The sequence below is a fragment of the Tachyglossus aculeatus genome, chromosome X1, assembly GCF_015852505.1.
Source record: "Tachyglossus aculeatus isolate mTacAcu1 chromosome X1, mTacAcu1.pri, whole genome shotgun sequence".
In the NCBI taxonomy this organism is placed as follows: Eukaryota; Metazoa; Chordata; class Mammalia; order Monotremata; family Tachyglossidae; genus Tachyglossus; species Tachyglossus aculeatus.
Window position 1 is genome coordinate 84,482,631 of NC_052101.1, and position 134,862 is coordinate 84,617,492.

Here is a 134,862-nt window from a genome sequence, read left to right on the forward strand (position 1 = left end):
TATGTTTGTACATATTTGTTACTCTATTTTACTTGTACATATCTATTCTATTTATTTAATTCTGTTAGTATGTTTGGTTTTGTTCTCTGTCTCCCCCTTTTAGACTGTGAGCCCACTGTTGGGTAGGGACTGTCTCTATATGTTGTCAACTTGTACTTCCCAAGTGCTTAGTACAGTGCTCTGCACACAGTAAGCGCTCAATAAATACGATTGATGATGATGATGCTGATGACTCTATCTGAATGGATAATCTTGCATCTACACTAGGGTTTAGTACAGTGCACTTAAAGGCTATTATTATTATTGATAACAACGATGATATTATGACGACTACTTGTGAATTTTGGACAAATGAGCAGCCCTGTCAGAGCAATACGAAATTCTTAGGTCTTTGTGTTGTATTTACGGATTCACTCTTTTCATGCATTCATTCAATTATTTCACTCATATTCACTGAGCGCTTACTGTGTGCCGAGCACTGTATTAAGTGCTTGGGAGAGTACAAAACAACAACAAACAGTCACATTCCGTGCCCACAAAGCATTTACGGTCTAGAGGGGGAGATGGACATTAGTACGAATAAAATTACAGATGTAATAAAAATTACTTTTCCTCAAATGCCCAGTGCCAACCTCACCACTCTCCCTTTAAGCTGAGTCCCCTCTGGGCCAGAGACCATTTCTAATTTCTCCCTTATCGTACATGTTCCCAGCCTCTAGTACAGTATATAGTACAGCACGCCCGCCACTGAAAGAGTTTGCCTGCTCTGTACACATGAGGTAGCCTAGGCCTCAAGGAAGTGAGAGTAGAGGCCTCAAGGAAGTGAGTAGAGCCCTCACTTCACCCGCCCCCCAGTAGGGGGCAGGCTCGAGTACTCGATGATGCTGGGGCGGTGGACCAGAAGGACAACCTTCTCCTTCCAGAAATTACCAGGTGGATTTGGGAAGAACAGCTTCATCAAGCGATTCAAGATGAACGGGCAGTTAAAATCCAAGGTCAGTTGGATATCCTTTTTCGGCCAGCAAGAAGCCTACAGGGGCCAACATGACTTCAGAGTGTGCTCTTGGTTTGCTCTGAGGTGCAATCATCCCATAATTTCTCTGGAGGTTTCTCCTCGGCTTTAAAAGGCATGCACCCGGCCACTCCCGTCTAAACCCGGTTGTAATGGAGGATCGCAAAAGGATATTGATCACTCAGTCCCAGATCTCCATGAGTGAGGCGAAGGTGCACAGGGCTAGTTCCTCAGGCTCAATTTCATGAAAAGACATCCAGGAAAATCTCGGGGCAACAAACCACTTGGTTTTGGAAAAAGGCACCAAATCAAAATGTTGAAAGCCAGAACCAATTTATTTCTCTCTCTCTCTCTCTCTCTCTCTCTCTCTCTCTCTCTCTCTCTCTCTCTCTCTCTCTCTCTCTCTCTCTCTCTCTCTCTCTCTCTCTCTCTCTCTCTCCCTCTCTTTCTCTTCTTTCTTTTTCTTTCTATTTCTTTCTCTCCTTCCTTCCTTTCTTTCATTTCCAAACTCCCCAGAATTGTGTACCTGGGCAATTGTAGCTGAATCACATAATTTTATTCAGATATTTATATTCAGTCAGAAAACTTCCACAATAGGGTGGCTGGCTTACTTCAGTAGAAGTAAAATGGGCATGTTGTCTGTCTCTGAGGACACTGCCCAGTGATGAGGGAACGAGGGACCTCCCCTCTGCCCTCACAATCCCCCACCTCCGTGGCCTTTCTTACTCTACCCCTGCTCTCCTTAAAGTTTGCTCCCCTCCCCAGCCACCACTTGGCTTTCAGAAATGTTTCTCTGTGTAGCCCCAGCAGATACCCCCGCTCTGCCTCCAAAGCTACTTTGAGAAAGGAGGGCAGGGTGGTAGAGGGTGGTTAACTCCAAACATCTATAAGTCAAGGTCTGTGTGTACAAGATACATCCCAAGGTTTGAATTTGGGGAGAGGGTTGAGCTGTTTCCACTGATAGACTCACCCCACCCTCAGGCACACATACGTTGTTCCCACCCACCACTCCTCTGTGCCCACTTCATCTTTCCCTACCCCTCCTGTCCCTCGTAAACCCCTTTCACCCAATGTACACCCTCCCCCAGCTCTTTACCTTTGTCTTGTTAATCATATTAATCATAATAATTATTTAGTATCATTGCAATAATTATTTGTTACGATAATGATGATGATTAAAATGCAAGAAGACTGGGAAAGGCATAGATGATGCATTTTCTAAACCAAAATAAGTAAAGCCAGGATTTAAAGTCAGTCATGGTGTACAAGTCATGGAGATCATAGCATTAGGGCATTGTTCATTTTTGGATTTTCATATGATTCAATTTTTAGGTGATTTAATTTTCATGATTTTATTTTCAGCAGTTGATCTGCAAATCCTGGGAGCATTTCCCATGGCTTTACAGAACTGCCCTGTTGCAGGCACAAATGATGGTTCCCACTTAAAATATTGACTAGGACACATTTGGGCGATTTTTAAAATAAGAGAAAATCAGGGGTATCACGCCAAGTGTACTGGAAATGTACTGAATTTCAGGGCATTTTTTTTTTCAAATGGTGTTCTCCCATTTTGATTTGCACAGGACTGAGAATAAGGCACCCTGGGTTTTAATCCTGACTGCCACTTACCTGCTTCGTGATCATTGGCAAGTCATTTAATTTTCTGTGCCTTACTTTCTTCACCTGTAAAATGGGGAGTCCATGCATCTTCTCTCTCCCCCTTAGTCTGTGAGGCAGGGACTGTATCCGATCTGATTGTCCTGGGTGCTTTGCATTTAGTAAGCATTTTGAGTTCTTTTTTTTAATGGTATCTGTTGAGAGCTTACTATGTGCCAGGCACTGTACTAAGCTCTGGGTAAATAGAAGCTAGTCAAGTTGTACAGAGTCCATGACCCACATGAGACTCACAGTCTTAATCCCCATTTTACAGACGAAGTAACTGAGGCACAGAGAAGTGAAGTGACTTACCCAAGGTCACGCAGCAGACAAATACCAAATGCATTTAACAAATACCACTGTCATTTTTATAATTACAATTACTTTTACCATAAAGGTAGTATTTATTGAGTGCTTACTACATACCAAGCACTGAGATAGTACAGGATAATCAGCTTGGCCACGGTCCCTGTCTCATATGGGGCTCACAGTCTAAGAGGGATGAAGAACAAGCATTTAATCTCCATTTTACTGATGAGGAAACTAAGGCACTGAGAATAATGCTAATAATAATAATAATAATAATAATGTAGGTAGAGTAATTGTCTGGTATGAATGAGGAGGGTGTTCCAGGCCAGAGGCAGATCGTGGGCAAGGGGTTGGGGGTGAGATAGATGAGATCGAAGTACAGTGAGAGGTTAGCGAGAGGAGGGAAGTGTGCGGGCTGGGAGGTAAGGTAAGGTAAGGAGGGCAAGGTGATTGAGTGCTTTAAAGCTGATGGTAAGGAGTTTCTCTTTGATGTGGAGGTGGATGGGCAACCACTGGAGGTTCTTGAGGAGTGGGGAAACATGACCTGAATGTTTTTGTAAAAAAATGATCCGGTAGCAGAGTGAAATATGGACTGGATTAAGGAAGAGACAGGAGGCAGGGAGGTCAGCAAGGAAGCTGATACAGTAATCAGGGCAGGATAAAATAAGTGCTGGGACTAATGTGGCAGCAGTTTGGAAGGAGGGCAGATTTTAATGATGTTGTAATGGATCGAATATGTGGGGAGTCAAGGATAATGCCAAGGTTATGGGCTTGTGAGACAAGAAGGATGGTGGTGCCACCTACACTGATGGGAAAGTCAGGGGAAGGGTAGGGTTTGGGTGGGAAGATAAGGAGTTCTGTTTTAGACTGTACTAAGAGCTAGGGTGTAAGCAAGCAAATTGGATTGGACACAGTCCCTGTCCTATGTGGGCCCACAGTCTTAATCCCCATTTTACAGATGAGGTAACTGAGGCAGAGAAAAGTGAAGTGAGTTGCCCAAAGTCACACAGCAGACAAGTGGTGGAGCTGGGATTAGAACCCATGTCCTTTAGAATCCCAGGCCCGGACTGTATCCACAGGGCCATGCTGCTTCAGAGAAGTTAACTGACCTTCCCAAGGTCACACCACAGGCATGTGGTGAAGTCGGAAGTCGTACCCAGGTCTCCGGACCCCCGCCTGCCCTGAGCAGGTCCCTTGCCAAGCCCTCCGGCTTTTTCTCTCCTCCATCCCTGCCATCTGTCCTAACCCCGACTCTGCCACTTGCCTGCTTTGTTACCTTTGGAAAGTCACTTAACTTTTCTGTGCCTCAGTTTCCTCATCTGTCAAATGGGGATGATAACTGTTCTCCCTCCCTCTTAGATTATGAGTTCTATATGCAAAAGAGACTGAGTCCTATCTGCTTATCACCACAGTGTTGGGCATCCAGTATGTGCTCAAACAACACCCCGATTTAATGGTTTTTTTTTTTTGCGAGATCAAAGCATCCCTCTGGTCCCAACCTTCCCTTGGGGCTCCCCCTGTCCAGATGCGCTGAGCTTGGGCTCGCCAACTGGTAGTATGTTGCGGGGGCCCTGGGAAATGGGGGCGGGGCAGGGGATCAGAACAGATCTCTGGAGGCTGGAGGTAGAGGCTCTAGGATGTGGGGTGGATGGTTGGCAGAGAGCCAGAGTCCCTGGCCTGGGCCTGCACAGGGGGCACATGGCTATCCGCCTGACGTGGTGGGTGTTGACTCCGGGACTGTGAGATTGGCTGCGGTGCACTTTCATTCTGTGCATTGTCCCTGTCCGGGCCCAGTCCACATAGTGCTGAGGTCGGAAGAGCACGAGGCTGCTGATGTGGGAGCTATAGGGGAGCCCCCACTGCTGCCTCCTGCTCCCTCTGGGACTGCTCCCTCTATAATATATGTACGTCCCATACACACTCACCCCTCCAACACACACACACACACACACACACACACACACACGCACACCCCCTCAGGCCTTCCCAGATGTGTGGACTCTAGAACTGCTCTCCCCCCAACCCCTTTTCACCATGCAGGGGGCTGTGGAACCCCAAGGAAGCAGCTCCAGCCCTTTGCCTGCCTTCCTAATGAAGCTGTGGACCATGGTGGAAGATGAGGACAGCAACCACATCATTTTCTGGGGTGCGGTGAGTAATCCTTGGACAGCCTGGAGGGAAGGCAGAGAGACCTCTAGAGGGGCTGTGATTTTGTGAAGGAGATGGGCAGGGGTGGTATTTGTTAAGCAGTGTGTGCCAAGCACTGAACTAAGGGCTGGGTTCGAGTCAGGATAGTCAGGTTGGGCACAGTCCCTGTCCCACATGAGGGTCACCGCTTAAGGGGAAGGGAAAAGAGGTATTTCATCCCCGTTTGACTGATCGATAAACTGACGCACAGAGAAGTGAAGTGACTCACCCCAGATCACACAGCAGGTAAGTGGTGGAGCTCGGATTGAAACCTAGGTCCCCTGACTCCCAAATCTAGGCTGTTTCCATTAGGACATGCTACTTCTCATACTGTGTGATGCCAGTAAGAGGGCCAAGAACATAGACTGTTGAGTGGGAGGAGCTAAGGAGGAATTGCTTTGTGTCGCCAGGAAGAAGAAGACATGAGTTGGGCGGGGGGGGGGGGGGTGGCGGTGACGAGGGGAGAAATTCACCCCCATCCCCGATGAGCGGGACCTGGAAAGGTATTGAGGCCCTGCGGGGAAGAGTCCGTCCCCTTGCCCAAAGCCGGCAGAGAGGAGACATGGAAAGAAGATAGCAGGAAGGAGCTTCTATCTTGGGAAACCACCCATTGTCCGGTTCCCAGGATGTCTTAATGTGGAGGTGGGATGCCAGAGGAACAAAGGCCAATCAAATTGGCCTCTCCAAATGCAGTGCCTGGGACAGAGAAGGACCCCCTCACCCCCTACCCCATTCTCCTCTCCCACTCCCTACTAATGAGCCAGACCAGACTGAAACTCAGGCTCAGCCTCAGGTTGGTCCCATTTTCAGCTTCATTCCTTCCCCTAGGGTGTCCAGGACTCTCCTTGGACTGTGAAGAACCTCATGTGGGACAGGGACTGTGTCCAACCTGATAAACTTGTATCTACCCCAGAGCTTAGAACAGGGCCTGGCATATAATAAGCGCTCAACAAATACCATTTTTAAAAGGCCGGAGTCGGGGGGTGGCTAGAAGAGAGCATTGTCTGCATGCTCTCGCTGGGTTGGTATGGTGCCCATGGCTCTGACCACTGACGTGTGTCTTTCTCATCCAATGTATGTGTGTGTCTGCATGTGTTTCAGGGTGGCTCCAGTTTCATTGTGTCAGATCAGGCACTGTTTGCCAAGGAGGTGCTGCCCAAGTACTTCAAACATAACAACATGGCCAGCTTTGTGCGTCAACTGAACATGTGTGAGTACCATCTGGACACTGGGGGTGGAAAGAAGAGTTCCAGGCCTGAGTGTGGACACCGAAGAGGGGCGAGTGGCCAGGGAGGAGGGTGGGCACTGCACATCAGGAGGGCACTTCCAGGAGTGGATGGAGTGAGGTGGTGAGTTGGAGAGAGAATGCAGACCAAACATTAGACTGAGGGAAAAGTCAGGGGTTTTTTTTGCCCTTTGGTGTTCCCTCTAGGGCAGCAAGGTTTCATGGTGGGATTTATTAAGCGCTTACTATGGGCCAAGCACTGTATTAAGCGCTGCAGTAGATATAAGATCTTCAGGGCAGACCCAGGCCCTGACCCAAAGAGGGCCTATCATCTAAGAGAGAACAGATATTTTATCCTCATTTTTCCAGATGAGGAACTGAGGCCCAGAAATGTGAAGTGACTTACCCTAAATCACCCAGCAGGCAAGAGGCTGAACTGGGATTAGAGCCCAGGTCTCCTGACTCCTGGGCCCCTGATGTGCTGTGTGGCCTTAGGCAGATTCCTCCCTTTTCTGCGCCTCAGAGTTCTGTCTGTTCAGTGGGGAATCAATCAATCAAATGATCAATGGTATTTATTAAGCATTTACTCTGTGACAAGCACTCTACTAAGTGCTTGGGGGAGTAGAACACAACAGAGTTTATAAACACATCCCTGACCACAGTGAGCTTACAGTCTAGAGGAAGATAACAACCACACCTCCTGGCCTCCCAGAGTCCTCCCCCCTCCCTGACTTCTCCCCCTCTCCTCACTTTCCCTTCCTCTCCTCACCACTCCTACTTCCCTTGCCTCCTTCCTCCCTCCCTAGGCCTAATGATGCTACTTGTCTGCTACATGACCTTCGATCTTATCTTAACTTCTCTGGTTCATTATGGGCAGGGAACATGTCTGCTAATTCTGTTGTATTGTACTCTCCCGAATGCTTAGTATGGGGCTGTGCACATGGTAAGCACTCAAGAAATATGATCGATTGATTGGACCTCAGTTTCCTCATCTGTAAAATGGAGATGAAATATCTGTTCTCCCTCCTGCTTAGATCATGAACCTCATGTGGGACAGGGACTGTGTCTGACCTGATGATCTTGGATATAACCCAGTGTTTAGTACAGTGCAAGTGCCAAGCACTGGGGTAGATCCAAGGTGATAAAGATAATAATAATAATAATAATAATAATAAATCCCAATTGTAGTCCTGCTCTCTCTCCAGGTCTTCCCCACACTCCCTGGAGTTCCCCTCTGTCCCAAGAGTTCCCCCTCTTTTGTATTCCCTCCCCTTGTGATGCCCCTAAAGGTCAGCAACAGCTATTAGCTTCTTTGTCCCAATTTGGAGTCCGGTGGAGGCTGGGGAGGGTCAGGGTGCCAGGATGGAAGATCCCTGCTCCCTGATCCTCTCTCCCATCTCTCCCTCTCTCCCCCCATGCCCCACCTGGTGGACTCAGATGGCTTTCGGAAGGTGGTGAACCTCGAGCACGGCGGGTTGATGAGTCTGAATCATGACTTCATCGAGTTTCAGCACTCTTATTTCCTGCGGGGACAAGAGCACCTCCTAGATTTCATCAAGCGCAAGGTGGGGTTTGGACCAGAAGAGGCTAGAAGTGCAAGCCCCCTTGCTCTTGGGACCCAACTCCCCGTGTCCTCCGGCCCCCCTCTCCGCCCCCAGTGGGCCCTCGGCCCTCTTCATCCAGGACTGGGCTTCTGTCTGCTTCCCAAGAAGAACCGCTGTGGCTCTCGAATTGAGCAACCCCAATCCCAGTCTATTCTCACTCACCAGGGTTCAGGGGGTAGGGCGGGGACATTGCGAGGAGGAGGGAAGTGGAGTGGGACCAGAGTGGGACCAGGGCCGGGGGGGGGAGGTTTGGCATCGAGCCTCATCCCCCACTGCATCCCTTCCAAGACTCAGGCCCCGGCGTCAAAGAACGAGGAGCCACGGCTGCAGCAGATGGGTATTAACCAGCTGCTGAATGAGATGCGGATGCTGCATGGGTATTTTAGCTTGTCCAAGAGCCAGCTTAAAGCCCTAAAAGAGTGAGTTCATGGGAGGTGTTGGTGGGGGGCAGGGGGAGTGTTGCTGAAGGCCCACGGGTGCTCTAGGGTGGGGAGGAGAGGAGAGGGCTTCTGGTTTAGAGGTGGGGAGAGGAGGGGAAGAAGTGGGGGGAAGATCCGGAGGGAGGAAGAAGGAGCAGGGAGAGATGAAGGGGGATGGGAAGGAAAAAGGGGCAAAGAAACAGTAGAGGGAGGGAGGGGGAAGGGAGGAATAAGGAAGGAAGGTGACCAGGCTGAATGACTCCTTGGCTTGGGAACCTGGGGAATGGCAATGTTTTCCCTAGCCATGTGGCAGAAACAAGGGGGTCGAGACAATCAGGGTGGCCAGCAAATCTCCTCTTGGGAGCCTCCAGGAGGGGACAGCATAGAGGAAAGATAATCTGCCCCGACCCCACCCCACTCCCAATATGTCCTCCACAATCCAGTCTCCACCATGTGGTGGGGTGAGGAGGACATTTCTCTGGGATCTCTGAGGAGACTGAATATGGGTCTTTTGGTGACTGAATCTCTACAGGCAGGTAGAATGCCTGTGGCGGGAGATCCTACTTCTCAGGCAGAACTGCACTCAGCAGAAGGAGTTCATCAGAAAGGTACCTCCTCCAACTCCCCCTTCTGGCCCCACCCCCCAAACCCCTGGCCCTGTGTAACTCCCACCCTTAGTACGTCACTCCCAGATTCTCCAAACCCAGGAGACCCCCCAAGCGTGGCTATTTCTGCTCACCTGGAAACCACAATTTCCCCTGCCTCCCCTCCTTTTCCTCCCTCCCATCCCTCCTTCTCTACCTCCCTCCCTTCCCTCCTTCCCCCCTCCCTCCCTTACCTCCTTTCCATTTCCTTTCCTCCCTCCCTCTCTTGCCTCCCTTTCGTGTCCTTCCCTCCCTCTCCTTTCCCAACCCCCCTGCCCTCTGCCCACCCAGAGATGTCCCAAGTCTGGGGAGCTCTGACTGGTTTGGGGGAAGCAGGTCATTGGTCTTCCCAAGAATCCTGGGTCTGTCCTGGGTGTCTGTCCTGGGTCAGCATCCCTGCTGAGTGAGTTAGGCCAGGGAACCCTGGGATAGAAGATACACCCATTCCCAATTGGTTTGGCCAAAGGTGATCACCATTTGGCTCATTCTTGTCAGCTGATCCTGTTTGTATTTGAACTGATCCAACCCAAGAAGACCCAGAACGAGCCCAGTGGGGTCAAAAGAAAGCTGTGAGTAAGGAAGAAAGGGACTGGTAGGCCGAAGGGGATTTGTGGGCTTGGCAGGTGCTGGAGATGTATGTGGGATGCTGGGAAGGGGTGCTGTGAGTTTGGGGGGGCGGGGGGAGCAGCGAGGAGTAGAGGAGGGGCAGCCTCTGCTCATAGATGGGGGATGTTGGTCTGGGGGAGGTCCAGGAGTCAGGGGTAGGATCACCTGACTTGGGTGCCATGGTGATAGCGGAGCTGATTTGGCTGGAGTGCTGAGTCAACACTGTCGTGCCCCTGCCAGGCAAGTCTGTTGATGTGCGTTGGGGGCGGAGGAGCCCCGGGGAGGGGGGAGAGGGTCCTAAGCCAAACAGGCTGGGTCTTCCTCCAGACCATTTCTTGCCCCTTGAATCTAAGAAGCAAATATAGGGTCAGAATTTGCCTGCTCTACTCGTTTCCTCGGCTTTGTCCAATCACTCACTCATCAGTAAATCCATCCATCCTTCCATCTTTCCACTTGCTCAGCTGGTCCATGACTCCCAGTCTTGTAGGCGGAAGGGAGGGGCCAGAGAACGAGGGATGGCCAGACTGAACCGCTGTTCTTCCCTCTCCCCACTTTGCCACCAGGTCCTTGGAGGTGGGCACGAGCAACTCATACTATGATGAAGCTGGGGCTAGCCAGCCCCCAGCTGAGGAGCATCACCCTGGCCCTTCTTACTTCACCCAGTCGGTAGGTTGTGTGAGAGGTTGTGCTCCCTCCCTCTCTCCCTCCCTCCCCAGTCTCAGACGCTCAGGGAGCCTGGCCCTGGCCCCGTCTGCAGAGGGTGTGGTCATCGGGCTCGATGAGGCCTGGCACCAAGGACCGGCTCTTCATTGTCTCCTTCTAGGCCCTTTGCTCTATCCACCTCTGGGACCCAAATTCCCTGCTGATTCCTCCCCGAGAGAATATTCCCGACCTTGTCTCCCCCACCCCATCTCCTCCCAACTCCCCTGGCAGAGGCATCTGTGGATCTGCTGAGGCAACCAACCCTCCTCCCCCTTCTCCTCCTCCACCACCACCACCTCTTCCTCCACCCCATCCTCCTCCTTGTCCTTCTCCTACCCCCTCCTCCACTCCTCCTTCTCCTCATCATCAATCGTGGTCTTTGAGAAAGTGTTTCTCTACTTGGGTCTCAGTCCCGGAAGCCTGGAAGCCCCCTGAGGACAGATTTGTCCCCAGCTTTTCCACCCCCAATTCAGGGCCCTGTCCCCTGGCTTGGTGAGTGCCGGACCACGGTTGCTCCTGTGTGTTTGTAGCCATCCGCAGAGCCCATCCCTGGCCCCAGCAGCCAAGAGCAGAAGTTGGAACCGTTCATCACAGATGTGACTGAGGCTTCATTTCTGCCTTCCCTGTTCACGCTGCCTCCGGCCCAGAATGAGAAGTAAGCTGGGGGAACACCAGTGAGTCAGTAGAGGACAGGTTGGGGCAGCAGTGCTGGGTGGGGTGGGGGCGGGGGAAGAAAGTACACGGATCTTGTCTAAGGTGTCTCCGGTACACGGAGTTGGGCCTTCCGCTAGCCCTGGGGAGAAACTGCCTCTGGCACCACAGATTCCCCAGAATGACTGCAACTTCTGAGCAGCACCCCGTGCCCCCCACCAGCCCCACACTGCCCATCATTCATTCATTCATTCATTCAATCGTATTTATTGAGTGCTTACTGTGTGCAGAGCACTGTATTAAGCGCTTGGGAAGTACAAGCCCATCACAGTGGTCCCATCCACTCTGGAAGGGACAGGAGGCTGAAGCAGAACTCTCTGGCCTCTGGCCACAGGGGCTCTGTAGACAGATGGATGGAAGTGGGGGTGGGGGTGGGAGCAGGAATCTCCACTACAGCCCAGCTCCTGTGAGCCCCCATCTACGATCTCGCAAATGAGGCTGGAAGAGTCACCTTCCAGGACACTAGCTACCTAGCCCTCTCTTTCCCCACTTCATCCCCACTCTCCCCGTAGACTGCTGTGTGGGGAGGGGAGGGAAGAAGCCCATGAATAACTGCAGGAATGGGTCAGCATAGTTATTGGAATAATAATAAAAATAATAATGATGAGCATTTGTTAAGCGCTTACTATGTGCAAAGCACTGTTCTAAGCGCTGGGGGAGATACAAGGTGATCAGGTTGTCCCACGTGGGGCTCACAGTCTTCATCCTCATTTTACAGATGAGGTAACTGAGGCTCAGAGAAGTTAAGTGACTTGCCCAAAAGTCACACAGCAGACATGTGGCAGAGCCGGGATTAGAACCCACGACCTCTGACTCCCAAGCCCGGGCTCTTTCCACTGAGCCATGCTACTTCTCAATAACAATAATAATAATAATAATAATAATTGTGGTATTTGTTAAACACTTACTATGCTCCAGGCACTGTACTAAGCTCTGGAGTAGATACACGTTAATTGGGTTGGACACAGTCCCTGTCCCACATGGTACTCACAGTCTTCATCCCCATTTTACAGATGAGGTAACTGAAGCACAGAGAAGTTAAGTGACTTCCCCATTGTTAAACAGCAGACAAGTGGTAGAGCAGGGATTAGAACCCAAGTCCTTCTGTCTCCCAAGCCCGGGCTCTATCTACTAAGCCATGCTGCTGCTTCCCATTAGCCAAATCCACTTTATAGGAACTTACTTAGATCCATCCTCAGCACTTCTGTATACACATTTAACTGTATATTCAGTAATTTATTTGGATTACTTCGTTGGTCAATCCTTTTAAGTCTGCCCATTGTGGAGTGTGAGCTCCTTGTGGGCAGAGAATCAGTCAATCAGTAATGTTTATCAAACACTTTCTAGGTGCAGGGACTGTGTCACTTGGCCGGTTTTGCCATTCCCCAGCGCTTACTGCAGTGCAGTGCACCTGGGAGCATGTACTAAACGCTCTTGCTACCATTCCAATAGTTCCTGAACCAGTTCTCTCTTGGCCCTCAGAGGAGAGTACCAGGAGGTCCTGGAAGGTTTGGACCTGAACCTGGATGGCTTGCAGCAGTTGATGAGAAGCCAGGTGAGCAATTCAGAGACTCTGAGTTGGGTGGAAGTGAGTGAGTGGGCAACGGGAGGTGAGGGTGGGAGCCATGCATCCCCGATGCCTAGAAGCTTCCAGCGACCTTGGGCATTCCCTTTCCTTTCCTCCACAACCTGTTCCTTGTCCCTCAGTGACCCTAGCCAAGAAACTAGGTCTCCCAGAATGAGAGGTCATACAGGAGCCTCCCTAGGGTGATAACAGGCTGCGGGGGAGGAGACAGGAGAACCACTCTGGGAAGAGAGGGTTGGGGGGCGGGGGGGGGGGGGGGTCCCACTCTGGAAAGAAAAGCAGGGACCTGTCAGGGATGGGGAAATGAAAGGGGATGGGAGCCACTCCAGCGCTTAGGATACCGCCCTCCCATCTGTAGATTTTGTCCCTGGCAGCTCAGTTCCGAGATGCCAGCTTAGCAGATCACTTTAGTCCTGTAACCCTCTTCAGGAGGAGTAGCAGTGCTGCCAAGTGTGAGAGATTATAAGTACTGGCCCTCTTTGTGGGGTCCTGGGCGATGGTTTCTTTGGATGACCATCTGGAGCCAGCCCAGCAGGCTGGCTGGACTTCCCTGTCTATCAGAGACCTCCTCATTCTCTCCCTCCCGCTGGCATGCCCCCTGCACTGCTGGGATCTGTTCTGTTGCACACCGTTTGGGGGAGGGTTGCCCTGTTCCTCCATATTCCCTAAGGCTCCCTGGAACTGATGGGAGTCCCAGCCCAGCAGGGATTTGATAAAACTATCTGCTTGTAGTGGCTGGGCCTTTTAGGAGTAATCTCATCAATCAGTCAATCATTCAGTCACTCAATCGGTGGTATTGATTGAGCGCATACTATGTGCAGAGTACTGTTCTCAGCACTTGGGAGAGTACAATAGTGTCGGTAGACACGATCCCTGCCCGTAAGGAGCCTACAGTCCAGTGGGCAGGCTGGCCAGTGAGGGCCAGCACTTTCCAATATGTTGAGGTGACCCTCCTTCTCCAGATATTTCTTGGGTTTATGATCGAGAATCAAATCGTGTCCCCCATTTCCTTCCCCGACAAAGGATGCTGGGAGAGATCTGGGTCCTGTGGCCACCCTTGAGGGCCAGCTTTCATTCACTTGCGCTTCTTTGCTTTTCCCCAGCTCTTCAGCAGCCTCTTCACAGAAAGTGAGCTGAACTTAATGATGGACATCAGCATGCCCTCGGTACGGTCTGGCCGGTGGGGATGAACGTGGGGAGGGGAGCTCTGAAGGAGAAGGGAAAAGGGGAGAGAGCCTCCCTAGGGTGGTAACAGGCTGTGGGGGACGAGACAGGAGAACCACTCTGGGGGGAAGGGTTGGGGGCCCCCACCCTGGAGAGAAAAGCAGGAGCCTCTCAGGGATTGGGGCAGGGCCGGGGGTGGGGGCGGCGGTGAGAGGGGATGGAGTCACTCCAGCTTCCCCATCCCCTCTCTACCCTCCCGCTCTGAGTAACAGATTCTGTGGTGGGTACTGTTATTACAGGACCAGGTGCACACTGAGAATACGGAAGGAGATGTAGCTGGCACGGAGCCCCCCTCGTTCAGTTCAGGTATGCCTTCGGCTCAGCTGTACTCCAAAGGCAAGTTCAGGGACGGGGAGCCACTGGTGATGGAGTCAGGGGGAGGCAGGGCAACAGTGCCATTCTCCCTGGGGCTCTGGATCGCCTTTGCTCTTGCCAAGGATGTGGCTGTGCTGCCTCAGGTTGGGGGGAGGGGGGTGAGATCGTCAGAGAGGGAGTAGGAGGGCACAGCAAGAAGGGAGACCACCACCAGTCACACTTCTCCCCCCCAACTCCCTCTTTCCACCGCATGAGAATAACCTGAAGCCTGGGAGAATGGGGTGAAAGGAGTTTGCAGTGGCTTTTCCCAAGGGCGCCCACCACCTTGCAGACAGCTTATCACCTATTCACCCCTTTGCCTGTCCCCGTGTCCCAGGCCAAAGAGCTTGGAGACTGAGGTCTTTGACGGGGTCATTTTCCACCTCCCTTAAGGCTGGAGACTGCTGGACCACTCTCCTGAGGTTAGCCCACCCTAGGGTGTGGGGGCTGGATGGGGCTCCCCATCTCAAATGATGAGCGCTCCCCCATGGGTCCCGGGCTTCTTTGGGTCTTTGCCATTCCAGGGAAGGAAGTGGTCCTTAGGAATCCCCAGCGGTTCTCCCTCCGACTCCCCAAACTCTCCCTCGGTCTCTGGGAGTGAGCTCCTTGGCCTGCTTTCAAGCCCCATATGCTCTCCTCCTCCTTGGTCTCCAAAGACCTCTCCAGTGGCTCCCCCTCCCCTCTAACCCTTTCATGCCTGAGCAAAGGCCTGGACCCAAGGCCAGCTCAACAAACACTTCTATCTTAAACCACCCCAGAACCCAAATGGAACCGAAGCCCCTGGCCCAGTTTCATTGCCCACTAGACTAGCTCAGATGGGAGGGTGCCCACCTGCCCAGCTGTCCACCCTCTTGCCTGGAATGAGTATTCATTTGTACCAGGTGGGTGGGAAGTTGGGAAGCCAGAACCCCAGCTTGGGGGACAGGGTCCCAAAGTGCTAAGGGTTTGGGTGTGGGAGGGTCTGCCTCCCCTTGCCCCTTTCCCCACCCCGGTTTACCCAACCCCTCTATTCATCAGCCCAAGCCTCCCCTCCATTGTTACCCCAGAAAGACCTGGTTATTTGGAACGCTGAACAAGGCAGGCCTGTAGAAAGCTTGATCGGCGTGGGGTTGAAAAAAAAAGACTATGCGTGTATGTCACTGTAGGTGTGGGTCTTTGCCTCTCAGTGGGTAGCACTGCATGTGCGCTCCATGTTTCTGTGAACGCCTTAGTTTCCGTGAGCATAAGTCTGTGCCTATGTGTAGGTGACTGCGTCCAAGACCTCTGGTGACACAAAGGTTGAAACACTGTGTGAATAATACTGTCCCAAGCTGGTATTCTGGGATCCTGCCAAGATGTATGTGACTGAGAAGACAATCCATCAGTCAATGGTATTTATTGAGCCCTTACTGTGGGCAGAGCCCCAGACTAAGCACTTGGTAAAGTACAGTACAACAGAGTTGGTAGACACGTTCTCTACCCACAAGGAACTTAACCAATCCATCCATCAATCAATCAATTGGATCGATTGAGCATCTACTGTGTGCATAGCACTGTACCAAGCTCTTGGGAGAATACAACAGAGCTAGAAGACATAATCCCTGCCCTTGCAGTTCAGCAGGGGAGAGAGACTCAGAATAAATTACAGTTAGGAAGAAGAGGAGAATGAAAAGATGGGTATGTGGATGAATAAGTGCTTAAATTCAATCGTATTTGTTGAGCGCTTACTGTGTGCTTTACTAAACACTTGGGAAAGTACAATACAACAGTAAACAGTGACATCCCCTGCCCACAACGAGTTTATGTAGTAGAATATGAAAAGTCAAAATGTACAGAAGTGTTGTGGGTGGTTGTAAGTGCCTAAGTGCAGAGGTGGCCCAGAAGTGCTGAGGAATAGGAATGGTACTTATTGCACGCTCCCTAGGTACAGAGCACTGTACTGAGCAAGCACCTGGGAAAGAGCGACAGAAGCATGAGATACTACAGTGAGCTTACACTATAACTGGGGAGACACCAGCCGTGGCGTCATGCAAGCTGAGGTTTAGTTGGAGAAGGCAGTAGAGACTGTACAGTACTGTAGTTTAAAGTCCTCCAGACTGTAAACTCGTTGTGGGCAGGGAACATGTCTACCAATTCTGTTAAATTGTAGTATCCTGAGTGCTTAGTACAGTGCTCTGCACGCAGTAAGCACTCAATAAATGCAATTAATTCACTGACTGATAGATAGGGAAGGGGGGGATCCAGAGAGGGAGCATGTTTGAAGGTGGAGGGGAGTGAGCAGTCGAAGAGAGAAGAGTGGGAGCAAGTGTTGTCAGTGGGTGGTAGTAGTCCTAATAAATGGGATTCACTGAGCCTCTACTGAATGCAACACACCTGGGAAGATGATGCCATCGATGGCACACTTCACCAAGGGTTGCCTGCGTGACTACAAAGGCTAATGTGAGACCCACAGTCCTGGCTCCATCGAGTACTCCAAAAGCTTGCCTCTCACTGTGCCCATATTGTTTGATGTTTGCAGCATGCGGTTCTGTTTCTCCTTCAGCCTTCTTACCTCTTGCTCCTGATGAAACATCTGCTCAAAAAGAGCCACTTCTTTCTTGATAAACAGTGTTCCAGGCCGGTCTAGCCGCAGCAATTAACTCCACTTTTCAGAAGGCCTGAGGTTTCGTTTTACCGTCTCCTTGAAACATTGCTTCCCTCCTCCTTGCTTTTGGTTTCTCAGTTTCAGCTCACTGTATGGCAGCTATCGTTCCACTCTCCTCTTGTGTCCCTCCCAGGGCAGCTGTGTTAAGGGGGAACATGGCTTCAATGCTAAGAGGCTGACTTTGTTCCAGAACTTCATTGTTTGTGATCCTGTCTCTCCATTTGATGCTAAGCATAGTCCAGAAATGACATGATGGAACCGCTCAAAGAGTCGGACTTGCACCTTTGTAACTGGGGAGAAGCTGGAGAGAAGGCTGGACAGCCCTGCAACTCTGTGAACCTTCAGTTTGGTCTGGAGCCCAGTTCCATGCGGCTTCCACCCCCTGCGTGAAGGTCTATAAAGGTCATGTTAGTCTTCTTGATTCGGTTTTCTATTTCCTTGTCGGGCACGGTGTCGTTGCTGGGTGTGCTGCCTAGGTAACAGAATTAGGTCACTGCATCGAGCCCCGCGTTGTCAGTAGAAATTGTTGGCTGTCTGAATGGTTTCCCTGGTGCAGACTGATACATCACCTCCGTTTTCTTTAGTCGTATCGACAGCCCATCATAACCAGCTGATTCAGGGAAGCGGTTTACAATCACTCGCATGTCTTTTCGGATATATGGCTCTGGGGTGCTGTCATCTGCATTTATCACTTCTTGAATGACTGCATGTAGAACTCTCTGGATGATGCTCAAAGTCTATCAAGTCGAAAGACTTCCCCAAAAGTGCAGAAACCAATTCTCAAACCTGCATCCAGGTCTCTGGTTTCAGCTTCCAACGAGACTGCGTAAAATAAATTGAACTGGTCCAGGCCTGCTGTGCAACCCTACTTTACTCCACTGGTGATGGGGAATGGATCAGGCAAGGCAGCCAATCAATCAATCAGTTGACAGTATTTTTAGAGGGCCTACTGTGTACAAAGTGCTTAAGAGAGTATAATAGAAATGATCCCTGTCCTCAAGAAGCTTCCAATTTAGAGGGGGATCCAGGCACTGAAATAAGTTACAGAAGGGAGGATGTGAAAGAATATATAGGATAAGTACAGAAGTGTGATGTGAGGGAGGAGAGGGAGAGAGGTTCTGAATACCAAAGTGCTTAGGTGGCGCAGAAGGGCTGAATTTAGAGTGAGCCCCATATAAGACAGCAACTGTGGCTGACATGATTATATTGTATCTACTCCAGCGCTTAGTACAGTGCTTAGCAAATACCATTATTATTACTATTATTATTAGAATTATTACTGTTTATTTTTTATTGTTATTATTGACAGTTGGGGGATGTTAGGTAGATAGAAGGCCCTGAGCCTGTCAGCCATGCTTGCATAAATCAGTGGTGTTTATTGAATGCTTACTGTGTGCTGAGCACTCTACTAAGCACTTGGAAGAGTACAGTGCAACAAAGTCGGTAGACATGTTCCCTGCCCACCAGGAGCTCACAGTCTAGAGGGGGGAGACAGACATTAAAACAAGTCATAGATATGTGCATAAGTGCTGTGGGGCTGAGGGTGGGGTGAATATCCAGTGCTAAAAGGGTAGAGAACCAAACGCATAAGCAAGAAAGGGAGAGGGAGTTGGGGAGAGGAAGGCTTAGTCAGGGAAGGCTTCTTGGAATTGTGATTTTAGGAGAGTTCTGAATCAATCAATCAGTTGTATTTATTGAATGCTTACAATGTGACGAACACGGTACTAAACACTCGGGAGAGTACGATGTAACAGAGTTGGTATGTACGTTCCCTGCTCACAAGGAGTTTATGGTCTAGAGGGGGAGAAGGTGGGGAGAGTAGTAGTTTGGTAGATATGAAGGGGTAGGGTGTTCCGGGCAGAGGGAGGATGTGGGCGAGAGGTCGGTGGCAAGATAGATGAGATCGAGGTACAGTGGGTAGGTTGGCATTAGAGGAGCAAAGTGTGTAGACTGGGTTGTAGTAGGAGATCACAGAGGTGAGGTAGGAGGGGGCAAGGCGATTGAGTGTTTTAAAGCCAAAGCAGTCACGAAGCAGTCTCTGAGTCAAGATGAACTTTTCAGGACAGCCAAACTCGTTAACTAATTTCCCAAGTCCAGATGGGACCAAGTGCATTTGTTAGGTCTGTGACAACTGGGTAGAGGTCTTGATGCTGTTCCCTGAACTTTTCCTGTTTCTGCCATACTGCAGAGATCAAATCCACTGTGCCCCACAGTGATCCGAAGACTCACTGTGATGGTGGGAGTGTTCAGTCAATGATATTCTTTAGCAGCAGATCCCGGAGGATTCTGACTAGGATCATGCCGGCAGTGGGGAATAATGAGATGTTGCAGTAATAAGTCACACTCTGATCTTTCGCCTTCCTTCTTGAAGATAGTGATGATGGTGGCTTCTTTGAGATACTGTAGCATTTTCTCAGGCATCCATATGTTAAGGAAGAGCTTTTGTACGTGCTTAAGCAGGGTGTCCCCTTCACACTTGTAGATCTCAGCAGAGAGCTCATTGTGGACAGGCAATGTGTCTGTTATACTGTTGTGTCGTACTTTCCCAAGCGCTTACTGCAGTGCTTTGCACACAGTAAGCGCTCAATAAATGCAGTCGATCGATCGATCGATTGATTGGTATGTCACCAGGTCCAGGTCCCAGCATCTGGGAGGTACAACAGAAGCACTAGACACAGTCCCTGCCCACAAGGAGCTTACACTATTAGAGGAGGCAGACATTGAAACAGTCACGTGCAGTGGACTCCGAATCAATAAAATATAACTGAATGTTCAATCAAATATAGACACAAACAGACACATACATGATGGGGATGAGTAGAAATAATACATAAGTGCAAGAGGCAGCTGAGGAGTTGATAAGTTTCAGGGTACTGACAGTTCACATATAGATGTGGAACCCCATGAAGGACAGGGACTCGGTTCAATCTGATGATCCTGTATCTACCCCGGCACTTAGTACCATGCTTGGCACAGGGTAACTGCTTAATAAATGCCATTATTATTATTCTTACTGTTATTAATAATGAGTTGGGGAGCCCGGCCGTTGTTCCAGTGATAAGAGCACTGCTGTGGGAATCAGGAGGCCTGGGTTCTAGTCCCAAATCCACCTGCAGATGGTGACTCTGGGCTGAGACCACACACGCACTTTACTTCACGCAGAAAGAACCCCTGCCCGCCAACTCATTCATTTCCCCCGGTGCCCCAGCAGGAACATGACCAGCAGGGATGAGTCACTAGTACTCTAAGCAATTCCTCGGTGCGGGTTCTCGCTTCTGATGTCTTGGGACCGAAGCTCATCACTGCTCCTGATGGGAGACTCCATCATCATCCTCAGTCAGGGAAGGCTTGCAGGAGGAGGAGGAGGGATTTGAGAAAGACTTTAAAGGTGGAGAGGCTTGAGATCTGGTGGATCTGGGAGGGAAGGGAGTTTCTGCTGTGGAGATAACATAAGCAAGGGAGGGGTTGGTTGGAGGCAGGCGAGGCAAGAGGAAGGCACAGCCTCCCGGAGGTAGGCTTCGAGGGGAGCGATGAGCGTGAGCAGGGGAGCAATGGGTGAGGAGAGCAACCAACGGAGGGTTTGGGGCCACAGGAGACGCGTGGCCACAAAACATTTCAGGAAGGTGATCCGGGCAGAGGCTTGGGGTGAGGATTGAAGCGGGGGATGCCGGAGGCAGGGAAAACAGTGAGGAGGCCGATACAGTGGTGGAGTCGTGATCTGACGAGCGCTTGAACCGGTGGGGTGGCTGGATGCTTGCAGAGGAAGGGGCAAGGAGATGTTTTTGGGGGAAAAAAAGTCAGAAATTGTAGCAATAGTTAGACTGGTTGTGAGAGCAGAATGACAGTCAGGAGCTGAGGGTGATTCCAGAGGTTGCTGGCTTCAGCCACAGGTACGATGATGGTGTTAACAGAGGAGATAGGGAAGATGAGAGGAAGGGAGGCATAGGAGGGAAGATGAGAAATTCAGTTTAGGGCACACTGAGTTTGAGGTGTCAGCGGATCATCCACGTGGAGGTGTCCTGGAGGCAGTGGGGCCTAGTGGATAGATTACAGGCCTGGAGGTTAGGGGACCTGCGATCTAATCCCAGCTCTGCTGCCGACCTGTTGTGTGACATTGTGCATGTCACTTCCTTCTCGAGGTCTCTTTCACAGTTCTCTGTTTCTAGGTCTCATTTTACAAATGAGGGTGCAATACCTGTTCTCCCTCCCACTTAGACTGTAAGTCCCATGTGGGACAAGGACTGTGTTCATCCTGATCATCTTGTATCTACTCCAGAGCTTGGCCCATCATAAGCGCTTAACATATGCCACAATTACTATCATCAAGAGGAGATGCGAAATTGGGTAGCAAGGGAAATCAAGATTGGAGAGGTTGATCTTTCTGTTGCCTTCAACACTGTGGACCACCCGCTTCTCCTGGAAACATTATGTAACCTTGGCTTCACTGATAGTGTCCTCTCCTGGTTCTCCTCCCATCTCTCTCAATCTCTTTCACGGGCTCCTCCTCTGCCTCCTGGCCTCTAACTGTGGGGGTCCCTGCAGGGTCAGTTCCCGATCCCTTTCTAGTCTCCATTTACACCCACTCCCTTGGAGAACTCATTCACTCCATGGATTCAACTACCATCTCTACGCTGATGATTCCTAAATCTACTCCTCCATCCCTGACCTCTCTCCTTCCCTGCAGTCTTGCATTTCCTCCTACCTTCAGGACAGCTCTACCTGGATGTCCTGCCTTCACCTTAAACTTAATATGCCCAAAACAGAACTGCTCATCTTTCCACCCAAACCCTGTCCTCCCCCTGACTTTCCCATCACTGTAGACAGCACTGCCACCCTCCCTGTCTCACAAGCCCGTAACGGGATTGTCCTCCACTCATCTCTCTAATTCAACTGGCACATTTATTCTCTCACCAAATCCTGCCTGTTCTACCTACAAGTCTCCAGAATCCACCCTTTCCACTCCATTCAAAGTGCTACCACGCTGATCTAAGCACTTATCATTTCCCAGCTCAACAACCACATCAGCCTCCTTGCTGACCTTCCTGCCTCCTATCTCTCCCCTCTGCAGTCCATACTTGGCTCTACTGCCTCGATCGGTTGTCTGAAAAACTATTCAGTCCATATCTCCCCACTCCTCAAAAACCTCCAGTGGCTGCCCATCCACCCTCTGCGTCTAACAGGAACTCCTAAACGTCAGCTTTAAGGTACTCACTCAGCTCAGTCGCTCCCACCTCACCTCTCTGATTTCCCACTACAACCCAATCCACACACTCTGCTCCTCTAACGCCAACTTTGATCTTGTCTGTCTCACCGACGACGACACCTCGCCTGTGTCCTCCCTCTGGCCTGAAACTCCCTCCCACTTCCTACCCAACAGTCCACCACACTTCCCACCTTCAAAACCCTCTTAAAATCAAATCATCTCCAAGAGATATTCCCTAAGCCCTCACTTCCCCTAGTCGCCCTCCCCTCTGCGTCGTCTTTGTTCTTGGCTGTGTACCCCGTAACCATTTTGATACTCACCCCAGCCCCAGAGCCTCTACTATTAACCTCTACTATTTCCCCTTATCTGTAATTTATTTTAATATCTGTCTCCCACTGTGGACTCTAAGCTCCTTGTGGGCAGGGATCATGTCTACCAACTCTATTGTGTTATCCTCTCCCACGCAGTTAGTACAGTGCTCTACACACATAAGCACTCAATAAATACCATTGATTGACTGATTGTGAATCATCTTCACAGTAACTGGAGCTAAAACCACGTGAATGGATGAGTTTTCCAAGAGACTTTGAGCATTAGAGGGAGAAGACCAAGAGACTCAGCATAGAGTTCTGCAGGTTTTGAAAACACATGTCCAAAATGAGTTTTTCATCTTCCCTTCTCAACTCTCCCCTTGTCTCAACTCCCTGTCTCCACTGACACCACCAACATCCTCCCTGGGACTGAAGCCGGCAACCTTGGCTTCATCCTCGACTTCTCAGTCATTTTGCTCTCACATCCAATCTACTGTTCAAATCTGCACATTTTCCCTCTGAAACATCATTCAGATCTGCCCCTTCCTCTCCACGCATACAGTCACCAGCCTGGCTCAAGCGCTTGTCATAGCGTATCAGTTGGCCTCCTCGTTGTTCTCCCTGCCTCCGGCCTCCCCTCGCTTCAGTCCACACTCCAGGCCACTGCCCAGATCATCTTCCTGAAATGTCATTCTGCATGTGTCTCCCACATGCAGATGGTTGTCCATCTCCCTCCCTCCGCATCAAACAGAGACTCCTTACCATTGGCTTCTAGGTCCTCCCTCAGCTCTCTCCACCTTATTGGTTCTCCCCACCCGCTCCTCCCCTGCCCACTCTCTTCACTTCCCTCAATCCCATCTCTTGGCTGTACCCCACTCTTAAGAAGCAGCAGGGCTTAGTGGCAAGAGCACGGGCTTGGGAGTCAGAGGACATGGGTTCTAATCCCGGCTCTGACACTTGTCTGCTGTGTGACCTTGGGCAAGTCACTTCTCTGTACCTCAGTTACCTCATCTGTAAAATGGGGATTAAGATTGTGAGCCCTGTGTGGGATAGGGGACTGTTTCCAACCTGATTATCTTTTATCTATCTCAGTGCTTAGAACAGTGCTTGGCACATAGTAAGCACATAATAATAATAACAATAATTATTATTATTATATTATTATTATATATATAATAAGAATATATTATTATTATTGTTGTTATTATTATTATTATTATGGTATTTGTTATCACCTTGTCCACCTCCAACCTTTTGCTCATGTTGTCCCCAAGGCCTGGAACTCCTTTCCCTGCCCCCAAATCCACCAGACCTCAGCCCCTCCCATCCTCAAAGCCCTATTAAAATCCCTCCATCTCCAATGAGCCTTCCCCAACTTAATCATGAGTACCCCATTTCTTAAGAACCTTTCAACTGTTTTTTGCATTTATGTATTTACTCATAGCCAGTCTCAAAACTAGTGCATATATGCCTATTTGACATTTCTACATCTGTCTGTTTCCCCGATTCGCGTGTAGCTCCTTATGCCTCTGCTGAAGCTCCTAAGTGCTTAGTACAATCCTTTGCACCCAGTTGGTACTCAATAGTACCGTTACCATTAATACTGTGATTTCAGTTCAGTCAACAAAGAAGTTGGCCATGTTAGCAGGGGCAAGAGCGGAGGGAGGTGGGGGCACTGGGAGTTTCCGGAGAGAATTTAGGTCTGGAATAATTGGTGGGGGCAGAAGGCAAGGAATTTGATGAGGGAGGAGAAGAAATGCTTGTCGTCCCTTCCCAGGAGTGAACTCACTCCAGTTCACTTCACCCAGTAGGGGCTCAATAAATACCTTCACTATTGCTGCAAACTAATGTTACCAAGCAGAAGAGAGGGCACAGATACAGCAGGTGAGGGGGAATTTGAAGTGGTCAGAGTCGGCCTGGTGCCTGGATTTCCACCCACCACGCTCTGCAGCATGAGCAAAAGTGTGGAGGAAGTGTACCGAGGAGATGGTCTTAGGGCTCAGGGGTTGGTGGCACGAAATTGACGGAGGACTAGGGAAGTGAGGGAATTGAGTTTGGTTGAGTTTGAGTGTCCTCATCTATAAAATGGAGATTAAATTGCCCTTCTCCTTCCCCCTTAGACTGTGAGCCCTGCTTGGGACAGGGACCATGTCTGCTCTGATTGCACTTTACCCCAGGGCTTAATAGGGTGCTTGATGCACTGCAAGTGCTTAACAAAGACCACAATTATTATCACCATTATTATTGTTATCATCATTATTCTAAAAGTTGTGAAGGCTGGCTGGTGTCTGTCCAGACAAAGCTTCTAAACCTTCCTACTTGCCTGTTGCCTTCTTTATTCCTGGCAGCAGCGGGCCCAGTGCCCAAGCCAACTGTGCCTGCCCAGCCTGCCCTGCCCCTCCCCCCACAGCAGCTGCAGAAGCCACTCCCCTTCCCTCCTCCTCCCCACCACCCCTCCTCACAGCTCCTTCCCCCGTACTCCCCGTCTGCCGAGTCATTGCCCCCTGACCAGGGGTCCCAGAGACGACGTTGGTGAGTGAGGCATCTTGGAGCTACATTTCGACCCCAGAGGAGTTGGAGGGAGACCCTGTTCCCTGGGGTTCTGGACAGGGAGGGTCCAAGGCTGGGGGCGGGGGAGGCGGAGAATGATCTAGGGGCTTAGGGGAAGCTGAAGTAGCAGTAAGAAGGGCCCGGGGCTGCGTGACCAGCCAGGGATGGAGGTGCGGAAGCCGGGGGATGGGGTCCTCGAGAACCCTAGAGCCCTGCCTTCTGAACTAGTAAGTTCTCATCTGCGGGGCAGAGACTGATGGTGCCTACCGTGGAAATGGGTGCAGTGCCCAGCAGCCAGGACACAGTGGGGGAAGGCAGGGATCAGCTGGATCCCAGGAAGAGAGTGAGCGTTATTCCCTCCAAGTTTGGAGCCATCCAGCCCAGCGGCACTGAATCCAAGCCCCAGCCTTCCCACATCTGGCTACAAATTTCCCACCATTGTGTGAGACCTGAGCTACTGACTGTATGTGTTGGGAGACCTGAGCTCTTGAGGCCTGTGCAATGGTAGAAGCGTTCCCGGGTGGCGGCAGGGGAGAGGAGTTGGGTCCTCTAGCCTCCCGTGGGTTTCCCCCATTGCTAAGGCCACGGAGGGGGCTTCCCCCTCCTTGAAGGGTAGAGATGGCCACGGGTGAAAGCAGAGAAAGGTCATCCCCAGAAGGAGTGGGCTTCGAAGAGGAGGCGAGGGTGGCAAAGATGGCAGAAGCCACCTGACAGGGGTGCCTGGGCCCACATGGGGAGTCACCCGGAGGCTGGGCCGGAAAGGTGAGGGCAGGAGAAGCACGTGTAGCTGCTGTTTCCATTTCAGGAAGGCAACCGGGGAGCATGGGCAACGCCAATGAGAAGCCATCGGAAACTATTCAGCGGGAGCGGAAGCGACTGGTGCAGACGCTTCAGGAGGACTCGGGGCTGCTGCTGGATGGGCTGCTGGCCCGGGGTGTGCTGATCGAGCCTGAGTACGAGGTCTTGGATGCCATTCCTGACCCTGAGCGCAGAGTCCGCCGCCTGCTGCTCTTGGTGCAGCAGAAGGGGGAGTTTGCCTGCCGGGAGTTGCTGGAGTGTGCGGCTCAGAAACAGCCTGACCCCTACTGGGATTGGCAGCAAACGGGGCATGGTGAGTCCCCAGCTGGGCCACTGGCAGAGGGGAGGGAGAGGGAGGGCACAGAGAAGGAGAGCAGCAGGGTCCCACGGGCTCCAGGTGGACGCAGGAGAAGAGACACAGGCCCTGCCCTCAAGTGGTAATTGGGATTTAGGATAGACACAGGGACACCCTCCCTCTTCACCCCCATCCATACATTTTGACCAGATGGTCATGGCAAGGATGAGTGGAAGGAGGGGGGCTGATCACATATCATAGGGGAGACTGAGTTTGCCCAGGGCACTTTTGCTGGGGAGACTTGTAAGTTCCTCGAAGGCAGGGCTCGTGCCTTCTCTGTGTCTCAGTTGCCTCATCTCTAAAATGGGGAGTGAGACTGTGAGCCTCATGTGGGACAGGGACTATGTCCAAGCCGATTTGCTTGTATCCTCCCCAGCGCTTAGTACAGTGCCTGGAACAGAGTAAGTACTTTAATAAATACCAAAATTGTTATTATTATTATTATTGTTCTAACTAGTGTATTAATAATAATGATGATGGTATTTGTTTAGTGCTTACTGTGTGCGAAGCACTGTTCTAAGCGCTGGGGGGATACAAGGTGATCAGGTTGTCCCACGTGGGGCTCAGTCTTAATCCCCATTTTACAGATGAGGGAACGGAGGCACAGAGAAGTTAAGTGACTTGCCCAAAGTCACACAGCTGACAAGTGGTGGAGCCGGGATTAGAACCCATGACCTCTGACTCCCAAGCCTGTGCTTTTTTCCACTGAGCCATGCTGCTTCTCTACTCTCCCAAGCTCTTAGTTCAGTGCTCTGCACATAGTAGGTACTCAGTCACCACGATGATGATGGTGGTGGGAGGCAGCTGAAGGGGAAGAAGCCCTGCAGGAAGTTTGGGATCAGAGAATGGGCTGGGAGGAGGGAAAAGAGAGGCAGAAGAGGACAACGGGCTCAAAGCGGCAATGATCCGACAGGTGCCGCGAGACTCGGCCGTAACCGCTGCCCGGGCCCGGCTCATTTCTCCTGCAGGATATGGCAACCCGGACAGAAGATGGGACTCCCCAAGCGTGGAAGACAGGAGGGTGGACGTGCCTATGTTCCCGGAGGATCAAGGGGCAGAGATGCTGACGCCCACCAAGATTTTGGAGGAAACCGAGATTGAGGAGCCCCTCCAATCAAGATTCCTGGAGGATATGGAAAAAGTGGATGAAGACTTGCCTGAAATCTTAGAGGAGGAGATCAAGCCCGAGGACCCAGAGGTAGAGGGAAGCCTGGATCTAGAGGTCGACTTTGAAGAAGCTGAAGAAGGAGGAGAAGAAGAAGGTATGGAGGAGCTAGGGGGCTTAGGGGAGTGTGCATTGGGGAGTGGGTAGGGGGAGTGGAGAGATGGATTCCCAGCTGACCCCCAGTTTCTCTGCAGATAAAGCAGAATGGGAAGGGGTGGGACAGTGGGGGCCAGAATGAGGCTTCCAGGTTGCCTTCCTCCCACACACACCCCCTAACCGCAACTTTGCATCTCCCCTCTGCCCTCCAGATTCCTAATTAAGTTGCCAGAACAAGACTTCCTAAGGATCCTGCCCCTCTCTCAGAGGAGTGAAGTATTTTTTGGTTGTATATCCCCAAACCCTTTTCTGCCTGGCCATAGAGTCCCTGCCTAGGGCACTTAGTTCATGAGTTCTCTCCAAAGGTATGATAATGCGCTTCAGCTTCCCAAGCGCTTTCAGGTACCTGATTTGGGCCTCAAATTATCTCAAGTAACGTCCTGATGAGGCTCCTTTCCTGAGCCCCAGTTTCCCCCTCCCTGTGGAATGAATACCAAGAAATTGGTGGTGGGAGAGAGGTAGTGTGCCAGAGGCCACTGCTCTAATTTTTGACCATTTGACCGATTGCTCAACTGTCTGACATGAATAAACTTCAGTCGTTATTTTCGGTGTCGGCGTATCCTTTGGTGTGAGGTGGGCCGGTATCCTTTGGTGTGAGGTGGGCCGGGGGAGACTGAGGGGGAGGTTGGGACAGGAAGGGGCCACCGGGTCAGAAAGTCACCATCGGGAGGGCTTTCTGGCCCTGACTGGACATTCCAATCTGGTCAGAGCCCTGGGATGAGCCAGGCTGGGAGTCCAGCTCCAGTGGGGAGCTGTGGGAGCCACTGCCCCTCCTAGCATGGGTAACATTTGTCCTCCACAGCCTCTCACCCTTGTATAGGCGAGGCGTCTCCTCACTGGCCTGGTATCACCCCATTTCTCCCCCATACAGAACCCTGGGTGGCAGACTCACAGTGGGTGTTTCCCCTTGGCTTGTGGTGTCTAGCGCAAAGCCGAGCCCAGAGAGGGGATCTGGGCCCCTGGAACCTCAGGGGCAGGAGGGGGCAGGAGCAGAATCAGGTTTATTTAGCCTTCTCCCCCCCTCCTCCTGAAGACGATCCTGGGGCCAGGGTGATATATAAAATGAATTTATTCCAAACCCCAAGCCTCGCCCTTCCCGAAGGAGACGGGACTGGAGAGAGATGGCCATCCCTCTCCCATTGGCCCATCTCTGGGACTCCCTGGAGCCACATGGTCTTGCCAACCAACCCAGACCTCGGGGGCCCCCAGCTCCCATCCCCTCCAGACCCCTCCTGAATAGCTAGGCTAGCTCGGATGGAAAGCACCTGATGGGTGGAGGCAGCCCTGGGGCCAGATCCCTATTTAAGCCCTCCCCCCAACCACCCACCTCATCCCTGCTCACTGACCCCTGGAGCAGAGAAGACAGGAGCAAAGTCCCCTCTTCTGGGGCCGCTCAGAGCCTCCTTCCCTCCCACCCCTCTTCCCCCAATCATGGGTGGCATCTCCAACAAACTTCGCCGACGCCAATCCAAGATCCCTCCCAGCCCAGCCCCTTCCTGTTCAGAGGCTGCCCTTGCCAGGGTCCTCCACAATGCCCCCAGAGGCTGCAGCCAGGGAAGGAACCAACTCCAGTGAAGGAGTGTGCCCCCTGGGAGACGGAGAGTGACAAAGTTAGCCTGCCCCCCTGCTCCCCCAGCCCACAAGGAGAAACAGTTCTTTACACAAGACAGAGGAGCACAGGAAAAGTAACTGACTGTGTTGTTGGAGCATGCGCCTTTCTCCCAGCACCTAGTGGATTTGCCATCCCCCTGGCAAAGATGCCCAGAACCCTTCCAGCTGCTGCCTTGGACACAGCTGCTTCAGATACCATCTGACCTCCCACCACCCGAGCCCAGATGGACCACCTCAACGCGGGTCACAGACAGGAAACTCACCTGGCCTAGGCACCTCAGCCAGGCAGGCGGGAGGTACCAAACCCCAGCTATGGCCAGACTCAGACTTTCGAGACGAAACTTCCTGGAGATACCCACCTCCCCCAGTAGCATCTTCCACTTTGAACCTGCCCAGGCCCTGGTGCCAGCAGCTAGCTCTGGCTGCTGCACTGTCACCACTGCTGACTTGTTGCGGGGGGCTTGGGGGGGGGGGGCAGAGTAAACCTCTCCCCTTTCTCATCCCCACAACGGCTGGACTCACCCCTATCCATCAAAGGAACTCAAGGCCTTCTCCAGCCCACCCCTCCAACTTCCATCGCGATCCAGATCTGTTTGGAGATGATTCCCCATGCAAGGTCTCCTGATGGCCCCTCCCCCTGCCTCGAGGCAGCCAGCCCTCCCCCCAACCCACCCAGAGGGAGATTCTCCCGGGCTGAGGTCTCCAGAGAAGGAAATGGCCGGTCTATCCCACACCTCCGTGTCAGATTTGCCCCGCGCCCTCCCTGAGTCCCTGCCCTAAAAGAAGCCGACTGTCTGTTCTGGCCTCCCTCTCTCCATCCCTCCCCACAGCACCTAGTCCTGGGCAGCAGGGGGACGAGGGGTGCTCGAGTAAGGTATCTGTGCTCTCAGACGATCGGCAACTTGAGGGCAGGGACCGTGACTTCTTTTTCTGTCCCTCACCAGAGCCTCCAGAACGGGGCTCTGCTCCTGGTGGACAGGCACAGAGTAGCCCGGGGCCTGCCTGCTCGTCCAGGAGATGGGCAGGGGCAATTAGATTTAGGGGGGATTTGAGGAGGGCACACTCTCCTGCCTGGTGCACGTAGCCAAAATTGGGGATTGGGTAGGGCCAGGAATCCACTAGCAGACAGATGGGGGCATGTCACACCAGGGAGGGGAGAATCGTCAGATTCTGAGCTAAAATTTGGGTTGGGGTGAAGGGCTTGTGGGAGGGAGAAGTAGGACCGGGCCCACCCGTGGGGGTCGGGGGCAGGAATAGTGATGGAGGTGACTAGTGTTCTAGCAGAATAATAATGATGCCACTTGTTGAGCGCTTACTATGTGCGGAGCACTGTTCTAAGCGCTGAGCACTGTTCAGAGGACAGTTGTGAGGAGGCTCCAAGAAGAGCAACATCGAGCCTGGGGGGAGGTGGTGGGGAGAGTCAGGCTGGAGCCACGGGGACGTTTCAGCAGGCCCCCGGCTAGCAGGGGACGAAGCTCAGACAGGCAGCTGAGTCAGGGGAACTAGGCACCCGCAGGCATTGCCTTCGCTCTCCGGGGAAGGGACGGGGTGGGGGGGGGGATCTGCAGTGGTAGATGCAGGGTGGACAGGGGCACACAGGGCTGAAGACATCCCCCTGTTCTGCTTGTCCCACGCACTGCTGAACGACCAGCCTTCCCCGATTGACTTCCACTTTCCCCACCTTATAAATCCCTAGACTGGAAGCTTATTGTGGGCAGGGAACGTGTCCACCATCTCCGTTGTCTTATACTCTCCCAAGTGCTTAGTACAGTGCTCTACACATAGTAAGCACTCAGTAAATACCACTGATTGATCGATTCCCCCAACGGCCATTTCAGTCCTGCACCACCTAAACACGTAAATACTCACATCCTCAGCCCATCCTGGACCACTTCAGTACCTATCTTGGTATTCTATTATTTCCCCCTAGCTGTAATTGATTTTCGTATCCGTCTCCCCTGCTAGATTGTAAATTCCCTGAGGGCAGGGGTTATGCCTACTAGTTCTATTTTACTGTCTCCCAAGCGCTCAGTACCTTGCCGTGCCCACGGTAAGCGCTGGATAAATAGCACCAACTGACCGATCGATCGACCCCACCGGTCGATCGGAGCCACCCCTGAGGAGCGATGATGCCCACCCACTCGCCACAGGGTGGGTATGGGACAGACCCAAGGGTCCTTCACACCCCTTCATTTCCCTGCCTTCTCTGGCTGCTTCGCAAACTCGGCCCATCCTGCCCCTTATCTAGTGCAGCTTCTCGTTTCCCCTCAGCCTCCTTCCCCAGCTCTCTCAACCCTCCCTCCCTCTCATCCAAGGTGCACGGCAGAGTCCCAACGTGGGGTTTCCCTGCCCCGAGGCTGCTTTGTGGCTGGGACTCGCTTTCCCCCTCCAGCGGGGTAGAGGTAGCTCCCTCGTTCCCTCCTTCCCTCCCCTCCCGCCCCTCCCTCCCAATCCTCCCTTCAGATCAGCTGCCACTCCTCACCTAAGGCCTTCCTCTGCTGGCCGACCCGCAGCCCCCCAATAAATATCAGGACACACCATGTGACACCCAATGGCTATACTGGACCCCTCCCCAAGTCCTCCATGCCCAGCCCCATTAGTCTGGCAGCAGCCGGCCCAGTTCCTCCTCATCCAGCTGGTTAGTGACCATAATGTGCTCCAGCTGCTGCCGGTAAATCTCCAGGTCCTGCATGAAGTGGGGGATGCGCGTCTGCTCCAGGACCCCAAACGGCCGTAGCTGGTCCACATCTTCATAGGACACCTAGGGGAGGGCCAGGTGGGGGGGGGGAGGGGGGAGGTCCCTCAGGGACTGGCGGACACCCCAGCCTGGGTGTGGCACAACCCCCTTGGGTGCCACGGCCTGCCAGGAGCACAGACCCTGCCCCGCCCAGAGGCCTGCTACCTTCTCTGGACCAACTCTGCCCTGGGGGGCATTGGAGGAGAGGCCGCCAGAACCTGCTCTGACAATCAGAAGGGCCAGGCCCGGCCCTGGGCCACCTCCCAAACTAACTCTCTGCCCAGATCTCACCTTGCCCAGAACCGCCAGAAGCTGGAAGTCGATGGTCTGCCGGTACCTTAGGATGCGCAGGACCCCATCCAGGTACACCTGGTCCTTGCTGAAGCAGCCTGGAGAGGTGGAGAGATGGGAGATGGAGAAAATGTGAGGCCTGGGCCCTGGCACATGGAGGAAAGAAGTCATCGTGCCCTGAATCCCTCTCTGCAGCGAGGGTGGGCTGAGTCGAAGAGAGGTCAGCCCTCCCCCCAGCCCCTGGCTCCCACACACCCTCCCTCCATCCAACGGTCCCCGTCCATCTCGGGCGACGGCAACCCAGAAGCCTGGCTCCCGTACCCGGCTGGGAGGTGTCCGTCTGGCCTCGTTTGGCCCGAACGCAATATTCCCAGCGAACGTTGGCATCCTGCACAAACTGCTCTAGGTCCTGGAAGAGCTGGCTAAACGACATGTGGGCAGCCTGCTGGATGGTGTAGTAGAGCAGGGCCGCCCGCCACAGGAAGGGGTGCCGCCGGAAGAGCACGCTATGCAGGCTGGCCAGGCCCTCTTCCGTGGGATTGGCAGGCTGCAGTCCGTACTTCTGCCGGCCCTCAGCATTGCGCCACGGCTGCCGGGAATTGTTCACGCCACGGAGATAGTGGGTACCTGGAGGGAGAGCAGGTTTACCTCGGGGCAAAGGTGGCAGCCTCCATCCATCCCCTCTCTCCAACCTGCTGCCATCTCTCCACAGAGAGCCCAAGCCCACTACCACTAGCTTCTTGAAAGAAAGAGACAGGAGCAACCAGGAAGTTACTAGCCCTTGGCATGCCTGAAAAGAGGCTTTGACCTCAAAGGCCCACAGTTTGCCTGTTGGGCCTGACAATGCCCCCACCTCTACCCCAGGGGGGAGGGCAGGGACCCCGCCTTCCTCTGTCGGTGGGGTGCCCTCAGAAGGGAGCAAAGAGATGGGACTGCTTTCCAAGTGTCTCCTCCCTTTCCCGCTTTCCTCCACTCACAGTCAGCCCCATTTGCCTCCGCTCTCCTGGCCAAAACCTGCCCCCTCACAGTAAGTCTCATCTCCTCCTATGGTCTGCATTGACCCAAGCCAGAGGTCTCTTGCGCCGAGCCAGTTCTGGGTCTCCTCACTGCGCCCTCCCTCCCTCCAACCCTCCCTCCTTCCCCGGGTTTTCCTCCCTTCAGCCCCGTGGCTCTGACCTATCTCGTGCCGCAGCATGCCCTCCAGCCAGTGCTGGCGGGCACCTGCCAGGTTGATGGCCAGTGTGGGGCGACTCTTTTCCACCATCATCACTGCCTGGGATAGGAGGTCCTCCGTCAGCTGCACCACCACCTGCCACAGGAGAGCAAACAGGGGCCGGGGGTGACAGGGACCGCAACACCCACTCCAGCCTCCTGCCTTCCCACCCCGCCCTGCACTCCTACATCTTTCTCTAGGGTGGGCCTGGGGTTCTTCACTCCCTGGAACTAAGTCCCGGGGGTCATGGATGTGGCCTCAGGCTGTGTCCACGACTGCCACCCACTCCTCCCCACTTCCCCTAACACCCCGACAATGTCTCTGGGTGCCTCTGCCCCAGCCTCGGTTGGCTGGCGTGATCCGGGCTGGCCCGAGGCTGAACCTGTTGGGGTGGGACTACTGAGGTTCGAAGAGCTTCCTGGGGGCCCCCGCTTTGGACGTTTCAAGCTCGGGAGGCTGCAGCTGAGGTGTGAGTTGCACAGATGCAGAGTTTCCAGTGAACTGCTGGGATGGCAGGTCTAAGAATCCACTGGAGTAAGTGCTCAGATGGGAAAGAGGGAAAAAAAATACAAAGCAAAAAAACCCTTGCCGTTGTGTCACTCTGGTTGGGCCCGGACTCTCCTCTGGGGGACATGAGTAGAATCTAGTACATCTGTCAATGCTCTGGTGACACGTGCTGCTCGCTTCCTCCCCTTCTCCCTCCCTCCCCCTTCATGCCCCTCCTGGACAACACCTCCGTCCCCCTTCCCCTGCTCACCTCACCAGCACAGCCTTCCTTCTGCAGGTACTTGCGCACGATGGACCAGATCTGGCACTTACTAAGCAGCCGCCCGCCCGTGGCAGCCTCGAAGCGCTCGTAGGAGCCAAATCTTTCCAGCACGGCCCGGATGATGCCCACTGCCTGCCACACACATCCCAGCAGCCCCGTCACCCTGGCCCCCCACTTCCTCTCTGAACCCGAGCCCCACAACCCAGCTCCGGGCTAGATCCCAGGGCACAAGGGGCAGGGCAGGGGGTGCCCTCAGGCCACCCGTGGAGAGTCTACTACTCAGGAGGTGCCAGAATTTGGGAGGCCAGGTTAGGAGGCCATAAATCCTCATGAGCAAGAGGGCAGAAAGGGGAAATACAAGCCCCTGAGGTGAGAGGTCTCTTAGGTTGGGGTAGGGGGGTTGGGGAGAGCGGGGAAGGTGGCGTAATATTCCAGCACCTCATCAGAAGGGTGGATGTGTGGCTTGGGTGGCGGAGGAGAAACAGAGAGGAGGAGGGGGGATACCTGCCTGCGGGGTGAACTGGTCCGAGGCATGCCGGTATTTGTCAAGAGTGGCCATGGGGAGCGGCTCCTGGTACTCAAACTGAGGGTTATAAGTGAAGCACGACTGGAAGAATCTGTCCTGCTCAGATTTCAGGTTGCAGGGCCGCAGGGCCACCAGCAGGCAGGGGCTCTTGCCGCTGCCACCCCAGCCGTCGTCCGGCCTGGCCTTGGCGATGTGGGGCAGGGAGGTGGCGCTACGGACCTGCCCTCCTCCCTGTCCCCGGGACCCCCCAGCGCTGTTAACGTTGCAGGAGCTCTCACTGCGCTGTATCCTACTGCAGCGGCTCTTGCGGGGTTCCGACAGGCGCGGCAGCACTGGACGAGACCGAGGGGCGGCCTGGGCCAGGGGAGGGCCCGGGTGCCCCAACTCCGAGAGGAGGTTGAGTTGCGGGCTCGAGGTTGCGGGCTGGGGAGGGGAGGGGACCAGTTGCCCTCCATCCCGGTCCAGGAACTTCCTACCACTGGGTGCAGGTTTGGGCTTGGGTGGGAGGCAGGCAGGGAGGGCATCTGGGGCCCGCTTGTACCCCTGGGCACCCGAGTCCAGCACCATAGCACCCCACAGGCTCACGTTCAGCGCCGGGGCCCGCGCTGCCCTCACTCAGACCCTGGGGGAACACAAAGCCAAATTCGCAAGGTGAGAAGTGGGAGTGGAGCGGGAGGGTGGGGCCCGACCTCCCCATCCCGGGTCCTGTCCAGCCCCTCTGGTGCCCAGAGCTCCCTAGGCCACTAGGGTGACGGGGTTGACTGGGTGACCAAAGCTGGGCCTAGACTCCAACGAGCTTGAGAATCAGGGGTTGAGGGGATCGAAGGGGCTCAGGAGACGACCCCGCTCCCGCCGGCCTGCCCCAGCCACCTCCCCACCACACCCGTGTCCTAGCAGCAACCCCAGAGCTCTTCTTACCCCCCTCAGGCCAATAGGCCAGTCTCCCCAGCCACGGCCCCACGGGGCCGAGATGGGCAGACGCTAACCCTGGAGTTTGGTTTCGGCAGTGGCTCCAGACCCCGGCACCCCATCTCCCCCAGGGATGGGGCAGTGCTCTAGAGCACCCCAGGGTTGGGACATCAGGACTCCGCTCAGGAGCGGCTAGCTCCAGACCCAAACCATCGAGTGTAGTGCCTGCGGGCCGCTTGGATGTGGGGAGGGCCTGAGGGCCGAGCAATGGCCAGGGGCCTAGCTGGGAAACAAGAAATCAATCGGACTCCCACTGGCTTGGGCTTTCCACGGCAGTCTGGCCTCTTTCCAGGGGCAGCTGTGGTCCACCTGGTCTCAGAAAAAGCTGGTAAGGTGAGGGAGAGGGGGCAGCTGTCTGGTCTCCAGCCTGGCAGCACCCCCGCCACCCCCCCCAGCCCCACCCCACCCCGCCCCAACAGGAAAGTGTGTTTACATCAACGTCTGTCTCCCCGTCTAGACTGTAAGCTTGCGGTGGGCAGGAAACGTGTCTATCAACTCTGTTATAGCGTACTCCCCCTAGTGCTCCGCACACAGTAAGTGCTCAATAAATATCATCGATTGATTGACTGAAGTCAGAACAACTCAGTTCTGTCTCTTCTGAATAATGCCCCCAGGAGCCAGGGACTAAGGCTCACAGACCTAGGGCTGGGAGAAACAGCCCAACCTGAAGCATAATTTGAAGAGCCCACAGGAATGGATGGGCCAGAGCCCTCAGGGAGCCGGGGGAGGCCCAGGGGAAGGAGAGGGCTCCCAGAGTCCCAACCAACGCCCTCCCCCCGCCCCCCGCCACGGAGCCTCGAGGGGTTGCATCCTTCCTGCCCCCTTGGTTCCGGCCTCCGACCCAGCGGGGTTAACCTGGGGCAGGGGGCTAAAGAGCTGCCCATTTGGGTCTCTGCCCACCTGGGGCCAGTCTGGTTCCATCCAAACCCCAAGGACTGGCATGGGACTCCTCCAGAGGGCAGGGTCCACTCATATCAGGGGAGACCCCCTGGCCCGATCCCCAGGCCCAGTTCCAGGAGACAGGTTCCGGGCCTCCCCCGGAGTTTGACTCGTTATTTCCCCCGGGGCCAGGGCTCAATCCAGGATCCTCAGGGAGGCCAGAAACAGCCTCTATCTCTCCAGGTAGTCGGGCTGGGTCCTCCTGGAAAGATCCTGGGGCCTGAGAGCCAGGCGCCCCGGGGTCGAGTCCCAGATCAGCCGCTTGCCTGCTGAGTGGCCTGGGGCAAATCACTGAACCTCTCCAGGTTTCCTCGCCTTTTAAGTGGGGAACAGTCAGTCGGTCGTCAATCGTATTCACTGAGCGCTCACTGTGTGCAGAGTACTGTAGTAAGTGCTTAGGACAGTACAATATAACAATAAACAAACATTCCCTGCCCACAACGAGTTTACAGTCTGAGGTAGATTGTGATCACCCCGTGCAGGACAGGGACTGCGGTAGATTGTGATCACCCCGTGCAGAACAGGGACTGCGTCTGATCTGATCACCTTGTTTCTACCCCGGGGCTTAACACGGACAGAGTCAGCGCTTAATAAATTCCACCCCAAAGAGGAACCCCAGGAAGAAGCGAGTGCCTAGTCAGCTAAAGAGGCTGTCTGCCTTAAAAGAGACCTCGCATCCCTTACCAGGGGTTGACCATCCAAGCTGGCTGGCCTCTCCCCACCCTTTGGGCAGGGGAATGAAAACTGTCCAGGCCTCAGAATCGACTCGGGCTGATGCCTGGGGGGAAGAAAACAGATCAAACTGATGGACTCTGCCTCCCAACCCCTGGCACCCTCTTCAATACCCTCCAAACCCCATGGGGGCATTCCAGGGGTGCAAAAAGAGCAAACCACCCCTTGGGGCCAGGCTTCCCTGCCCACAGGGACTGACTCCGAGCTGGCTTTCCTCCCCACACCTCAAGCAGCAGTTCGGCTGCAGTGGAGCCTGGGCTCCAGAGGGTCCCTAGTCTGCCATGGCCCCAGCTCCAGCTGCTCAGCTCCTGGTTTGATCAGATCCATGATGTGGCAGCACGGTCTGAGCTCTGAGGGGCTCAGGCCACGGCTCAGGGAAACTCTATATTTTAGGATGATGGGAGGCTGCCACCTCCTGGGCCCCAGACTCCAAGCCCCCAGCCTCCCTGCCCTACCACTCTCAGGATGAGCACCGTGCACATAGGAGGGGTGGAGTGGGAGACAAAAGGGGGTGAGAGAAAGGCAAATGGAGAACAGGTCGGGGAGGTGGAGGGGCTTGATTGGCAGAAGAGGGGACAGAGGGGATGACCAATGAAGGGGGATCCATCAGACTGTAAATTCCTCGTGTCTTTCACTTCCGTAGCATGCTCCCCAGTCCCTAGTACGGTAAACATTGATGGCTAAAGGCAGAGAGCATGGCCAGGATCAATGAAAAGTGGGGTGGGGGAGAATGTGGCTGAGAAAAGGGTGTGAGGGCAGGACCAAGGAATGTGGGAGGGGCAAGCAATGCAGGGCAAAGTGGGGAGAGTGGAGAGTGAAAGGGGGATGAGGGGGTCTTAAAGGGAAAGGATGGGGGAAGAAGAGGAGGGGGCGAGGGAGAAAGGAGGAGAGATTGGGAGGAGGGAGAGAAGGGAAAAGAAGGGAGGGGAGGGGTGAGGACGGTGGTACCTGGAAGGAAGGAGGAGGAAAGGAGAAAGGATGGAACCACCTTTCCCTTCCTATCTGACATGCCACTCCTGCCCCCATCTTCAAAGCCCCACGAAAAGCACATATCCTTCCGGAAGCCTCCCCCGACTAAACTCTCCTCTCCCCACCCTATTCACCCTCCCCACTATGCCACCTATGCACTTGAATGCTGTGGGGGAGGGGGTGGGACGAGTTTTTGTGCACACGCCTTTATATTAGGTTCCTTCCACTACCTGTAATCGATTTTCATGTCCATCTCCCCGGCTAACTGCAGGCTACTTGAGGGCAGGGATCATGTCTACTTAACTCTCCCGAACTGTTCCAAGCGCTTCATACAGTGCTCTGCACACCGCAGCTTGGGAAGCAGTGTGGCCAAGTGGCAAGCGCACAGGCCTGGAAGTCAGAGGACCTGGGTCCTAATCCCAGCTCCGCCACTTGTCTGCTGTGGGACCTTGGGCAAGTCACTTCACTTGCCTGTGCCTCAGTTCCTTCACCTGCAAAATGGAGATTCAATACCCGTTCTCCCTCCTACTTAGACTGTGAGCCCCAAGTGGGACCTGACTATCTTGGCTCTGCCCCGGCGCTCAGTACGGTGTCCTTGGATATAGTTCAGCGCTTAACGGATTCCCCAATTACTATTATCGAGAGCTTAGACTGTGAGCCCACTGTTGGGGAGGGACTGTCTCTATATGTTGCCAACTTGTACTTCCCAAGCGCTTAGTACAGTGCTCTGCACACAGTAAGCGCTCAGTAAATACGATTGATGATGATGAATGCGAAGGGGAGCGGGAAAGGGGAGGGAAGGAGAGGAGAAAGGGGAGGAAGCAAGGGGGAAAAGGTCAAGCCTCGTGGAAAGAGTGTGGGACCGGGGGCCGGGAGATTTGTCCAGACTAGAGCCAGGAGTTCTAGTCCCAGCTTTGCCACTGGCCTGCTGCCCCGTAACTTCTCTGGGCCTCGGTCTCTTCGTGGGTAAAATGGGGATAAACTAGCTTTTAAACTCGGCGTGGGACAGGGTCCGTGTCCAATCTGCTTCCCTTGAATCCCCGCCCCCCCCCCCCCGGCGCTTAGCACAGTGCTTTGGCACGCAAACGGGCGCTTAAACGAAGCCCGTCAAAATCATCACGGGGGGCTAACGGGTATGTGGGGCGTGGCCGACATAACGAACGATGGGGCGAGCGACCGATACGGAGCCAGAACCGGGAGAACAAATGGAGGTGTGGCGGAGGGGGGGGGATGGACAGACAGACGATGAAGGGGGCGGCGCCGATGAAGGGGGCCGGGGAGGTCGGTGTCGGGGCGCCGGGCTCCGTTGGGAGCGGTCCTCCCCTACCTGTCCGCGCAGTGGAGCCCGCCCCCACCGCCGCCGCACTGCACCCGCCGCCCGGCCGGCGGACTGGCGACCCCGGCCCCCGCCAGCTGACTGCACGGCCGCGGCCCCTCCCGTCACCGCCGCAGACGGTGTGACAGACAATAGCCCCCGGGCGGGGCCGGCCCCGCCCCCGCCCCGCCCCGCGATTCACGCCAGCCCGCTCGGGCCGCAACCCCCCGCCAAGCCCCGCCCGCCGGGGGCGGAGCCCGCCAGATCGGGCCCGCCTTCTCGCCCGGCCCCTACTTCTCCAGCCCCTTGGCTAGTCGGTCGGACGGTCGGTCCCCGCTCGGCCGGAACGGCGCCTTGCGAAGGGTTTATTTTCCGACGCTCAACGGGATCCGGGGCGGGCAAAGACAGGGGGCTCGGGTCAGGCGCAAGGCCCCGTGGGGAGGCAGAAGGAGAGCGCGGGGGCGGGCGCGGCCACGGGCACGAGGCTGAAGAGCGGCTGGCGGCCGTTGGGCGGCCGGTTGGCCTGCATCATATCCAGGACGGCCAACCGTTGCTCACGTGACACGTCCCCGCGCACGGCCAGCAGGACCGAGATGTGCTCCTCGCTGCGGGGGGGGGGGGGGGGCGAGAAGGAGCGTCAGACCGGCCCCTCCATCCTTCCCCCTCCTCTCCCGGGACTTCTCGGTCATCTCCGGTCCCCGGCCCCACCTGACGTCCGGGAACCGCTGCTGGAAACCAGACACTTCGAGACCGAGCAGCGCCGGGTCCCGGAGGCGCAGCAGCTCCTGCAGGGCGATCAGCACGGCCCCTCTCTGCTCGGCCTCCTCCAGGCCCTGCCCGTCGAGCCCAGCCGGACAGTGAGACGGAGATAGCCCGGAGTCAGGTGGAGAGGGCCCGCGCCCTATGCCGACCTCCACTACGGCCCCGATCCCCTCCACCCAATGGAGGGAGGGAGTGTGGGCCTGTGCCCTATGCTGACCCCACTGTGGCCCCGACCCCCTCTTCCAAGGAGTGGGGAAGGAGGATTCACATCCTATGCTGACCTATGACCCTGACCCCCTCTCCCTACTGTCCCCCCAAAGTATCTCTTCCCCTTCATTGGAGCATTGGCCCTAAATACCCCTACTCCCCCCCCCCCCCACTGCGGCCAAGATGCTGCCCCCCCATCCATCTGTCTTTACTCCTCTCTGCCTTTTGTTCCCCATATTCACCACCGTGGCCCTGGCTGCCCCAGCCAAGACGCCTGACCCCAATTTCCTCTCCTCTGGCAGCAAGGGCCCTCACCAGGTCAAGGAAGAGCTCTCGGAGCTGGGACGCATCTTGCAGCAGGCGCTCGGCCACCTGGATCCGCTCGGTTCCACTACGACACATCAGCCGTCCCTGCATGAGGGCCCGCAGGTACTCCAGCACTACGGCCTGCTCGCTCTCTGCCAGCAGTAGCTGCGGCCCCCAGATTGGGGGGTGGGAGGGGAGAGAAGGTAACCAGAGTCAAGGGAACCCAGAGGGTTGGGGAGGGGACTAAGACTTAGGGAGGCCCAAAGGAATGGTGACCTCCAGAGGACTGGGGCTAGAGGGGGGAAACTGAGCTCAAGGAACTCTAAGGGAGGTGGAGGGAGGCCACAGGGAGGGGTCCCAACCCAGAGTAGGAGGGTGGAAGGGGGAGAAGGGAGGTCTCATGGGGTAACCAGCTGGCACCTGGGCCATGGGGCTCCTGAGGCGGGAGAAGCCACTGCAGAACTGGACCAACAGCTCACACAGCCCAGCCCCTGGCTCTGCACCTGACAGCCACCGGTGAGACAGCAGTGCCGTGAATGGGGGCTGCAGACACGGGATGGGGAAGGAGGGAGAGAGCTGTAGGTTAGAGTCACTTCATCCAGGCTCATGCCGGTCCCTCACATGAGCCCACCCTCACAAGCCCATAGAAGCCACCTCCCCCTGCCACTGCCCCCACCCCACCCCCAGAATGGGAGGGAGAAATGGGGATGAGAGTAGGGAGTAGGGAACACAAAAGGAAGAGGGAACGTTCAGGGACTCCAGTAGAGCAGAAGATGTCGCAGGGGATATCCAGGCTCCCCAGTGCCCATTCTGCTCTGCTCCAGCACCTGCAGCTCTTCCAGTAGCTGCTCCAGGAGTAGGCGACAAATCTTCCTCTGGAGCATGGTCAGAGTGGTGGCAATCAGGCTGGGGGCTGGAGAGGATGCCTCCTCGGGTTGCAGCAGAGAGATGAAGGAACTGGGCCCGGAAGGCAGACACGGGACATGAGGGGAGGGAGGGAAGGAGAAGGGGTGGAGTGGGAGATGGCGGGGTGGGGGGAGCGCTGGTCTAATTGCCCCCATCAACCTTCTACTCTGCCTCACCAGCTCTGGCCCACTCCCCCATGCTAGAGCTCTGCATAGTTGGGTTGGGGCGGGGCGGGGCGGGCCAATGAATGGCAGGATGGACTCAAGCTGGCTTGTAAATCTGAAACAATATGCAGGAGTTCGTGTCAGGGGCAGCAGTTCTCAGCAGCCCATGGGGAGGAACAGAAGTACACATACTGCTCCAGGTCTGCACAGCCCTTCCCTGCCCCGACCCTGCTGGGGCTTCAGGAAGGCTCAAAGTCTTAGGTTCTTCTCCTGACTGTCCTCATTTCTGACACATAGTAGTAGTAAGAGTATTCATTAAGTGCTTACTGTGTGCAGAGCACTGTACTAAGCACTGGGAGAGAATACCCAGATGGGAATTTCCCGTTTAAAGCCCCCCACCACCATCTGCCCCTCCTCCCTCTCCCCCTACCACCTCCCCACCCACCGGACATACCTAAGGACATTGTGGCTGTTGAGAGCAGACAGCAAGTAGGGCACGTAATGGCAGGGCCGAGCCTTGTCCTCGCGATGCTTCTGGGCAAACTGGCCCAGAGCCTTGTCCAGGCTGCAGAGGAAGTGGGGAGAACCAGGGGTGGAGGAATTGCCTCAAACCCCATCCTCAAATCCCACTGATTGGCTGGCTACATTCTCAGAGCCACAGAGAAATCCCCTAAACACCTGCTGGCTTTCTCAATATCCCTGAACAGAGAGGTGAAAGGAAAAAAGCCTTCAGGACCTTCCTCAGCCACCCCTAGTCTCTATCTTTGCCCTTTTTCTCCCAACTGCCTTCTGACACCTCTCTCTCTCTCTCTCTCTCTCTCTTCCCCCCCCCCCCCCACCCCCCCACCCACCAGACTGAATCTTATTCAACTGTCCCAGCCTGAAAAAATTACTTGGGCCTGGCTGTTCCTCGGGTCCAGGACAGAGAGACATGTGAGGGTCGAGGGAAGTCTGACCTGTGGAGTAAAGTCCCCAGCTCCTCCAGGGCCATTTGACGCACTCGGAGTTGCAGGGAGGGGCTCACCAGTGCAGTCACCCGGATATTTTCATCCAGAATCTGAAAAGCAGGCAGAGGTGGGAGAGGGAATGGGGAGAGGAGCGGAGGACGGGACACCCGGAGCGGTCACTCAAACTCTGCTCCTAGCCCCCAGCCCCAAGCAAAGTCCCACAGGATCAGGCTGGGAGGGAATGGTGAGGACAGGAAGACAGATTTCTGGTTCCCCACGCCACCCCTGTGTGTCCCTGAGCAGGTCTCTGGGCCTCAGTTTCTCTCCTTTGGACTTGGAGGAGGAGTGTGGGGGCAGCCTGAACCCAGGCTGGGGTGGGAGAGGAGAGAGGGTCAACCTTGGGCTTTGCCTTCCCTGTGCCTCCCTCTCCCGCCCTGTTCGGGGCCCCTTCTCCCTAACCCCCACCTGAAGCACGATGCCGGACAGGGAGGAGAGGTAAAAGCCCTCAGGGTCTGTCTCTGGCTCCTGCTCGCGGAACCACTCAGCCACCTCCTCCTTCAGCGCCTTCTGCAGCCACTCAGCCACGCTGGCCTGGGACAGGGGGGTGGTGAGAGCCGGCCGGGGGCTGACCCATCCACCCGATCAGGAGGCGGCAGGCAGACACCAACCCCAGCTCAGAGATGCAGACCCAAAGGAGTGGGGCCTGGAGGCCCGGGCCCACCCAGACCACGGAAGCAAGAGCCTATCCCCCCAGCCCACCTGCCTCTGCCCTTGGGGGTAAAAGGTTGGGGCCACAGGTGCCAGGTCCGGACAGAGATCCTGTCTCCACTCCCTGAAGGAGCTCCGGCCCCTGCCCTTTGTCCCCGCCTCTCGGGCTCAACCTCTTCACCTGGACTTCCTCTACGTATGTCCTCTCCAGCTGCTCTACGATCTCGGGGGCGAGCAGCGGCTCCAAGCCAGCGACCCCAGCTTCAGGGCTGAGGTCAGGGCGACCCATCATGTCTGGACTGCAGGGGAAGAGAGGGACACCTCCTTGTGTGCCCTTCAGTGACCCCTTCCCATCCAACCCAACCCTACCCACCTACCGACTGAAGTTGCTCGTTCTCCAGTCCACTCCCCGCACCGTGCTCCTGGGCCACCCCGCCCCCCGGGCCCCAGATCCCCTGCCCGGCACTGACCCGGGGTAAACTTTCAGGGCCCAGTGCAGCAGGGTGAAGGTGCCGCGGGCACCCAGCCCTCCGCGATCAAGAAGCTGGCGTAGGTGTTGGGTGAGCCCGTAGTGTAGAGTGCGGGCACAGAGCCCCACGACGCCGTAGTGGCCGGGCACACAGGGCGCAAGCAATGCCTCCGCTGCAGCCAGTTCGTCCGGGAGGGCTGCCTGCAGGCCGGCTAGGTGGGTAGGCAACTCTGAGGGTTCTGGGGGCGGTGCCCCAAAGTGGGCCTCCTCTAGCGCCTGCCGCAGAGCTTGCAAGCAGCGCTGGCGCCAGGCGCGGGGGCGCCCAGGAGGCGGGGGCTGCAGCTGGGCATCGCGTCGCTCCTCTCTCTCGGCCACGCGCACCGCTGCCACCAGCATTGCTGGGTCTTCCCGGACCAGGCGCCGGGCTGCCCCAGCCGCAGCCCCGACTGCCCGGCCCAGCTCCTCGGCCAAGGCAGCCAGATCCTGGAACAGGGGCAGCACGGGATTGGGGGAGCCCCCCAGAGGGACCAGCACCTCTTCCTGCAGTCGCTCAAGCGCCAGCAACTCCGCGTGTGCCTCCAGCAGCCGCCGTCCTCGGATCAGAGCCTGAATCTGCGTCATCGCCGCTGGCACTGCCAACGGGGGATCGGGAAGGTCGGGGAGATGGGGAGGAGCCCGGGTCGGGAGAGGGTAGGGTGGCAATGAAGGGGGAGACAGGTGAGTGCCACGGGGGGAGAGGGATGGCAGATTGGGGGCCTGTCAGTCTGGGGAGGCGGGGAAATTGGTGTCCGGATGGGGAATCAGGGGGGACGGGGAAAGAGGGACGACAGTGGAGGGTGGGGCTGGTGGGGGGGGGGGGGGTGGAGAGGAGAGAGAATGCGTATGTATCCGGAAGAGGGGCAGTGGCAGCGTGGCCCGGTGGAAAGATTCTGGGCCTGGGAATCAGAGGACCAGGGTCCTAATCCCGGCTCTGTCGCTTGTCTGCCGGGGGACCCTGGGCAAGTCAATTCACTTCTCTGGGCCTCGATTTCCTCTGTAAAATGGGGATCCACAATCTGTCCTCCCTCCCCCTTAGACCATGAGCCCCTTGTGGGACAGGGACTGTGTCTACCCTGATGATCCTTTATCTACCCCAGCACTTAGCACGGTGCGGTGCGTGGCATAGAGTAACGCTTAACAAATACCATGATAATGATGAGGCCTGAGGAGAAGCAGCGTGGTTCAGTGGAAAGAGCATGGGCTTGGGAGTCAGAGGTCATGGGTTCTAATCCCAGCTCTGCCAATTGGCAGCTGTGTGACTTTGGGCAAGTCACGTAACTTCTCTGTGCCTCAGTTACCTCCTCTGTAAAATGCGGATTAAGACTGTGAGCCCCCAGTGGGACAACCTGATTGCCTTGTAACCTCCCCAGCGCTTAGAACAGTGCTTTGCACATAATAAGCGCTTAATAAATGCTATTATTAAATGGGGTTGGATAGGTGAGGGCTGAGAAGACGGGGTGATCTTAGAGGGCTGGGTCTGGAGGGGTTAGGGTCAGCCTGTTTCCTGGACTCCTCTTGTTCCCTTTCCCTTCCTCTCTGGGTCCCCACCTTCCACTCTCTGGAGGTCATTTGCATGTCGGTCATTTTATGGAGACTGCTGGTAAGAGAGGCACAACTCAACTGGGGAGAGGTCAGACGCTGGGCCCCGGCACCCCCTCCCTCCCTCAGTCCACTCACCTGCCAGGAGCTGGGGGAGCAGCATGACCGAGACCTGCAGTTGCTTGTGCTCCTCCGCCAGCTCCCGCAGAGGCTCCAGTGCCCGGGAAACCTCAGCCCCACTCCCCAGGGCCCCTCGGGCCGCAGCCAGCGCCTCCCGGGTGTCCCGGACCTCCTCCAGGGCCTGCCTCAGGTGGCCCAGGCCTCCCTGCACCCCCTCCAGGTATGATTGCACGGTAGACTGGGGGAAGAAATGGAGAGGAAAGGAGTCAGGGGGACGGCAGGGGAGAGAGGGATGGATTGGGAAGATGAGGTCAGGGGGCCTCAAGTGGATGCGATCTTCCCCTCCCCCCGCCCCCAAAATTATCTGATGAACAACAGCTCTCCCCATCCACAAAGGCCCTCTCCCCACTACTGCCTGTCCAGCAGGTAAGTTCTCTCAACCTGCTGGGCACTTCGGGACACATCTACACACCCTAGTAAATACTAACTCATGCCCATAATTCCTTTTCTTTCCTCCTAGCTGTACTGTCAATCATTCAATTCAGTGGTATTTATTGAGCACTTAATGGTGCGCGGAGCACCGTATTAAGAACTTGGGAGAAGAGAGGACAACAGAGTTAGTAGACCCGTTCCCTGCCCACAGAGTGCTTACGGTCTAGGGGATTGTCTTTAAGAGATTATCTCCTTCACTAGACTGTCAGCTCTTCTGAGCGTTTAGTCCCACGCTCTGCAGAAAGAAGGTGCCCGATGAATGGAACCGATTGATTCGGTGAGCAAAAAATGGGGTTAGGGGATGGAAGTGAGGAAAGGGGGCAGGATGGGGGATGGCTAAGCTCGTTATGGGCAGGAAACGTGCCTGCTTTTCTGTTATAGCCTCCCAAGCGCTTACTACAGTGCTCTGCGCAAAGTAAGCACTCAATAAATTCCACTGATGGATTGATTGATTGAAGGGCGGGGATGAGGCGAAAGGGATCTGGACGAGTGGGTGGCCCAAGGCCAGAGTCAGGATGGACAGGTAGGGCGAGGGTTGGATGTGGGAGAGTGTGTGATTTCTGAGGAGCTGGTTCAATCAGGCCAGAGACCCCACTTCTCCACCTCCTGTCCTGGGGCCTCGGGCTAGTGAGGGGCTGACACGCAAGGCCCCTAACCCAGGGGGGCCCAGATAGGGCCCCTGTTCCCTGCCTCCCACCCTCCCAGCCCCACCCACCTCCCACCCACCTTGATGCGGGCCTGCAGGGACTGGGTGCGCTGGGCCTCGCGGATCCGGTACTGGGCCAGTCCCGCTAGTTGCTCTGGCCGGTAGAAGACACCTGAGGCCCACTTCAGCGCCGCCCCCCGGGCCAGACGCTCCGCCTTCTCCACCTCCAGCCACTGGGCCTCTGAGGCTGGGGGGAGGGAGGGCAGGAGGTTGAGGAGCAGGAAGAGCCCGTCCACTGCAGCTGCTTCCCCCATAGACCCCCACAGGAAGCTGCCTGGGCTGGGACCAGCCTGTCGCTGGCCAGGACCCTGATTTTGTGATCCCTCCTCTCTTGGGCTTCAGGGGCCCAGCCCGGGCTGGGAGCCTAGGCTCCCTTACTCCTCACCGAGGCCACCCCAATCTTATACGCACGCACACTGTCCCCTCCTCTCCCCCAGCAGGGACACTAAGCCGGGAAGGAGCCTTCCTGAAGGGGCTGGGGGCTAGGGAGAAACAGCTCCGAAAGCAACTGAAATAGCGCAGCGGGGCAGAGGCCCTGCCTGGATCACAAAGTTGACTGAGCTCACCATGTGCAAGGCATTGTGGGCAGCCAGATATGGCCCAAGCCCTAATCTCTGCTCCAGGGTGATTCTGTACTCCTCAGGGTGCACCCACCCAAAGCCCCAGCCCATTACCTTGAGGGCATCGGGACTCCTGCTCCTCCTCAGCTGGTGTCCCCATTGTGCGGGAGGCTTTGCCGCTTTGGGAGGCCGGGACCTGCCAGGCTTGACTTGGCTTGGCTCTGGGCTCCAAACCAAGCTAGGGCTTGGGTACTGAGTTGGCCTGGGCTAGGCCAGGCTCCACTCCGCTCCACTCCACTCAGCTAGACTCGGAGGCGGTGGCGGCGGCTGCTGCTGCTGCTGCTGCTCTCAGTGCTTCCACTCTGGGCTCTCCTCGGGGGCCAGGCGGGTTCCTGCCTCTCGCTCAGGATATGGGAATGGGAGGGGGAAAGAGAGGGTGGGGTGGGGGGTGGAGGGAGGAGGCACTAGAGCTGCCGGGAAGTGCCCTTGATGCTGCTGTGTATATGTCTGGGCAGAGCCAGTCATGCTGCCCCAGCCTTGGCAGCAGCCCCCTTATTCCAAGCAGGACCTAGGGCAGCAATCGATTAAACACACTTCCCCCTGCCCCCCACCCCAACCCTACACAGAGCCCTGACCGACACCAGAATCCCCCTTTTTGTCCCTTCCTCCTAAAACACACTACTGAAAAGGCCCTCCCTGCAAGAAGGGGGAGGGGGTACAAGTGGAACAGCCAGGCAGGATCTTGAAAGCCCGGACCAAAGGCACAGGAGGAGAGGGAAGCTATTGAGCATGCTCTCTGTGCGGCTGCCTGCTGCCAATCCCCACCTGGGGTGTCCCTCCCCCTACTTCAAAATTCTCTCAACTCCTCCTGGAAGCCTTCCTAGACTCGCCCCATAATACTTGCTAATGCCTTCTACGTGCCAGGCACTGGGGGAGATCCAGGCTAATCAGATTGGACATAGTCCCTCTCCCACATGGGGCTCACAATAGGGGAAGCACGTATCTTCTCTTCATTTTCCAGATGAGGAAATGGAGGCCCAGAGAGGTTAAGCAACTTGCCTAAAGCCACACAGCAGGCCAGTGACAACACTGGGACAAGGACCTTGGAATGCTTTCCACTGGACCGCGCCACCACCCCATCTGGCTCTGCTCACTCTAGCCAATCAATGGTATTTATTGAGCACTTACTGTGTGCAGAGCACTGTACTAAGCCCATGGGGGAGTGCAATCCATAGAGCTAGTAGACACGCTCCCTGCCGTCAACAAATTTACGGATTAGAGGGAGAGACAGACGTTAATATAAATAAATTATGGATACGTACAGAAGCGCTGTGGGGCTGAGGGTGGGGTGAATACCACATGCCCAAAGGGTAGGGATCCAAGTGCAAGCCAACCCCCGAAACCTGTCTGCCATGAGCCCCCTTTTTCCTCTCCCCCTCCCCCCGGCCTTACCTCCCTTCCCCTCCCCACAGCACCTGTATATATGTTTGTACAGATTTATTACTCTATTTTACTTTTGCGTATTTACTATTCTATTTATTTTGTCAATGATGTGCATCTAGCTTTACTTCTATTTATTCTGATGACTCGACACCTGACCACACGTTTTGTTTTGTTGTCTGTCTCCCCCTTCTAGACTGTGAGCCCGTTGTTGGGTAGGGACCGTCTCTATATGTTGCCAACTTGTACTTCCCAAGCGCTTAGTACAGTGCTCTGCATGCAGTAAGTGCTCAATAAATATGATTGAATGAATGAATGAATGAACGTTGGAATTGGTTGCATCCGTGCCGATCCATTTTCATCTGTTTCTGTCCATGCTCCCCCATAAGCACTCCCCCATAAGCACTCAGTAAATACCATTGATTGATCGATTAGTGGTAGTCTGTAAAGGGTCGTCCTTTCCCCTACTGCCTAGGACAGGGCTCTGCCCCTGATATGCACGCAAATAGAGCGGTGATGATGCTCTCCAAGTGACCACAAGGCTGGCATCTGCGAATCCTGTCCACTCCAGATCCTCATTTTCCAGATGAGGAAACGGAAGCCCAGAGAGGTTAAGCAACTTGCCTAAAGCCTCACAGCAGGCCAGCCCAGAGAGGTTAAGCAACTTGCCTAAAGCCTCACAGCAGGCCAGTGACAACACTGGGACGATGATGATGATGGTATTTGTTAAGCACTTACTATGTGCAAAGCACTGTTCTAAGCGCTGAATAATAATAATGACATTTATTAAGCGCTTACTATGTGCAAAGCATTGTTCTAAGCACTGGGGAGTTTACAAGGTGATCAGTTTGTCCCACATGGGGTTCACAGTCTTAATCCCCATTTTACAGATGAGGTAACTGAGGCACAGAGAAGTTAAGTGACTTGCCCAAAGTCACGCAGCTGACAATTGGTGGAGCCGGGATTTGAACCCACGACGTCTGACTCCAAAGCCCGGGCTCTTTCCACTGAGCCATGCTGCTTCTGCCAAGGATCTTAGTCTACCTGACCCATTCCTGGAGCCATGGCTGGGGGGTAAATTTGGGGTGGGTTCAGCAAGCAGACACAGCGTGGCTCAGTGGAAAGAGCCCGGGCTTTGGAGTCAGAGGTCATGGGTTTAAATCCCGGCTCTGCCAATTGCCAGCTGTGTGACTGTGGGCAAGTCACTTAACTTCTCGGAGCCTCAGTTACCTCATCTGTAAAATGGGGGTGATGACTGTAAGCCCCACGTGGGACAACCTGATCAATCAATCAATCCTATTTATTGAGCGCTTACTGTGTGCAGAGCTTGGGGAGTACAAGTTGGCAACACATAGAGCCAGTCCCTACCAACCTGATCACCTTGTATCCCCCCCAGCGCTTCGAACAGTGCTTTGCACACAATAAGCGCTTAACAAATGCCATCATCATCACCATTCTCCGTGCCTCAGTTCCCTCATCTGGAAAACGGGGATGAAGACTGGGGGCCCCCTGTGGGACAACCTGATCACCTGGTAACCTCCCCGGTGCTTAAAGCAGTGCTTTGCACATAGTAAGCACTTAACAAATGCCATTATCATCATCATTCTCTGTGCCTCAGTTCCCTCTTCTGGAAAACGGGGATGAAGACTGGGAGCCCCCCGTGGGACAACCTGATCACCTGGTAACCGCCCTGGCGCTTAGAGCAGCGCTTTGCACATGGTAAGCGCTTAATAAATGCTATCATTATTATTAAGAATTAATTAAGATTCTTAATTAATTAATTAATTATTAATTATTAAGAATTATTTATTATTATTAAGAATCATTATTATTAAGAACCTGTATATATGTTTGTACATATCTATTACTCTATTTATTTATTTATTTATTTTACTTGTACATATCTATTTTATTTTGTTAGTGTGTTTTGTTTTGTTCTCTGTCTCCCCCTTTTAGACTGTGAGCCCACTGTTGGGTAGGGACCGTCTCTATATGTTGCCAATTTGTACTTCCCAGGCGCTTAGTACAGTGCTCTGCACATAGTAAGCGCTCAATAAATACGATTGATGATGATGATGAAGAAGAAGAACCGTTTTGGTGGGTGAGGTGGGGGAGGGCGGGAAAGCCCCCCTAGGCATCACCCAGCAGCTGAGGTAACTAGCCACTGACTCGTGTCCCCCCCCCCCCCCCCCCGCCCTCAGCCACCGCCTGAGGCTAGGAGTTTGTAGGCCTTCGCCGGCGGAAGCGGAAATGGCAGGCCGCCGGGCGGGGGCTCGCCGAGCGGAAGCGAGAGCGGCGGACGGCTCGGCGCGATGGCGGAGCCCGGGTCGCAGGCCCCGCCGCCCCCGCCGCCGGGGACCCCCAGCCGCCATGAGAAGAGCTTAGGGCTGCTCACCACCAAGTTCGTGTCTCTGCTGCAGGAGGCCAAGGACGGGGTGCTCGACCTCAAGCTGGTGCGACTTCACGGGCCGGGGGGGGGGGGGGGGTTGGGGGGGGCGGGAGGAAAGGGGTTCGGGGGAAGCCCGGGCGCAAACTCGGTCCCCGGAACGGCGAGTCGAAGAGGAAGGTGGAGAAACCGGCATCTGAAGGGGTGGGGGTTGAGTGCGAGGTTGAGTGGGCCGGGGAGGCAGGTGACTGGAGGCCTGGCTGCTTCCCACCCCGGTCAGGCGGCGGACACCTTGGCCGTGCGGCAGAAACGACGAATCTACGACATCACCAATGTGCTGGAAGGGATCGGACTGATTGAGAAGAAGTCAAAGAACAGCATCCAGTGGAAGTGAGTGAGGCCGCCGCTCCCCCGGGGGAAGCCCCGGTAGCCGCGGCGGGGTGAGGGATTCTTAGGGGACTGGGCTGAGTGAGTTCTCGGGGAGGGGGCGGCGTGAACCGGGCCCCCGGTTCAAGTTGGGGGGTCCCCAGGCAAGGGGACGTCCGCGTCGTGGCCGTCTGAAGGGCTGGCGGGGCCCGGGGAAGCCCCCTTCCCTCACCCCGGGTCCCGTGCAGGGGCGTGGGGCCTGGCTGTAACACCCGGGAGATCGCAGACAAGCTCATCGAATTGAAGGCCGAGATCGAGGACCTGCAGAAGAGGGAGCAGGAGCTGGACCAGCACAAGATCTGGGTTCAGCAGAGCATCCGGAACGTTACCGAAGATGTGCAGAACAACCAATATCCTTTTCTGTTCCCGCCGTGTCCACAGCTCCCTCATCCCCAACGGGGCACCCACTTCCCTCCTGGCACGGGCAGCCCCTGTTCCTGGCCCTCGGTAGCTCCCCACGTCACGTTCTGGCTCCGTGGCTTCGCCCTTCCCCCCGCACCTCTGGCGTCCCACAAGCACCACGTCGTTCACTCTGCCGTCGTGGCCACATAGCGCTATCCTCTGGCCCAAGATAACCCCCACAGGGTCCTTTGGACCTTGTGACGGACTGTAGACTGCGCCCCCGCCCGAAAGAGACTTTTGCCTATTAGAATTCCTCTGAAACTCAGCTTGCTTCTCTTAGAGTCGTCTCAAACCAAGTGGATTCTCGAGGCCACTGCTCCATCCATCCCTATCCCAGGAGTGGGTCAGCCACATCCCTTCCCTAGTCCCAGGAGTTGAGATCTGACTCGGATTGGTCAAGTGCAGCTTCCCAGACCCTGACCCTCTCCAGGGGTTCGGTCTCCGGCCGCTGGGGATGCGATTCCTCCTGGGCGGCACCGGAAGCCTTCCTCCTTAACTCCCGGCACCTTAGCCTATGTGACCCACGAGGATATCTGTAGGTGCTTCTCAGGTGAGAAGGGTCTCAGGCAGCTGAGAACTGGGCCACGTCCCACCCGTCCTGTACTACAGGGCAAAGTCAACATCAGGTCAAGGTTGAGGGGTTTTTTGGCCAATTCTGGATTAGCCTGCTAACAGTGAAGTCCTGGTTACTGCAACTCAGCATGAAAGAAATGAAAAGGGTTGGATCGCCACTGTAGGCCTGAAGTCCAGCATGCCCCCCCCCCCCGACCCCTATAAAATGCCATCCTTGTGCATGCCTCCCAGGCTGAATGTCAGTTTGCCAGAGCAGGCTTGGAGGTGGGACCAGTGAAAACGGGCTCCTAGACATTCATCTTAGTGGCACAAGGCAATCCCCAGAGTGGGCAGAATTAATGTACGGCAGAAAGTCGGAAGCGGTGGTGATCGGCTAGTGCCGCAGAGGCGACGGGATTCCGCAGGGCTCTCTGGGAACAGAGCCTGGTGCCACAGCTCAGGTCAGTGAAGCTGAGGAGAAGAGATGGGGTGGGGACTGTGGGGTGAAAGGGACCCCCCCCGTGAAAGCTCCAGGGGACCAGGCTGGCAGGGGTGGTGGCGGCACCTAGTCGTTGGGCAGACCTACCTCCCGGGAGAGGGGAGGCTTCCTTCCTCTTGCCCCTCATCAATCAGTCAGTGGGATTATGGAGCATCTGCTTGGGGTCGAGCACTGTACTAAGCACTTGGGGAGTAAGTAGACCCTATCCCTCCCTCCAAGGAGCTTGCAATCTAGTGGGGGAGGTGGGCATTAAAATGACTTTACAGGTAGGAGAAGCAACCGAGAAGCTTTGGGGGCAGCATGAACATCCATAGGCACCATGGGGGGGAGGGTGTGGAGAGATGAGAGGTTAGTCGGCCAATGCTTCCTGGAGGAGATACGATTTCAGAAGTGCTTTGAAGATTGGGACAGTGATGGTCCGTGATGGGGGGAGAGGGTTCCAGGGAGGGTGTGGGCGAGAGGGTGATGCTGAGAGAGATGAGAGCAAGGCACAGTGTGTTGGGGTTTGAGGAGTGAAGTGTGCAGGCCGGGTTGTAGTGGGACAGGAAGGGGGCGAGTTGATTGCATGCTTTAAAGCTGATGGACGCGAGTTCCTGCTGGATGCGGAGATGGGTGATTGACTGTTGGAGGTACTAGAGGAGTGGGCCGATGTGCACAGAATGATGTTTTGGAGAAGTGAACCAGGTAGCAGTGAAGTATTGACTGGAGATAAGGAGATCAGTGAGGAGGCCGATGCAGAGGAGTCAAGATAGAGAAGCAGTGTGGCTCAATGGAAAGAGCCCGGGCTTGGGAGTCAGAGGTCATGGGTTCAAATCCCAGCTCTGCAGATTGTCAGCTGTGTGACTTTGGGCAGGTCACTTAACTTCTCTGGGCCTCAGTTACCTCATCTTTAAAATGGGGATGACGATTGAGAGCCCCACGTGGGACAATCTGATCACCTTGTATCCTCCCCAGTGCTTAGAACAGTGCTTTGCACATAGTAAGTGCATAACAAATGCCATCATTTTTATTAGTATTAAGATAGGTTGTTAAAGTCCCTACAGTTAATCACCTGCTTGGGGAGTTCCAAGGGGGATGGACAAACATGGGAATCTGGGGGCCCACATGCTCAGCTCCCCCCCCCCCCCCCCCCCCCCACTTCTAGGCCTGCAAGAAAGAACATTGGCCTAGACACACCCATGGGTGGAGTGGTGCGATTGAAGCTGCAGTAAAAAGTATTTTCACAAATATAAACCTGCCAAAGGATGGGGATGGCCTGGCTTTGGGCTCACTTATTCTTGGTTTGGGTATCTTAAGGCAATGTGGACCTGTTATCTCTATGCCGTTTGGTTTTATCAGTGATTATCACGTCACCTACCTTTGAGGTCTGCTCTGGCTTGAAGGATGGGAAAAGAAGCCAAGAAAAGGGAAGTTGAGCTAGTCAGAGCAATGGGGAGGGCAGATGAGTGTTGTCTGCTGGATAGAACCCTTTTCCTCCACCTTCCCCAATTGCTCTCGGGCCGTCGAGACCCCTCTGGGCCTCAGTTTCTCTCCCTCTAGATTGATTGGCTTCTTGATTGGGAGGGGCTGGGAGTGCTGTAGGGAAATAAGAATGGTGGTATTGAGTGTTCACCATGCGCCAGTCACTCTACAGTATTTATTGAGCGCTTACTGTGTGCAGAGCACTGGTTTAAGCACTTGGGAGAGAGCAGTGCCTAGCGTTGGACTAAGCGCTGGGGTCGGTACTAGAGAATCGGGTCAGACCCAATCCCTGTCCCTCAGGCAGTGGGGTGGAGCTTCCCCCCCCCCACCCCACCCCATGTCACGGGGCCCGGAGCCGCCTGGAGTGTCACTGGGAGAGGCAAGAACACTCGCCGCCTCCTCCGTACCCCACCGGGAGCACTGGCGACTCTGGTCCAGAGCTGCCTAGAGAGCACTGAGTCTGGCAAAGAGAGGCTTTGCGGTCTCCTGGGTGCTCTACTGCTGCACCATATCGATGGAGGTGGTGGCAGGGAAGATTACAAGGGCAGACTCCCCACCTTTAAGTTTAAATGGATTGGGAGGGCCCTAGGGACAACCCTCAAGCCAGGCTGTGCTCCCCCATTTTGGGCTTCTAACCGGGAGTGAAAACTGTGGGCTGGCCTGCATGTGAAAGCTTCTCTCCTCCCCAGAAAAGCATTGCAAGGCTGAGACCGGGCCCCAGCATGGCTCTGGACTGGGTAGGGGTCTGCACTCCTGGGGCTCAGTTTAGGCCATGCAGGTGTGAAATGTTTGGGGTGGGGACAGGTTTGTGCCCTCAGCACAGGGGCCCGAGGACACCTCTTTTTTTCCCCCCGCCCCCAACCTTCGTACCATCCTGAAACAGGGGTCGCCCATGTTTGGGCCCCATTCCTGTGGCCTTGGACTCTGTTGGTCCCTGGGATGTCGGGGTGAACAATCTCCCGTTCTGTCGAGGAGAGGTAGAATGCTAGGGCGGGGGCTGGGTGCCAAGCAGCACCTGGCCCAGTTCTGAGCGTCCAAGGGCTCCTAGCACCCTGTTAATCAGATGGGCACATGAGCCACTGGTCAGAGCGGTCCCTGGTTTGAGTCTCTGAACAGCTAGTCTCTGCCACTCCAAGCTTCTGGGTTGCCCACCCCCTCCACATCCGAGGTTATGAGACGGCCTGTCCGGCCACGTACCAGGCTGTGGAGGAAACCCGTGGGGCCGTTCCCGGAAGGAGGCCGAGGGTCGCCCGCCCCGGCGGTAGTCTGGCCCGGACAAGTGCGCGGGAGCCAGGGCGGAGGGAAGTTCCTGTGGCAGAGGGCGATCCTGTTTGTGACTCTGCTCTCTGCAGAGCAGCGGTCACTTTCTGCTTGTTTTCCAGGAGACACGCTTCTGGCTATCCGAGCCCCATTGGGGACCAGCTTGGAGGTGCCCATCCCGGAGGTGGGTGCTTGGGGGTTGGGGAGGGAGCCAGCTGCCCGTCTTGATAAGCCAGGAGCAGGGTGGGGCAGGAAAAGTGGCTCTGCCACTTGTCAACTGTGTGACTTGGGGCAAGTCACTTCTCTGCACCTCAGTTACCTCATCAGTAAAATGGGGATTAAGACTGAGCCCCACGTGGGACAACCTGATTACCTTGTATCTACCCCAGCGCTGAGAACACTGCTTGGCACGTAGTAAGCGCTTCACAAATACCCTCATCTTCATAGAACAGTGCTTAGCGCTTAGAACAGTGCTTGGCCCATAGTAAGCGCTTAACAAATACCATCGTCATTATCATTATTATCATCATCTTCAAAAAGAATTGGTACTGGAACACAGCTCCCTCCCCTCCCGTCACGAGGAGGAGGAGGAACTGCCAGGGCTACCGGTGAGATTAGGGGTAGAGCCAAGAGATCTTGGAACTCTTGGGGTTGGTTATCCTGGAGGAGGGTTGGGCGGAATATGGCCCTAATCTGTTTGCTGTGGTAGCGCCTCTGCCGCTGGCTTAGAATCAGGGAGGAATCATCATCGGTGAAAGAGGCCGCGCGCCCCACCCCAGGACTCCCTCTTCTTTCCATGGTGGCTGGGGGAATGATACGTGCAGCCCTTTGTGGACCTCAAGGGAACCTAGGCCCTTCTGAAACACCAACCCCACTACCTCCCGCTCGTGCAGGGTCAGATCTTAACCCCCACCCCCGGGCTCCTGGGAGAAATCCTGGTGGGTCAGGTTCCGTTTGGGTGGCTCTCTGGGCTGCACCTGGCTCTCCAGTGTAGCCCCTGATTTACTCAGAGCTTGGGGCAACCAAGAAACTGCTTGGAACCAGTTAGAAGAAGGGTATTTGGAAGCAGAGGAGTTTCTAGAGAAGCAGTGTGGCCTAGTGGAACGAGCCCGGGCCTGGGTTCTAATCCCGACTCCACCACTTACCTGCTGTGGAACCTTGGGTAAGTCACTTCTCTGGGCCTCAATTCCTTCATCTGCAGAATGAGGGTTCAATACCTGTTCTTCCTACTTCGACTATGAGCCCCATATGGGACCTGATGATCTTCTATCAACCCTAGTGCTTGGCTTTTTTTTTTTTTGTCTTATGCCATCGAGTTGTCTCTGACCCATAGCGATGCCAATGACACATCGCTCCCAGAACGCCCCACCTCCATCTGCAGTCGTTCTGGTAGTGTATCCGTAGAGTTTTCTCCGTAAAAATACGGAAGTGGTTTACCATCGCCTCCTTCCGCGCCGTAAACTTGAGAGTCTCTGCCCTCGACTCTGTCCCCTGCCGCTGCTGCCCAGCACAGGTGAGTTTTGACTTAAAGCAGGTTGCCTTCCCACTCCCTAGCCACTGTCAAAGCTAGGAATGGAATGGATAGGCCACTGCTTGACTCTCCCGCCCGTAGCCGAGACTGGTAGAGTACTGGAAACTCTCCAGATGCGACCCTGAGAGGGGAGCTTGGCATGTAGTAAGTGCTTAACAAATACCATAATTATTATTAATTGTAAATGGTCACCTTTCCTCTGGCTGATTTGCCTGCCCCTGTCCTAGAGGCAGGGCCCTACCATTCTCCCCTGGGCCCCAGGTAACCCTGTTGGAACTGCTCCTTTAGGGCCCGAATGGGCAGAAGAAATATCAGATCCACTTGAAGAGCACCACTGGGCCCATTGAAGTGCTACTGGTCAACAAGGATGCCTGGAGCTCCCCACCTGTCGTGGTGCCCGTGCCCCCCCCAGATGACCTCGTCCAGTGCCAGCCTGTGGCCGTCCCTTCCCCCCCACCCCAGCCGGCCATCCCCCCAGATCAGGAGGCTGCAGTTCCCGGTGGCGCCCGGCCCTCCACCCCCACGGCCACCAGCACCCAGGTCCACGGTGCTGCTGGCCAAGCGACAGCGGGCACAGGTGAGGCACTGTGGGCTGGGGTGGCAGCCAGCATGGATGAGAATGTGAGCCCCACGTGGGACAGGGACTTTGTCCAACCCAATTTGCCTGTAATCCACCCCAGCGCTTAGTACAGTGCCTGGCACATAGCGCTTAACATATATCACAATTATGAGTATTATTATGAGGGAGTTGGGTCAGGGGTGTTGACCAAGGGTGGGGCGGCAAGCTGAGGAAGCCAGAAAGGAGCAGTGGGCCCTTTGGGTTTCATCCTATAGAAGCTCTTCCTTTCCCTGGAGAGGGGTTACTTTTTGGGGAGCAGGGATCTGACTCACCCCAGTAGAGCGACTCCTGTCCCTAAACTGACATACGTGTGTGTGTGTGTGTGTTTTTGCAGAGTGCAGCGGCTCCGGGGCCGATGCCAAGGATGGGAGCACACTCACCCCTCTGGATCCGCAGCCTTTGGAATCGTCTGCCTCACTGGACAGCAGCTCTGCCCTGCCCCACCCATCTACCTCCTTTGAACCTATCAAACCGGATCCCACAGACAGTGAGTACCCCTCAAATGGGGATGGGACCGTGCTGGGGGCCCTCTGTCTCCCCCCCGGCCGTGGCTGGAATAATGTCAGCTCTCGGGAGCCAGACTTACTGAAGGGGAGCAGAATCCTTGCACAGGGACCCTGGGACCTTCTGAGAAGGTCAGAGCGAAGGCCCAGCTGGGGCGGGTGCAGGGAGTGGGCGTTGATGCTGCTCCCGTGGCGGGGCATTCACCTACTGAGTATTAATTTGCTCTACCACCCCATGGGGACAGTCTCTCCGCTCCCCAGACCTGTTGGGGAATGAAAAACCAGCCAAAGCAAAGCCCCGAGAAAGAGAGGTGGGCTGGAGAAAGGCTAGGGATTCGTCTGGTTGCTTCCCGCCAAGAGTGATGAGCCTCACGTACCCCCAGACGGTCGGACTCTGGGTGGTTATAGGAGCACGGTGTGCTGCACAAGCCCGGGGAATGAGCCATGCCTCCACATCGTGGGGAGCCAGGGAGGGCTGGCGCAGCAGTGAGCTGTGTTCAGAGCTGGGTGAGGGGGTGGCTGGCTGCCGGTTGGCTGGCTCAGGGTATCAAGATCCTGCTCCCCGAACCCTCCCTCAACCTGCAGGAGGGTAGGAGAAAGGGGAGGGGTAGGGGATGCAATTACTGTGTCTGGCCTTGCGAGTCACCTGGTGGGCCTTGCTCCAGGGTGAAACAGGGTGGGGCAGAGGAGGATGTTTCTGGGGGAGAGTGTCTTACGCTCTTATGCCTTAGGTTTGGAGCAGCCCAAATGCCAATGTGGCTGCTAGAAAATAGGGGCTGAGACCAAGGCACCTGGAAGGACGTGCCCTGTCCCGTCCCGTTCTCTTCCCCACCCTCCCCGGCCCGGTAGGATGGGTGGGGGGGGCCCTACCGGGAGGCCGTCAGCTGTCACCGCCGACTTTGATTCCTAGTCAAAGCCCCAGCACAGATGGGTGGAATTAATGGTATTTATTGAGTGCTTACTGTGTGCAGAGCCCTATACTGAGCACTCGGGACACTACGGTACGACAGAGTCGGTAGACACGTTCCCTGTCCACAAGGAGCTTACAGTCTACGTTGGTAGCAAGAGACGTTGAAGGGTATCGAGGACAGGGTGGGGTGGGGGGAGAGTGCGACTCTAAATTCAGAAGGGTATGGTTTGGGACTAGATCCTGATAAGCTAGGGGGCCTGGTTAGAGAGAGGGAGGTGCTGCCTGCTGGATTCCGGGGATGGTGGAGTTGGAAAGAGGCAGTGGGGAGGATGTAGCGATCTAATGGGGTGGGAGAGTTTGGACTGAGGCTGAAAGTGGAGGGAGCAAGGTGGAACTGCAGATTTTGGGCTGAAGGTGGGGCATGAGGCCAGAGGTGGGCCAGAGGACACCCCCCTGCCCCCACCCCCCTCTGGCTTGGGCCTGAGCGCTGACAGTGATGTCCCTGTGCTTTCAGTACTGGAACTCCCCAAAGAGCTGTCGGAGATGTTTGATCCAACCAGAGGTAGGCCAGCCAGCTCACCTATTCCCACCCATCCTCCGAGTTGAACGGCCCTGGCTGATTCAGAACCTGAGGGCCGGGTCCCACCCCCTCATCAATTCCACTGGGATCGGGGCCTCCTCTCTCTAGGAGGAAGACTTGGATCAGGCCCCTGATTACTCCACTCTTGCCTTACATCGGCTCAGGTGGTGACTGGCAGAGAAAACTGGGCAATGCCAGCCCCTCTCCATGTGAGAGTCAACCTAGCCCTGCACAGCTGGGCAGTGAGTGCGGTAGTGCCTTGTATATCCCATTTTTTAAAACACCTTGAATCGTGGTCTGTCCATCACCTCCATCCCACCCCACCCCACCGTGGTTTTAATGAACTCACACACATCTACCTCTCCTCGTCACTCCTCCGTACCCACAACAGGTAGGTTCCTGAGTCCAGAGCTGTGTGCCTCGATCCTCGGCAAGGGGGTCTGAGATATCACCTCCAGCTCCACTTGGGCTCATTGCGTGGTAACAGCCCCGCTTCCTTTCGGCCTTGACATTCTGAGCTCTTGGGAATGCTGAAGGAGCCATCTTGGGGCTTCCCGGAGCAGGGGCCGTGGCCATCACTTGGACCGTGGGACCTGAGTTTCTGGGCAAACTCAGGGTTGCACTGGGCCCAGAACCATGTAGAAATGGGAACAGGAGAGGGGCAGTGACCGTGGAGGGGTCTCCCCAACATCCCTTCCCCCCGGGGTGGAGGGGGTGGGGGTGCCACAGGCCAGAAGTCATGGGCCCTGCTCCCTGCCCAAGGCTTCTCTGACCTCGCTTTGTTTCTGCAGAATGCATGAGTTCTGATCTGCTGGAGGAACTGATGTCCTCAGAAGGTGGGTAGCAAGCAGGGAGGGGATGAGTCTCTGCATTAGAGAAGGGGTTGGAGGAGTTAGTCCCATGGGAGACCCCAGGCTCCTCTTGGGCAGGTGCCCTCAGGGACAATTTCACCAAGAATGGGTCCTTGGGGACCCCCGGGGGCGGAAGGGTTGGGTGCTGCTCCCAGGCCAAAACCAGGGTGAGCCATGTTGTGGAGGTCCCTGCAGTGTGACGTGGTTCCCCCCGCTCCTCCCTCCCCCTCCCCCAAACTCTCTCCCTTAGTATTTGCTCCTCTGCTCCGCCTCTCCCCGCCCCCCCGGAGACCACGACTATGTCTACAACCTAGATGAGAATGAGGGGGTCTGCGACCTCTTCGATGTGCCCGTCCTCAACCTCTGACTCCAGCCTGCTGGGGCTGCGTGAGCACAAACTGTTTGACCTGGAGAAAGGGCCCACCCCCTACCCAGCCTGTGCCTCCCCCAACCTCCCACCCCGGCTGGCTACACTGAAGGGCCTGAAACCAGAGTCACAGACTGATGCCAGCTCAGCAGGTCCTCTGACCTCTCCTTTCCCTCCCTCATTGGGTTTCCCTCCCTCATTGCACATTTAGGGTACAGATCTGTCTTCCCCTCTGGCTTGGGCCCTTTTGTTTTCTTCCAGGGCCTAGGTCCAAATCCAGCTCTTCCACCCCTGCCCCCTCCCCTTTCCTCCCTGTAGCCAAAGTCTTTGCCACATACCTCTTTGGGCTTCCTAGGGCCAGGTGCATGGCACCCCCAGTTAGGGTGGCTCTACACCTCTCGTACCAGTCTCCAAGTACCCAAGTCTTGGGCAGGGATGTAGAAAGGACACCGTCCTGGGGCCTGTGCTGTTGCCCGGGAGGGCCTGAAGTCTTACCCATTCACTCCCAGCCTCAGGAGCATCTTAAGTAAAGGGAGGTACAGGGTTTGGGGCCGGGCTACCCTCGGACCCGGCCACTTGCTTGAAAGGGCTGAGGTCAGTGGGCACAGCCCTGCACATTCAGGGTGACCCACTGCTGGAGGAGGGCTCTCGCCCCGCACCTCCCCCTGCCCCCCACCTAGAGCCACTATTGCTACTTTGGTTCCCTGTGGTCCCCCCGCTCTCATGTCCTCCCCAGGGGCAGGCCCCAGCCTTGAGCTGCCCCCCCCCCCCCCCCCAGCCCCCACCACTCTATAGGCCTCGTTCAGAGCTGGAGCACTGGAGTCCCTGTGCATATTGTCTTTAGCACCCTCGTTTGCTATTTGCCATCAGTTAGATGATGTTTGGAGAAAATATTTAGGAGAGATTTACAGGAATGTGGATTCCTATATAAAGATTATTTTTATACTTTTTGCAGCAAAAGGAATTTGCCTGTATTATTTGTACAGCGTTGAGTGAATAAAAAGCCTTTCAGAGCCCTGTCGTAGTCACCAAGTCTTTCCTTCCGCCCCCACCCCCTCTTTTAAAGGGTGGCGGGAGAGGGAAGGGTCGTCGCCGGCTTTTAGCTTGAGGACAGCTGAGGCATCTCCACCGCTGTTAATTCTGGGCTGGGAGGGAGCAGGGGCTCCTGACTTTATGAACGAGGCCGAAGTTTTTTGCGTACGCCGGGAGGACCTCCTGCAAGACAGCCAGAGCCAGCCTTCCAGCTTCTGCTCAGGAGACCCCGCGTTGGAAGTGAAGACCGGGATACCGACAGCCCCGGGCCAGCGGCCCACTCCCTTTGTCCCCTACCCTGGCCTCCCCGGGCTACCTTCAAAGATGGGCATCGTGAACTCGTCGGGTTGCGCGGCCTCCAGGCCAGCCGATCCCGTGGGCAGGGGCGGGGCCCGGCCAGGTTGTTGGGGGGTGGGGCCTCCAGGCCCTCCCTCCCTCCCTCCCTTCCCTCCCTCGGGATTCCTACCCGGAACTGCTCGGCCGCTCCCTAGGGAAACACTGGGAGAACCGGGAGCGCGGCGTTGCCGGTGAGTTCGGGGGAGGGCAGGACCGGGCCGCAACTCTCTCTCTCTTCCTCTCACCTTCTCCAAGTGTTAAGGGGGAAGCGGGCTTCTCCCGAAGCAGGTTGGTAGAGTCCGCCGTCACCCCCCGCATATTGGGGGGGGGGGGGGCTCTGACATCTCGCCTGGCCCCGGGCCCCTTGGGTCCCGACGCGGCCGGGAGGTTGAGACCTGTCGGTGCTCGCCCGAGGAATGTGGCCGCCGGTGCCCCGCCTCGTCCCGTCCCGTCCCGGTTTCCTCCCCCCCCCCCCCCCCCCCCCCCCCCCGTGCCCGGCCGTCCTCCTCCCTGAGTGCCCCCGACCGTGTCCCCGCTGCAGACCATGGCGCCCCCCCGAGATATAGTGAAAATCGCCATCCAGCTGGAGGGGGCCATCCCGCAGCTCATCGAGCTGGACCAGGTACTCCCCCTTCCTCCCTGTTCTCTTGGCCCCCCTCCCCACACCTTCGCCAAACCTTCTCCAGCCCCCAACAGCGCCGGCCCAGACCAGGCCGCCCCCCTCCCTCCTCCTCCCCCCCACCCTGGCCACCCTGCTGCCCCCCAAGTCCCAGGGGAAGGAGATTTGGGGATCCTGGTGACTCGCCCTTGTGTTTCCAGGCCAAGCCCCTGACTGCAGTCCTGAAGGAGCTGTGCGCCGTGTGAGTGGCGGGGACACAGTACATATCTACTGTTTTATTTATTTTGTTAATGTGTATATAGCTATAATTCTATTTATTCTGACGGTATTGACACCTGTCTACTTGTTTTGTTGTTTGTCTCCCCCTTCTAGACTGGGAGCCCGTTGTTGGGTAGGGACCGTCTCTATGTGTTGCCGACTTGTACTTCCCAAGCGCTTAGTACAGTGCTCTGCACACAGTAAGCGCTCAATAAATACGGTTGAGTGAATGACACAGGGAGAGGGATGGTGGGGCAGTAAGTAGGTGGGGGTAGGGCAGCCAGTCTGAGTGTGTCTCCCTCGTTCCCCTCTTCCCCTGGCAGGTGGAACCTGAGTGATTGGGAGCACTATGCCCTGCAGCATGCCGATGGCCACCGGCGCTACATCACGGAGAACGTGAGGACCCTATTCCCAACCTTTCAGGCACCCCCTGATCCTGCACTTTGTCCCCCATCCCATAGCCCGGCCGCCACTTATCTCGCCCCCATCCCTTCTGTCCTCATCTCAGTGCTACAGTATTGAAACCGGAAGTCCCTTCCCCTCCGGATCCCCAGTACTCTGACCAGAGGGTGGGAGGCAACCTTGGGCATGACAGCTCTAGTTGCCCTTATTTTTCCTTTGGTGGGGGCCGAACCTGGCCCAGTCTGCCACCTACCCTCACCCCAGCTCTGTCTGCCCCCAGAACCGAGGGGAGATCAAGAACGGGAGTATCCTCTGCCTCAGGCCTTCCCCGGTAAGGCCCCTCCCACCATCATCCCATTGCATCCCCTCCCCTCCCCTCTTTCTCCTGCTTCTCCCTCCCTTTCTGTCCTAGCTCCCTCCGGCACAGAGCTCCGCTCCCCTCCCTGCCATGTACACTCACTGCTTCCTGCTCCTCCCTCTGTCTCAGCCCCTCCCTGGGACACTCTGCTTTTCTTTTGCCTCAGCAACACTCTGGTATGGACAACCTTGTCCATTCTAAAACTCCAACCCCACTACCTCCCCCAGCGGGGCCTTTCCACTTGGCTCTCTCCACTTCTTGCCACCTCCCCCACATGCAGGGGGCAGATTGTCACCCACTTCCCCCCGGCTTCTGGGCTCCTGGGAGAAATCCTGGTGGGTCAGGTTCCATCTGGGTGGGTCCCTGGGCTGCATCTGGCTCTCCAGAGTAGCCCCTGACTTACTCAGAGCTTGGGGCAAACAGGGAACTGCTTGGAATCGGTTAGAAGAGGGACATTTGGAAGCAGAGGAGCTTACAGAGAAAAGCAGCGTGGCCTAGTGGAAAGAGCCCGGGCCTGGGTTCTAATCCTGGCTCCGCCACTTACCTGCTGTGGGACCTTGGGCAAGTCACTTAGCTTCTCTGGGCCTCAGTTCCCTCATTGGCAAAATGAGGATTCAATACCTGCTCTCCTTCCTACTTTGACTGTGAGCCCCATGCGGGACCTGATGATCTGGTATCGTCCCCAGTGCTTAGTACAGTGCTTGGCTTCACAGACTCTGTCCTCTCCTGGTTCTCCTCTTATCCCTCCGGCCGTTCATTCTCAGTCTCTTTTGCGGGCTCCTCCTCCCCCTCCCGTCCCCTTACTGTAAGGGTTCCTCAAGGGTCAGTTCTTGGTCCCCTTCTGTTCTCTATCTACACTCACTCCCTAGGTGAACTCATTCGCTCCCACGGCTTCAACTATCATCTCTACGCTGATGACACCCACATCTACATCTCTGCCCCTGCTCTCTCTCCCTCCCTCCAGGCTCGCATCTCCTCCTGCCTTCAGGACATCTCCATCTGGATGTCTGCCCGCCATCTAAAACTCAACATGTCCAACACTGAACTCCTTATCTTCCCTCCCAAACCCTGCCCTCTCCCTGACTTTCCCATCACTGTTGACGGCACTACCATCCTTCCCATCTCACAAGCCCGCAACCTTGGTGTCATCCTCGACTCCGCTCTCTCGTTCACCCCTCACATCCAATCCATCACCAAAACCTGCCGGTCTCACCTCCGCAACATCGCCAAGATCCGCCCTTTCCTCTCCATCCAAACCGCTACCCTGCTCGTTCAATCTCTCATCCTATCCCAACTGGATCACGGCATCAGCCTCCTCTCCAGTCTCCCATCCTCCTGTCTCTCCCCACTTCAATCCATACTTCACGCCGCTGTTCGGATCATCTTTGTGCAGAAAAGCTCTGGGCATGTTACTCCCCTCCTCAAAAATCTCCAGTGGCTACCAGTCAACCTATGCATCAGGCAAAAACTTCTCACCCTCGGCTTCAAGGCTCTCCATCACCTCGCCCCCTCCTACCTCACCTCCCTTCTCTCATTCTACAGCCAGGCCCGCACCCTCCGCTCCTCTGCCGCTAATCTCCTCACCGTGCCTCGTTCTCGCCTGTCCCGCCGTCGACCCCCGGCCCACATCATCCCCCTGGCCTGGAATGCCCTCCCTCCGCACATCCACCAAGCTAGCTCTCTTCCTCCCTTCAAAGCCCTACTGAGAGCTCACCTCCTCCAGGAGGCCTTCCCAGACTGAGCCCCCTCCTTCTTCTCCCCCTCCTCCCCCTCCCCACCCCCACCTTACCTCCTTCCCCTCCCCACAGCACCTATATATGTGTATATATGTTTGTATGTATTTATTACTCTATTTTATTTGTACATATTTATTCTATTTATTTTATTTTGTTAAGATGTTTTGTTGTCTGTCTCCCCCTTCTAGGCTGTGAGCCCGCTGTTGGGTAGGGACCGTCTATATGTGTTGCCGACTTGTACTTCCCAAGCGCTTAGTACAGTGCTCTGCACACAGTAAGCGCTCAATAAATACGACTGAATGAGTGAATGAATGGCACAGAGTAAGCGCTTAATAAACCCCCCCAGTTAGTCATCATTATTATCGTTCCTTGGCTCAAAGTCAGCCTCTCCTCCCCTGCTCAAATATTCATGCCGGGGTGTCCCGCGTAAAGGTTTCTGATTCTGAGCCGCTCCCACCCCACCCTGCCGAGGGCCCCCAGAATAGAAAGTCTCTTCCAGTCTCTGATCTAGCCAGTGGAACGTCCCTCTGCACCAAAGGGGCTATTCCTGCCGGTTCCGACGTCTCCACCGCTCTGGGCCTCCACCCCCGCTCTCGTTCCAGGAGCAGGAGGTGGAACAGCTGCTGGGTGGGCTGCGGGCTGGAGGCCAGGAGGGGCGGCGCCCGCTACTGCGGCGACTTGCAGCCCTGGCCCCCGACCTCACCTTTGCCCGGGAGTTCATCAGTCGGAACGGGCTGCAGGAGCTTGAACTCATCGTGGAGGATGGTGACGAGTGAGCAAGGACTGGGATGGGAGCAGGGGTGGCGAGTGAGGATGGAGGCAGCTGGGACTCCTCCCGGTAGTGGTGGGGTGGGGGGGGGGGGTCTCAACAGCCGGTGGGGTGGGGTGGATGGGGTGTGAGCACAGGGTGTGGAGCTTCTCTGATTTTGGGTGTGATTTCTTCTGTGTGTCAGCCTGGGTGAAGTGCTGGCTCTGGCGCTGCGGGCCTTCTCAGAGCTCATGGAGCATGGCGTGGTGTCCTGGGAGACGCTCAGCCGGTCCTTGGTCAGGAAGGTATGGGGGTTGCGGGGAGGTGTGAAGAGCAGGAGTTGGGGAGAGGCTCCCCATCCCCACCCCCAGCCCTGACTCCCACCTCTAATTTTCACCTTTCCATTCCACCCCTCATGTCCCTTTTCTGCCCTTCGCCTGGCTTCTCCCCTAGGTGACTACCTATGTGAATATGAACCTAATGGATGCATCCGTGCAGCAGTTGGCATTGGGGTTGCTGGAGAATGTGGTTCTGAACAGCTCTGTACTGGGCCAGATAGTCAAGAACGAGATCCCTGTGGATAGACTGCTCATCCACCTGCAGGTGTAAGAGCCCTATTCCGGGAGTCGGGAGGGAGAGCGGAGCCAGAGAAGGTTCAGCTAGGGTGGCTGGGGGCACAGAGTCAAGTGAGTCTCTGGTCATGACTGTCCATCCCTGTTCTCAGGATGAACCAGCAGCTGCAGACCAAGGCCATGGCACTGCTCACGGCACTGCTGCTGGGGGTCACCGTCCCTGAGCGCAAGGTGAGGGTCTAGATGGATGAGGGGGTGGGAGCAGGTGGGAGAATGGGGCGGGGGGCAGGGGATGAGGATGGGGCAGGGCTGGGAGCAGAACACCGGCCCCCGGGAGACAGCGTCTCAGGGATCCTGTTGGGGTGGAGGCCTCAGTTCCCCAGCCTCCGTGACCCAATCCCCATCTGCCCCCTAGATCATGCTGGACAACCTGTGGCAGAAGAACCTACGCCTGTACATCCACAAGGTGGGAGCCAGGGCCTGGGAGGAGGGGAAGCAGGAGGACCCAGATGGAGGCACCTGACCCTTTTGAGCACCACACCCAACCCTATTCTCTTCACCGCCCAGCCCTGCCTAACCCTGAGTCATCCCTCATCTGAGTCCGGTTCCTGAAGCCTGGGCTGGAGACCTGACCAAGGTGGACCGCCCTGTCTGTCCCCACCCAGAATATCATCCACAGTGCGGCACCCCTGGGGGCAGAGATGGCCCATCACTTGTACGTGCTGCAGGCTCTGAGTCTGGAGGTGTTGAAGCCACGCATGCAGACGCCTATCGATCCCTTCAGCCAGGTGGGACCAGGAGGGTGGGGGTGGGCCCCTGGGCAGGGGGCAGGGGATGGGGGAGAGACAGAGTAGGATCTGCGGCCAGGGGCTCAGAGATTTTCACCCTTCGGGCTGGGCTCTCAGGGTGGGAGGGAGGGAGGCTCCTGAACTGTCGCCCTGACCTTCCCAACCCCTCTCCTAGGAGCAGCGAGAGCAGCTTCAGTCCCTGCGCCTGGCTGCATTTGAGCCAGATGGGGGGTCCTCCACGGGGGGACTCAATACCGAGCGCCGACAGTCCCTCTGTGCTCGCGAGTTCCGCAAACTGGGCTTTTCTGTGAGTCTCCCCGCCCTCGCTCCTCCCCTGCTACACACACCCACCCTGTGCTGGGGTCCCCCCCTTCCTCCTTCCTCCAGTTCCTCTCCTCCCTGCCTCCCACTTACCACTCTGTACATTTTACCTCTAAGTACCCTCCCCAGGCTCTTCTTCGATCCTGTCGTGCCCGTGCTCACTTATAGCTCCGAGCCTCCCTCACCGCAGGCTTCCCTGTTGAGATCTGGCTGCCTCTGCAATGGGCCCTGACCTTCCTCTCCCCAACCAGAACAGCAATCCTGCTCAGGATCTGGAACGTGTCCCCCCTGGTCTGCTTGCCCTGGACAACATGCTCTACTTTGCCCGCCACGCGCCTAATGCCTACAGCCGGGTCAGTACCACCCCAATCTCTTGGGCCCCTGGAGTGCCGGGGAGGGGCCAGAGGAGGGAGAGGGGGGCTGGAGGCTGTGATTCTTTTCCAGTTTGTGCTGGAGAACAGCAGCCGGGAGGACAAACACGAATGCCCCTTTGCCCGGAGCAGTATCCAGTTGACTGCATTGCTGTGTGACCTGCTGCATGTCGGGGAGCCCTGTGAGTGGGAGTGTGCACCTGAACTTCCCCACTAGGGTTGGGGCCCCCATTTTCCTCAGGCCCCAGAGTGACCCCTTCACCCCATTTCTGTTTGTCTGTGTCCTGAGAGCTGGGATGGGAACCACGGTCCTGAGGTACCTGTCCTGGTCCCTTCCCCCAAGTCTTGGGGCGGTGGGTCCGTTTCTCTGCCTACACTGATCCATCTCGGTCTCTTTGGCCCCTTTAGATTCAGAGACAGCCCAGGACTTCTCCCCGCTGTTCTTTGGGCAGGATCACAGCTTCCACGAACTGTTCTGTGTCTGCATCCAGCTGCTTAACAAGACCTGGAAGGAGATGCGAGCCACCCAGGAGGACTTTGACAAGGTGGGGAGTCGGGAGAGGCCTAGGGGCGGAGGGTGAATTGGGGCGGGCGGCTCCTTGCGTGTCAGGGGCTGCCGTACCCCAGGGGAAAGCTGACACTAAAGGTGGCAGGCCCAGGCACCGTGCCTTTGGGGCTGGCACCGAGGAATTGAGGGGGCCTGTGCCCAGGGCAGGTGCTGCAGGTGGTGCGAGAGCAGCTGAGTCGGGTGCTGGCTCAGAGGCCGAGCTCGCTGGAGCTGTTCCGCTCCAAGGTGAACACCCTGAGCTACGGGGAGGTGCTACGGCTGCGGCAGACAGAGAGACTCAGCCAGGAGGGCACGCTGGCCCCACCCATCCTGTGAGCTCAAGTGGCGGGTGGGAAGGTAGAAAAGGCTGGGGCAGGAGGGGATCCCACAGGGTGCTAGGAGGGAGGAGGTCAGTCCCCCCCGCCCTGTCGCCTTCCTATCTGCCAAGCACCCTCCCCTGCCCCGGCATCTCCTACTCCCAGAGGTCCCCACCAAGTGTTCTTTTTCCCCTTGTGCCCCCTGAGAGCCCCTCCCATGTCAACACCTCATTGCTTTGTACTCTGAGGGCCTCCCCTCCCCATCCTTCCACATCGGTGGATTGCCTTATCCTTCTGTCCCCCTGGATCTACTGAGCCCCACCTCCCTACCTCCTCGTCCATCCAGGGAGCTGCGTGAAAAGCTGAAGCCAGATCTCCTGGAGCTGATCCGTCAGCAGCGGTTGCTGCGGCTTTGTGAGGGGACGCTCTTCCGCAAAGTCAGCAGCCGGAGGAGGCAGGGTCAGTAGGGTGGGGATGGGGTGGGGTTAAGTTAGGGTTTAATGAGAGGGTCAGGAGTCAGTGGAGAGGGGGCAGCGAAGGTCAGTGCCTGCTCGCTAATCTCCTCTCCTCCTGACTCTGCTCCTCCAGACAAACTTTGGTTCTGCTGCTTGTCTCCCAATCACAAGATGTTACAGTATGGAGACGTGGAGGAGGGCTCGAGCCAGCCTCCTGCCGAGAGCCTACCGGAAAAACGTGAGGGGCGAGGGGGCGGGGGCAAGATTCCCCTACCTCCTTTGACCAACAGCCCTTCCACCGGGGGTGGATTAAGCTTCTTCCCACTGCCCTGACTTCAGCTCCTCCCTTCCTTTCCCCTCTCTTCTCCCTGCACTACTCCAACGTGTGTGTGTGCGTGCATGCGTGCTCTCTCTCCCTCTCTCCCTCTCTCCCTCTCCCTCCCCCTCCCGCCCACCCTTCTTCCAGCTTTCACCTAAGTGAGATTTGCGGTCCTCATTGGAACCTGTATCTCCCACAGTCCCTGTAGCAGAAATGCGTGCACTGCTCATGGGCAGGGAGTGTCCCCATGTCCGGGAGAAGGGCTCCGGGAAGCAGAACAAGGTGAGTTTGGGACAGAGAGGCTGGGTGTGCCCCTCCCCCCTGACGGGTCCCAATGTCCCCTCAAGCTGGGACACTGAATGGGAAAGGGTAGGGCCACGGGTAGACAGCCTTCACTCTCTCCTCCCAGGACAGACTGGGTCGAGATCTGTCTGTCTGTCTGTCTGTCTGTCTGGAGCCCCAGCTTCTTGGTCTCCACTCCCTTCTAAATGCCATTTCAGTAGCACCCCTTTGGTGGGTCCCCTGATTCCACCTTTCCACCCATTCCCTGCCAGACCAACCTCAGCTGGGATCCCTCCTCCCACCCTTCATGACACCCCACCCCCCGGGGCCTCACCTGACTGCAGTCCCCTGTGCTCCCTGCAGGATGTCTGGGAACTAGCCTTCTCTGTCAGCTATGACCAGGGGGAGGAGGAGACAGCCCATCTCAATTTCATCGCTCCCTCCAAGCGTGAGGTGAGCTCCAGGCCCAGCTGAGTGGGAGAGGGGGGTCGGTTGGCGGGACTTGGGGCTGTTAGCCCCTCATTGCAGGTGCATTCTGGGCAAGTGGGAAGAGCCTTGGGTCTGGAAGGGGAGAGAATGGCACCAAGTAGGGTTGAAAGCCAGGGCGTTGGGGGCAGGAGAGGCAGACGGGTTAGGCAAGAACAGCAAGTGGGCAGGCAGAGGATGAAGCAGGGGGAGATTCTGGGGGCCTCCAGGCCCCTCTCTCAACCTAGCCCTGACTCCACAGTTCCACCTTTGGACGGACGGGCTCAGTGCCCTGCTGGGTGGCCCCATGGGTAGCGAGCAGACGCGAATGGACCTGGAGTTGCTCCTGGCCATGGAGACGAAGCTGCAGCTGCTGGAACTGGAAGCCGTGCCCATCCCAGACAGGCCGCCCCCCGTGCCTCCACCACCCAGCAACTTCAACTTCTGCTGTGACTCCGGCGTGGCCGAGCCTTAAGGGGGATGGGTGGAGAGCGGGGAAAGGAACAGAGACCCCAAGGTCTCCCCTGATACTGCCCTTGTCTTATGGCCCCACTGGGCTGCATATGCCAGGGAGAATGAGGGGAATTCATTGGTGGAGGGCGATGGCTTGATTTGACTGTAGTAATCATAATAGGGGCTCCTCTGCCCCCTAACCCACAAGAGCTCAAGGTCGGTGCCTCACCGTGGGGGATGCTGCTACCCGGATACAGAGGCTTCTAGCTCAGGAATAAAGAGGTGTGTGCCCAGGGCGCACGCACGTGTGTGAGCATGAACACACACACCTACACCTCTGTGCAAAAGAGTCTGAACGCAAGTGTTGTCATGTTCAGGAGGACCTCAGGCGAGATGGAGGGGATTGCTAGGAGGGCTTGCGTGGCTCTGCGGAGGGAGAGGCGTGTGGCCCACGGTGGGGCCAGCGTTGCAGTGAGCGTCAGGGTGTCTGTCCGGATTCAAGCCACTTCTCTGCTTCTGAAACCTCCTCTCTTGGGGTCTCGGTTCTGCGAAGGGCAGAGATTTAGGGGTCCTGCCCCCAAGAAAGTGTATGTCACACCCAACAGGGGGCTGGGGCCCTGGAGTGACGTGAGGCGATGCTTATCCGACTTCATCTCATGGAGTGGAAGCAGCTAAGCCCCTTAGCTACAGTTAGCTTTGGGACCACCTGATAGGACAACTTGCCTTTCCGTCATCCCTGCCTCCTCTAGAACTGATCTGAAGGCTTGGGAGTGTGTGAATGAAGATTTCATTTTGAAAAAGTGTTGAACGTGGAACTTTGTTTCCAAGTGTTTCCCCTGATTGGGGCATGGTGGGGGGTGTGCGCATGTGGGCTGGTGGGGGCAGTGGAGAGGAAAATGATCTAAATACCCCAGGTCCCCATGTGGGGAACCTCTAAACAGGAGGCTGGGCGGGGGTGGCAGGGGGCATGTGTGTGTCAGGCGGTTCAGGCATCAGGGGTCCATGGGGTGATTTCCCCAGGTGGAGGGTGGCTAGTAGCCAGCTGGTGAACAAGACAGTTGGGGAGCCTTGTGGGAGGAATGAGGCATAGAAGGCTGGGCGTGTTGAGCGTAGAAAGGGCTACACAGGCCCTCACTCTAACAAGCCCTGATTCTACCCTCCACTCGGACGGAACTGAAGGGCTCAGAGAGGCCAGCCCAGCCGGGGGAGAGGCAGTCAGGGAAACCCTCCTCCCATGCTGGTAGACTGTTCAGGTCTCATCGATGCCCTGGGACTGGGCTGAGGCAGCAGCATTTGTGGATGTTGGAGGCGACTTAGGGCTTGAGGCTGAAAGTTCCTGGAAGGAAATGGGGTGGAGGGGGGAGAAGGAAGGAGACAGCAACCGGGGCTGTTTAAGGCTTTCTTTCCTAGTTCCCTCGGACCCCAAACCCGCTAAAGGGCCCAAAATAGGAAAAGGCCAGACTTGGCTTTGAGGTATGGTGGCTCCCGGAGAAGCTTCAGCTCAATTTCAGCTCGTTTGCACCCATGAAGTGTGAGTAGACCCAAGTCACCAAGGGCAGCTGGGCTCTCAGGCGTTCAATAGCTGCCAGCTGGATGCCCTCACAAAGGGACACATCTAGCACCTTTAGCTGCCGGCAGGAGCTGCTGAGAGCTCTCAGTGTCCTGTGGAAGAGAGCAGGTCAGTGTACCACCCTACTCACCCTGAACGTGCTCCTCCTCACCCCCCCCCCCCCCAGCCCCACCCAGTCACTTACCTTTCAGTGAGCTGACTGCAGCCAGAGATGTTGAGGCAATGCAGCCTGGGCAGGAAGCCAGCGGCCTCTATCCAGCCGGCATCGCTCAGCTGGCGACAGTGACGCAGGGTCAGCTGCTCCAGGGCGGGGCAGCCCTGGGCTATGGACACCAGAGCTGCATCCGTCAGCTGAGGGATCATGCTTAAAGTCAACTTTCTCAGCTGTGGGAATTTTATCACCTGCCAGGGGAGGTAGAAGAGTCAGCACTCCGGTAGGGAGAAAATGACCCTTGAAACCACCCTTTAACCCAGAAAGCATCCTCCCGGGGGCAGGGCAGGGAAATTATGTGGTGAAGTGGAGCTGTGTGTGAAGGGTGGTTGAGTTCCCGTCTTTCCCTCTGGAAAACCCTCCCATTGCTTCTCGGGTTTGGGGACATGAGTCCCGTAACTCAGACCTCTGTCCCAGCACTCTGGGCAGCTTCAGGACCTGTTCCTCATCCCCTCCCTGTCTGCCCTAGGCCCACGTGGGTCCCCAAACCTCTCCCCCCATCCCCCACTCAATCTTCCAGTACCATGGTCAGGCTGGTGTTGGTCAGCTTGCAACAAGCTGTAAGATCCAGTTCTTGAAGGACACTCAGGCAGGAGATGGAGGTGTAGCATACTCTTCGTGAGGTACTGGCCTCTTCAGATTCAGCAGCAAGATTAGAAGGCCAGGGCTCCAGGAGAGGCTGGGGGAGGAAGAAGGCCCATGTTCCCCAAATTCCTGAACTTTGGGCAGGTAAGTATATGGGTTGGGGGTGGGGTGAGGGGGGCGGCTCTGGCGCCCTCGGGTTCAGTTCCTGCCAAACCCTAGGATTCCCCCAGAGAGTTTGGACAGCCTGGTCCAACCCAGCACCTGAAACAGTGCGGTCACTCTTCTGCCAGGCCTGCATCTGGAAGGCAGCTCCTCACTGCACGGGCACACTGATTTCAGTCCCCAACCCAGGGGCCCAGCCGTCCTGAAATCCCTACCTCTCCCTTCTGGTCTTGAACTTCAGAACTATACTCCAGGAGGCCTAGAAGTCCCCGGTCAGTGATTTCTTTACACCAGGCCATATGCAGACTTTTCAGTTTGGGCAACTGGCTGAAAATGGCATGCAGGCTCTTATTGGTGAGACCTGTGCATAAGGATAAGTCCAGCGTGCGCAGGGTGCGGCTTAACAGGCTGACCAGCGGGAGCACGCTTACATCCTGGAGGGAGGAAGAAAGGAGAAAATAGTGAGAGCAGCCTGGTTTGCAGAATGGCAAAATACCGTCAGGACACCGTGAGACCCATGGAGTTTGACTGACTCCCTCCCAGCAAGATGGCGTGATTAGAGGTCTGCTGACCCAGCAGGTGGAGGAAGGGAGCGATGGTGGTGTCGGGGGGGAGGATTCTCTCGTTAGAGATCTCTAAGGTTACCGGCCGTCCTCAGCTTCAAACCCGTCATGGCCGGCAAGTCATGTCTCTGTCTCCCAACAGCCCCTCCTGCTTTATCTTCGGCCAGCTATTCCTCTTGTTTGGGTTTCAAAGATGGAGAGCAGGCCCCTTCTCCTTTGGGTAACAGAGGCCTTCCCATCCACTCCGATACCCATTGCTTCACCTAATCTGCCCTCCCACCAGCCTGGTTCTTCCCTTACTTTCCCAAGGCCCACCCTAAATGGACAGTGGGGTCAGGAGGGCTGGGGCCCTGCCTGACAAGGATGTGAGGTTTTGACCAGGGCCTGATCTATCACCCCCAGGTCAGAGCTGTGCTGGTTGCCCCTCCCGCCCTTCCTTCGTTCTTCGTTCCCTCCGTCATGTCCTTCATTCCCTCCCTCCCTCCCTTCGTCCTTCCTTCCCTCCTTCCTTCCTTCCCTCCCTCCCTTCGTCCTTCCTTCCCTCCCTCAATTCTTCCTTCCCTACCTCTCTTCATCCTTCCTTCCCTCCCTTCCCCCTTCCTTTCTTCCCCTCACCCCAGAATGCCATGCTCTAGGTCACTTACTTTGACAAGAGCACAATAGGCCAAGTTGAGGGTGGTGATGGGAGGCAGGATCTTCTCAGCACCCAGTGCTTGAATAAGCCCCTCACCACAGATGAGGCAGCACTCTGCCATATGCAGGATCTGCAGCTCCCGCAGGCGGCCCAGGGCTGAGAGGCCATAGTCTGTAAGCTGCTGCAGCCTACCTATTTGCAAATGCCGCAGGCGGGGCATTCCCTGGCAGACTGCCACCACCGCCCTGTCGCCCAGCTCCGTGCAGCCATCAATGTTCAGGGTGGTCAGACCAGGTTGCAGGCGGCATAGGGTGATCACAGAGTCATCAGTCAGCTCTCGGCAACCCTGCAAGACTAGTTTCTCCAGATGCAGACCGTCCATTTCGCCCAGACTAGCAAGGACTTCGGGCGTGATTTTGGTATCACTCAGGTCCAGGCCTCGCAGGTAGGAGGCCCGTTCCTGCACAAAATTGAGCAAATTCCTAAAGGATAAAGTGGTGGGGGAGTTCACAGGAATAGCTGTGCCATAGTTTGGGTCATACTCGAAGAGCATGTGGCAGCGAGCCAGGGAGATGTACTCCAACTTGGGAGCACAATTGCAGAGCCGGTTAAAAGTCAGATCTGTGAGGTAGCGTAGGCTAGACAGGTTGAGCTCCCGCAGGCCACTCAGGGCCTCTTGGGCCTGCTGGTAGTCCGTAGGTAAAGCCAGCAGCAGCCCGTTCACGAAAAGGTTGTTGGCACCACTGAGATCCAACGTGCGGAGAGTGCGACAGCCCATGAGCAGGCTCGTGAAGGAGGGCACGCTCAAGTGATTGCTGTTGAGCGACAGGCTCTGAAGTTGGGAGCCCAGATAGTAGGAGACAGCCTGGAGACCATCTTGGGAAGCAGCCGAGCTGTCCATGTGGGTTATACGGACGGAGCTTATGCCCCTCTGGCCCAGGCTTTTGATGCTGGCAACGGAGATGGTAGAAACGGGGATGCTATACAGCACATTCATCTGGGGGCAGAGGAGAGGGCTGTTACCGCGGGGAAGGTGTCCACCTCTCTGGGAGGGCGGGGGCAGAAAAAAAGTTTCTCTGACACAAGTAGGCAGAGCAAGTGAAAGCAGCCTGAAGCTGAAAGGCTGGGAGGAAAGAGTGGATGAGAAAGCATGAGTAGTCGAAGGACAAAGTCAGGAAAGCCCACGGTCTGAGGGCCAAGTCGAGGTTTTCAGAGAGGTGGCTGGCCTGAGGTGGCCAGGGAATGAGGCTTGGGACAGGGAAGATAACACCCAGGGTCCCCAGGCCTTCTCAGCTTAATCCCCTGGCTTCTCGGTTAGGTGCACGGGAGCTCTCTGATGCCCTGGTAATTTGGCAGCGAGGAAACAACCTAATCGGGAAGGACTTTACCGAGGGCAATAGAAGCAGCGTGGCCTAGCAGGCCTGGGAGTCAGAGGACCTGGGTTCTAATCCCAGATCTGCCATGTATCTGCTGAATGACCTTGGGCAAGTCATTTAACTTCTCTGTGCCTCAGTTACCTCAACCGTAAAGTGGGCATTCAATCCTCCTCCCTAGCCTGTGAGACAAGGACTGTGTCCAAACTGATTAACTTGTATCTACCCCAGTGCTTAGAAGAGTGCTTGGCACATAGTAATCACTTGAGTGCCATTATAACAACAACAACAATAATGTTGTTGTTAAAAGAGCCAATGGGGAAGTCCTCAGAGGTGCCCTCAAATCAGCTTGGGGTCCCAGGTAGAGGAGGGCAGAATGCTGTCAGGTGGTATAAGAAGGGTTTGGGGAGGGCAATTATGGCTAGGTCCCAAAGGAACGAGAGGAGCTGGGTCCATATGCAGCCGCATCAGCCACTGCTGCCACAGCTGCCAGGGCTAAAAGGATAAAAGGAGGGATTCCTGGGTGAGGGTGGGCAGAAAGTCCTGGCCAGGAAAAGGTCCAGGTAGGTTTCTCTCTTGGTCTCCCAGGGATGCCACAACTGTTTCCCTGGCCCGAGTGGGGACGGATGTGACTCACCTGCTTTGCCCCCAACAAGCCCCAGCCTAAAAGGGCAGCGGCCGACCCCAACCCCCTACCTAGGGGAAGCAGAGACCCAGAATGATTGGTTTGGCGTTGTGCTGGGTAGTGGGGAGGGATGCTGGCAAAGGGAAGTAGGGGGTAAAGAGACTTTTGGACCCCTCTGCAGCTCTCCCAAATCTAGGTCACTTACCAGTGTGAGGAAGAAGCAAACTCGCCCAGCTCTCCGATAACATGAGAGTTGCCTTCTTGCCCCCCGCTGGATGATGATAATGATGATGGCATTTGTTTTAGACTGTGAGCCCACTGTTGGGTAGGGACTGTCTCTATATGTTGCCAACTTGTACTTCCCAAGCGCTTAGTACAGTGCTCTGCATACAGTAAGCGCTCAATAAATACGATTGATGATGATTTGTTAAGCGCTTACTATGTGTGAAGCACTGTTCTAAGCGCTGGGGGGGATACAAGGTGATCAGGTTGTTCCACGTGGGGCTCACAGTCTTGATTCCCATTTTACAGATGAGGGAACTGAGGCTCAGAGAAGTGAAGTGACTCGCCCAAGGTCACACAGCAGACATGTGGCGGAGCCGGGATTAGAACCCATGACCTCTGACTCCCAAGCCCATGCTCTTTCCACTGAGCCACGCCGGATTTAGAGAAGACTCCCATCGTCGTGTACTCACCGGTCCGTCACAATGGCGCGCTGTGTTCAAACAGGCTCACGTTGTCAAGCAATCGTTACCTAATTCCCTGACCACATTCTAGCTAAAACATGTTGTGAAAACCTATGTTAGGGCAGAACTGGAGGTAATGTGTGACAGAAAAGAAGCGATTATTTTGAAAGATGGCAAGTTCACTTCATTCAGAGGGGAGAGCGTGGGCAAATCCCTAGTGATCGGCTCTGACCAGAATGTTTCGGATTTGGAATTCACCTCCAATCCTTTCATTGTTAAGTCTGGGCTGCAATGTGCTGTGGCCAGCTTGAAGGGCACTGGGCCCCTCCTCTGAGCCTGGGGCCACCCCAGTAGAAGCCATGCACCGGATCACTGATCAGCACAGATCTTTTAGACTGTGAGCCCACTGTTGGGTAGGGACTGTCTCTATATGTTGCCAACTTGTACTTCCCAAGCGCTTAGTACAGTGCTCTGCACACAGTAAGCGCTCAATAAATACGATTGATGATGATGATGACGATCAGCAGGTCACTGAGTGACAGTTGAGCAAATGCCGGGTATAGGACTGGTCTTAACAATCAGACATCAGCAAGCAGGGGGCTTCTCCTGTCCTAAGGCAGCCTTGCGTTCTTCATCCTGGGCTGCTTAGGGTGGGGGCAAGTGAGCAGAGAAAAATCAGGAGAAACACGGTGCCATTCCATTTGGGTTATGCTGCCAGGGACAACCTGGTAAGGCTCATACCAGGCAGTCAAAAACAGAGCAGGCTCTTGGACTGGGTGGCAAGAAGCAAAGGTCAGAGCTCAAAGCACAAATCATATCAGAGGACACAGCAAGTTCACCATACAGAATTACCCTGACGACCTGCTCTGGGTGCAGGGTCATAATAGTTAACTCGACAACCTGATCTGGGTGCATCTTCATAATACAGAATTACCCTGAAAACCTGCTCTGGGTGCAGCGTCCCGATGGTTACCCCGACAACCTGTTCTGGGTGCGGCGTCACAATACAGTTACCCCGACAACCTACTCTGGGTGTCGACCGTGACTGAGTTTTTATGAAGGGTTTCTCTTCCCCCTCTTTCCTTCCCCCACCCACGCCATTTCTCTCTTCCTATGCAGGAGGTTAGTCAACTGCTAATAGTAGAAGGTAAAAACAAGCAGTACTGGGGCTTACTAGGAAACCATAGGCCAGGGCAGACCTTAGCTCAACAGGACAGGTGGCCCTAGGAGGGCTTTCTGGAGGGGCCGAGAGGTCCTCTCAGAAGTGCCTGGGCTCTGACAGCTCCCCCCCCGCCACCCCAGCCCCACAAGAGCCCCGGTCGAGATAGTCATACCATCTGGTGATTAGATTCCCAGGCCGGGAGGCAAGACTCCAGGTTCTAGTCTCATCTGCCCCCAACCTCCACCCTGGGACTGTGATGGCAACATAAAAAGGAGAGGTGACTTTGGAACAGTTTCCTGACTCACCAGCCCCCTCCGCCTCATTCAGCCTCCCTGTTTTATGCTGATCTTGGAAGTGTCAGCCTGAGATTACTACTTCACGGGGAGCGCAAATACTGCAATCCCCCATTATAACTCTTTCCTTGTAGCACTTTTTTTTAATCTCTAGCTCTATTGAACTTGAATGCCAGAATTCTTTATGGTGCTCTTGCACTTTGCGATAGTGCTCCTAGCCGCTAATGTGCCTCCTGTGTGTTGGGCAGAGCCGGCTTCATGGGCACCAACAACCAGGGTTCATGGCCTAAAGGTTCACCACCAATCATCAACCTGGTAGCGGTTTTCTGGGAAGCATCGGTGGTGTATAGAGCCTGGCAAAACAGCAATCAGATGGCTCTCTGAGCAGAGCCGTGTGCTGCATGTGGCAAATGGCAGTGGACGGACCACTGGCGGTTAAACCAAGTGGGCTGAAGTGCCTGGACCCTGGGGAGTGTCAGGGTTTTTTTTTTTTTTTGTCTTTGGAGTGCATATTTAAATCAGCAACGTTTTAATCCTGACACACGTTGCTCTCTGATCATGGAAATTAACCATGTGAATCTGACTTGCTTTTTTATTGCTTTAAAAATATACGGTTGTGGTCAACTTTTTGGATCTTGGTGATGCATTAATGAATGCACCTGACATGACTTCTTCCGGGAAACCACACTTAATTTAGCGCTCTTCTGCTTTTAAATGATATTTTCAAGGAACCAACTAAGAGTGCTAACCAGTCCTGGGTGTGTGCAAGGGCTCTGTCTGTGGGAAAGTGAGGTCGAAGTTTCAGCTTTCAGACTGTGAGCCCACTGTTGGGTAGGGACTGTCTCTATATGTTGCCAACTTGTACTTCCCAAGCGCTTAGTACAGTGCTCTGCACACAGTAAGTGCTCAATAAATACGATTGATTGATTGATTGATTCAGCAAAAGGAAAGGACACTCAGCAGAGGCAGGACAAAGGTCATGGGCAAACAAGGGGAGAACAGAGCCAGGAGAAGGAGGGGGACTTTACCTGTCGCATGACGTTCAGGGCGGCAGCATACCAGTCCCAGCTCACCAGGGAAGCTTCCTTCAGGTCAGACAGGGGTAGGTAACTCAAAATGAGTGTGAGCATCTGGGAAGTCAGGGAAGAGGCGAGTGTCAGAATTGGGAAGCCTTGGGGACTTATCTAGGGCGATACGGCAGCAAATGTGTCCAGAAAGAGTTCTGGCCTGAGAGACGGGACCCAGCTCTGCTTCTCCAGATCCATGTACTGAAGGCAGCTCTATCCTCATCCCCACCACCACTTCTTCCCCCAGCCTGGGACCCCCGACCCCCTCCCTCCCCCAACCACCCAATCCTCCAACCAATAGCCCGCCTAAACTCCTATCTCCTCCAGGAAGTCTTCCTCAATTCCCTACACCCCGAGTCATAGCAACCCATCAGTCACCCCTCGCATGTATGGCTTTATACTCACCCTCTGCATTTATGCACCTATTTCTCCTGTTATTTCAACCCTGGCATATTTGTTCTACTGCCTATGTTATCTTTGTTGTTCTTCCTGCTCCCACTGTCTGTAAATAGCTTTTCTGTCCGTCTCCCCCTCACAGACCGTAAACTCCTTGTGGGCCTGGAATGTGTGTTTTGCTTCTGTCGTAGTTCCCAAGAGCTCTGAAAAGTACTGTCGGTTCAGTAGGAGTACACTAAATATCACCGATGAGTGTGGCCTCTTCCACTGCCAACAACCCTAGGGTGTGAGTTGGGCGCGTCCCGGACCCTGACTCTCTCATTCATTCATTCATTCATCCAATAGTACTTATTGAGCACTTACTGTGTGCAGAGCACTGGACTAAGTGCTTGGGAAGTCCGAGTTGGCAACATATAGAGACGGTCCCTGCCCAACAGCGGGCTCACAGTCTAGACGCCCCTGGCCCTTCTACTATTAGGGAAGTAGTAGTGGCTTCGCTACTATGAAAAGCAGCATGGCTCAGTGGAAAGAGTCCCCTCCTTCCTCTCCCCCTCCTCCCGCTCCCCATCCCCGCCATCTTACCTCCTTCCCCTCCCCACAGCACCTGTGTATATGTATGTATGTTTGTACGGATTTATTATTTTATTTATTTTATTTGTACCTATTTTCCCCCTCCCCCCCCATCCCCCCCGCCTTACCTCCTTCCCCTCCCCACAGCACCTGTATATATGTATGCATGTTTGTACGGATTTATTATTCTATTTATTTTATTTGTACCTATTTTCCCCCTCCTCCCCCTCCCCATCCCCCCCGCCTTACCTCCTTCCCCTCCCCACAGCACCTGTATATATGTATGCATGTTTGTACGTATTATTCTATTTATTTTATTTGTACCTATTTTCCCCCTCCTCCCCCTCCCCCTCCCCCCCCCCGCCTTACCTCCTTCCCCTCCCCACAGCACCTGTATATATGTATGTATGTTTGTACGGATTTATTATTCTATTTATTTATTTTATTTGTACATATTTCTTCTATTTATTTTATTTTGTTAATATGTTTTGTTTTGTCGTCTGTCTCCCCCTTCTAGACTGTGAGCCCACTGTTGGGTAGGGACCGTCTCTATATGTTGCCAACTTGTACTTCCCAAGCGCTTAGTACAGCGCTCTGCACACAGTAAGCGCTCAATAAATACGATTGAATGAATGGTTAGTTTCCAATAGGGGTTGTGTGTGTATGGGGGGGTGGGGGTGGCGGCTGTGATACCGTCCCAACTCCCTCGTGAGGGTTTCAGGTGGCTGTGTGGCTCTGTTCATTTTGCTGGGACCCCAGGCGAGGTCAAGAGAACCCATTTATGGGGCCGGGAGCAGAAAAATTTAGGGAAGGCAAGGGAAGGATTAATTAATGATGGTATTTGTTTAGCGCTTACTATGTGCCAGGCACTTAGTACAGTGCTCTGCACCCAGTAAGCGCTCAATGAATACGATTGAATGAATGAATGAAGCACTGTTCTAAGCACTCGGGTAGATACAAGGAAATCAGGTTGTCCCACGGGGGGGCTCCCGGTATTAATCCCCATTTTACAGATGAGGGAACTGCGGGCACAGAGAAGTTAAGTGACTTGCCCAAAGTCACACAGCCGATAAGTGGCGGAGTCGGGATTAGAACCCACGACCTCTGGCTCCCAAGACCGTGCCCTTTCCACTAAGCCACGTTGTCGTAGCACCGTGCTCTGCACACAGTAAGCGCTCAATAAATACGATTGATTGATTGATAAGGGAAGAGGGGCGCCTCACGTTTGGTTTTGTTCTCTGTCTCCCCCTTTTAGACTGTGAGCCCACTGGTGGGTAGGGACTGTCTCTATATGTTGCCAATTTGTACTTCCCAAGCGCTTAGTATAGTAAGCGCTCAATAAATACGACTGATGATGATGACCGTGCGGGTTAGAGGGGTTGCCTCAGAGGGGAACGGGGGCAGTTGCTGAGGGGCAGGAGCCTCCCGGCTCAGCAACAGCAACCGCTGGAGGGAACGGTTAGAGAAGAAGCAATGGAAAGAGCCCGGGCTTTGGAGTCAGAGGTCACGGGTTCAAATCCCGGCTCCGCCGACTGTCGGCTGGGTGACTTTGGGCAAGTCGCTTCACTTCCCTGGGCCTCAGTTACCTCATCCGGAAAATGAGGATGAAGACTGGGAGCCCCCCGGGGGACAACCTGATCACCTTGTAACGTCCCCAGCGCTTAGGACAGTGCTCTGCACAGAGTAAGCGCTTAATAAATGCCATTAAAAAAAAAAAGGGGGGTTGAGCGCGACCGTTATTGGGGGCGGGGCCAGACGAGGACGGTCCGCCCCCAGAACAGGCCCCGGGTCGGAGTGGCCGGGAGCGGGAGGCCCTCCCACGGAACGGGCGGGCCTCTAGGCCGGAGGGGCGGGGCCGGGGCCGCGGCTGCTCACCTCCGGAGGCAGCAACTCCGCCATCGTGGTTTCTTTTGGCTCCGCGCCGGCCCGCCCTCTTCTCGCTGAGCCCTTCGGGAGCCGTAGTCCCCCCGCTCGACCGGGAGGAAGTGGCGTGGGAGCTTCCTTCCCTCAGCGAAGCTCTTCGGGGCGACGGCGGAAGCGGCCGCCGCGCTCGGGCGGCGCGATCCGGCTGGCGTGGCCGTTGGGCGGCACAATGGCGGTGAGGCGAGGGGCGCCGTGACGAGGGGAACTTTGGGAGCCACAGTTAGGAGGGGACGGTACCAAGGTGGGGCGCGCGGGGGGGGGGGGGGTGGGGGCGGGGCGGGGGCGCGAGGGTGGCCGGGACGTAGCAAGTTGGGCGCGGGGCGGGGGGGGGGGAGGGGAGAAAAAAGGGCGCGCGCCGAGGGTGTGGAAGACGGGACCAAGATGGGGACCTGGTGAAGGGAAGGGTGAAGGGGCGGGGAGTTGCAGTGAGGTGGGGGGCGGGGGCTGGCGTGAAGGAGAAAAGTGAAGGCGTGAGGGCGTCGAGCGAGGGTTAGTCTTTTAGACTACTGTTGGGTAGGGACTGCCTCTATATGCTGCCAATTTGTACTTCCCAAGCGCTCAGTACGGTGCTCTGCACATAGTAAGCGCTCAATAAATACGATTGGTGATGATGATGATGATGAATTGTACACTCCAAGCGCTTAGTACAGTGCTCTGCGCCCTGTAAATGCGACTGACTGACTGACTGAATGGGGGGGGGGGGGGCAAGGGCTGAGGTGGGGCTGGGGACGGGATTGGCTCCCGCTGAATTGTACTCTCCAAGCGCTTAGTACAGTGCTCTGCGCCCAGTAAATGCGACTGACTGAATGAATGGGGGGGGGGGGGGGGCAAGGGCTGAGGTGGGGCTGGGGACGGGATTGTCTCCTGCTGAATTGTACTCTCCAAGCGCTTAGTACAGTGCTCTGCGCCCTGGAAATGCGACTGACTGAATGAATGGGGGGGGGGGGCAAGGGCTGAGGTGGGGCTGGGGACGGGATTGTCTCCTGCTGAATTGTACTCTCCAAGCGCTTAGTACAGTGCTCTGCGCCCTGTAAATGCGACTGACTGACTGAATGGGGGGGGGGGGCCAAGGGCTGAGGTGGGGCTGGGGACGGGATTGTCTCCTGCTGAATTGTACTCTCCAAGCGCTTAGTACAGTGCTCTGCGCCCAGTAAATGCGACTGACTGACTGAATGAATGGGGGGGGGCAAGGGCTGAGGTGGGGCTCGGGGTCGTGTAGTCATCGCCTTGCATCCTCCTCCCCTAGCCCAAGGGGAAGGTGGGCACGAAGGGGAAGAAGCAGATCTTCGAGGAGAACAAGGAGACCCTCCGGTTCTACTTGCGCATCATTCTGGGGGCCAATGTGAGTTAATCTGCTTCCCAGCTTCACTGTCTTGCCCCTCCCGTTTCGGTACCCAGGCCCTGCCCAGTGCTTAGCCCCAGGCCGAGCTGACACGACTAGTGTGTGTGTGTGTGTGTGTGTGTGTGGGCAGGGGGGCGGCCAGACTCAGGCTACTCGGGAAGGTGGCCCATCGGGCCACCCCAGTGTACCCCTGCCAGATGGACCAAGAACTGGCGGCCCCTGGCCGGGCCACTCTCCACACGGCCGGCACCATTTGCCCAGTTGCTCGGGTGGTGTCAGTCAGTGATTCTTCTGGCTAACCAGTCTCCTGCCCCGCTCCTCTTGTTCACGTGCTCATATCGGGGTGGTGGCATCGTTGACAGACTCTTTCAACCTGTAAAGCCCCGTAGCCTGGCTCTGAGGTAGATAAGCACCTTAAAGGCAGGGAACGTGTCCATTAACCGTTGCACTTAGTACAGTGCCCTACCCACAGGAGGTGCTCAATAAATGTGAGGGTGGGTGCAGCGGGGGGGAAGGGGGAGTGTCAACCATAACATGACCCTTTATCCTTTTTCTGTTCCAGGCTATATACAGCGTGGTGAACCTGGTCATTTTCTACTCCTCAGCTTCCTTCTGGGCCTGGGTATGATATGTCTATGGTGTCCTGCCATCCACGCCCTCTACTTGGGCCCAGGACACTGTTGCAGCACCTTTCCCCTCCCACTGTCAGCCACTGATTGGGGTGGGGTGGGAAGAGGGCAGGGGAACTGTGGGTTCTAATTCTGCTCAGCCACTTGTCTGCTGTGTGACCTTGGGCAAGCCACTTCTCTGTGCCTCAGTTACCTCTTCTGTAAAATGAGGATTAAGACTGTGAGTCCCACGTGGGACAACCTGATTACCCTGTATCTACCCTAGTGTTTAGAACAGTGCTTGGCACGAAGTAAGCACTTAACAAATACCATCATTATTATTAGTATTATGACCTCCTTGCCAGGGGGCCACAAAGTTGGCCCTGACCTGTGTGCCATTCTTCCTCCCTCCAGGTGGCACTGATATTCAGCTTGGTGGTGTATGGGGCCAGTTACCGTTCCATGAGTGCCATGGCACGGGCAGCCTTTGCTGATGATGGGGCCCTGACAGATAGTGGCATTGACCTCAACATGGAGCAGGGCATGGCAGAGTGAGTGTTCCCCTGCTGGTCCAGGTGAGCGGGACTCGCCTCTGGCTCACTCCTCCACCTCGAGGAGAGAGGGAGGGATGAGGGACTCCTTGCAGCCGACCCCAAAGGGTCGGAGCCAGAGATCCTGACTGTGGGTCTAAGGCTACCACTGTCTGCATCCATCGCTTAGTAGGGAGAGGGCGAAGTGTTGGGGCATGGGGACAACAGTCCCTGCCTGCGCCCAGATCAGGATCAGGATCACTCACAGCCTTCCCTGCCCACCTCAGGCACCTCAAGGATGTGATCTTGCTGACAGCCATTGTCCAGGTGCTCAGCTGCTTCTCTCTCTACTTCTGGTACTTCTGGCTCCTGGTGAGTGTGTGAGGGTTTTTTGTTTTTTTTTTGGGGGGGTGCACCCCTTGTCTTTTCCTCTCACACCCTCTAGCCCATAGCTGAGGCTGGTGACTGTCCCACCTAGTCCCAACCTCCTCTTGACCCCCACTCTTCCTGCAGGCTCCAGGTCGGGCCCTCTATCTCCTGTGGGTGAACATCCTGGGCCCCTGGCTCATGAGCGACTCAGCTCCAACAGCCCCAGAACCCAATGAGAAGAAGCAGCGGCGGCAGGAACGGCGGCAGATGAAACGCTTGTAGCCAAGGGCCCCAGGGCTTTCTCCACTATTGAGGCCAAGAAGTGCCCCCCAGGCCAGAGGCCTCCCAAGCCGACTCTGTGTGGCTGGTGCCCCCTCTCCCCCCTACCGCCAAAGGCGTTTGGAGCTGGCCCGTTGGTCAAGGATGGTTTAGCGAGAGGCTGGCTGGGGCTGTGGATGCAATGTTATTAAAGAGTTGAGGCTGGGAGCAGCAGTTGTGCTATTTGTTGGAGGTGGTACTAGGGCCCTGGGCTCACCGGAGTCTGTGCTGGCATGAGGTCCCTTCAGCAGGACCCAGACTCAGGGGAAGGAAGGAGTGGGGATCAAAGTGGCCAAGCCTCGCAACACGGGACTGTGTTTGAGTATGGAAAGCAAGGCCTGGCCAATTTCCCATCCCTTCAGCTCTCAGCCGTAGATCCTAGGAGGAAGACACCAGGCTGGTTGGCTGAGAATCTTTTTTATTTTGTTCCCCCAGAGTAGGCGTGGGGTTTGGTAATAGTTAATACTGCTTGGGCTCCAGTAGGAGGGCTCGGAAGACGTCGCGATCTCAGTGTCACTCCTGAGGTGGAGGGAGGGAGAATGGTGGTGGTGGCAGCAGCTGTGTGGTCCAGCCTAGCCCTTGGGCCTGCAAGAACAGGCCCAGGGGGCAGAGGGATGACCACTGAGTTTCCTGCTTCTCTAGGGTCTGTGCTCTGCTGGTGGCGTTTTCTCTCACACCTCTAGGCCAGGGCTTGGGCTCAAGCCCAGGGCCTGCACCAGGTCCTCACTGAGTCCGCTCTTCAGTGTCCGTCTCACTGCAGGAGGCAGAGGGACACTGTTAGCCCAGGAACGAAAGGGGAGGGAGAAGCTGGAGGCAGGAGCCGAGGGCCCCAATGCTTGGCCCAGGTTTTGTGTGTGTGTGTGTGTGGGGGGGGGTGTGTGTGAAGACACTGGGGGCCCAGAGCCCCAAAGGGTGGGCCATGGGCTTTGGGCTGGGGGAGAGGGGCACCGTACTCACGGGACTTCCTATTGCCCCTGGAGCGTTTGCGTTCCCGGGCTGCCAGGGCCCTGGGGCTGCTCCGGGTCACCGACTGCGCCAGCCGATCCATGATCTCATCTGAGGCATCACCTGGGGAGCCGGGCCCCACACTCTCCTCCTGCGTCCCGCCGGCCCCTGCCCCTGGAACAGCCCTGGCTGCCCCCGGGGAGCTGCTCCGGCCCGTGCCTGGAGGGAGACAGAGTGTGAGGGCTGCTCAGAGCCACTGAGGGGCTCAGAGAAGAGCCGCCCCTGCTTCCTCTTACCTCGGCTGCGGCGGCTGCGGGCACCTGGGTGCGTCCCGCCCATGAGGAGGGTGCTCATGGCAGCGTGGTCATCCTTGGCTCCTGGCCCCGGTCTGCTTCCCACGGCTAATGGCACCTGCAGAGTGCTCTCTGGCTCTCCTGCCACACCTGAAAACTTCTCCGTCTGCAAGGGGGAGGCCAGACACATATACACACACCCCGAGCTCAGGGTTGGGCGCCACCACCCACCAGCTTCAGCAGGCAGGGACCACCCCGGCTAGGCCCAGGGCTCTGGGGTGCAGTATGGGAGGGGGCGGGGGCCGCGCGGCCCATCTCACCTCGGTAATCAGGCGGCCTCGCGTCTTATTGCGTTCCCGGTAGGTGGCCCGCTTACGCTGTTGTTGCAGTACCCGTTCGCGGCCCGTGCGGTACTCTAGTGCAAACTCCCGCAGGATCTGGCAGAACCGCATCACCCGCACCTCCCGTACTGCCTCTGCCGGGTAGCCCAGGTATATCAAAAAGGCCTGGAACCTGGGGACACGTGTCAGTCAGCAGCGTGTGGCCGGGGTGTGGTGGGGAGGCTAAGGTCCCCCTTGTCCCTGCCCTGTTCCCGGGATCCCTCCGCCCCACCTGTTGCAGACCCGGCGGTGCACTACTTTGAGGGTGGCAACCCGCTTGTCACAGTTGCGCAGAAACATGGTGAGGCGGGTCCGCAGGGCAGGGGCCAGTTCGTGTTTGGCCAGGCTTCGTAGGCTGTCCCCTGCTGCCAGACTTCGCCTCTCCAGCTGGGCCAAGTTCTCTGCCAGCAATTCAAAGTCCACCTGAGGGAAGGACAGGCTGGTGAGTACAGGGCAATGCCTCTCCCCCTTTCCATTCCCCTCTCCGCCTCCACTCACAAGTTCTCGGGCTGAATGTCAACAACCCAGTTTTTGCCCTGGTCCCCGCCCGGGGACCCTGGACCAATCCAAACTAAATCTAAAGTGGGAGACAAGAGACCTAGGTTTCATGTTTGAGGAAGGCTGTTGCGAATTCCTCAACTGCCCCAGCGGTGGCCGCTAGCTCAGGCCCCGGCAGCCTGACGCGATCGTGTATGGGGGAGAACGCGTCTGAGCTCAACATGTCCGTGCTGGGCTCCCTTTTGAGCAGAGTGCCCTAGCTCCTGAGCTTCTGTCCTCCCACTATCCCCCACCTCCCTGAATGTTCCAACCATTCTCCATTAAAAACCACTGGTTCGTTGATTGATGGCGGGGCTGGAAGGGAGTCTGAATCTTCACTAAACCCAACTAGGTTTGATGCCAGTCAGCCTGGATCCATCTTAACCTCACTCCATCCCTGCCCAAGATGGCATCTGCCCTACCCTGTAGGAGTAATAGTGGTATTTACTGATTGAGTGCAAGGCACCACGGTAATGAACATTTGGGAAAATGAAACAGCAGCAAAACGGACATTCCTTACCCCAAAGGAGCTTACACTCTTATGGGGAAGTTTACATGTTTAAGAAAGAAAGTGCCAGAGAGGAACAGGAAATGCTGGCAGAGCCAGTAGACAGCAGAACAGCGGCCGAGACCCATGAACAGAGTTGAAGCTTAAAAGTAAACGAGTTATTTGTCCTTTTTAAAAAAGTAGGTGATGGATTGAGTAAAAGTGAAAAGACATTAGGGGGCCTCCCGCTCCCAGCCTCAAGGGCAAGGAGCATTCCTCCCATCCCCCCCTGACCTTGGCACAACGGGTGAGGGCTGGAATCTCGGAGTAGAGATCTGAGGCATCCGGCTGGCTCTGAAGCACTAGGGCACACAGGTGATGCAGGAGTGACTGTCTGTGCACGGTGTCCTTCACCTCTGACACCTTCTCCAGGTAGCTCAGCTCAAAGCCACGGCTCTGGAACCCACAGATCACCATCATTATCATCATCATCATTACTTCTCCTGTTGTATGCAGACCACTGTATGGAGCATTTCAGAGACTAGAAGTCACAGTCCCTACCCTCAAGGAGTTCACAGTCCAGTGAGAGAGGCCAGCAGCAACAGACACAGGAGCCCATTCCATGGGGGCAAGTGCTGTTAGCTTCACCCCTGTAACTTTTGCCTAGGGTGGGCAGCTGTGGCTAGCCCTCTCCACCTCGCCTCTTGGAACTGGAAAAGGACCAGAGGTGGAGTCAAGATGGTGGTGCCACCGTTTGGCCCTTGCTGACAGGATCGGGTAAGAGGACACTGCTGTCACCACTCTTCTGGTCCTTGCCAGGACTAGGTATGGGTGGCTTTCCTGGCCTCAGGGCCTCCAGGGCAGCATCTGCCCCATGAAGGGGCAGGGATGAGTTCCTCGGTGCCACTGTGGTGTGGGTGCCCCACAGCACAGGGCTGCATGGAAACTGCCGCCCTCCGGGCCAGGGCGGGGGATGGGGTGGTGCCCACAATGAGGGAAGGAATCAGGCTGCCTTTGTGTGGCTCCAGCTGTGGCCACCCAGCCAGCCAAAAGGTAGCACAGCCCTGGGCAGCCAGATCCTGATGCTGTGAAGCATCTGGACTGTCGAACCCCTTGCACCTCCTGGGTTGGGACAAGGCAGGTGGATGGTTCCTTCTCAGGGGAATTTGGGGTGAGAAAAAAAAACCATGCTGACTCATTTAGGCCCTCTGGCAGTGAGGGTAGTGACTTTCTAGACTGTCAGCTCCTTGTGGGCAGAGAACATGTCTACCAACTCTGTTGTACTCTCTCAAGCACCTAGTATAGTGCTTTGCCCACGGTAAGTGCTTAGTAAATACCATTGACTGACTGACCCTGGAACGATGGTCCCCACCCTATCCCTGGCCAATGCCCCTGGGTGGGGGTGAGGTGCCAGTGGGTGGCCTTGCATGGGCCTGAGAAGTGACAGGAGAGATGGTGGAGGACAGGAATCAAAGAGTTTCTTTTTCTTTCTCCCTCCTCCTCTCCCTCTCTCCTTTTCCTGTTTCCTTCTCCCTGCTCTCCCCTTCCCATTCCTCCTTGTTCTTCCACTTTCCCTTCCTTTCTTCCTTCCACACCCCCTGCCCCACCAAGACATTCTGCCCCCAGGTTCCAAATCCCAAGTTGGGGCTCCTGGACACAGAGTGTATATATATATATATATATACACATACACACACACTCTCTCTCTCGAGGCAAGAGGAGAAACAAAGAACTGTTAACAACCAAAGTAAAAACCAATATACCCACATGTGTTCAAAGTAGCTGATGGTATGACATGACCTGTGAGGAGGAATGCTCTTTTAGGGCAGCTTTAAAAGGGGGGAAGTTCTGGCGGATTTGAGGTGGGAAGGGAGTTCCCTCCAGGGGGAAGGGTGTCAAGAGTCGGGAGGTTAGCTTGGGATGAGCACAGAGTGTGAGTTGGGGTGCAGTGGGAAAAGAGAGCGGAAAGGTGAGAAGGAGACTGTTGACAGACAGCCTTAATGGTCAGGGTCTCTGGCGTGGAGAGAAGCAACCGCATCCTTTATACGTTTATGGATGTCTGTGTGTGCAGGTGGGCGTTGGGCCTGGCATCAATCCCTTCCCCCATATCCGGGATTCCATCCTCGCTCTCTCCTCAACTCCAAAACTCCACCTTCCCCTGGCACCTCCCTCCAGCCCCTGCTCCCGGCTACCTACGGGCCTACTCACCTGGGAACCGTTGAGGAAGTTGCCCACAGCCAGGAGGGTGGCCAGAATGCAACGGAACGTGGAATTGGTAACAAGCTGCTCCATGCCCACCTTCAGGTCAAACAGTGGCTCTGCGATCTCCTGGGGGGTGCCAGGGTGGAGGAAGGGGGAAAAACACAATGTAGGGCCAGGGGGAAGCAGGGGCCTCAGCAGGCCTGGTCCCCCAACCCAAATCCCTTCCCCAGGGCTATCCCTGCCATACCCGCTCCATGACTTCGTAGTCAAGCTTGAAGGCCCAGAGCTGCAGGCGAGCAGCCAGGCCCCCAATGGAGGCCAGGGTCAGCAGGAAGCTCTCGGCTGGGCCCAGGGGACACTCAGGGTTAGCCAGCTGAGCCTCCTGGATCTTCTGCTTCTCCTCCTCCGTCGGCAGCATAGTCAGCAGCTTCTACGAGTATAATAGCCCCACCCAGGGCTTCTGGGCCTCCTGAACCCACCGCCATTCCATCCCTCTGCCACCACTTTCAAACCTGTGTTTCACACCCTCTACCCAGGTCTCCTCATCTAAATGCCTGCTGCATCCTGAGACCTTTTACCTCCAGCCTCTTTATCTCACTTCTATGCCTCTGGTTTAGGCCCCTCCCCACCCGCTGCCACCTCACCGTCTTCCGGCCTTTGTGCCCTGCTTACCTCAATGCCCTCTTTGCTGACCGCGAATTCGTCAAAGCCAAGCAGGGCAGTCTGGATGACGTGAGGAGGGGGTAGTGCTGTGAGCCCGATGTTGATGGCGTTACTGCGCTTGGGGTCCAGCACTGTGGTCACCGCCTTGCGGCCCTCGCTGACTCTCTGAGGGAACCGGGGCAGTGTCACGGGGAGAGGGGAAATCCAGTTTTTGGAGGGGATAAGGCAACGGAATAGGGTGCAGAATCGGGGGCGGGGGGCAGGCAGGAGAGCACTGGGCGGGGGAGAGTGGGCTCCTGGCCTTGGCCATCCCCCTAACCTTATCCCAGATGAGGGCTCCAGCTCCCCTGTCTCCTACACTGCTCAGGGCTAGGAGCGGGACAGGGTACAGGGTGCAGCGTGCCTGGGGTTGATCAGGCAGTAGGGCTCCTCCAGCAGTGCAGTGAGGGATGGGAAGGAAGTTTCAGGGATGGGGCAGGGGGAGCACTGCTGAGCGGGGGGCTCAGGGACAGAGTGGGGAGGCTGAGAATGCCTCGGTAAACGGGGAACTCAAGGAGTGTGGACTGTCGGGGAGGGGCAGGATGAAGTATACCTTGGAAGGCAGGACCTCCTTGGCCCGGGACTCAAACAAATGCTCCAGCCGTGCAGTATCCACCACCACGGGTTCGAGGGCAGCCCACAGCGTGGAGTGTGGCCCAAAGCGTCCTCCTCCCATGCCTGCTGGCCCCCCTGTAGTCCCTTGTCCAGCTGGGCCCAGCTTGAGCTCCCGCCAGAACAGCTTCACTGTCTTCCTCTTGGTTCCGAGTGTGGAGCCGTCCGGGGCGGAGAGACCCAGGGGAGGTGGGGGCGGAGGACCCCCAAGGGGCGGGGGGGGAGGTCCCCCGGGAGGAGGGGGCGGGGGTGGTGGTGGTGGCGGGAAATTCCCGGGAGGGGGTGGCGGCGGGGGAGGGACACCCCCGAGAAGCGGGGGTGGGGCCATGAGCCCCACCTCAGCTCTTTCTGAGGACTCTCTGTCCAACACGCCCTGATCCTCATCCTCTCCCAGGTCAGAGAAGTCCAAGTCCCCGATGCAGAGGGTAGGAGACGGGGTTGCTGATGGTGCTGAAGACACCGTCGCTTCCCAGGAGAGGTCAGCTTCGGAGGTGAGACCGGTTCGGGGCAGCGGTGCAGGGGACTCGAGTTCCAGACTGGGTTGGGTCCGGAGCAGGGGCAGGGGACTAGGCCGTTTGGGGCTGCAGGGGGGCTGGTGGGGAGGAGCCAGCATCAGGGCACCTGAAGGGGAAGGGGGAGACACCCTGTCACCCTGCAGCCGGAGGCGCGGGGCCAAGGGGCAGAGCCCTCCCAAACAGCTGTGGCTCTCCACCAAACCTCACCTCCCGCCCGCTGCTCACCACGCTCAGCGGCACCCACGCCTCCTCCCCAGCAGGGGGCAGCAGTGGTGCAGGAATCCCCATGATGGGGCGGGAGGCACATGCAGCCTCGGGGCACGTTCTCAGACTTCCAACGGCCATCCCTCCCGCGGCTCTTACAGCTTCCAAACCAAACCCTTCCTCTCTCTCTCTCTTCCCCCTATTTCACCACCTCGTCGCCCCCCCTCCCGCCCCGCCTCATCTCACCCGGGTGCCCGTCGGCTTCATCAGGCAGGGCCCCTGCTAGAGCCTCTGCCCGCCCCTGGGCCAACGCCGCCTGCTTCTCCGTCTCCGCTGCTGCCAAATTCTCCAGGAAGCGAGCTCTGGGAGAGAGGCACGATCGGTGCCTAGCTCCTCAGCCCACGGCCCTTAGCGTCTTTGGCCCCTTCAATCCCCAGTCTCCCAACCCGGTTGGGTACGCAGCACTCCTTGCTTGGCAGAGCCTGTGAGGGAGGCACAGGCAGCAAACGGCGGGAGACAAGGCCATTTCCCAGCTCCCCTGGCTGGGGGCTTAAGGTTAGGTGCTTTGTGTCTCCCTCCCCACCCCCTGCACTTTCTCCATCTCTCTTTGAGGTAGGCACTCTCAGGTCACTCAAGGTACCACAAACACACACACACACACGCACGCACACATGCCACAATCCATGCAGACAGCCACCCATGCTTCAAGCAGGCAGCACAGAACTCGCTGGGAGGGACCCAGACTCTCCCCCCCCTGCTCCTTCCTACCCTGGATTTGTCAGGCCTTTCAGAGGTCATCTTTCTTCTCCATCTCTCTAGATGGGTTGGCCACTAGCCAGTCCAGGCGGACTCTTCAAGTTCTCCAGGAACAGAGACTCTGCAGCTTCCCTTAAATTGCCCAATCCAGCACATAATAAAGCTACCTCCTGCAGCAGCCTCAGCCCATTTGGTCTGGTGGAGACGAAGCCCAGCTGGTCCCTGTCCTCTGTACATGAACTCTGCTCCTCAGCCTTCTCTTCTCTAGGCTGAAATATCCCAGCTCCTTTTCCCCGTTTCCCCCTACCCCCCCAGCTCCTACTCTTGGCCCTTGTTCAACCTCGGTTTCTCCTCCCCCTAGCTCTCATTCCCGCTCCAAGATTCTGACCTGACCCAAGCAGGGTTCATGGAAGGGCAACTGCACAGGGCCTCTGAGGATTCACTTCTGCCTCTTCTTCGGGGGACTGGGTCTTTACAGAGCTCTGGATGGATTAACGGTCAGCTCGGGGTTCATTATGCTCAGCTCTCCTTCAGCCCTTCTCATGCCTGCCTGACCCTGTGTTGGCACAGTCTGAATGAGCCTGGGACAGGGAGGGTGAGGGCAGTGGCGAGGAACAATGCTGGTCACCTGCTGCCCGGGGCTCAACCCCCGGCCAAACTGACCCTCAACCGCGAGGAACCCTCGGAATGAGGAAGGGGTGAGGTGAAGGGGAGCAAAGCAGGGCAAAGCAGAGAGCGCACGTCTTTTCCCAGCCGGCCTGTACTTACTCCAACCTGCTCAACACAGGCTGGGCCCTGGGGGCCGGGGGCCTCTCTGGGGGCCTGAGGGAGAGAGCTGTCAGTGACTGCTATCCAGCCCGCCCCATTCCTCAAGCTCTCTCAGCCCTCCCCCACCCCACCTTTATCTCATGAACGCATACACACATGCACGCACACATACACACACACACAATGCACACTCATGCTCCCGCGCCTCCCTCCCCCCCATATCCCCTATCAGTTCTGCCCAAGTCCCAACCCCTCACCAGGGAGTTGGCCTGGTTAGTTGAAGGAGTAGGGATGATTTGGGTACTGAATGGAAAGAAGGCTTAGCGGTATGGAAAAAGGGAGAGAGAAGGGATACGGCACCACCCCAGAATTGGAAGGACCAGAAGGGAGCAGTTCTTAGGTGGAAGAGTCTGGGGAGGAGTGAGAAAATGAGGAGAGAGGATCAGGCGGGAAGGGAGAGGAGAGGAAAAGGAAGGAGGGGAAACCAGAGGAGAGAAGAGGGGATAGATATCAAGGGAGTAGAGTGGCAAGAGGAATCAGCTTGAAGGAATAAGGCTCAACATGCAGACACTTACCAAACAGCAGCAGTTTGGTGAAGTCTAGAAAGGGAGAGAGAGAGAGAAGTTGGGCAGTGGGGGAGAGGGGAGGGGAGGGGCAGCGCCCCTGGAAATGAGCAGGAGCACAAAGCAGGGGGCAGAGGCTGAAGGGGCCAGAGGGAGGGATAGAGCAGAGGGGACAGTCGGCGAAATGGAGATGGGAACAGGGGGCTGGGGAGCAGCCATCCTGGGGAGATGTTTATACACACCCCAGGCCACTGGGGGAGACCCTAGGGGCAGCAGGGAGGAAGGGGTAGGGTCACTCAGACTTTCCACACTACCTTCCCACTTGGGGTCCTAGGCACTTCAGGGGGGTGTGGGTGGGGACACTTATTCCACTTCTCTTGGTCCCCAGTTTGGGCCTCCCCAACTCTCCCCTCCACCAGCCCTCCCTATTTTCTTACAGCCTCCAACATTTCCCTTCCACTCAGGCCCTTCTGCCCCTTTCATTCCTTGGCCTTGTTGATGAGTGCCCCGGCCAACTCTGTGGCCACCTCCCCACTCACTTGTAGACGCTCCTCTCGCAGAGATTCCCAGAGCTCTCGAGAGTGGAGACGGCGGGGACAGGCGGCGGGCAGGGAAACAGCATGACGGAGGTACTAAGACTGGCTGCAGGGCCTGGGGGGCTGAAGCAGGAGGGTCGGTGTGTGTGTGGAGGGGGGAATCTCCCTAGGTCCTCCCCTTAGCCCCTCTCTTTCTCGGGAACTCACCCAGGCTCAGGCTGTGCAGGTGCTGCAATGTGGTGAGTCACATCTGGGGCAGGAATACAAGTCCCGGAGCCCCCCACTTCAAGAGAGCGTCGGATCCGTTTGCCCTCTTCTGCGGAGGGCTTCCTGCGCTCCCGCCGCCCACCTACACCCCCCTCCTCGGGGTCCCCATCCTCCAGCCGCAGGGCACTCTGGTAGGAAAAAGTCCGGGAGTGAGAAAGGCAAGGACATCGAGTCGCGGTGCTCCCCTACACCTTGCTGTTCCGTGCAGAACACTGAGGAACCCTGGGCAATGGGACTGGGAGGGGAAGAGGAGTCCACTAACCTCATAAAGAACAAGCTGTCCTCGGAGGTCAGGGTCAGTGCCTGAGCTGCCCAGGTGCCGCTGCACAATGCCCTCCATGCCCTGCTGCTCCAGCGCATCTGTCACGTCATAGAATGAGTCCTGATCGGGCAGTGCAGCCAGGGTCTGTGGGCACCAAGGGGAAGAGCGGGGAGGGTGATCCTGGGCACTCCAGGAGTGGGTGTGTTACAGGGAGGTAGAGCTGGGTGTCGGGAGAGTGGCCCCTATGCCCCAGCACACTACAGTCACTGGCTCTCTTCGCCCCCGCTTTGGGCCGCCCCAACCGCCCACTGCCAGGCCTCCCTGTTCTCTACAGCCCTCACCCCTCCCCATCCTCAAGTCCTCCTGCCCCTTCCACCCCTCGACCTTGTTGATGAGCGTCATGGCGAACACCAGCAGCTCCGGGTCAGCTCCATTCTTCTCCTCCAAGATGGACACCAGGTTGGCCCAGGGGCAGGCGCCTGGCACACAGGTGGGGTCAGTGGGTAGGAGACTTGTCCGGAGAAGCAGAATCAGAGAGGATGGGGGGGCCGCCTCCAGGGAGCGGGCATCCCTGAGGGGACCAGGCTGGCGGAGGCCAGTCTGTGTCCTGGGGAGGGTCAGGCTCAGCTGGGGCTCCAGGAGGGTCCTGGAAATGCTGGGGCACATGGGGGAAATTATGGGGGCTTGGGGTTGGGGAGGGGGTCTCAGACCTCAGAGCAGAGGGGCTCAGAGGCATGAGGCAAGAGGAATGGGGTCAGGGAGAGGGATCCAGTAGTCTAACCAGAGGCAATGGCGACAGCAGAGATGGCGTGGATGAAAAGCCGGGCGTTGGACTCTGCGTATTCCACAAACACCAGCAGCAGCTTCAGGGCTGTCTTTACCACCAGACGGGACTGGGGAAGCATGGGAGGGGAATCACCAGCCCTGTCCTGTCAGCCCTCTCCTGGGGGGTGACAGTCCTCTCCTAGGGGTCGCAGGAGGTCACAAGGGGTTTGAGTACAATCCCTGTCCAAGGACAGGAGGGGCCAGCCCTGCATGAAGCTGGAAGGAGGATATGGTTTAAAAAAAAAACAAAAGAAACACTTTCACCCAGCGGGTGATAACCATATGGAATTTGTTACCACAGGAAGTTGTGGAGGCAAGTATAAATAGGTTCAAGAAGGGTTTGGATAAATTCATGGATTACAAGTCCTTAATGAAGTGTTAGGGAAAAGCTAAAGACGCAAGAGGGATGAGTTAGAGAAGTTGGTTGGCTCCAGTAGGGTTAGATTTTGTGGAACGATATGTTCGTGATGGGTTATCTGTTAGTTTGTGAGCCTGATGGGGGACTGCCTGATCTGATTACCTTGAATCTACCCCAGTGTTGTGTCCCGTAAGTGGTGCATAGAAAGTGCTTAATGACTGCTATCAGCATTATTATGAAGGGGGGAGAGTTAGCAACATTATAAGCTACATCTCGAGCCATAGCCAAAGGGAGGTGGCTGACAAAGAGGAAAACCATCAAACTGATTCTCCAGATGACAAAGTGAGTCCAGGTTGAAATGGAAATGGTCCGCACATGTGACTGCAGTCCCAGTAGCCAGAGACAGAATTCTGAGCTGGATGTACCATTGGGTAAACCCAGAAATGGCAGTGCTTATGGTCTTACGTTCTGAGAGAAGGGGTTTCTGCTTCCCTCAGGTGAAAGGGCTCTCAGATTCTGGGCTTTCTCTGAAGTTGGGGCAGGGTTAAATCTCCAGGGGCAGGGGATCTCTCAGAGAGGGGGCAGAATATCTCTTGCTTCAGATCTCTGGAGGCAAGAGGGGGCAGAGTATCTCACCATGCTTTCACAGAGTCTGTATAGCCACTGCACGGTCTCACTGTGCCCCACCACGCCCAGCATCCCATCCACGAACAGCATCACCTGACCCAGTGCTGGAAGAGAGAGATGGGAGACGGAGCAGGGGGCTCCTAAAACTCTACACAGGTCAGAAATTTGGGACCCACTTGGAGCAATCCAGGGCCCGCCCTGCCCAAAGGGAGCTGCCATTGCCCCTGTGAAACTCCAGCAGCCCACTGGAACAACCACACATGTGCAAAAGCTGCTCTTGTGTGATAGTAGTAACAGAAGTAATAGCATTTCTTAAGCCCTTACTGTGTGCGAAGCAGCTCAATCACTTCTGCCACCCCAGCTATAGCACTAGGGTTCCTCTGTTCCCAGTGTGAAACCCCCCAAACAGCTATAGGGGGAGTGGAAGCAGCATGGCCTGGGAGTCGGAGGTCCTGGGTTCTAATCCCGGTTCCGCCACTTGTCAGCTAGATGACCTTGGGCAAGTCACTTCATTTCTCTGCGCCTCAGTTTCCTCAACTGTAAAATGGGGATTCAATATGTGTTCTCTCCCCCTTAGACCGTGAGCCCCGTGTGGGACAGAGACTGCATCCAACCTGATTTTCTTCTCTCTAACCCAGTCCTTGGTACAATGCTTGGCTCAGAGTAAGCTGCTCAAGCTCTTAGCAAGTACCATTCTTAGGGGATGCCAGAATCGGTCCCAAATCAAGATGGGTTTAGCATTGGGAAAGTGAGAGGGAAAGCATGAGCTGAGGAGTGTATGTCACACTGTCCCAAACTCAAGTCTATGGAAAAAGTTGGGGGACAGGATCAGGGGACTCACCCCGTAAAATGTAGCTCTGGTAGTTATGGTCAGCAGCTGCCCCGACACGGATCAGGCAGCTCAACCCCTCTGAGTGCACGAATTCTGGGACCAGGTCCTTGTCCTCCTACAGGGTGAAACCACAGGTTGAGAGAGTCAGAAAAGAGGGGTGTGTGTGTGTGTGTGTGTGTGTGTGTGTGTGTGTTTTCACCAAGGGAGAGCTGGGCTGAAGTACCGCAGGATAGAAGTGAAGTAAGGTACACAGGCCTTGAATCCTGTCATCCCTTACCATCAGGACCAGACCAGAGATACTTGCATTCAGCTCCAACCCCCACCTCACATCCCACTCCCCTCACAGCCCCACCCATGGGCGCAGGCCCCTTCCAATCCCACCAACAGATCCAGAAAATTGCTCCATGCCCACAGGGTTTGGGATCTTGGAGAATCAGAAGCTGATGGGTTTAGAATTGAGAGACCAGGGGGCAGGAAGCCAGGGGACAGGGCTCCAAGGGATTTAAGTGTCTAGAGAGGAGAAAACAGGAAGCAAAGGAAGAAAGGAACTAGAGGGGTACAGGGAACTAAGGGGTCAGGAGATGGGAGGCTCAAAGAGTACAGGGCAAGGGGCTGGAGAGCCAAAGAATGGAGAACAGGGGGGTGGGGGAGGTGTGTCGGCCGAGAGGCAAGAAACCACTTTAAGGCTACCAAAAAACCCAAGAAATGATTTCTCCCTCCCTGCCACTACCCAAAATTTGCTGGCCCTGAGGGCCAGGTGAGATAGGTTGCTGTGGCCCTGCAGAGGGCAAGAGGGCCTCACCTGGAAAATCTGCTTCAGGGAGAAGAGGGAGCGGCGCAGCTCAGGTCCACTGGAGCTGTAGAGCTTCTCTGAAAGGAGCACACTGTTGATTAGACTACTCCTGCAAGGGCCTGGGACTCCTGTGTCTCCCACAATACCATGAGGCTGGGGCAGCCAGCACATGGTGAAAGCAGTCGGCTTGGGCAGGGTTTGAAACCTGACCGGTGCCCCACAGTCCTTTCTGTTTAGGGGGCTAGGGACTAGTGTGTGTATGGAGACACGGGGGTAGCAGGGAGGTTCCTGGATCAGAAGGGAGCACAGATGGAAATCGGATCTGCATCACTTCAGGGGTAATCTGCACTTTGCACTTGCTTGGTCATCTCCTGGGTTACTGGAATTACAACTCCCACCTGGACAACCACACCTGTGGGCCACCTGGCTTAGATCCAAACCAGCTTGGATGCCCATGTCGGGAACCCCATTCCACGTTGGATCCCAGATTTCTAGCCTATGAAGGGGTCTTCTGCAAGCTGGACACAATCACCCCCAGCTTTCTCAACCCCAGACCCACAATTCGGCAGACACCCCCTTTCTGAAGACACTCGCCCCTGGGGCCCTTCCCTACCCAGGGTGTCCAATTTCTAATCTCTACCATGAGACAGGCATGTTTCCCCTCCCCATCTGTCTCTTCAGCCCCAGGGTCTACAGGGTCAGGCCCTGTCCTTCTATGAGGATCAAGGGAAACTGAGGCAGGTAGGGGGAATGGAGGGAAGAGACTGGCATGATGAAGAGTTTGTCATGGAAAGTCAAATTGTGGCTATTCACTTCCCTCCCTTCCTCAAATCTTCACCAGAGGTCCTCCTGTCCAGACTCTAGCAGGGACATTTTCCTAACCACATCTCTCAACCCCTCAGACAGGGTAAAGAACATCCTCTATCCAGTGAACAGTTTCCCTACCTCCTTCTCTGCTTGGGGAACAGGAACAGAAGAGACCAGGGCAGGGTGAGGGGAGTAGACATAGACTGGTACTTTTCAGGGTCTAGCAATGGAGAGTCAACTACTGGGCAAGGGGGCAGAGTCTGCTCCAAGGAGTATGATACAAAGGATGATGGGGGGATCCCAGACTGGCACAGGGGCTGAGACCAAAGAGGCAGTGTGGACGGTGTGAGGTGGGCACTCACCTAAGATGGCATGGACACGAACAGAGAGCTGGGTGCGCAGGATCAGCGTTGGCTTCCTCCCTTTGCTGGAAACAAGCGGCACTGGTGACTCCCCCCGGCCCATCCCAACCCCATTAACCCATCATCCGATCCCTCCATTTTGCCCTTATTTTCCCAGCCCTGCCTCTTGCCCACCTGGAGAGGTCCTGAGCCCCAGTTCTGCCCTTGCCATTATTACCTGCTTCCACTCCGACCAGGGCATAGCCTGCTGGCACTTTAGTAGGACACGACACCAGACAAGGCCAGAACTCGCTTTGATCCCGGGGAAGGGGATGGTGACTGGGGCAGAGAGATGGGGGAGATAACCCCTCCCACAAAAGGCAGGGGAAAATGAGGCTCAGAGTGGGGTAAGGCCAGGGACCTTCTCTTCCCTCCAACCGCCCACCATGAGGAAGGGGTGGAGCCGAGGACGAAACCTAATAGTCTTGCTACCCAGCTGTTCTGGCCAACCTCCCCCCGCCCCTCTTACCCCCTTCTCCTCCCAGTGTTGAGAGGCTTCAGCCTGGGAGTAGAGTATGGTAACTCTTCCCTGCCAGGAAACCTGAAGGTGTGAGGGGGCAGTGCCTGGGGCACCACTTGCTTACCTGACCCAGCTGCCCAGATGTCACTGTAACTGGCAGGGTGGCAGGTCCAGCTGTGGTGCCGGAAGTCTGCACTTCCTTCCACCTGACAGTGCCCAGCTCAGGTAGGCACCTGCGACCTGGGTTTTGCTTCTTTTTTTCACCTCACCTTTTCCCCTCCCCCACCCACTTCCCAACATACTGGAATGTTAAGGAGCAATTGCCCCAACCATGACTCCTATTGGGAATTCCTTTATTGGTCAGGGCAGAAATTCCTGCGTCTCCCTCCACTGTTGCACCTACTCAGACAGAGATCATGGCCCAGAGAACAAGTATTGCCCTGAGGAGTGAGGCTCCTTCGCAGCAGGGCTTTCTGGAAACTGACTGATGCCACATCACTGATAGTCCCAGGCTGAAGTTCTTTTTTGTTTTGTTTTGTGTATATGTATCCATATCAGTGTCCACACGTGATGAGAAGCAGCGTGGCCTAGTGGAAAGAGCATAGGCCTCAGGACACTTGGGTTCTAAGCCCGGCTCTGCCACTTGCTTGTTGTATTACATTGGAAAAATCACTTAACATCTCTGGGCCTCGGTTTCCTCATCTGTAAAATGGGGATGAAATACCTCTTCTCCCTCCCCTTTAGACTGTGAGCACCATATGGGGTGGAGACTTTATCCAACCTGATTATCTCTAGGACAAGCTTGTTGTGAGCAGGGAATGTGCCTACCAACTCTGTTATATTGTACCCTCCCAAGCGCTTAGTACAGTGCTCTGCACACAGTAAGCACTCAATAAATACAATTGATTGATTATCTTGTATCTACCCCAGAGTTTAGCACAGCGCTCGGTACGGAGTTAGCACTTAACAAATTCCACAGTTGTTATGTTTTTTTTTGTGCGTGTGTGTGTATTTGTTTGTTTTGGAGGAAGGAAACAGTTCAGACCAGCATCTGGCTAGATCAGTCCATGCCCCAGGACCTTGGGGGTTCCCAAGGCCGAGAGGCAGTAAAGCTGACGGATTGGTGTACATTTGTGGGGGTAGTATCAGGTGTCAAGGCAGGCCAAGCCCCCTCTCTCTATCTAGTCACACCCAGGACCAGGAACGCCCCAGCCTGGAACCCCAGTGCTGGCTCCCACCACCCCCACCCCGCTGCCTGCCCACCCAAGAAAAGGATCTCTGAATGCTGACCTCATGGCCACCACTGCCTTGGGGAGAGGTCTAATTGCTCTCTCTGCTCTATCCCGGTCAAGTGGGTCTGGCCCCTCCCTCCTCATTTTGTTCATTCCAATCCCCAAGCCCCACTGGGAGTTGGGAGCCAGGGGTGGGCAACAGGGGTCCCTGTAGGGAAATCCACTTGGGCTGTCTCTAGCACTCTCACCTGATTTCCTCATAGAAGGCCTCTAGCATCTCCCGCTGCTCTTCCAGGCTCAGTTCTGGGTCCAAGTAATACCCTGAGGGAGACACCTGAAGGGCACAGTCTTCCAGCTGTCGTGGGAGGCAAGGAGAAGAAAGAGCCACTATTAGAGTTCTGGAAAGGGGGATAATAATAATAATAATAATGGCATTTATTAAGCGCTTACTATGTGCAAAGCACTGTTCTAAGCGCTGGGGAGGTTACAAGGTGATCAGGTTGTCCCACGGGGGGCTCACAGTCAATCCCCATTTTACAGATGAGGGAACTGAGGCACGGAGAAGTGAAGTGACTTGCCCAAAGTCACAAAGCTGAAAAGTGGCAGAGCCGGGATTTGAACCCATGACCTCTGACTCCAAAGCCCGGGCTCTTTCCACTGAGCCACGCTGCTTCCCTATCGTGGGGGCTATTTCCTGCTGCCTGCAGCCAGCCAGTCTGAGAGGCTGGCTAACCCCCTCAATCCCTCCAGCTCCCCAGAGAGTCCCAGTCCCTCTCCCTAGGAACCACCTAAACCACCCAACCTCACAGCCTCAGGAAGTGCTGATGGAAGACTGCTAGATTGTAAACTCCTCTTTCAGACTATAAACTCCTTGAGGGGAGGGATTGTATCTCTGACCTCTAGGGTACTCTCCCAAGTGCGTTGTTTAGTGCCCTGCACACAGTAGGCACTCAATCAGAACTACTGATTGGTGGAATAGAGGGTGGTAGAAGCAGGGGCTGGGGAACAGAGGGATGAGAGCCTGAGTCCTAGGAGGCCGTGATGGCCCATGCACTCATTGCCCCAGGATGAGGTGTATGGGGGTGGAGGAGGGAGGGAGGGGTCACACTTTCTACTGAATGGAGGATCCTGGAATCCTAGGGAAAGGTAGCCTCTGAAATGTAGTGGGAGGGGCAAGGCAGGTTTCAGCCCCACATTTATAATGGGCAGTTGGAATTTATGAAGGAGGCCAAGGGGGTGTAGAGTCCTACCTCATACAGACACCCCCTCCACGGTACTGCAGGACCACAGAGCCAGGCACAGCCCTCTAGGCCTCACCAATCTCTGGTCCAGGGGCAGGGGGTCTTGTTCAGTGCCCCAATGAGAGCAACTCTAGGGACCGTCTAGGGTAAGGCCGACCCTGCTTTTCCCCACATCCTGCCCTGCTCCACTCCCAGGATTTGGGACAATCAGTGGCTTTCTGTCCCACTTCCTGGATGGCTTCCCGCCCAGCTCCGGCCTCCGTTCTAACCCCGGGTCATCCGGTAGCTCTCCCTGCCCCCCCGCCCCAAGTCCCCCTCCCTGAGAGCCCAGTCATCCTCTCCAAAGCAGCTATTTTAGCACCAGGTCCACCTCTGTGATCTCAGGGAGCCAGCCACGGGTGGGTCAGGGTGGAATACTGCTTAGGGCTGGCTTCCCTAACCCTGGCCAGAAGGCAGGTACTCATAGCTGCCTTCTGCCTGCTCGACACCCACTCTGCCTGTGACTCAGCAGCTGGCCCGTGACTCAGCTTCAGACACCATACCCACACTCCTCCATCCCCCATCCCCGCCCTAACCCAATAGCCACGTGGAGCTCAGGTTCAGTACAGGAGGAAGGAGAAAGGCCGGGTATTAGTAGGGAGGCATGGGCCACCCTGCTTTTTAATAGTGGCTCCCACCCCTCCAGGCCAACAACCCCTACTTAGTCTTGTAGCCCCTGAGGAAGAGACACAGATACATCTAGGGAACCAGTCAAACTCCCTCACTCCTGTTCCCCAAGGAAGGAAGTCTCTCTCTCTCTCTCTCTCTCTCTCTCTCTCTCTCTCACACACACACACACACACACACACACACACTAAGCACAGCTTCCCTCCTTTCCAGACACTCACACAAATACATGGCTTATAAACAAATACAGAGCTACAATCTCACACACACACACACACACACACACACACACACACACACACTCTCTCTCTCTCTCTCTCTCTCTCTCTCTCTCTCGTGTGTGCACAGAACTAACCAGAGGCCAGGTATCCAGAACCTGCCCCAGGCCCTGTCTATGCCAACCTGGCCTGGCAGCAGTGTCTGAACATCATGCCAGACTGGAAGTGAGTCTGAGAGATACACTTCCAGCGGCTCTCTTCTCTCTCTCCCATTAAAAAAAAAACACAGAAAAAAAAGCCAATGGACGATGGAAGGCTAGAAGGATGCCCCAAACCCAGCTTGAGCTCAACCAGGTTGACTTAGTGCCGACTCAATTTGGCCCAAGAAGCTCTGAACCTGTGGGAATTGAGGGCCTGGCTCATGCAAAATTCAAGAGCACACAAAACCCCAAGTCCACAACCAATTTTCTACCCTGCTGCCTGCTCCCCCAGAAACCTCCTAGCCCCACATCCTCAAGATCCCCAAGCCTGCTTTGACCCAGGGTCATCCCCCACTCTCCTAACTTTCTGTTTTAATCCTTTGCCTTCTGCACCTGCAGCACATGCCCCCTCCGCTGACCACCATCCTTCCCCAGACAACTCCAATCCAGCAATCAATAGCATTTGCTGAGCTCTTACTGTGGGCAAAGCTTAGGTCTGTTCAAAATAAATTAGTAATAATCATAATAGTAATGATAACAATTGTGGTTATTTGTTAAGCACTTACTATGTGCCATGCACTGTACTAAGCGCTGGGGTAGACACAGATAATCAGTTCCCACATGGGGCTCACAGTCTAATAATAGTAATTGTGGTATTTGTTAAGTGTGCCAAACACTATACTAAGTGCTGGGGAAGATACAAGATGATCTGGTCCCACATGGGACTCACAGTTTAAGACAGTGAATAGGTTTTGAATCCCCATTTTGCAGATGGGGGAAACTAAGGCACAGAGAAGTTAAGTGACTTGTCCAAGGTCACACAGCAGATAAGTGGTAAATCCCAGCTCCACCAATTGTCAGCTGTGTGACTTTGGGCAAGTCACTTAACTTCTCTGTGCCTCAGTTCCCTCATCTGTAAAATGGGGATGAAGACTGTGAGCCCCCTAGGGGACAACCTGATCACCTTGTAACCTGCAGCGCTTAGAACAGTGCTTGGAACATAGTAAGCGTATAATAAATGCCATTATTATTATTAGAACCGGGACTTGAACCCAGGTCTTCTGACTCCTAGACCCATGTTCTTTCCACTAGGCCACGTAGGTAATGATAATAATGATGGTATTTGTTAAGCGCTTACTATGTGCCAAGCACCGTGCTAAGCACTGGGGTAGATACAAGGTCATCAGGTCTCACATAGGGCTCACAGTCTAAGTAGGAGGGAGCACAGGTATTGAATCCTATTTTGCAGATGAGGGAACTGAGTCACAGAGAAGTGAAATGACTTGTCCAAGGTCACAAAGCAGGCAAGTGGCAAAGTTGGAATTAGAACCCAGGTCCCTGCTCTTTCCACTAGGCCAAGCTGCTTCAAGCTGGGTGGCCTACTTAAAAGAGTATGGGCCTGAGATTCAGGGGACTTAGTGATGATAATAATAATAATAATGACTACTGAATTTATTTAATGACTATTACATTTATTAAAAATTTACTATATGCCAATCAATCTATGGTATTTACTGAGTGTTTACTGTGTGCAGAGCACTGTACTAAGCACTTGAGAGAATACAACAGAGTTGGTAGACATGATGCCTGCCCATAAGGAGCTAACGATTGAGAATACTGTAAATGCCAAGCACTGTACTAAGTGCTGAAGTTGATGCAAGTTAATCAGGTTGGACACAGCTCCTGTCCCACAGGCTACAGGAGAGGGAGAAGCAGAACTTAATCCCTATTTTTCATATCAATCATATTAATTGAGCACTTACTGTGTGCAGAGGACAGTAGAGTTGGAAGACACAATCCCTGCACACAAGGAGCTTACAGTCTAGACAAGGGGGACGGGCACTGAAACAAATTACAGATATGTACATAAGTGTTAAGGGGCTGAGGTGGGGGTGAATAAAGGGTACAAATCCAAGTGCATGGGCGAGTAAACAGAAGCACCAAGAAGTGAAATGACTTACCCCAGGTCACTTAACATTCATCAATCGTATTTATTGAGCGCTTACTGTATGCAGAGCACTGTACTAAGCTCTTGGAAAGTATAATTAGGCCACAAATAGAGACAATCCCTACCCAACAACGGGCTCGGGTAAGGGGTAGAGCTGGGATTAGAACCCAGGTTCTCTGACTCCCAGGACTGTGCTCTTTCCAGTAGGCCACACTGCTTCTCGTCCCAGCTCTGCCACTGTCCTAACCTTGGGCAAGTCACTTAATGTCTCTGTGCCTCAGTCTCCTCATCTATAAACTGAGGATTAACTACCTGTCCTCCCTCCCCCTTAGATCACGAACCCCACGTGAGACAAGGACCGCATCTGATCAGATTGTCTTGTATCTCCCCCAGGGTTTAGTACGGTGCTTGGCACACAGCAGGCGCTTAACAAATACCCCAATTATTATGATTATGATGATCCCTGCCCAGTCCAGGTTGGAATCGAACCAACATCCCAAAGCTAAAACCCATGAGTCATCCTGGCTCTCAAGGGGCAGCTCTTAATGATGGCATTTATCATCACCATCATCATCAATCGTATTTATTGAGCGCTTACTGTGTGCAGAGCACTGTACTAAGCGCTTGGGAAGTACAAGTTGGCAACATATAGAGACAGTCCCTACCCAACAGTGGGCTCACAGTCTAGAAGGGGGAGACAGAGAACAAAACCAAACATAAGTGCTTACTATGTGCAAAGCACTGTTCTAAGCGCTGGGGAGGTTACAAGGTGATCAGATTGTCCCACGGGGGGCTCACAGTCTTAATCCCCATTTTACAGATGAGGGAACTGAGGCCCAGAGAAATTAAGTGACTTGCCCAAAGTCACACAGCTGACAGTTGGCGGAGGCGGGATTTGAACCCATGACCTCTGACTCCAAAGCCCGGGCTCTTTCCGCTGAGCCACGCTGCTTCTCTGGAGTGCTCTTGCCCACTCCATGGTAATGCTCTGTCCTAGGGAAGGCCAGGCTCTGATTTCCACCCAACCCCTCAGCGGTCAGGCCCAGCCCTCTTCTGAGCCATCCCCTGCCTGATACCTTAAAGTGCCGCCTCCACTGGGCTTCCCCTCTCCATGTCACTGCAGTCGCGACAGTCAACCCTTCTCCTCTCAGGCCTGATACCCCAGGTCTGTCGTCCACCCCTCACCCCCCGCCTCCCCCCATACACACCCTCTGCCATCCCCCAGTCAGGCTTGATCAGGCTAAGGAGCAGTTGGATTGCAAAACTGACCCTGCCAGGCCCAGGCCAGCCTCATCAGACAGCTGGAGAAGATCCCAGAGAGCAGAAGTGTCCTCGTTCCTCTCACCCTGGCTCCCGGGCTCCAGCTGCCTCTGGAATTTCCGCTCCATCCCTGGCTGCCCTTCCTGGGGTCACCATCCTCTCTATCCTGCAGTGCTAAGCTCTGTTTCTCTGCCTCCTGACCCCTTGGTGGCCTATTTATTCTCCCCTGGAATCTCCTGTTTCTGGCCCCGTCAGCCGTCCCCGTTGTCAGCTTTGCCTCAGCGATAGTGGTGCCTCCTGCTGCCCTCGTCCTCCCTCTCCCCTTTGGCCCTCTCTCCCCCATATGCCACTCAAGCTGGGGAAGCTGGAAAGGTTCACTCAGGGTCTCAGGTGAGGTGGCAGGGAGCAGAGGGGATTGTCTTTCTGCAAACCACTCTGGAGCACCAGGCTGCTTGCATGGGCTTCCCTTCTCCCCTGGCTCCCTCCCCCTCCAGTCCCACCAGGGTCAGACAGTAGGATCTCTGGTTCCTGGCCAGTTCTGAGCTCTAAAAATAACCCAAACTGGTCCTCCCGGTTTCAGCCAGATTCACAAGTGGGTGCGCACGCGCACACACACACAAACACACACACGCACGCCCACACGAGGACAAGGCACGCACACCAACAGATACGCAAATATACAGAGGAACAAGACACACAAGGCCATGCATGCACATATATAGACTTACATACACAGTCAGACAAGCTCACATGGATTCTCACTCATGGACAGACCCAGACTCGACTCCAAAGGTAGGTTCAGAAAGGGAAACTGAGGGGCAGAGAGCCACTACAAAGACAATGGAGCCAAAGAGGAAGATAGGGCTGGCAGAGATAGACAGACACACATACACACATGGACCAGGCATTCCCTGTTGACTATGGGGGCATTTCTCCAGGGTGGAGCAGGGGAAGAGCTAGGCTGGCAAGAACCTGGACTGGGCAGCTACTCTTCCCTTTCCTCCTCACCCAAGCCATCATGTGTTCCGTCCCAGGGGGCAGGAAGAGGACGCTGGCTGCCTCTCTCCTCCCCCCCCTCCCCCGCCCCCTTCACCTTCAAGATAGCCCCCAGCTCCTTTTCTCCCAGCTGCTGGGTAATAGAAGCAGTCTGTGGGGTGGAGAAGAGCGTCATTGCTCAGTAATGATCCTCCCGTGGTCTCCTGCTGAGTCCTCCGGGAATTCCCCTCTGAGCTGGCAGCCTTACTGGCCTCAGCTCCTATGTCAAACTACCCAAGGTGCTGCCAGGGCTGGGCCCTGTGCCACCAAGCTGGGAAGCAGGGAGGGGGCCCGGCTTGGCAGACGCCCACCCCCCCTTTCCCATGCTGAACCAGAATCTGTATGGTTGCTCTCCCTGCCCATTTTCCCTCTCAACCTGGCTGGATGGCCCTCCTCTCTTAGAGATGGGGAAACCAAGGCCCAGTTCTGCTCCCCAGTCTTCTCAGGCCGGCAGCCTCTTGGGTCCTGTCCCCATCCAACCAGCCTGAAACCACGCCTTGCCTGCTCTGACCTCAGCTTCTCTCAGCTCCCAGTTTCCATTTGCTGCAGTCAGAGCTCCTGATGCTAATTAAAGAGACAGAGCTCTGGCTTTGAAAAGAGCTGCTGGAGGGTACCTGGTGGGCACTGGGGGCCTAATGGACAAAGGGACAGGGGTACAGGGGGATGGAGCTCAGGGGTCCATGGGGAATTCTGATGTAAAGGGGGAAGAGAAGGAAGGAAGGTTGCTCCTGGGTTTTTCTGCCTCCTCTACCCACAGAGTCAGGCTGGAGAACAGCCCCTTTTCAGGGAGAAGCGCCCCACCCCCTCCACAGGACAAGTGCCCATCTGAGTCACTGCCCTCCTGTGGCCTGGCCACCTGTCTCCCTGAACACAGCCAATCCAGATAGGTCAAAGGGCATGGCCTGGTGTGCGAGGTAAACAAGTTGCTGAGGTTCTCTGTTTCCCTCATTCCCTGAGGAACCTGACCGAGAGTGGGGGTGGGGAAAGGTGGGGGGTGGGGGGGATCTGACCCTGGCCATGGCCAGGCCTCGGTTTCCCTCGCTGCTGGGTGAAGAGCAGTCTCCGTCACTCCCATTCCAGAACTCCAATCCCAGTCACTGCTGGGGTTCCCCTGGCCCGGTATGCCTAGGCGAGGGAGGGTGCCACAAGCCCTGGGCTCACGCTCACTCCACAGCCTGAGTTGGGCTAGGGGCAGAGGGTCACCTCATTCTGTCATCCCCTGTGCATCCCAGGAGGCCCAAGAACCAAGCCTTCAGGGAGCAGGAGAGGGCTTGGCCATGGCTGTTCAGCCCAGTCAGAGAAGCAGGGGCTCCCCCGCTGGACACCCGCCCCAGCAAATGCAGACTAGTGGGCCCGGAGATGAGTCAGACTCTCTGGACAGCAACTTCCTATCAGCCAGTTGAGGAGAGGAAGTGAGTGAGGCCGTTGCAGCAGGGAACGGGGACAGGAGGAAACCCTGGGGATGTGGGTCTGGCTGATGAGCACCACGAGGGGAGTGCTCAGTCTGGGCCCTCCCACCGAACTTGGATCAGGTCGGGCCGGGGGTCGGGGGGGGGTGGGGTTCCCCACCCGTGTGGTGGAGGAGACCAGGTGAGAAAGAACCCAGGGGCGGAGCTGGGTGGGATCCCTGCCTTCGGCTCAACACCAGGCAAGTCAGCCTGAACCTACGGGAGGGAGGGGGAAGCAGAAGCACTCCAGTGGAGACTGATCTGAGGTCCCTGGACCCCATCTACCATCCTCCGTGCCTCCATCCAGGGAGCCAGCTATGCCCTTGCTCCTCCCGGTGGGGTTGCTGTCCCAGACACCTCTGCAACAGCAACCCGCTGCAAGGAACTCTGTCCCATCCAATGCCTCCACCCTCTTCTGGGCCACCCCCCAGCTTGCGTCCAGGCCTCCTGAAGACACGACGCAGAATGCTGGGCTATGGTATCCAGTGGTTCCTCTCTGCCACAGCCTGAGACAGTACCGGATGGGAGGCAGGACTTCCTGCCCGGGCCTCAGTTTACCCACTCTGCCATCTGGGGCCTGCTCCCTTTCCTATTCCCATCCATGCCCACTCCCCAGCCCAGAAAGGGAACTGGCTACAGAGGAATCATAAGCACTGTTGGTGTGAGGGAAGCATTGGGACGGGGGGCTCTGTCCCTACCTTCCTGGCTCCCAGCTTCCTTACTCCCCTGACACCTCCATAGCTCCCTCATTTCCTCTCCTCCCACACCCACCCTGGCCCTGCTCCTCTCTGCACTCCAGCACCCGATTTCCAGCCAACTTCTCCCTTTTCTCCACCTATACCTCTTGCATTCTATTCCTGGGCTGTGGCAATGGTTTCTATTTGGGATAAGCGTGTCACAGCGCATCTGACCATTCCTGGCAGCACTGCCAGTCGGAGCCGTCTGTGCTGGCTCTATAGCAACTCAGTCACCCTGCTCCCACTTGCTCCAGCAGGGAGTGGGAAAGAGCTGGGGTTCTTCTGAGGAAAGCCCTCAGAGACTTGGAAGCTGGAAAAGCAATGTCTTGCCAACTCAGAGAGGTGGGCAGAAGGCAGGCAAGGAGGCAGGCCCAGCTCCTTTGCTGCCAGGATCTCCGACGGCTTGCTCCTTAAGAACATCACCCTGCATTCTCCTCCAGTCGACCTCAGTGCTCCCAGAACCTCCACCCACACACTCTCCAGCTGTGGTGCCAGGCATGAGCCAGGCCTGCCAGCTCACACATTCTGCCCTGGGTGTGGTACCCAGCGGGCACCCTGGGCAGCCCAACTCATGCCCTCCTCCAGCTGGGGAACCCTGCCATTTCCCGACCGTGGATGGTATTTTGCTACGTTTCCCCCACCCAGAGCTGCTTCAGCGGGGCAGAAGGAGGGCTGACACGAGGCTTGGGGTCCCCGCCTCATGGGTGAGATCCTCACTGGAGGCAAAGGAGAAGAAATTCTCCTTCTACCCCGATTCCCAGGTGGGAGGCGGGCAGGGGGCTCTCCCAACTGTTGAATCGGCTCCCCTGTCCCATCTGAGGCTTCCCCCTAGCCCCCACTTTCTGGGTGGGAGGCACTGTGGGGGTGTCAAGCCTAAGCCTACCTACCCTGAACCACCCAAGGGAACAGAGGAGTGGTGAGAGCTGATCCCTAGCCTCCGGTGGGAGGTGAAGCTGCTCCAGGGAAAGCACCTTCTGCTCCATCAACACAAGGAGAATGGCCATTGCAGCCACTTTCATTCATTCAGTCAATCGTATTTATTGAGCGCTTACTGTGTGCAGAGCACTGTACTAAGCGCTTGGGAAGTACAAATCGTCAACATATAGAGACGGTCCCTACCCAACAACGGGCTCACAGTCTAGAAGGGGCGGGACAGACAACAGAATAAAACAAGTAGACAGGCATCAATACCATCAGAATAAATAGAATTATAGCTATATACACATCGTTAATAAAATATAGTAATAAATATGTGCAAATATACACAAGTGCTGTGGGGAAGGGGACGGGGGTAAGGCAGAGGGAGGGAGGGGGGCGAAGGGGAGGGGAGGAGGAGGAGCCACTCAGGGACAGATGTGGGGTCCACAGGGCAGGTGCCATCAGACCAGAAGACCCTTGGATGGAGGAGAGGGCTTTCTAGACAGTCCTCCCAGGTGCCGAGGAAAGGAGCCAGCATTGGCCACTAATGGGCTGATGTTGGTCTCCTAATTGTAGGGACCCGAGATTGGGTCCTTAGCCAGGTCCTGGATGGGAGTGGGGTGTAAAAGGGGGAGGAAGAGTACACATCGTTCCCAGACATTCCAACTCTGGTGGGGGGTGTGGGGGGGCGGGCAGAGAAGCTGGAAGATTTCCTGTGTTGGGGCTGCTTCAGGATGGGCCCCCGGTTCCTGGGAATCTCTGAGGCAGCCCTATTCTCAGAACTTGTGGGGAGGGAGGCAGGCCGGTTGTGCTCTGCTTTCCACCTCGGTGGCAGGGACCCATACAGCTGCTGAGTGTTAGGAGAATGCTGGAGGTGCTGAGGCCAGAGACAATCTAGGAGAAGAATGACACAGCCTGTCTCCCCCTTTTAGACTGTGAGCCCACTGTTGGGTAGGGACTGTCTCTATATGTTGCCAACTTGTACTTCCCAAGCGCTTAGTACAGTGCTCTGCACACAGTAAGTGCTCAATAAATACGATCGATTGATTGACACACTGGCCCGCTTTCCTCCAAGATCCCCCGGTTGCAGTTCTCTGGCCTAATCCTGGCTCTGCTCTTGGAATCAGAGTGTGGTTGTTGGGTGGAAGGAACGGGGTTGGGGGTGGGGGGCAAAGCTGTCCCCACCCCACTCCAGGCTTTAGACCATCCCCTCTAGGCAGGGCCAGGAAGGGGAGTTTTTAAACTGAGCTTGGTACCCAGAGGTGACGGGTGGGGATTGGAAACAGTCAAACGGGAGAAACTTTGCCTGGGCAAATCTTCAGTGACAGCCACCCTTCTGAGGTTCTGCACCGTGGACGGGGCAGCCACCAGCAAGCCCCCAAGCTCCTCAGATGGTGCTGGAGGCAGAAGGAGAGGCGGGGGAAGGGGGGTTGGGGCGGAATGCAGGCAGGCAGGGCTGGTCTTTCCAGGGCACATTCCAGAAGAGACCTAGGGGCTGGAGGGCAGCTCCTGAGAGAGGCTTTTGAAATCCAGGCCAGCATTCAGGGAGAATAGGTAGGAGATTGCACTAGGCCCAGGCAGGGAGAAGACCCTCTCCAGGGCCCCAGTCTTGGACAAGCAGCCTCTCTTGGAGAAGAAAGCCCAAGGGGAAGGGGGAACGGAGCAGAGAGGGGTCACTGGTGAGCCACAGGGAGGTGAAAGCAGTTGCACCCCTGGCTTTCTGGCTCAGCAACAGTGCTGGCAGGAGAGCAGGGTTACTGGCCACATGCATTCCAGAGCTGCACCAGAGAGCAGGCGAGGCCAGGCAGTGGGAGAGCGGGCCCTGGGCGGGGGGTAAAGCAGCGGGAGCAGGGTGGACTCACTGAGGGAAGAGAAAACAGGGACCGAACATCTGGAAACTCTCCCTTCCCACCCCGCCCCCTTACCCTGAGAGCCTGGCAAGGTGACAGCATCACTCCCCTCCCGCAGTGGGGCGGGCGGCTCTGGAAACTCCATCACTCAGGGCATTTAAAATTAGACGGAACCTGGGCCCCCAAGGACAGGAGCAGCCGGGAGTTGCCTGGCCCAGAGGAGTGGCGGGGGCGGGGGGGGGAAGGGTGGTAGGAAGCAGGGAATGGGGTCAGCAGGGAGCTCCCAGTCCCACAGAGAAAGGGGAGAGGGAGTGTGACTCACGGGGGCCTTTCCAGACTAACATCCTCCACTTGGTGCTTCCTATCATGCCCCAAGCATCTCATTCTCTCCTTTCCTCTTCCTCCCCTCGACCTTCTTGGCCTGGGGTTTCTCAACTAGGTCCTAGCCTCGAGCCCTAACCCTCAACCTCCTCTTATTCCCAGCGGCTCTGGCCCAGGCTGGGCTGGTTCGCTGGGTAGGCACCTCCTCTCCAGGGCCCAGAATTCCTCCCCGGACTCCGAGACGGGGCCAGCAGCTAGGGCGGCAACCGGGAACACCTCTCTCCCTCAGGAAGAAATGAAAATCATCCCTCCCAAAGGGCCCCCCCCCCCCCCACCCGCCCCAGCCAGATAAGGTGCCTTCTCCCGGACCGCCCCCGCCCCCGCCCCGTACCGGGACTATCTGCAGCTCCCTTCCAGTTCGTCGCTGTCCTCCTCTCCCCCGCACAGCCGATCCTTGGCCAGGCACAGCTCTCCTGCCCCCGCGGTGCCCACCCCCAGGAGGGCTTGCAACCACTGAACCCCCTCCTCCCCTAGCGCCGCCTCTTTCCTAGGTGGAGCCATCGTCGTCGCTGGACGAGCGATGGAGCCCCTTATCGCGCGCAGAAGCACCGTCGGACTAGACTTACGCGATGGGGAACGAGGCGGAAAACCCGGTGACCCAACAGGTGGATGCCTGGCTCCATCCCCCCCCCCCCCCCCCCACACACACACACTCCTCACCTTAAGCGGCGCCCCCAGCAAGTGGTGCAGGGCGGGGATCTGCGCGCCCACGGGCAGCGCCCCGTCCAGGCTGCAGGTGGGGGCCCGGCGCGGCTCCGGGAAGTTGGCGCAGGAGAAGGGATCCGCGTCCTCCAGGTATTGCACCCGCACCGTCACTATCTCGCCGCCGCCGCCGCCATCCCGGCTGTCCTCTCCGTCCCCGCCCGCCATGGCCCTTGCGACCGGCTTCCTCTCGTCCCAGCTCCGGGAGGCGGTTCCAACTCGAAGCCAGCCGAGGCGGCCGGGACGGAGAAGTGGGGTCGAGGAAGAAGGCGGGACCAAGGCCGGGGCAAGGACCTGGGCGGGGCTTGCAGCTGCCCAATCCGAGGGGCGCCTGCCTCTCCGGGTTGGCGGGCCCGTTAACCCGCTTTGGCCTCCTGGCTCCGGGAGAAGCGATTTCGCCTCCATTCGGCGGGGTGGCGGTGGGGCGGAACTTTCTCCTGGGGGCAGAGGATGGGGCAGATTTCTTCGCAGCGGCGAGAGGTGGGCCGGAGTTCCCCTCCGCGGGGAAGGGAGGGGGAGGGAGGCAGTCTTGGGAAACAAGGAAACAGGGAGCCGGCGGGGGAGGGTTCGGGGTCGTAGTCTCCTTTACAGCACTGATCAGGGACCCGATCCTCTTCCTGAAACCCGTTACCATTTCACTTGGCAAACGCGGCGCTGCCCTGTACTGAACCAGGTTTGAGGTTCCACTGCCCTCTGCTGCCCGATCTTGGAATACCCCTCTATTCTCCGCTGTTCTCTATCCTCTATTCTATGCCCTGCTGAGAGCTCACCTCCTCCAGGAGGCCTTCCCAGACTGAGCCCCTTCCTTCCTCTCCCCCTCGCCCCCCTCTCCATCCCCCATCTTACCTCCTTCCCTTCCCCACAGCACCTGTATATATGCATATATGTTTGTACATATTTATTTTACTTGTACATATCTATTCTATTTATTTTATTTTGTTAGTATGTTTGGTTTTGTTCTCCGTCTCCCCCTTTTAGACTGTGAGCCCACTGTTGGGTAGGGACTGTCTCTATATGTTGCCAATTTGTACTTCCCAAGCGCTTAGTGCAGTGCTCTGCTCAATAAATACGATTGATGATGATGATTCTCGGAAGCCGGCTGCCCGCCACCCTCGGAGAATGTAAGTAACGTGGAGTTCTTACGGGTTCAATATGTATTCATTCGATCGTATTCATTGAGCGCTCACTGTGTGCGAATCAATCAATCAATCGTATTTAATAAGCGCTTACTGTGTGCAGAGCACTGTACTGAGCGCTTGGGAAGTCCAAGTTGGCAACATATAGAGACAGTCCCTACCCAACAGGGGGCTCACGGTCTAAAAAGCACTGTACTAAGCGCTCGGAAAGTACAATTCAGCAATAGAGGCCTACAATCCCTGCCCACAACGGGCTCACAGTCTAGAAGTGGGGAGACAGACATCAAAACGAGTATACAGGCATCAATAAACAGGATTATAGCTATATATCTCGATATATTATATATATATATTTTTAATAATGGCATTTATTAAGCGCTTACTATGTGCAGAGCACTGTTCTAAGCGCTGGGGAATTTACAAGGTGATCAGGTTGTCCCACGTGGGGCTCACAGTCTTCATCCCCACTTTACAGATGAGGGAACTGAGGCCCAGAGAAGTTAAGTGACTTGCCCAAAGTCACACATTCGGAGGATAATTATCAGGTTTTAATATCGTTTTCACTAGGGTTAAAATCAAGTTTGGATTTATAACGATCTATTTTTTTAAAAACAATTTCAGGTTTTAACTTTTATTTTTACGATGCAGACAGCAACACCATGGTGCTCCTTTCCCGGCATTTGCAAATGACCAAACAAAAACTGGACCACCCTGACACCTGTTGGCATGCATTGCAACGTTAAAAGACCCCCAGACTCCAGTGATAATTCAGAATTTAACAATATTCAAATATTGTTCCAAGGTGAGGAAACGATAGTGAAGCGAGAATGAAGAGACCCACACAAGAGGTAAGCGAAAAGTGAACCACAGGTGAGGTTGGAAACTCCAGGCTCTTTCCAGGGGAAGGAGAGGGACATCCTCCCCGTTCCACAAATATTCATAACACATTTAAAAATCATCACATTCCATCATATGTGTCCCCTCGATTGACGACGCCGGAGCTATGAAAGAATTCACCAGACCAGTGTGCTCAGTTGACGAATCGACGGTGGCAAAATTAGAATGGTTTCTTAAGTCGATTTAAATCCATTCCGGCAGTCCAACGTAACTAATATTTTTTTTCGGGTTCAATCTTAATTAAAAAAAACGGATGGTGTTTAGAACTCGGGTTGTATTGGGTGGAGCCCTAAAAATCCACACTCTAATGAGTCTGGCCGCGCGGTGGGATCTACATAGGTTGGGCTCAACGTTGTGGGGTGATCAAGGGGATTGGGGGTGAATAGCTTCCCCCCCTTTACAGTCCCTGCCTAAACTGGAGCACCAGAAGCGGCACCCACACCGTTCCTCTCAACCAAAACAACGTGTGTCTCCTTGCCTGGACGCCAAGGGAGCTACAAGAATCTTTCTTCTCAAGGTTCTTGGGGGAGCTTCCCTGAACACGGCGTGGAGGGTGTCCTTGACTGTTTAGGAGCGCAACAAAGTTAGGAGCGCCACAAAGCAGGGGGAGGTAGCTTTCTCTCGATTCGTGGGGGAGGGAAGGGGAGTTCAGGAGCGGAAATACTTGCCGGTGCGGTCGTTCCGCTCCTTAAACCCTCCCTGCCCCCCGCCACACACACACACACACGTACACAAAAACACAGACCCACCCACCCTGGCCCAGTTCAGAAACTCCTACTTCCAGGGACTCCGCAACGAACGATTTTCCCCTCCAATGCATCCCTTCCCAAACTGGCGACTCGGTTAACCGTCTTTAAACCCGGATGTTTGTGGTTGCTGGTCCCAGGGCTTTGGAGGCTGACCGCCGTCCCTGGCAGGAATCCCATTCCCTTTTGGCCCATTTCCCCATCGCCTCAGAGGAGGGACACAGAAGAGCGGTTCTGAGCAAGGGGCTTCACAGGCACCGTCTCACTCGGCCTCCTCGGAGGAAGGGAGGAGGTGTGCAGGCGACGGGGAGGTAACGGTTTCTTCTTTACCGATGGACAAACTGAAGCCCAGAGAGCGGTGGACATTAGGGCAGAGCCCGTCGTTGGGTAGGGACCGTCTCTATATGTTGCCGACTTGGACTTCCCAAGCGTTTAGTAAAGTGCTCTGCACCCAGTAAGCGCTCAATAAACACGATTGAATGAATGAATGAAAGTTGGGACTAGAATCCAGGCGTCCACAAACCTCAGCTTCTTCCCATCGCTCACGAGTTTCCTCAACGAGTTTAAAGCCCACCCCTCCTTGGGCCTCTCCTGATCATCATCATCAATCGTATTTATTGAGCGCTTACTGTGTGCAGAGCACTGCACTAAGCGCTTGGGAAGTACAAGTTTGCAACATAAAGAGACAGTCCCTACCCAACAGTGGGCTCACAGTCTCCTGAAGTTACTACCTCTAACGTGGGAGTCCCCAGGCTAGCCCGGCCCAGTCTCTGTTCCTCCAGGTGATGTCACCACCCCCTCGCGCTGTCTCTCATCCCCTTGGAGACTGGTAATCCGGCACCCCGCTGGCCGATCTCCCATTCTCCCCCGGATCCTCTCGGACTATCGAGTCCGCCTGGGGAGGGTCTGGAGATGAAGGGGGGCCGAGTGTGAGGGTTTGGGGGGGGGGGGGTGCCTGGACTGAGAATTGCCAGCGTGTGGCTGATCGGGACCAGGGCCGGGGTAGGGGAGATCTGGGGGTTAAGATTTGGAAGAGTGCGGTCGGGTTTCGGGGGTTTCGGGATCGGAGGGCCCGGATTTGGGGGTCCGGGATTGGAGGAATCGGGGACTCGGGTTGGGGGGATCCGGGGCCGGGATTGGGGGGAGCGGGCCCCACGTGCCTGTGACGCTGGGGCGGCCCGGGCGGCAGCTCCGGCGGCGGCGGCGGCGGCGGTGGCGCGGGGCCGGAGCCGGCGGGAGGATGCTGCTGGCCGCCGCCGCCGCGCTGCACCTGCTCGGGATGCCGCTGCCGGGGGCGGCGGAGGCGGCGGTAGTCGAAGGGCCGGGGGAGCCGGGCCAGCCCCCCCAGGGCTTGGCGTTATTCCGCTGGCAGTGGCACGAGGTGGAGGCGCCCTACCTGGTGGCCGTGTGGATCCTGGTGGCCAGCCTGGCCAAAATCGGTGAGTGCGGCCGAGCTGACCCGCCGACGGAACCCGTCCCCGCGGCACCCGGGACTAGAGGGCCCTGCGATTCGGCCCCCTCACGCTCTCCCTCCCCCCAAACTCGCCTCCGGCTCTTCCGCTCTGGTCCTAAGCGTCCCCGCCCCTCCGCGCCCTTTCCGAGGTTCTCTTCGCTCTTTCCCCATTTTCCTTTTTCCTCGGGGGCCTCTCCCCAGCTCTTCCTCTTCCCCCTCAGGACTCCTCCGACTGCTTCTCCTCCACCCTCCTCCTTCTGCCCGAAGGCGCCCCTCCCTCTCAGCTTCCCTTACATAACCCCTCGGGCCTCCGCCCCCCGCCCCTGCGAGCTCACAGACAGAGACTCACCCCTATCCGTTGGAAGTGGGGACCGCCGATGGCATATGGAGAAAGAAAGACACACCATGGTCGCCCAGTGCGATGGTGATGAAGCTAGGAATGGAACCCCGGATTCCCGGCCCCAGGTCTAGCACTCTCTAGCCCGTTATTTGGCGCTCCCTCAGTCCTGCCCTGGTCGCCCCCCCCCCCCCAATAGTGCCTTCCTTCAAGTTGGGTCTTTTGCTAGCACCTCTCTGGCCCTCATCTGTCACCTGCCTCATCCACAAGGGACCTCTGGAGCCAGGCTGCTCCTCCATTCCAACTCCCCCCCTCCCATCCCTCTTAGGGATTTAGGGAACACCATCTGCTTCCTTGTGCCTGAGCCCCCGTACCACAATTATGGGCTACTTTGGCTAGCTCTGGGTTCCCCTTTTCTTTGGTGCCAGTGCTGCTGGGTCAGGCACTTCGGCTCCCTCCACTGCTCCCAGGACAAACTGAGGAATTGGCTTCTCATTCCTAGCCCTGCCTGACCCCAAGAGAATGTGGGCAGGGAACGTGTCTGCTACCAACTCTGTTGTAGTGTACTCTCCCAAGCGCTTAGTACAGTGTCCCGCACACAGCAAGCACCCAATAAATACCACCGATGGATTGGTTGGATTCTTTCTGAGGGCAGTCCCTCCAAGGGGACTAAGGCCCTGAGTAGTGAGGTGAGAGAATTGTAGTTTGCAAAGACAGGTGCCTTTCTCTGCCTTAGAGAAAGCAGGGACCAGATGAGGTTTTGTAGGGCTTCCAAGATGGCTGAGGCCCCGTCACTGTCCACTCACCACCCAATTGACCCTGCTGAGACCAGAACATTTCTTTCCCCCTCCTCTCAAGATCCCACTTCTTCCCTTCTGTTTCATGCTGTGGCTCTATCGGGGTAACTAATTTTAGCTGATAATTGCTATTCTCTTCCCGCTGCCTCTGGCACAGACTGTACCCTAACCTCTCTGCTTAGCCTGCCTGGAGCCTCCCACTAACCTAGAATTGAGAAGAACCATGGGGACAGAGCAGTTTGCAGGAAGCGAAGGAAGCAGGCCTCCCCCCACCTCGGTAACTGAACAGTTGTATTTGGGAAAGCATGGGAAGCTAGAGGTCCCACCTCAGGCCAAGAATAGGCACTTCAGGTAACAGAAGTAGGCCCCGGAGTTGGGGAGAGCACCACACAATAGGGGGTCCCCACGGACAGGGTAAAAACAGAGAGTGCCGCCTGGGCCCGAAGAGACACGAAGAGCTCGGGGATGAATGGAAAATGACGGATTTTTTTGCTATTGAAATAAAGGTAGGCAGGCTCGTGACAGATCTACCAGACACGGAGGAGGGACTTTGAAAGCCTGAGCTGGAAATGGAGGTGGGAAGAGGCTCCTGGGATTTGGTGCCCCAGAATTGAGAGAGCCGGTTAGTGACCAAGATGCTTCTGTTGTTTGTGTCCAGGGCTTGGAGATCAGGATGACATGACTCTGGGCTCCCAAATTACTGCAGTTTCTCTCATAAATCATCATGAGCGTTCTAGCTTAAGAGGCATGATGGAGACAGGAGGGACAAAGCCTCCTTCCTGACACACACAAAAAAATCACCAGGTTGGGAAGACAAAAGGCAGAAGTACACCCACCCACCCACACACACACACACACACACACACACACACACACACACACACCACACACCCGCAAACACACACATGCATGCCCATTCCTCACACAACCCCTCCCCCCCACCCATGTAGGGGATTTTGCCAATTTGCATACAGTTTCAGAGCAGATGATTTTCATCCAGGGATCTCTGTCTTGCAGGCACTAGCTCCACACTGAGAAAAGGAGAACCGGAGGCCCCATTCCCTGTGATTCCTGCTATCCTTCTTGGGAATGGAGCAGGGAGGGGTGGGAGAAGGAAGACCACACATATCCCAAAGAGAAAGCAGACCTAGGGAGTGATCACTGGGGGCTTTTTCAGTACTCTTTTTAATGGTATTGGTTAAGTGCTTACTATGTGCTAAACACTATTCTAAGCTCTGGGGTTGATGAGAGGTACTCAGCTTGGATGCAGTCCCTGTCTCACAGGGAGCTCACAGGCTAAGTAAGAGGGAATAGGATTTAATCCCCATTTTACAGATGAGGAAACTGAGGCCCAGAGAAGTTAAGCTACTCGCCCAAGACCACACAGCAGACAAGTGGCGGAGCTGGGATTAGGTCCTCTGACTCTCAGGCCTGAGATCTTTCCAAGTCACACTTGCTTCACGGGTGTTCCTCGCCCTTTTTCTCCTCCGGCTACCTTGGGCCCCCAGCCGGGGAACCTCTGAGTTAGACTCTGCCTGGGCAATGGGGGACCCAGTCTAGAGGAACACTGTGTCCTCAGATGGTTTCTGTGACCTTGCTGTTCTCTCTGTGTTGCAGTCTTCCACCTGTCTTGGAAGGTGACCTCAGTGGTGCCTGAAAGCTGCCTACTGATCATGCTGGGACTGGCACTGGGGGGCATCGTCCTGGCTGTGGCCAAGAAGGCTGAGTACCAGCTGGAGCCGGGTACTTTCTTCCTCTTTCTGCTGCCCCCAATTGTGCTCGACTCTGGCTACTTTATGCCCAGCCGCCTCTTCTTTGACAATCTGGGCGCCATCCTCACCTACGCCGTGATAGGCACACTTTGGAACTCTTTTGCCACAGGTGCTGCTCTCTGGGGCCTTCAGCAAACAGGACTTATGGGTGAGTTCCCCAATTCCCTGCCAGGCCCGGAACCTTCCTGGCTGGGACTCAGAGCCATGGGCTGCAGCTCTTGGGGATAAACTGGGGATGTTTTGGGTCATGTCACCTCCCTCTTCCATCAGGGAGGCCCCATAGTGGGCCAAGTGAGGCCCTGGGGGGTTCTCTCTCCAGGCCCTTCACAGATGGATTCCAGGCTGAAACTCTGGGTGGAGCCTCTGAATCACCACTTCCTCTTGCTGGCATCTTCCCAGTGCCCAACCCAGACTTTTGCCAGCTGGGTCTGGGCACCTACCGAGTTGCAGCTGAGCAATGTGGTTCCACATTGCTTAGCAAACGCCCTGCTTGCAGCTGGGCGTGGGCCGCCCAGGCTGTGGCGCCCACCAGGCCGCTGTGTTTTCTCTTGTCTCCGGCTGCTGCGGCCACTTGCCAGTCCTGCTGCAGTTCTGCTCTCCCAAGGCAGGACTCCTGCTGTGAAGAGGCCTGTTGCTTCCTGGGGCTCTGCTTAGGGCAAACCCTGGATGCTTCACTCTCCCCTCCTCTCCACCCACTTGTCTCTTGCTCCTTTTCCCCAGACCTCAGCTTGGAGGGGTGTGCAGTCTGGGGGTTCCCTGTTTCCAGGCTGATTTACCTCTAAGCCCTGTCCCCCAGAATCTTCTCCCCAACTGCAACTCCAAACAATTCTTCAGAAAGAGACCTAACCCCCTCAAACTGGAAATTTCTCCCGCAGGAAGGAGAGATTGGCCCACTACATTGCTCAAGGGTTTTCAGCATGTCCTCCTAGCAGCCTGGTATCTGGAACACCTCAGATCTTTGTCTCCAACCCAAGTCCCCCAACCTCCCACCTATGGATTGCAAAGATTGTAAGCTCCTCAAGGGCAGGGATCATGTCAACTAACTCTATTGTACTCTGCCAAGCACTTAGTCCAGTGTTCTGCACAGAATAAGCACTCAGTAAATACCTCTGATTGATTGATTGATCAAGAACCACCTTCTGGCATAGCAGGGTTCCCTCTTTAGGTCTGAGCCCTGCCAGGCTCTGCACTCAGAAAAGCTCCAGATGATCAGGGAGAGACTTGGGGCAAGAAGGGCACTCCCCTGGGACAATGTTCAGTGTCATTTACTTGAAACTGTGGGTCGACATCACTGAGGGCTCACTGGGACTCTGGCTGTGCTTGACCTCGTTAGTGGCTCCCATGCTGTGGAGTGGTGTTTTCTGATGTCACTCCTCTTCCTCCCCAGCAGGCTCTTTCCCATCAGAGCATCACTCTCCCACAACCCCCTGCAGTCCTGGGCACCCTCCTCCCATATCTCAGAGTGCTCCCTCCCCTTCCTTTGCTTCCACAGCCCTCAACGTGCAGGCTGGCCTGCTGGACTTCCTACTGTTTGGAAGCCTGATCTCGGCAGTGGATCCGGTGGCCGTCCTGGCCGTATTTGAGGAGGTTCATGTCAACGAGACGCTCTTCATCATCGTCTTTGGCGAATCACTCCTCAACGACGCAGTCACCGTGGTGAGGGATGGCGATGGGTAGGGGCCTAGAAGGTCGACTTGCCTGCTCATCGTGCCCGTGGCTGCCTCCCCTCTTCCCTCCCTCAGAGGGCCCTGGGGTCCAGAGCTGACTGATTTTCTGGGCTGAGCTAGGCTTGGTTCCTAGCCACAGGGGCACAGCAGGGCACATGGGGGAGCAGTCAGGTTGGCTTTGATTTGTGGGTTTTTTTGTGCCTCCTTGCTCCTCTCTCTCCCTCCTTCAGAGTTGCTGCCCTCTGTGCCCCTTACCCTTGCTTTCCTTCCTCCTGCCCTCTGATTTAGCCTTTCCCTTTTGACCCTTTTCTGCCTCCTGCTTGACTCTGCCCCTTCCCTTCTACCCCTAGGTCCTGTACAAGGTGTACAACTCCTTCGTGGAAATGGGCTCAACCAACGTCCAGGCTATGGACTATGTGAAGGGTGTCGGTCAGTATCTCCCCATCCTCCAGCTCCCACTTTCCTCTCCTCGACACCCTGGCCCTCTCACCAGCAGCCGGACCCCCCCTCCTTTTGGGTGTCGAGTCCCTCCTGGAGGGTATGAGGAGGACACTAGACTCCAGGCTCTCCACTCATCCCTAGCCCTGGGTACCTCCCAAGGAGAGTCGATGCCCAGGGGAACCCAGAGGGTCTGTGCTTCAGCCCTTGGGATTAACAACGGGGGTCAACATTCTCCCTCGACCCCACCTTTGAGTGGTTGGCCTGGGCGGGGCTCAGAGTGTGTGGGGGGGTCCATGCTGACGGCCCCGCCTCCTCCCCCAGCCTCCCTGTTCGTGGTCAGTCTGGGCGGGGTGGCTGTGGGCTTAGTCTTTGCCTTCCTCCTGGCACTGACCACACGTTTCACCAAGCGGGTCCGCATCATCGAGCCACTGCTGGTCTTCCTGCTCGCCTATGCTGCCTACCTCACCGCTGAGATGGCCTCACTCTCTGCCATCCTCGCGTGAGTCACACTGGAGGGGGGGGTTGGGCAGAGGGGGACAAGGGAGAAAGGGACAGGAAGTTGTCTGGGTCAGGAGCCACCTACCTCACCCCTGCAATAGGCTGCCCTCACCATTAGTCTCCTTCTTTGAGTGGGGCCTAGTGGAAAGAGCCTGGGGAGTCTGGAGACCTGGGCTCTAATCCCAGTTCTGCCATTTGCCTGCTGGGGGATTTTGGGCAGGTCACCCATCCTCTCTGAACCTCGATTTCCTCCTGTGCTCAATGGGGATAGAATACCCACTCTCCTTCCTCTTTAGGCTGTGAGTCCCGTGTGGGACAGGGATATCATCTGATCAGCATGTTTCATGCCTATCCTGGTGCTTAGCTCAGTGCTTGGCACATAGGAAGCATTTCATAAATACCACCGGCCTTCCTCTTCCTCTTCTTCTCCTCCTCCTCCCTCTCTTCCTCCTCCTCCTTCTCCTCCTCCTCCTCTTTCTCCTCCGCTTTTTCCTCCTTCTCTTCTATTTCTTCTCTTTCTTTTTCTTCTTCGTTGCACTTCTACCCTGAAAAAGCCCAGAGGGCCCCAGGGGCACACTGTGACCTACAACAAGGTCTGATGCAGAAGGTCCCTGGTTTAATAATAATAATAATAATAATAATGGTATTTGTTAAGTGCTTACTATGTACCAAGCACTGTCCTAAGTGCTGGGCACTGTTCTAAGCACTGGATCTCCCGGGATATTTCTGGGAAGTCTTCTCTTGTGTCCTCATGTCCGTCACACAGCATGCTGGACACAGATCTGCTGCTCAAATGGGAAATGGAAACAGCGCTCTCCTAGGGAGAGACTGTGGATCCCTCCAGTTTAGGCAAAGGAACAGAAGAGCGCTGACTGTTTCCATTTTCCATTTGAGCGGTTAGCCTGGGAGGGACTTAGAGTGTCGGGGGTGGGGAGGGTCCATGCTGACAGCCCCGCTCCCTCCTCCAGCCTTCTTGTTCATGGTTAGTCTGGGCCAGCTGTGGCCCTGGGGGGTTTACTGGGGCTTAGAGCCCCTTCCCCAGATAGGTCTAGACTATTACTCTAAGTCTACATTAGAAGAAGTCCCATTGAAGACTGCCACACTTGTGGGAGTACACCAGGATGCAGTGAGGGGTGTGTGTGTGTGTGGGGGGCTGGGGTGGGCGCTGAGGTTACAACTGAGTCGAGGAGAGGAAGCCAGAGTCTGAAGTCAGCGGCAGGTGCTTTGGCTCCTGGGCAGGATGGAAGGCCACTCGTCTTTGCCGGGGTCTCCCAGGCCCTAAATGCCAACATTGTCCTTATAGTTGTCCCTGGTTCCCCCGGCCCCACCCTGCCCTGTCTGCCTCAATCTGCCCTGCTTCAGCCCTGCTCATCCCAGTTCTTCTCAAACCCTAACCTGCCCGAGATGAGATACCAAGAGGCCTTTTGGCCTTGCCCCTCCCATCTGCCTTTCCCCATGTGTTCCTCAGGGTGACGGCATGTGGGGTGGGCTGCAAGAAGTATGTGGAGGCCAACATCTCCCACAAGTCTCGCACAACTGTCAAGTACACCATGAAGACCCTGGCCAGCTGTGCTGAGACAGTTATCTTCATGCTGCTCGGCATCTCGGCTGTCGACTCCTCCAAGTGGGCCTGGGATTCGGGACTAGTGCTTGGCACTCTGATCTTCATTCTGCTCTTCCGTGCCCTCGGTACTGCCCCATCTCTGCCTGCTCCCTCCTTGCCCTGTCCCCCCATCCCCAGCCCCCTCCTGCTCTCCACGGCCTCCTTCCTCACTGGGTCCAGAGGCCCCTGCTTCTGACCAGCCCTGAACCACTTCAACCTTCCCAGCCCCTAACCTGAACACCTCCCTCCACTGGTCCTCCCTCTCCCGCTCCCGGCCTCCTTCCCTCTGAGACCCTCCTAGCTCTGCCTGCCCTCCCTCCCCCTGCAGGAGTGGTCCTGCAGACGTGGGTGCTGAACCAGTTCCGGCTGATCCCCCTGGACAAGATTGACCAGGTGGTGATGTCCTATGGGGGCCTGCGGGGGGCTGTGGCCTTCGCTCTCGTCATTCTGTTGGACAGAACCAAGGTCCCTGCCAAGGACTACTTTGTGGCCACCACCATCGTGGTGGTCTTCTTCACGGTCATCGTGCAGGTGAATGGAGCTGAGAGGCTGAGGGGGAGAGTTGGGGTCTTCACCACCCTCAGGCCCAGGGAAGAGAGAGGGGTAGAAGCTGGTGGGGTGGGGGAGACCCAGTGAAAGTCGAGGTGATATGGGTCACAGTATGGGATCTGAGAGAGACCGGATCCCTGGAGGTGTGATGGTACCGCAATGGGCTCCTCCCTCCAGCCTGCCACTCTTCACCTGAACCCTAGGGCCTGACCATCAAGCCGCTGGTCAAGTGGCTGAAGGTGAAGAGGAGTGACCACCACAAACCAACCCTGAACCAGGAACTGCATGAACATGTGGGTCCCGGCATCCCCGAATGCCTCCTCCCCCTTCCTCCCCTTTGACCTTTCCTTCTCCCCCCCACTCCTCTTTTCTCAAGCCTTAGAGGTAACCAAGGGTTTTGGGGTTGGGTATAGCTCTACCTCTTTGGGGATCATAGAGGGGTGCACTGGCTCCTTCTTGGAGAGTGGGGGCCATGCTATACTCCTGGGGAAGTTGGGGCCTCTTTTGGGTCCTATCTACCCTCTGATTGGATCGGGATCCCCAATTCCAGGCCTTTGACCATATTCTGGCAGCAGTGGAGGATGTTGTTGGGCATCATGGCTACCATTATTGGAGAGACAGGTGAGGAACTGCTCTTGCTCCCTTTCATCCCTTCCCTGGCCTTCCACCCTCCCACCATGTGAACATATCCAACTGGGGAGGGGTGCCGCATTCTGGCATTTGGGGTCTGGAAGGAGGGAAGGGGAGTTTCCCTGGGGTTTGATCTGTATGGATCTTGGGGCAATCTCAGGGCTGTCTTGCTCAGCAGCAGAGCAATTTGGGACTCGTGGAGTCCAGGGACTGGGTGAAGGCATTCTGTCCGGGTGCAGTGTTAGATTTGGTGTGCTGGAGATATTACTTTTCGGGGGCACCACGGTCTGAGCCCCCCTCCCCGACATTCCCACCCAGATGGGAACACTTTGACAAGAAGTATTTGAGTCAGCTGTTGATGCGCCGGTCAGCCTACCGCATCCGAGACCAGATCTGGGACGTCTATTACAAATTAAACATCCGGGACGCCATCAGCTTCGTGGACCAGGTGGGCCTACCTCTGCCAGTCCCAAGCTCACCCAGGGAATTTGGGGGGCAAGTTCAGAGGAGCTAGGGGCCCCCTTTTTGGCTCCTGGTCCTTGGGGACATTGGCTACTGGGATTTCAGGGTTCAGGCAATCAGAATGTCTCCACCTCCAAGTCTTGCACTTTGCAGTGCCCAGGGAGCCCAGGAGGGCTGACACACTCTAACTTCTGTTTTGGCTCCCCTAGGGCGGCCATGTCCTATCCTCAGCGGGCCTCACTCTGCCTTCTATGCCCAGCCGCAGCTCTATGGCGGAAACCTCTGTCACCAACTTGCTGTGAGTCCAGGGGCCCTCCCCCCACTCCCTTGAGCTCTCTGGACCCTCCAGATATGCTCAAAGCCCTCCCTTTGGCCTGGGGTGTTCTGTAGTCTGTCCCCAGGCCTTGGGCCTCAGGCCTTCTTCCTGGCCTGTCCCCTGCTGCCTCTTCTAAATCTGTACTTTCTGTCTGTCTCCACCCCTTCACTCCATGTCTCTGCTACCTGCCCTCAGCCCCACACATCTGACCACTTTTTTATGGTATTTGTTAAGCGCTTACTATGTCCCCATCCCACATAGGGCTCGGTGCTTGTCCCGGATCCTCACCTCCCTGGTCTCCCCTCACCCCAAGATGTTCCTACTCTCCCCAGGAGGGAGAGTGGCAGTGGAGCCTGCCTGGACCTGCAGGTGATTGACACTGTGCGGAGTGGCCGGGACCGGGAAGATGCCATCATGCACCATGTGCTCTGTGGAGGCCTCTACAAGCCCCGTCGCAGGGTGAGATAGGGAGACAGAGAAAGCCCAGCCCTGACCCTGGAAGGGACCCTGCAGCCTTCCAAGGGACAAACCTGGAGGCTCTTTGGGATAACTCCCCAGAGGGTGAGACTCCTGACCCCAACTCCTTCTAGGGGCCAGGAGCATTTCCTTTGACTCCTCACCATTCCGCACATCCCTTGCTCTGCCCTTTTCGGATTCAATCCCTTCCGCTCCTGGGTAGACGCCAGGGGTCACCACACCAGGAAGCGATTACCCTGACTAAAGTCAGGGGCAGGGCTGCAAACAGTCCTAGCCTCATGTCCTGCCCAGTGGAGAGCAATGGGCTGGGCTAGCTGGGGCAGCCCTAAAGCTGAGGCTGCTTCTGGATCCTGACTCTTGGGCCCTCCCCAGGCATTTCCTGTGTCCTGAGGCCCAGCTGACGTGTGGGACCAGGGCAGAGGAGCTCCGTGAAGCCTGGCCGGGAGGTGGAGAGGCCCAGGCCCCAGGCTACCAGCAGGGCTCCTGGGGAAGCCAGGGAACCAGCAAAACTGGGAAGGGTGCTGCCCAGCCAAGGGCTCATGGGTGTCTGTATGCCCTCTGCAGTATAAGGCCAGCTGCAGTCGCCATTTCATGTCAGAAGATGCACAGGAGCGCCAGGACAAGGAGGTATTCCAGCAGAACATGAAGCGGAGGCTTGAGTCCTTCAAGTCCACCAAACACAACGTCTGCTTCTCAAAGAGCAAACTGCGGCTCCGCAAGGCTGGGCGGAAGAAGGCAGGTCCCTCCTCACTTTTCCCCTTTGGCCCCCCCTTTCCCCAGACTTGGCCTCCTCCCCAGTTCCAGCGTCAGCTTTTCCCTCTACGGTCGCCGGTCTTAGTTGATGGCTTGCGGTGAGGCCGGACTTCCTGCATTCGGCAAACAAGAACCTGGCTGCTTGGAGTGGGGCTTGGAGGGGCGGCTGCGGGAGCTGGCGGAAACAATCAGTCAGTTGTATTTACAGACAGGAATCCCAGCCCAGGTGTCAGCCGGGTAACCCGAGGCTGGGGAGAACAGGTTACTGGGCTGGGCAATCCCATCCACTCTCTCAGTCCCCTCAGATTCTGGTGAATTCCAGATGCTGAGTCTTTTCAGTCTTGATCTCCACTTCAGAGCTAGGCTGGGGCTGGAGGAGGGGAAGGGACATGGGTGGGGTGGCCCGTGACATCCCTGGTGACCATGGCATCTCGGCCTAGGCTCTGGACCAGGAGAGAGCCGTGGGACTCTCTGGGTCGAAGGATCTGGGAGTTGAGGGGAGAGTTCCACACCCCCCTTCTCCCCACGGGGAGAAATATTCCCAGTGCTGGGGCCCCGGGTGTCCCTTTGGGAGGCCTTCCTAGTTCAATGTAGCACGACCGGGGGTCCGGGCTGGGGGTGGTGCTGCCCGGTGTCTCTGTGACCTGCAACCTGCCTTGGGATTGGAGGAGCTCTTCTTAACCTAGATCAAGGGAGGGGCCTAGCAGGACAGGCTCCCTCTGGCTCCTGCATCGCTGGACCGAGTCTCGGCCCACACGGAATTCTGCCAGAATGGGGGCCCCGGGTACGGGCCAGGGTCTGTGTCAGGTGAATTTATCAATTACTTTGCATTGATGAATTCTATCTATTTGTAAATTTGTCTGTTTGTGGTTACTGCCCCTCCCGTTCGAGCATGAGCTCCTTGAGGCCAGGGAGTACGCGTTTCTGATTTCTTTTGGGCACTCCCCAAATGCCGAGTATGGGGCCCTGTCCCCCTTAGGTGCTCGATAAATACCACTTATGAATGGATGGGTACAGAATGGTCTTTCCCATTTTTGCAGAAGGAGAGCTCAGAGGACACAGAGACTCCCAATGGGAAACCCCAGAGGAATGTGAACTGGAAGGACACTGGCAAGTTGGGCTGAGAGGGAGTGGGCAGAGGGATGAGGTGGGACTATCTGGATGGTGGGCCTACAGGCACAAGACAATCAGTGGTATTTCTTGAGTGCTTTCTGGGTGCAGAGCATTCTACTAAGCGCTTGGGAGAGGACAAGACAATAGAGTTGGTAGACACGATCCCTGCCTCCTGCCCTCATGGAGCCTACTGTCCAGTGGGCAGGATGGGACAAGTTGGAGGGTCGACATTGCATATCCTTTTCACTATAGAAGCCTGGGAGAGAGCCTTCTTGGGGCTCCAAGCCTCCAAGCAAGGAGCATGGGGGAGAGGATCGCGGTGGACAGTCAGTGAAGCTGGGGAGAGGCCCCTGGGGAAAGGCGAGCAGGGGCCGAGGTTGGGTATTTCATCTTGGGAAGGATTTGAACCCAGCCTCCTGATTTAAACTCTGTCCCCTCCCAGATGCTGTGATTGTAACAGTGGAGTCTGACGAGGAAGAGGAAAGTGACAGCTCCGGGACAGAGAAGGAGGATGATGAAGGCATCGTCTTTGTGGCCCGAGCAACCAGTGAAGTTCTTCAGGGACGCAAAGTCACAGGTAACACGGTAACACAGTCTCTGCCTGGCCACAAGGCTGCCCCCCCATCCCCCTGCAGCCCCTCCCAGGGACTTCCCCCCTCAAATTCCCTGACTACCACCTCACTGCCTTCCTGCCCATAGTGAAGTTTCCTTGGCTGGGTGGGAAGTGGCCCAAATCCTGTACTCACAGACTTTCTACCCCACCCTTTCCTGGACTGGGACAAGAGCTTTCCCCTTTGCATCATCCTACAGCAGCCTTTCTGGCTTCTGCTCACATCTCTTTCTGGCTGGTTTCTCAGTTCTTTCCCTTTAAGCCCAAACTTCAGTTTACTTCTAAGTCGGTGTGAGTTTCCGGCAGAGATCCTGGCTGCACACGTGTGCACGCAAGCACACACACACACACACAAACACACAAACATACATATGTTGCCTCCCTCCTTCTTTCCCTCCCTCCTTCCCTCTCGGCTCTAAGGCTCCAAAGTCCACTCTGCCACCTGGGTCCCAGGCACTCCCTAACCAACCTCGTAGCGTTCCAAGCTCCTGGATGCCCCCTGGCCCCTTCCCCACAACTCAGGCCCCTCCCCCAAAGCCCTGCCACATCTACGTGTCTCTGGTCTCCAAATAGGAAGGCCGATTCCTCCATTCTCCCCCCAACCCCCATCCTGGGTACCCACTGCCCGGTGCTGTGCCCACAGGGAGCCTAGAGGTGTGCCCTAGCCCACGCATCATTCCACCATCCCCAACTTGTGCCGAGAAGGAGTTACCCTGGAAGAGTGGACAAGGCGACCTGGCAGTGTACGTGTCCTCGGAGACCACGAAGATTGTGCCCGTGGACATGCAGATGGGTTGGAGCCAGAGCATCTCCTCCCTGGAGAGCATTGCTTCCCCACCTTGTGCCCAGGCTGCTTTGCTGACCCGGCCACCCGCCTGGGCACCCAGAGAAGAGCCCTCGCGTGATCCCTTGGCCCCACCACCTGACCCTCGGGCTGGCTTTGCCTTCCCCCCAAGCTTAGGCAAGGCCGGGCGCTCTCGCAGCGAGAGCAGCGCTGATGGGCCCGAGCAGCAGGAGCTACAGCCGCTCATGGCACCTGAGGACCAAGCCCACCTCAGCACAGGAACTGCCAGCCCACGTTGGATTATTCAGTTCAACAGAGCTGGCCGGCTGTAGCCTGGGAGGTGGGGGGCGGGGATGGGGTGGGCGGAGCAGGGCCGTGGCAGGTCTCTTCTTGGAGTCGGAGCAGTCCAAAGAGCCAGGGAGACAGGACTGTGGGCAGAGGCTCCTGCTCAGCCCTGCAGCAGGCTCGACTCAGTCCGGGGAAGCTGCTGTGTCTCCTGGGCTTGTTCCTCCCTAGGGCTCCCCCATCCCCCAGCCTTCCCTTTTGGAGGGACCCGGAGTAAAACAGGGCTGTGGGGAAGGAACCTGACCAGGGCTGATGGCAGATTCCCCTTTCTCGGTTTCTCTTTTTGGAGCCCTGGCTCTGACCCTCCCTACCCGGGGTCTGCATCCTGGCTCAGGTGTGGCCACTTTTAGGCCCTTCCTACCTGCTCCCACCCTTCAACCCTGCTCTTGACTCTTGGACTCAGCCGACCATGACCTGAGAGGAGAGCTGGCCATAGTGTCAAGAAACCAGGCCTTAGGGCCCTTGCTTGAAGCTGGGAAAGGCAGCCAGAGCAGGAAGCTGCCTTTGCTGTTTGCTGCACGAGGCGGGACTGGCTCAGCACTCGTATGCCTATGGATCCCTCCTTGTTTCTCCCAGTCTCCTGGCCCAGGAACTGTTCCACAGGGGTGAGCAGGCTCCTCCCTGCCCTCTGTTCCCTCTTCTCCCCCCTGTCCCCCCGCCACGACCCCACCCCCCGGGTTTAGCTAACTCAGAGCCACTGTGGGGTCCAAGAGCACTCTTTTGATGCCTTTATCGTACCCAGCCAGCTCCCTTGGGGTGGGTGGGGGGTTGTGGGCAGACACCTACAGGGATAACTGATGGTGGGGTGGGGGGGTGTGGGGAGGGGTGTGGGGGGTGGGACATTTCTTTTCTGCTTCATTGGTTTCCAGTATAGATGGCTGTGCTGTTTCCTGCTCTCATTCAGTCCCTCAGCCATTCCCTCCCTCCTTCTTGCTTTAGTGTCCTTTTCCCACCCCTCTTGCCCATTCGGCTGCTAGTTGTTGTAGTTGTGATTTGTACGAACGTTATTTACTTTGTGTTTCTGAGCTCTGGCCTCCAAATCCCACTCAGGCCTCAAGAGCCTTGGCTGGGCTGGGTGTGGCCGCGACGCAAGGGGCCCTCCTGCTGCAGCAGCTTTGGTCCCCAGGGCTGCTGCTCCCTCCTGCTTCTCCAGCTTGGGCTGAGACTGGATCTGCCCAGGCTTCCTGGAAGCTCGACTGCTGTTCCTTGTCCAGATCTGGGATTGAGGAGACTGCAGGGTCTGGGTTCCCCCTGGATTCTTCATCTCACCCTGAGAAATGGAAAGGGGCCAGGTGCCTGGTAGCCTGTTTGTTACAGTAAGAAGGCAGGGTGTTCCTGAGGGTGGGGTGGGGTCTGCTACCCCCATATATTTTATAGCCTGAACCTGCAAAAAATAAATTTTTCCTGGATGGATGCCTTGCCTCCATGATGATGGAGTCTCTGTGCCACCCCCCATGTTGCTCAGGGAGTCGGGGAGCTGGATGCCGGGAGCAGAGTTGGACCACAGCTTGAGAAAGACAAGGGGTGGGATGCCCAGAGGCCAGCCCCTCCCAGAGCCCCTGGAGAGTAGGGTGGCTCATTTTGGGGCCTGGGAGGAAGACTCTGCTCATGGGCTTCCTGGCCTCCTCCTTTCACTGCATCGCTCTCAGTCCAGCCCAAGATGATTCACAGGTAACTTTGGTTGGGCACAAGGGCCCAAATTGTACAAGTTTGATATAGATGCTGGTGGACCTTTACCAACCCTTCCTTATCTTGGGTCCCCACTCATTTCCTGCCTGGTCTCGGGGGTCTAGCTTAATTGGGTGGAAGGTGGGGGGAGTCTGTGTTCCTGGGGAGGAGAGTGGCCGGGTCCGGCCAGGCTCCTGCCTGTCAACGGCCACCTTTCAGGTGCTAGGAGCTTAGAACAGTGCTTTGCACATAGTAAGCGCTTAATAAATGCTATCATTAGGAGGATGAGGGC

The 134,862-nt window shown here is 56.0% G+C and overlaps 9 protein-coding genes and 1 non-coding gene across 13 annotated transcripts; 5 read left to right on the forward strand and 5 right to left on the reverse strand.

The window, feature by feature from the left end:
* Window positions 1-944: 944 nt before the first annotated feature.
* On the forward strand, window positions 945-27,941 carry NOL3 (nucleolar protein 3). Its single transcript, XM_038739925.1, has 15 exons — window positions 945-995; window positions 5,018-5,128; window positions 6,266-6,374; window positions 7,827-7,954; window positions 8,282-8,412; window positions 8,945-9,020; window positions 9,552-9,625; window positions 10,226-10,328; window positions 10,895-11,019; window positions 12,558-12,630; window positions 13,764-13,826; window positions 14,124-14,190; window positions 25,731-26,036; window positions 27,047-27,340; window positions 27,552-27,941. Exons 1-15 carry the CDS (start codon window positions 972-974, stop codon window positions 27,557-27,559), a joined length of 1,692 nt encoding a protein of 563 aa, XP_038595853.1. The 5' UTR covers window positions 945-971; the 3' UTR covers window positions 27,560-27,941.
* Window positions 27,942-31,552: 3,611 nt separating this feature from the next.
* Window positions 31,553-39,796, reverse strand: KIAA0895L (KIAA0895 like). 2 transcript variants are annotated; one of them, XM_038740723.1, is made up of 8 exons: window positions 39,765-39,796; window positions 37,139-37,232; window positions 34,525-35,168; window positions 34,009-34,148; window positions 33,215-33,347; window positions 32,360-32,665; window positions 32,039-32,136; window positions 31,553-31,771 (listed from the first exon to the last, which is right to left on the reverse strand). In XM_038740723.1, exons 3-8 carry the CDS (start codon window positions 35,111-35,113, stop codon window positions 31,607-31,609), a joined length of 1,431 nt encoding a protein of 476 aa, XP_038596651.1. In that variant the 5' UTR covers window positions 35,114-35,168; window positions 37,139-37,232; window positions 39,765-39,796; the 3' UTR covers window positions 31,553-31,606. The 2 variants fall into 2 exon arrangements, with proteins under 2 accessions (XP_038596651.1, XP_038596652.1); XM_038740724.1 differs by lacking the exon at window positions 39,765-39,796 and adding an exon at window positions 39,483-39,529.
* On the reverse strand, window positions 39,790-47,709 carry EXOC3L1 (exocyst complex component 3 like 1). The gene is made up of 13 exons (XM_038740727.1): window positions 47,510-47,709; window positions 46,856-47,022; window positions 45,656-45,875; window positions 43,941-44,571; window positions 43,652-43,769; window positions 43,228-43,353; window positions 42,772-42,872; window positions 42,270-42,380; window positions 41,573-41,702; window positions 41,166-41,288; window positions 40,755-40,910; window positions 40,179-40,303; window positions 39,790-40,075 (listed from the first exon to the last, which is right to left on the reverse strand). The coding sequence occupies exons 1-13, from the start codon at window positions 47,553-47,555 to the stop codon at window positions 39,889-39,891; spliced, it is 2,241 nt and encodes a 746-aa protein (XP_038596655.1). The 5' UTR covers window positions 47,556-47,709; the 3' UTR covers window positions 39,790-39,888.
* Window positions 47,710-51,144: 3,435 nt separating this feature from the next.
* On the forward strand, window positions 51,145-61,360 carry E2F4 (E2F transcription factor 4). Its single transcript, XM_038740726.1, is given in 11 exon segments — window positions 51,145-51,288; window positions 51,502-51,611; window positions 51,836-51,997; window positions 52,556-52,599; window positions 55,944-56,005; window positions 57,641-57,929; window positions 58,306-58,458; window positions 59,899-59,946; window positions 60,756-60,800; window positions 61,066-61,094; window positions 61,096-61,360. Coding segments are annotated over 11 exon segments (1,170 nt in total). The 5' UTR covers window positions 51,145-51,147; the 3' UTR covers window positions 61,183-61,360.
* Window positions 57,345-57,483, reverse strand: LOC119920056. The gene has a single exon (XR_005447825.1). It is a non-coding gene; the product is annotated as a small nucleolar RNA SNORA7 (small nucleolar RNA).
* A 1,369-nt stretch (window positions 61,361-62,729) lies between the features above and the next one.
* ELMO3 (engulfment and cell motility 3) lies at window positions 62,730-72,326 on the forward strand. Its single transcript, XM_038740728.1, has 21 exons — window positions 62,730-62,741; window positions 63,092-63,172; window positions 63,370-63,410; window positions 63,751-63,823; window positions 64,110-64,160; window positions 66,526-66,695; window positions 66,877-66,976; window positions 67,125-67,276; window positions 67,396-67,474; window positions 67,659-67,709; window positions 67,909-68,031; window positions 68,207-68,338; window positions 68,604-68,705; window positions 68,797-68,905; window positions 69,132-69,268; window positions 69,439-69,602; window positions 69,934-70,046; window positions 70,176-70,280; window positions 70,561-70,643; window positions 71,007-71,096; window positions 71,371-72,326. Exons 2-21 carry the CDS (start codon window positions 63,095-63,097, stop codon window positions 71,581-71,583), a joined length of 2,166 nt encoding a protein of 721 aa, XP_038596656.1. The 5' UTR covers window positions 62,730-62,741; window positions 63,092-63,094; the 3' UTR covers window positions 71,584-72,326.
* Window positions 72,327-72,953: 627 nt separating this feature from the next.
* On the reverse strand, window positions 72,954-83,537 carry LRRC29 (leucine rich repeat containing 29). The gene is made up of 7 exons (XM_038740600.1): window positions 83,334-83,537; window positions 80,454-80,555; window positions 75,297-76,283; window positions 74,305-74,523; window positions 73,866-74,021; window positions 73,316-73,533; window positions 72,954-73,223 (listed from the first exon to the last, which is right to left on the reverse strand). The coding sequence occupies exons 1-7, from the start codon at window positions 83,355-83,357 to the stop codon at window positions 73,058-73,060; spliced, it is 1,872 nt and encodes a 623-aa protein (XP_038596528.1). The 5' UTR covers window positions 83,358-83,537; the 3' UTR covers window positions 72,954-73,057.
* On the forward strand, window positions 83,354-86,716 carry TMEM208 (transmembrane protein 208). Of its 2 annotated transcripts, none has more exons than XM_038740601.1 (6): window positions 83,354-83,556; window positions 84,628-84,723; window positions 85,286-85,345; window positions 85,746-85,882; window positions 86,149-86,233; window positions 86,375-86,716. In XM_038740601.1, the coding sequence occupies exons 1-6, from the start codon at window positions 83,551-83,553 to the stop codon at window positions 86,510-86,512; spliced, it is 522 nt and encodes a 173-aa protein (XP_038596529.1). In that variant the 5' UTR covers window positions 83,354-83,550; the 3' UTR covers window positions 86,513-86,716. The 2 variants fall into 2 exon arrangements, with proteins under 2 accessions (XP_038596529.1, XP_038596530.1); XM_038740602.1 differs by having other exon boundaries at window positions 83,516-83,622.
* A 241-nt stretch (window positions 86,717-86,957) lies between these two features.
* On the reverse strand, window positions 86,958-115,961 carry FHOD1 (formin homology 2 domain containing 1). The gene is made up of 22 exons (XM_038772810.1): window positions 115,475-115,961; window positions 103,161-103,267; window positions 101,182-101,246; window positions 100,022-100,089; window positions 99,229-99,334; window positions 98,397-98,491; window positions 97,359-97,470; window positions 96,962-97,056; window positions 96,578-96,721; window positions 96,256-96,443; window positions 96,052-96,171; window positions 93,672-93,787; window positions 92,648-93,327; window positions 92,065-92,220; window positions 91,640-91,822; window positions 91,399-91,518; window positions 89,485-89,646; window positions 88,399-88,589; window positions 88,107-88,299; window positions 87,790-87,952; window positions 87,506-87,712; window positions 86,958-87,302 (listed from the first exon to the last, which is right to left on the reverse strand). Exons 1-22 carry the CDS (start codon window positions 115,919-115,921, stop codon window positions 87,220-87,222), a joined length of 3,801 nt encoding a protein of 1,266 aa, XP_038628738.1. The 5' UTR covers window positions 115,922-115,961; the 3' UTR covers window positions 86,958-87,219.
* A 3,579-nt stretch (window positions 115,962-119,540) lies between these two features.
* Window positions 119,541-132,899, forward strand: SLC9A5 (solute carrier family 9 member A5). 2 transcript variants are annotated; one of them, XM_038772566.1, is made up of 17 exons: window positions 119,547-119,734; window positions 122,500-122,625; window positions 122,764-122,802; window positions 124,147-124,310; window positions 124,672-124,750; window positions 125,084-125,261; window positions 126,729-126,949; window positions 127,192-127,394; window positions 127,616-127,705; window positions 127,963-128,033; window positions 128,361-128,490; window positions 128,714-128,802; window positions 129,153-129,279; window positions 129,862-130,032; window positions 131,091-131,160; window positions 131,606-131,740; window positions 132,417-132,899. In XM_038772566.1, the coding sequence occupies exons 1-17, from the start codon at window positions 119,575-119,577 to the stop codon at window positions 132,887-132,889; spliced, it is 2,526 nt and encodes an 841-aa protein (XP_038628494.1). In that variant the 5' UTR covers window positions 119,547-119,574; the 3' UTR covers window positions 132,890-132,899. The 2 variants fall into 2 exon arrangements, with proteins under 2 accessions (XP_038628493.1, XP_038628494.1); XM_038772565.1 differs by lacking the exon at window positions 127,616-127,705 and having other exon boundaries at window positions 119,541-119,734; window positions 122,500-122,802.
* Window positions 132,900-134,862: the final 1,963 nt, after the last annotated feature.

Bases quoted from the DNA above. Each gene is read 5' to 3' on its own strand.
- EXOC3L1 (XM_038740727.1), bottom strand. From the start codon at position 47,555: ATGGGGACACCAGCTGAGGAGGAGCAGGAGTCCCGATGCCCTCAAG. The intron at 43,354-43,651 runs GTGAAGAGGTTG...CCCCTGTCCCAG, and splicing joins CATACGTAGAGGAAGTCCAG to GCCAGCGTGGCTGAGTGGCT. The intron at 42,381-42,771 runs GTCAGACTTCCC...CTTCCTCTGCAG, and splicing joins CTGGGGACTTTACTCCACAG to CCTGGACAAGGCTCTGGGCC.
- TMEM208 (XM_038740601.1), top strand. The intron at 84,724-85,285 runs GTGAGTTAATCT...TTTCTGTTCCAG, and splicing joins GCATCATTCTGGGGGCCAAT to GCTATATACAGCGTGGTGAA. The intron at 85,346-85,745 runs GTATGATATGTC...TCCTCCCTCCAG, and splicing joins CAGCTTCCTTCTGGGCCTGG to GTGGCACTGATATTCAGCTT.
- SLC9A5 (XM_038772565.1), top strand. From the start codon at position 119,575: ATGCCGCTGCCGGGGGCGGCGGAGGCGGCGGTAGTCGAAGGGCCGGGG. The intron at 127,395-127,962 runs GTGAATGGAGCT...CCCCAATTCCAG, and splicing joins TCTTCACGGTCATCGTGCAG to GCCTTTGACCATATTCTGGC. The intron at 131,161-131,605 runs GCAAGTTGGGCT...GTCCCCTCCCAG, and splicing joins TGTGAACTGGAAGGACACTG to ATGCTGTGATTGTAACAGTG.
- ELMO3 (XM_038740728.1), top strand. From the start codon at position 63,095: ATGGCGCCCCCCCGAGATATAGTGAAAATCGCCATCCAGCTGGAGGGG. The intron at 64,161-66,525 runs GTAAGGCCCCTC...CTCTCGTTCCAG, and splicing joins TCTGCCTCAGGCCTTCCCCG to GAGCAGGAGGTGGAACAGCT. The intron at 67,475-67,658 runs GTGAGGGTCTAG...TCTGCCCCCTAG, and splicing joins TCACCGTCCCTGAGCGCAAG to ATCATGCTGGACAACCTGTG.
- NOL3 (XM_038739925.1), top strand. From the start codon at position 972: ATGAACGGGCAGTTAAAATCCAAG. The intron at 8,413-8,944 runs GTGAGTTCATGG...GAATCTCTACAG, and splicing joins CAGCTTAAAGCCCTAAAAGA to GCAGGTAGAATGCCTGTGGC. The intron at 13,827-14,123 runs GTACGGTCTGGC...CTGTTATTACAG, and splicing joins TGGACATCAGCATGCCCTCG to GACCAGGTGCACACTGAGAA.
- KIAA0895L (XM_038740723.1), bottom strand. From the start codon at position 35,113: ATGGTGCTGGACTCGGGTGCCCAGGGGTACAAGCGGGCCCCAGATGCC. The intron at 34,149-34,524 runs GTATCCCCCCTC...TGTGGCAGGCAG, and splicing joins CCAGTTCACCCCGCAGGCAG to TGGGCATCATCCGGGCCGTG. The intron at 33,348-34,008 runs GTGAGCAGGGGA...CTCCTGTGGCAG, and splicing joins AGGAAGGCTGTGCTGGTGAG to GTGGTGGTGCAGCTGACGGA.
- LRRC29 (XM_038740600.1), bottom strand. From the start codon at position 83,357: ATGGCGGAGTTGCTGCCTCCGGAG. The intron at 74,022-74,304 runs GTAGGGATTTCA...TTCCTCCCCCAG, and splicing joins TTCAAGACCAGAAGGGAGAG to CCTCTCCTGGAGCCCTGGCC. The intron at 73,534-73,865 runs GTACTGGAAGAT...CTCCCCTGGCAG, and splicing joins CCAACACCAGCCTGACCATG to GTGATAAAATTCCCACAGCT.
- FHOD1 (XM_038772810.1), bottom strand. From the start codon at position 115,921: ATGGAGGCGAAATCGCTTCTCCCGGAGCCAGGAGGCCAAAGCGGGTTA. The intron at 98,492-99,228 runs GTGAGTCCCCTG...TCTCTCTTCCAG, and splicing joins CCAGAGCTACATTTTACGGG to CACTGGGTCAGGTGATGCTG. The intron at 97,057-97,358 runs GTTAGACTACTG...CCTGTGTGCCAG, and splicing joins TGCTGTCGCCATTGCCTCTG to GCGCCTGCCCCTGGGCCAAC.